Here is a 144,179-nt window from a genome sequence, read left to right on the forward strand (position 1 = left end):
TTTTTATCATATCACTTTAATTTTTAATTACCAGTGTCTTGAGATAATTGACCATTCAAGTGTCCATAACGTACAAATCCTTTGTTAGTTCATCATAGGTATAAAAATAAACGTATTTATATGCAACCCGCATGACCGTGTCACTCGGCGGGTTAACATAAATGACAGGCGATATAATGTTAACATTTACTGGAATCTACTATGGTTTCTATCATATCACTTGAAAGCGAAAAAGTAAAAATTATCTAAGTAACAAAGTTTATTGCGTTCCGGGGTGACCGCAGCGAAGCGGGGCGGGTTAACATAAATGACAGGCGATATAATGTTAACATTTACTGCAATCTTCTATGGTTTTTATCATATCACTTGAAAGCGAAAAAGTAAAAATTATCTAAGTAACAAAGTTTATTGCGTTCCGGGGTGACCGCAGCGAAGCGGGGTGAACGCTGCTAGTACGCAATAAAACGATTAGTTACTGCACTCGCTTGCATGAAGTCCCACTTTTAACGGCCTTCCATACAGCGAAATTAAACTACCATTAATTTTAGTTATTCTATAATAGCTTAACTTTTGATTTTATTGCAGCTGTTAACTCTGATTGTTCAGGAGGATCAAACAAGTTGGGGGATATAAGACTTTGTATATACAGATACATGACAAATAATTTTGAAACACTCATAGAAGGCTACATTACGTATGTGCTCACAATATAAAATGCCACTCCAAGATCAACTTTAGGATGTGAGCTAAAAGTGACGATCAAGTATATTGATACGATATTACAACTGATGCAAAAAAAAAAACTTTGAGTTTTACGTCCTACAGTTATGTCGGTTAGGCTAAAGGAGACGGTGATGATGAAGACTGAATGAAATGGTGGAATGAAGAAAGTGGGAGAACCTCGAGTAAACCCACGCACACTGTGTTTGTCCACCACAAAGTTCACTTTGCGGGGACTGGGATCATAACTGATGCAGACTCATGCAGTAAGAATAGTTTTTATGGTATGAAACAAAGAACTTTCTAATAATAAAATAATATAGCTACTCATTTATCAAACACAACTAGAAAACGATAGAAATTACATGTATTATCTTTCACTACTGCTATGTAACCCCCAAAATGAAGTCAAAATTCCGCATTTAAATATCGTGACAGAACTGCGCTATCGGATGCAGCAATCTGACAAGCTGCACACAAGAAATTTCATCTTGATTGGATACGATTTAGTAAGTTAAATTTATGATGCAAAACGAAACATATATTAGCATTTCAAAACATGACAAAAAATAAAGTGAAAATTACAAACAAAATGGTGTATAACTTATGTATTCCGAAAAATAAAAAATTGTGAGCAAACGCCCCCTCACTTGTTACTGGAGTATTTTTAAAAAATAAGACTTCTAGAACCAGAATTCTGTCACAAGCAGTAGGGTGAAAATCGTCACATTATTTGTTCTGAGCAGGGTTAGAAGTTGCGGCAGTTATTATTATTATTATTATTATTATTATTATTATTATTATTATTATTATTATTATTATTATTATTATTATTATTATTGGTGTTCCACCTGAAAGCAGGTTTTTGACCCAAAGAGACTTCCGTTGTTAATGTGCGCATAAACATTAGGAGGATATTCCCTATGTCAAGAGCTCTCTTAAACACATCTGACTGGAACCAACACCAGCCCCCAAACAAGGTCCCTTAAGAAGACATTTGGTTTCCTTTGAATCGTTTCACGATTAGCAGTGGAAATCATAATAATATAGTCATGTAGAGGATACTTAATTGAGCTGGAATATATTTTTTTGAACTTCAGTGGCAACATTGATAAGTATCCATCATCACATGCTGGCGCTGGAGTAAATACTGTAATCTAAAATGCGAGGGAGCTGTCTACTCAATTAATGAACAAAATATTCGAACAGTCAAAAACCCGTTACATTATTATGATTTCCACACCGAATTCTGTAGCACAGTTACGGTAGCCAAGTGTCTTGTGAGGGTGTGTAGGTGCAGCAGGGCGATGGTTGCAGTTTGAGAGTGCTCTCAACTGGGGTAATATCCTCCCACTGATTATGCACATATACAATGGGGGCACTACCTTAGCAAACGGGTTTACCAAATATTTATCGATTTTGTGGATTTTTTCAATAGATTTAAGACAGTAGTGCTACAAAAGGCTAAACAAAACATAACTGAGTGAGCGAAGGGATTAGAACTTCCATAGGGCTCGTTGTTTCTAACTTTGAAGTCATACACGATTGGCATTGCAACAATTGCCGAGGGGCATTACCCAAAAGGGTTCACTCGAGCAGTCGGTTCTACCTAACAGAAAATTCATAGGTAACATACGATGTGAAACATATTTTTGTGAAGGAATAAAAGTGTGAATGTAAGTAATTAATGTCAGTACACAGCAAATTGAAATGAATTTTGGGCATTATTCGAGCAGACGGTTCTACCAAATTTTGACATATTTCTTACAGTTTCATATCAGGTTAGAACTATGCATTTCTTTTAGCAGAGCATGAACTAAATCAGAAGCTCCATTAGTGCTTGCAGATTGACTTCAGGCCTCAGTACAAATACAGCGTGGACGTAAAGCGTAACAATTTCAGTGAATAAAACACGAACCAATTTATATCAGCTCCCCACTAAAAAGCAGGAATACTATATAACCGAGTCAAAGTAGGAGCACAGCAACAGGGTCCGAGCGGCAGCAACGGGATGCGTCCGTAGGGAGCAGGCGCGTCAGCGACGGGGAATATACGTCTAAACGAGAATAGTGGAAGACCACACTTACATATGCAATACTTTCACTGATCACTTAAAATTCATTTCAATATGCTGTACACTGACAGTAATTACTTATATTCACACTCTCATTCCTTCACGAAAAATGTTTCTTATAATATTTTACCTATAAATTTTCTATTTGGTAGAACCGGCTGCTCGAGTGAAGCCGCATTTTGAGTGATAGTGAAATCATTGTAAGCGTAAGTGTGCTTTTCCATTATCCTTCTTTACGCGCATAGTCCCCGTCGCTGACGTGCCTGTTCCCTACGAACGAACCCCCTCGTTGCCGCTCGGGCCCTCTTGCTGTGCTCCTGCACTGATTCCAATAGAATGCATTTGTGCTTTTTAGTGGGCACCTAGCAAAAGTTGTTTCGTGTTTTATGCACTGTACTTAATATGCCACGCGTCGGGAAGGTTCTAGAACACAATTCCCCCCATATAGGTTAACAGCTAGATTGGTTCTTTTCTGTACCAAAGTTTAACGTTTAATTCACATAGTATTGTTGAGCGAGCGTCAGCGAGTGAAGGCGAGTTAGAGCCCCGCACGGCACGTTGTTTTGGGTCTTTGTTACAATTAAGTGGGAAGGGGGACCTGTGTTCTAGAACCTTGCCCCATGCGTCTACTCTATATTTATACTAACCCCCGTGAAGTCAATCTGCAAGTAGTAATGGAGCTCCTCATTTAGTGCATATTCTGCTATAGGAAATACAATGCTCTAACTTAACCTGAAAATGTAAGAAATGTATCAAAATTTAGTAGAACCGTCTGTTCCAGTAATGCATCCAAAAGCATACACTTACTGTCATCTCGTTGTTGCTTGTATTTAGCAGTCTTTCGCCTTGGCAAATAGTACCACAATGCGTGCAGCTTTTATTATTCGGATTCATAGTATTAGTAGTAGTAGGAACGGGTTAGAAGCCCCGAGGAGGTTGGTTGGTCCTGTTCTCGACATGAAATAGGCAAATTAAAGACTTGTCCAATTTTTTTCGTACATTTTACAATCTATGGATCTGTATAGTAAAACTGCACCACAGAATTACATACTTTCCCATGCATACTCACTCCCATATACGGTTTATTGAGAATAAAAACACATACATTATCATTTTACTATCTTCACTATTAATATTTTATATAGTATTCTACTTAAAATATTTAATTTGATACAGGCGTCTGCAAATGTTAACCTAATGTAGGTATCCTCGTTCTTTCTACGGTATTTTAATACACTGTAATAAGAAACCGTAGGCAACGCTGTATGAGGAGCTAATCTTCCCAATTATAATACTCAATCTGCTGAATTTTACACAGAATGCACCTAGATAGGAATAGGATAGGAATTATACTTACTTGTCTTAAAGCTGACCTTTATCACAGGTGCCTTTAACAAAACACATTATTTATAATCACATGAGAATACCTTTAAAACGCGATTCCGCAAATGGCTCACGATTCCCAGCATGCACTGCTCAAACTGCAGTTACAGTACGGGGAACGTCCGCGCTTTTTAGCACCTAAAAAAGACGTCTATTTTTGGTGATGTTCGACACGTGATTCTTTGTACCATTCTGGCACGTGATAAACACGCACAATTTAGGTCATGTTTGACACGTCATTTTTGTTACCATTTCGGTACGTGATAAAGACGTTCCAAATTTTCAAAAGACGTCATTTTGAATTCGAACCCCAAAAAAAGACGTGTTTATGACGTGACTGTGCTACTTGGGTAACTCTTGATTTTCCCCTACTTTTCTGTTTATCGAAATATATTTTTGGTAATTAGAAGCATTGTTTCTTAAATATCGCCATGATACTTGTAGGATATATTAGTAATGTACCAGTGTTTATTTTAAGATAGTTTTCGTCTGTCTGGTAGCAGTGTTGCCAGCTACGGAAAATTTTAATTGAAGATGTTAGGGGAAAATTACGTGTTTTGTCTATTATACCCCTCTTGTTGGCTACATAGGAACAAAAGTACCAGTATCTGAAAGTCTGTCTTTGCCCTTCACATCGCACTATAGAAAGTTTCAATAGCATAGTTAAGGAAAGTACGGTTGAGGTTTACAGTAGACCTTGTTCTCTAAGTGGAAAGATAACTGTGATTTTTTTTAGGTAGACTGAAATATTTTTTAATGACCTGCTTACTTTATTAGATATCGTCACAACACTTGTAGGGTATATTATAGGGATACCAAAGCTTCTTTCAAGATAGTTTGTGTGTGTCTGCTAGCACTGTTGTCAGCTACAGAAAATTTTAATTTCCGATTTTAGGGGGAAATTTTGGAAAAATTCCCTTTTTATCTCTATTGTTAGCTGCATTCAAACAAACGTACCGCTGTCTGAAAGCCTCGTCCTTAGCCTACAGAGCGCACTATAAGAAGTTTCGGTAGAATAATTAGGGGAAGTACAGTTGAGGCTTATAATAAACCATGTTGTGTAAATGGTAAGAAAATTGTGCATTTCTGAGTTAGAATGAGATTTTTTTTTTTAAAAAAAAAAAATCATGCTTACTTTGTTAGATATCGCTATGATACTTGTAGGATATATTCTTATGGTACCAAGGTTTACTTTCAGATAGTTTACGTCTCTTTTATGGCAGTGTCCAACCAAAACAATTAATTCCCGATTTTAAGTGAAAAATTCGGCAAATTTCCCTTTCCCTTCTATTATTTCCCTCTTGCTCGCTACGTTGGAACAAATGTACCACTACCTGAAAGCCTTCTCTTTAGCCTACAGAACGCACCATAAAAAGTTTCAATAGGATAATTAGAGAAGCTGTAGCCCCGGCATATCTGTTGATTTTTGCTTCTGAGGCGTAAAAAGTGTCAAAATTTCATGTGTATGGAAACAGATAATTTTTTCTTTCTCTCTTTGAATGGAAGCCAGCGACTTCATGTTTTCACTGTACCTTGTGAACGCACCAAAGAAATTTTTAGGTGACTTGGACTCATATGGCAACAGTAGTGCTAGATACAAAAAGTCTTGAAATTCGGTTAGGGATTTTTTTGTAAATTTCCACCCCTACATTTCCCTCAGTAATTTCCTACCCGCTCGCAACACTGCAATGTAACGTACACCAAAGAATAGCCACATTCCTTTTCTAAAAAGCAAGGTCTTAACCATATCAATAGGGTAAATGGTTTTTGAGCAATAAGTCACTAACTGACAAGGTAGGAAGACGCCAAAAATGACCTTGGTCCGAAAGGAATAATCACACGATTTTGCTCGTATAGGTACAAGGAAACAAACGATTTGTAAGTTACGAGGGCTTCGACTCAAGTTCTATTGATTATTTCAATAATCTTCAACATAAATCAATAAATAATAGCTGCCAGAAAAAACAGACATTTGAAAAAACCTGAAAAAGAACGATGTTTTTATTGAAAAAAACTTCACAGAAAAAACCGTTTTTTTACCCTGTAAATAAACAATCCTTAGGAGCTGATTTTCTAAACAAGATGCACATAAGAATCTAACATAACACTCACAAAATTTCATTATCATTTCTTAATAACGTCCTGGTGATTATATATATATATATAGGGTGTCCCAAAAGCCCCTGACATAGGGCAACTCTGTTATTATCAGAGTTGCAACAAAATGCAAGAGGAGAAACCGTCTCCAAATATGATGTTTTCAATCTTAAGTGAAGGATTTTTTTTTTTTTTTTTTTTATCGGACGAGCCGTTTGGCCTGTACACTCGCTTATGTTTTGGGACAGTAAATGGCGACGTTGCATTTTCATTTAACATTGATCGCATAAAGAGTGTACAGCCCAAACGGCTCGTCCGATTTAAAAATTTCCTTCACTTCAGATTGAAAACGTGATATTTGGAGACGGTTTCCCCTATTACATTTTGTTGTAACTCCGATAATAAGTTATCCTATGTCAGGGAACTTTTGAGACACCCTGTATATATTTAAAATTACACTTTGCATCCTGTTCGCATTTTTCTCGGAACATCGGACGAAAGGGACAACCTGATAAAAATGTCATCGGGTCATTTAATTATGTAATCACGATAGAACCCTTATAGCACAACAGATATGAGAACTATAATCAGAGTGCTTAAATTGTATTTAAATTTTAGTAAAGATAAAAAAACATTTATTATCTTCTTTGGATTTTCAAACATTGTGATTTATTTGAAACTGTAAAATATTAACAAAATTTGCGAAGATATATTTTCTGCCTGTGGTCTTAAATATGGACATAAATATACTCTGAAAACGTCATCCGACATGCATGTTGATTCCAGTAAAGAATGAATCACTTTCTTGGCTTATGCGACTACTTTCTTTAATCTTTTCGGAATGATTTATCTTTCTGTATAATGACTGTTGTAATACAAACAGAAGAAGAAGAGGAGGAAAAGAGGAAGAAGAAAACGATCAACCACAAATGCCAGTTGGCAACCAAAGCAACCATTTTGTTTACGCAATAGTTTATCTTTCAGCAAATACCCAGAAGCACAAACTGTAAGCAGTTGCTGTTGCGTTATACCACTTCTGTGTAAGCAACCATAACTTTACTAATCTCCTCTAGTTATCACGAAAAATACTGTTATTTCATAATGTTTGTAAAAATGTAACAAATTTCAGAAGAAACATCTCGTTTATCATTATAGAAGGGTTCGCTTTATTTGAATCATTTTAATATCCTGTTTTATCTATCGTCTATAATCGTTGTTTTAACATTGTAAGACGCGTTCAGAGTATAAAATGCTTCGACAAGGTAGGCGGGAAAGGAAAACTGTGGCTATGTCCTCCAGACCAAACTACCGAAAAATATGTCGGACAAAGGTGCAGTCGCGTACCTAAGGGGAACTCAGTGGGTCTTCATCTACCAAGGGACAACATTTCCTTGAAACTTTTAGTTATATGTGTATAGAAACACTCCTGTAGCTTCCTTCTTTAGAAAAGAAAAAGAAAGAAACGTTAATTTGCTATAATACAGAAAATTACGGAAATTTTAAGTTGCAAATGTGATTCATTATTTATATTTTCAATTATTTACATTATATTTATTCGTTACTGAATTCTCTCTCTGTGTGTGTCTGTTATTTGCGAATTTTTCCATTCGATAGGGCATAAAAAAAACTATCTCAAAGAAATGATGGAATTTTTCGAGTCTATCTTACCGTTCCCAAGATATTGCCCCAAAAATTTCCGATTTCGGGAGATTTAAGGAGCCGTATCTCGGGAATCGTAAGATAGAGACATGATATTTTGAGATTTTTTTTTTTTTTTTTCAATTTTGAGCCCTCCATTTTGAGCATGTGCCTTCGTAAAACAATATATCGTAAAATGTTTCAACAGAACTCTTAAACAAAACATGTGTAAAAAACTTAGTACTCAAGAAAATTATAAATGGATAGATATTACTAGAATCGTTTAATGAGTATAATAAAGTACATAGAACAATTGATATAAAGCCTGTAGAAGTTAATAAGAAATTTTTTTTTTTTTTTAAAGTTCGTTGTGGCAATGCTCTTGAAACATTCTCAACTGGTTTTATACTAGAACGATTAAATAAGTGATGGGAGTAAGGAAAATATAACTACAGACTACAATGATTAATCATCTGCCTCACGCGACTTGCTAATTATTTCACTGTCAATTCGAGTGTTCCCAAAACATGTTCAGTTACCTTCCTTGGAGCCAAAACTAAGGAGTAATGTATGAAAAACCTTTTTTTTATAGTTTTACGTCCCACGAGTATGACGGCTAGACTAATGGAGACGAGTGATGAGGAGGATAAAAGCAAGAAAATTTGAAAAAAAAAATCTGCTGTTTTTTGGTATAACATGTGATTCATCCGACCTGTCTTTTGCATAGAAGGTTGACAGGAAACTATATTTCTGGAAACAAAGTAAAATCACATTTACTTGCAACAGGGCCGGCCCTAAGCAATTTGCCGCCCTTTCTTCAAAAAGAATAAATCTTGAAAGCCACGATTTTAAGTATGTACAACATTATGAACAACGAAAGGAAGGGAAAGTGCACTCGTCATCATAAAGACCTAAACTCTACAAATACAATCAGGTGCATTAATTTGGAACACCACTACTCCAAAATGTATTGTTTTAAATTACATTGTTTTGCACCCACTTTGCACTGTTTTTCACCTTGATTAAAACATTTTGTGCCCTCACCATTACTGAGAAATTCAAAATTCAAAATGGTGTTCCAAGTTAATGGTATTTCAGCCACCAACTCATTTTGAACATTTAACAGTGTCATCATCTCCTGGTTTTGCACCGTTTTGCACCCTATTTCAAAAATTTTGTACCATCATCCAAACCGAGAAAATAAGTCTTAAAAATTCAAAATTCGAAATTTGCCACAGTAGTGAAAATTTAGTTTGAACTTGCCATAATGTGGAGTACGTTTTGCACTCTTAGGAAATGTCCATATTTCATTTCGTACCCTCATGGTTAATGAGATATTCAAAATTTAAAATGCCAATTTACCATTAACTTGGATCGCCACCAACTTGTTCTGAAAAAATAACAATACCAGCGTCCTGTATCAGTTTTGCACCCTCAGAAAATGTCGATATTTCATTTTGCACCCTCACAGTTAAAGAAGAATTGAAAATTCAAAATGCCGAATTACGTATACGAGGCGGGAAAATCACGAACAAAGGGATTTGTTGTTTAAAAATCCCTTTTTTCTCCCTCTCTCTTTTTGACCCTCTGATCCCCTTGTATTACCTCAGATCTGAAAAATCTGAAGAATACTAAGATGTACACTGAGTATGTGTGCAAAATTTGGATCTTCTTAGGTGCAAAAGTAAGCCCGCCGAAAAACAACAAAAATAGGGCTATCAAAAGAAAATTAAGTGTGACGTCATAACCCCTTATGTGTCTAGGCAGAGTGGCGTGGAACCACACGTAACGTGTTCTACAATGCCTCCGTTGCAAAAGCTCAAAAGATCCGATCTAAAAAGCTTTGTTATTACTTTTTTAATCGAATAATGGAAATACTACCCTATCGTAGTTATAACTACGAAAGATACTAAAAGGGTTAAATATATTTTCCTTGTCTCAAGGCAAGGGCGCCGATTTCTCTGTAAATTTGGGGGAGGGCATTCAGATGCAGAAGGTATATATGTAAGGATTTTAAGACAAATTGCATTAAGTTATGCCAAATATTGTATATTCATAAATACAATAGGGGCCCACATGAGCTTTGGGGGCCCGGGCCCCAGGATCGGCGCCCTTGTCTCAAGGTCCCCTACGTGATAACCTCCTTCGTTGTCGCCATTATTTTAGGACCAGGTATATTTATAGAATAAGAATAACAATTTCGCCTACCTTCAATATAAACTGATGATCACTCTAAAGAGAATCTGACGTTATTTCTGGTTGTATCTTCAATAAAATAATTTAACGTATCTGGAACTTCTTGGTACGAATTAATTCTCAAGAGTTGGGCATCATCATCATCATCATAGGTATTCTGCCTTTATTGGCAGGTCACTTGCAGCAGCTGAGAAGCTTCCATGCTCCACGGTCCTTCGCTAACCTCTTCGTCTTCACGTATGATCTTTCTGTTTTAATATCATCCATTAATTGTAGTCTCCTTCTCCCCCTCCCCTCTTTCCCGCCACCATACCCTCGAGGACGTCCCTCATGATACAATTTCTTCTTAGGCAATGTCCCAACCAGTTTCTCTTCCTCTTCTTAACAATATCTAAAAGTGTTCTTTTCTCCCCCACCATTTCTAACACCCACTCATTCGTTTTCCGCTCGTCCCTACTAATTATTCTATTCTCCCCCACACCCACATTTCGAAGGCTTCCAGTCATTTTTCGTCACCTTTACGTAATGTCCACATTTCCGCCCCATACAGTACAAAACTCCACACGAAGCATTTTATGAGTCTTTTTCTCAACTCTTTATTCAAGGTCCCACAAAACAGACTTTTCTTCCTCCTAAAGGCTTCTTTCGCCATTCCTATCCTTGCTTTTATTTCACGTTCGCATTTCATGTCATTACTAAGAATACTACCCAGGTATCGAAAACTATTCACTTGTTCTATTTGCTCCCCTCCTACTTTTATATTTGACATAGACCCCTTCGTTCCAATCACCATGGCTTTTGTCTTTCTAACATTTATTTTCATCCTATATTCTTCAAAGCCCTTTCTCATTTTTTCTAACATTTCATTGATTTTCTTTTTAGATTCTGCAAGAAGCGCCATATCGTCTGCAAATCTTATACATCTAATCATTCTACCTCCTACCGAAATGCCATCATCATCATGTAGGCTCTTTTTCACTATTTCTTCTAGATAGACATTAAATAGTGTTGGCGAGAGGCAGCATCCTTGTCGAACTCCCCTTCCAATTGCACTATCTTCCGTCAGTTCTTCCCCTATCCTAACACTTACTTGTTGGTTCATGTATAAATTTCTTATGAGTCTTCTATCTTTCCATTCCAACCCTATCTTTGTTAGAACTCCCAACAACAATTCCCAATTCACGCGGTCAAAAGCCTTTTCTAGATCAATAAATACAACATACACCTCTTTCCCTTTTTCTATAAACCTTTCACCGATCACCCTTAATAATCCAATAGCATCTCTTGTGCCCTTGCCTCTTCTGAACCCGAACTGCTCTTCCTCAACATCTTTATTTGTTCTTCCATATAACCTTCTGTTCAGTATTCGGAGCAGAATTTTAGCTGCATGAGATATGAGACTAATAGTTCTATAATCCTCACATCCTCACACAGGAGAATGGAAAAGAGACTTTCTGAAAACGATCATGATACCGATGGCTAAGAAATCGAACCCAAAGAGTTGGACATGCTTTGTTTTAATTCACTGAACTTGGTGATGTATCAAAATTAAAATGTCCGTTTTCATCACATCATCATCTTATCACAACTAGTTTTATGACACAGTAACCAGATTTGGGAATAACATACTTTGTATTTACATGGCCACATCTCATCGCACAATGTTACCTAGGACGAAATTTTATACAGAGCGTTCAAAAAGTCTCTATACACCTGAATCGTGGCAAGTCAAAGTCGCATTCAAAGTCACATGAAATAAGTGTTGGTATGGCACAAAAGGCGGTTCGTAAGAAACTGTGTCTTATCCCGTATAAGGTGAGAGCGGTGCAGCAGTTACTTCCTCCCGACAGTGTAAAAAGAGTGCAGTATTGTGAATGGTTTACACGGTTTGTTATGGACAAGTCTGACGATGTTTTGGATAATGGTTTCTTTACTGATGAGGCCTGGTTCCATTTATCAGGTTACGTCAATGCCCAGAACTCACGTTTGTGGTGTGCAGAAAACCCACACGTCATACATGAAGTTCCTCTGCATGACCAGAAGGTAGGGGTGTGGATTGCAATATCCAGAAGAAGAATAGTCGGCTCCATATTTTTCAGACAAACAATAGATTCAACTCGTTATTGTGAAATTATTCACCAGTTCATGGGAGAACTAACGGAAGACGAAACTCGTAATGCTTGGATACAACAAGATGGCGCTACAGCACATATAGATCGCCAATCCATGAGATTACTGCAAGAGGTTTTTGGAGATCGAATAATTTCAAAGGGATTGTGGCCACCTCGGTCTCCTGACTTGCTCCTCCGGGTTTTTACTTCTGGGGTTATGCAAAGAATTCTGTTTATAAAGGGAACCCCCACACGCTACAAGAACTCGAAACAGCTATTCGAGATTTTGCTCATAGCATTCCACATGAACAACTTGTGAGAGTATTTGAGAACAAGAAGAAACGTGTGCAAGCATGTTTGGAGGCTCATGGGGGACATTTCCAACATTTGCTGTGAAAATGTGTGTGTATATGCTACGCCCTGTACATTGTGCTTTTATGCCATGAAATATAATAAATTTTGAGTAAAATAATTTTCTCGTTGCTTTGAATATGTGACAATTCAGGTGTATAGAGACTTTTTGAACGCTCTGTACTATTTTTTTTTTCGTTTTCTACAGTAATGCAATAAGGAGGTAACAAACAAAACAAGGGGGAAATAATGGAGGTAAATAAAGTTGTTTTAAAAACAACAATACGCTGTAAGGACAAATATTTTCGGTAAATGCAACAATGTGTATCTTTGAACAAAAGTTTATTTATCTTTATTTTTTCAATTATAAAAGAAAACATTGCTTTTAGAAGCAAATTTATTACGCAATAGCTACCCTTATCTCTTTTCGATTTGTATTAAGAGTGTTAGGAGGGGAATTATGATATTTTCAGGGTTTTGATTGGCTATGGTTTCCATACACCCGTGCAATAAATAGTTATAGTCTCAATAACAATATTAACACAAAATAATTAGTTATTTTGAATTTTGAATTTCTCATTATCTATGAGGGTAAAGAATTAAATATGGGCATTTTCTGAGGGTGCAAAACTTGTAGAAGACGCTGATGTTGTTAATTGTTCGAAACGAGTTAGGGGCGTTTCAAGTTAATGATCATTCAGCATTTTGAACTTCGAATTTTTCATTAACTATGGGGGTTCAAAATGAAATATGGACATTTTCAGAGGGTGAAAAACTCGTAGAAGACGTTAATGTTAATTGTTCGAAACGAGTTGGTGGCGTTCCAAGTTAATGATAATTCAGTATTTTGAATTTTGGATTTCTCATTAACTATAATGGTATAAAATGAAATATAGTCATTTTCTGAGGATGCAAAATGTACTCTACCTTACGGCACGTTCAAACTTAAATTTCGCTACTGCGGCAAATTTCGAATTTTGAATTTTTAAGTCTTATTTTCTCGGTTCGGGTGATGGTACAAAATCTTTGAAAGAGGCTACAAAAAGTTACAAAACTAAGAGATGATGAGGATATTGTTAAATCTTCCAAATGAGTTGTGGCTGAAATACCATTAACTTGGTACAAAATTTTAAATTTTGAATTTCTCAGTAATGGTAAAGGCACAAATTTTGTAAATCAAGATGCAAAACTGTAAAATGGGTGCAAAACAATGTGATATAAAACAATAAATTTTGGAATGGTGGCGTTCCAAATTAATGCGCCTAATACAATCTACTGGTGTCTCCTTTTCTTTCTTTAAATAATAATCTGTTATGTTAGTGAAAGACAAGTCAAGCATACCTGCAGAGGAAAGATGGTAATCCTTTTTGTGGAATCCAATATCGAGCTTTAATTTCAATATATCCGTCTGCAATTCTAGTAAACTATACATTGTTCGGCGTAAGCTCTAAACTGCGATAAACAAAGCCACGTGAAACTAAATCTCGCTGATTTGCTGTTGTTCTACCGACGCTTGTACTGCTCCGCAAAATAGTTCATGTGATTGCATTATTACTTTTACTGTGAAGCTTCATATAAAACTGCTATATTATTATAAATGACAAAAATATAATACGGATTATCTAAATACTGCAATCGAGTGTGGCTAATGAAACAATAGAAATAAGCACTAAGCATGCGCAGTAATTATGGCGCCAACTCAACTGTAGACGGGTGTTCTGCTTTTAAAGTCTGAAAGACGACTGGCATGAATCCCGGTTCCGCGAGTGTTGTGGTGAAACACCAACAAGGCAAACCTTTACTCACTAAGCAACAATTGTTTACGAGAGAAATTAAAATACTTTTTTTTTTTTAAATCTTTCGAGTTTCTTTTCTGCTGCTGCTGTAAGTATCTGGACAACACGAGACAGTATTGTCAAAATGCACGTGTATAATTTGCTCCTCCCCGTGGGGAGTGGAACTGATACATCACTAGCCAATCGTATTTGTGACAAGCGGAAGGATACAAATATTTTGTTTATCGGAGTTTAGAACTTACGCTGAACAATGATTAGCTCTTTGTTTCTTGATTTTCCTTCTCCATCTGTTAACCCTTAACTGTTATGGTATGGGTCAGATCGCTGTAGGACATATTTCTTGTTTTAAAAAATATTTAAAAATATTTTGTGTAATAATATTTTTGAGTGTTTAGTACAGATTATAACCCACATAGCACACTACGTCCCTGGGATGTCCCATTTTGATCTCATTCGGTTCCCGGATTATCGGGACAATGAGAAGACATCCCATGGACGTCCTGCATGGGACGTCCTGAAGGATTCCCATATAGGATGTCCACAGGACCTCCCAGATGGGACAGGAGGGCCGAGGGAAAACCAATAGACATCCCTTCGTGGTCCCGTTGAATATCCCGTATCCCGGGATATTAGCGGACTTCTGGATCTCCCGCGGAAATCCTGTGGATATCCCGGGAGCACATTCGGATATCCCGGGATGTCCCGTCGTCCGTTGCGGGCTCAGTCTCGGACATCCTGTAGACGTACTTGTGCTATGTGGGAAAGGATGAGAAAATGTATTGTGGGTCTTATTTGTTACTCTGAGATTATAGAAAATTAATAAAAATATCTGGGTCTTTCTGACCCATACCCATCGGTTATGCGAAACGAAATCACCATACCAGTTAAGGGTTAAAATTTAGAATAGAACGAACTTGTTCCCAGCTTCAATGATAAGGAACTTGTTTGTGTCAGCGACAAGAATAGTTTTAATATAAAAATGTGGTAACTAACTAAATGGAACAGGTGTTCTAGAACTGAGTTCTTGTATTTGACAACAATGAAACAATTCATCCTGGGATTTGTTTGACGATTTGCTTTAGTATTGTCCATGCGACCTAAACCAGATTTATGAATGTGGTATTCAAATAGAAAATTAGCTTAGCAAATTTAACTCCTATGATCATGAAATCTGTTTGCAACAAGAAATATTTATTTTAAATAACACAGTTATGACAGATTTTGCCTCCCCTTGAAACTTGCTGCTCTGTGTAAATGTACGTGTTGCACATATGGTAGAGCCAATCTTGACTTGCAATGTCAGTATCACAACGTAGCAGAAAATAAACCAAAACTTGAATAAAGTTTGTTGCGCATAAGACAAGTTACTTTTCTTAAAAAAAAAAAAAAAAAAAAAAAAAAAAAAAAAAAAAAACAGGACTCTTAAAACGATATTTTTGTCAGGAAAACAGAAAAAGACTTTTGTAATTTACTATGTTCTTCAGCAAGTTACTCTGTAATTAGTACTGAAGATAAATACACAAACACAATGAGACGGATATTTAGAATTATGAATCTCTACAAAACATATAATGATTTGCTTTTGTTACTTCTATCTCTGGTGCATCATGTTCCTGGGCTTTGTGGTGGACAAACACCATGAGTATGGCTGTTCTCGGAGTTCTCACGTTTCCCCCCATTTTCTATCAATATCTTCCATCTTATTACCGTATCCTTTAGCCTCGGTGTATAAAAGTGAGATAGTAAACTAAACAAAAATGTTCTATTTTTAAATTAGTCGCAAAAAGCTATTTTAAGTTAAAACTCATGGTAATTCTATGTTTTACCAATAAGAGAAATTGAAATATTTAAAATGCAAGACTAACGCCGATGTTTCATTATGTTAAAATAACACTGACCCATTTTAAATTAACAGTATCCGACGACTGAAAGAAAGTAAGATTCCTAGAAATTTATGTATATTTCCATCACTTTGCACTTAACAACGATCCACTTACGCCGATGAAAACAAATAAGAAATTTTGCATGCTTGCTCCTCGTTTGTTTGCTTTTCTGAGAAGACCAATATTACGCTAAAATCCACAATTGCATTCATGTTTAACTTGACAGCTATCTTTATTTGTTTAATGGGCTTAAACTGGTGTATTTACATCATATTTTCTTTACATTGTACAATTTAATTCAATGCATAATAACTCTGTATATGTATTAAAAATACAGGGTGTCCAATATACAATGCAACCTGGAGTTTGGGTTAGTAGAACTTTTGAACCTAAAGTGACACACGAATAATGGTTATACCAAAATGAAGCCTTGTTCTTGCATATATTTTTAAACTAGGAAGCAACGATTGAAGTACACTAGGAACCACACATTGTTGCCAGATGTAACCGAAGGTGTAAATAAATTTTTTTTGCAAAACATGTAAATTTAACTCATAATTTATACGTATGGATGTTCTGTCGTTAATTTTCAGTTTGTTTAGTTGGAGTAGCTTGGAAACTATGGATCAGAAAATTCTGCCATGCAATTATCTTACAAATGATAGTATAGTATTGTATTTATAATAACAACATCATAATATGGATTTACTTACACGTATATCGTTTGAAAAAACCTTTGAAAATAGCTTCAGAAAATGCGAAGATCACTCTTCACTCCGGTTCTTCTCTATGCACTAACAAGGCAAGAATAACGTTCAGTGATAAAATAGCGAATGGTAAGCTGCGTAGAAAATACAAAAATGATAAAAATCCAAGATCGTTGTTCGAACCCTTCGATCGACCTGTGAAAGTTCTTTTGTGAAAAGGTATAGTAAAGAAACAGGGTATTAACGGTTGACTTATGTCAGAAAAAAAAATTCATAATGACGTAATCTACATGAAGAACGACTTACTTCACGGCCAAAGAACCGTCTACAGCAAGAACCAACAAATTTGACTACTTTCTAGGTTTCATTACTCTAACTTAATAACGAGCGAAGCAATAGCTGTAAATACAATTGTTAACTGACGAGTGAAAAAAACACGATAAATCACAAAGTTTCTCCAAAAGATGAAAAAAAGGGACTTTTTTTTGTTAAGATTACTGTCTATTGTTAAAGTGTGTAGCTATATTTGCTTTATGATTTTTTTTTAACACTTTCGATATTAAGCCCGAGTCAGGCTCGGGTGTCTGTTTATTCCAAAACGCCGAGCCCGAGTACAACTCGTTTTTTACGTAATAGCCCTTATGTAAGATATTATGGGTTGCAGTCGGTTCTCGGCCGTGTTAAATGCTTACTGAGACCAGTGGCGGATCTAGGATTGGCCGGGGGGCCTAGGCCCCCCAGTATTTTAAACTCATGATATACCTATTTATGATCATAGTAAACTAGTGATTAGTCTGGGTTCTGGCTGCCCCCCAGTTTTTACCTTTTAGATCCGCCTGTGACTGAGAGACTCAGTCCTTGAAGAAATACGATTCACCTGACATCCAGCAAAGAGTAAACGAACCTTTGCAGGTTGATTGTTGTGATCAACTCTCTGCGTTTGACTGCAGCACGTTCGATAAGATGGTGAAATATTTTGTTTCAAAACCTATTTCATTTTACAGAAGTATCCCCGCAGATTTTCCACTTCTTATTGCACACCATTGTCACTGCTCGCACTTTATAAGCAGCGAAGTATTATTTTTCAATTATAAAAGGTTTTGTTGATTGTTCAAAAACCGCATATTTCAAACAGGTGTAGCGAACCACCCCTTCTTACATCACCAAATTACATATTCGTAATAAAATCTAAAATTTAAAAATGTTTGCAATGCTTGTAGTGCGTCTATTATTGTTTAGCAATGAACTGTATTTAAAAAAAAAAGGCCTAGAAACCCCAGGATACTGGAATAAACAAAGTCAGATTAGCCCAGGATCGAAAGTGTTAAAAAAATATCCTATTTATCTCAAAATGTATTATATGAAATTTGCAAGTAATAAATGAATATTTTAAAAAATCATATTATTTTGTAAAAAGTAATAATAAAAAAGAATAAGCTTTTAAACGATTGAGATATATTTTACTTTATCATTTTGAATTATTACCAGGGTCGGTTCTAGACATTTCTTAAGTGTAAGCAAACAATATTTAGGCGCCTCCACCTAGATCATAATAAAAGGGTAGAAAGTTGCAATGGACAAAATTCTTCAAATAATAATTATTACAATTGCAAATTTCTTCAAAATCTGTAGTCTCGCTGTAAATATTAACGAAAATGGTGAAATTATAACTAATTGACTGTGAATGAATACTGAACAAAGTTCCAATTTAATAATTAATAGCATTTTTAAATTAAATAATCACAAAACACAACTAAGATATGTATATCTAAATATAAGATGGATTTTGACAAGTACAATTGAAACACAAAAGTTGAAACAGAATAAAACTCATGAGCTTCAAGTCTAACATTAAGGGGACAGACTACTAACGAGAAAGGTCCATAAACCGTGAGAGTTGAATTTTGATGAAAATTTGTGACAAGATTTAGTTCGAGTTGCTAAGTAACGTAGTAATAGTCACTCGATGCGCAAATGCTTCGTTGAGCTGCTACACCGACGCCATCTTGAAATCCAGTAGGCAATGTCCAAGAATACCCTTTTGACACAAAAATGAAAAAGCTTTCGATAGATCTGACTTCAGTATTATAAACCAAGGTAGAGCATCTATATGTGGGAGTACTTCCAGTGCATGATCGTCATTTTGAAAGTCGCCATATTGAATCGCGGTCAAATATGATAAACGATAAGGGGGTCATATGGGGTATCAAATAGCACTGGAATTTACTCCTGAATCCATTTCCGTAACCAAAGTTTACATATCTGTTTTCACTTCAGAGTTAGAAGCTCTCTCGCTCACAGGAACACATAAAAACTGTGCAATTAAAATGTGTGTTATGAAATGCAGTCGTGCGAGCATTTGCTAATGCAGTAGTAGTCACTTGATATACAATAGCCAGTATACTAATCAGATCTTGAGACTAGTGAGAGAAATCGTTAATTAAATGGAAATTCCTGTACAGAAAAATGTAATAGCAGCACTGTAATAAATTATACCTATTTCAAAGTGTGTTATATATATGAGTCTATGTGTGTTGCGATTATGCATAGCATTTAAATGCTGTAATATAAGTTAGGTGCAACGGCACATATGACTTTACAAGAATATATCTTGAAGTTATTAGAAAATTAATAGAAAAATAATATAAACTGATGCACATAGGCAAATATTAACCTACTAACCTTTTGCTCTTCAGTTCTGTTGATGGAGATTCAAAACGAAGTGATTAGCACACAGTATCGTGGAGCAGTACAAACACTTAACAAATGCACTTTCGTCACAATCTTCATGACCACAGACACTATTTTCTACTAGTCTCCAGAACAGAGCTGGATTTAGGTTTGGTCGGGCCATAACATACTGAAGATAATGGGACCCTTTATGTGTCCAGATGAACGTAGGACCCTATATACAGAAATGAAGAAACCAGTGATATTTTACGAAGCAGACTAGCAGAAGTAGCCCCATTACTTACATCATAGGGGCCTACACAAACGAAGCACTGTTGCTATATGTAGATGTTACTTCATTTATTGTTTTTCTTATATTTTGGAAATGTACACTCAATTTTTACCTTGAATTTTTTGGGCCACCATGAGTATGGGGCCCTAAGCTATAGGTTGTTTAGCTTATACGCAAATCCGACACTGCTGCAGAACATTTGTAAATGAACCAACTATTGCTCCTGTGACGTACCCATATTTCTGCCATGCATATGAAAGCATGTCCTTTAGGACTGGCGCACAAAATTGATGATACACAACAGAATGCATTTTCATTATGAAAATTCTGAAATATAACTTGTACACCGAACAAATGAACACCTGCTACAATTGGTTATTTATCACAGTTTTGATATGAAAACTAGTCTTGCCCTTATTATAAGCAAGTGTTTTATCGTTAAAGTGGAAAGTTGCAGATATTTAATTATTTAATATTGAAGGAAAAAAGCAAGAAAGAGGCTTGTTTTATGGATTGCAACTTGGTATTAAATCTTGTAATAATCTTGATTGCCATCTATTCTTAGCAGGTGTGTATGCATTCCCCTATCACTAATAGCAGAACATACACAAGAGAACGGAGTTCTAAGTTTCCAGGTGTATCTTCTTCTAAGAATGGGCTGTGAACTGATAATTTAAATCCCTTTAATTGTTCAATGCGCCAGCAATATATCGATTGTATTTAGACGAACTGGCAATAAATACATTAAAGTATTTTAACTTCGTAATATGCACGGTAAATTATAGGTTGTCAAGTATGAGTATTGGAAAAGAACGCAATATTCTGCAACAATGATGGTCATTGCCTAAGGTTTCAAGATTGGAGAAGAAAACTTAACACACTATAATGGACCACGTAAAATTGCCTAAAATAGATTTTTGGTTTGATACAGTTCAACGTCCCACACTTATGTCTGCTACGCTAAAGGAGACGTGGACCTACTGATTATAGTGGAATCCGAACCATTTTGGTCGTTCAACTAATATTCACCAGTTTACATCATTTTTCTAATATATGTCAGAACAATCCCTTTGGTATTCTCTGGTCGTCTGTACTATTAGGCATGTGTTTCATCGACGAGCAGTCTATTCCATCGCACTTTGAAATTAGGTATAACTTGTTGCATGCTCCTATTCCATTTTTCACTACAGGCATTTCCATTTAATTAACGATTTCTCTCACTAGTCTCAAGATCTGATTAGTATACTGGCTATTGTATATCAAGTGACTACTACTGCATTAGCAAATGCTCGCACGACTGCATTTCATAACACACATTTTAATTGCACAGTTTTTATATGTTCCTGTGAGCGAGAGAGCTTCTAACTCTGAAGTGAAAACAGATATATAAACTTTGGTTACGGAAATGGATTCAGGAGTAAGTTCTAATGCTATTTGATACCCCACATGACCCCCATACCATTTATCATATTTGACCGCGATTCAATATGGCGACTTTCAAAATGACGATCATGCACTGGAAGTACTCCCACATATAGATGCTCTACCTTGGTTTACAATACTGAAGTCAGATCTATCGAAAGCTTTTTCATTTTTGTGTCAAAAGGGTATTCTTGGACATTGCCTACTGGATTTCAAGATGGCGTCGGTGTAGCAGCTCAACGAAGCATTTGCGCATCGAGTGACTATTACTACATTACTTAGCAACTCGAACTGAATCTTGTCACAAATTTTCATCAAAATTTAACTCTCACGGTTTATGGACCTTCCTCGTAAGTATTTTTTGAAAAACTAAGAAATATTATTTTGCCCATTTTTCGTAAGTGAAAAGAGATAATTAAATGTAACTTACCACAATAATAGATAATGGTATTCTACATCCGAAAATACGAATCGGAAGAATTATCAGTGTTGCCATCCATAGAAATTACAGTGTGTCCAAAATTTGAATTACTCAAAAATCTAGGTTAAGGCAGCGACTAGAAAAATGAACTCAACGGTAGTAGATTACTTATCATGTTGTCTTGGTTCCTTGTTTACTACTTTTTAAATAATGTTTGTATTTATTTTGTAATAACTTGCAGAAGTTATTACAAAATAAATACAAACATTATTTAAAAAGTAGTATACAAGGAATCAAGACAACATAAGTAATCAACTACCGTTGAGTTCATTTTTGTAGTCGCTGCTTTAACCTATGGTGGGCTGTGGTAGGGCAATGGTGGGGCAATGGTGCACTTACATATCCTATCAATGTACGTCGAGGTATTGCACAAGGTTGCCCCCTTTCTTTCATTCTGTATAGCTTGGTTCTCGTTCCCTTTCTTTTAACATTGGAACAACACATTCAAGGTATACAGATTGGTGCAGCATCCTTAAAATTACAAGCATTTATAGACAATATACATTGTTTTATGAACAGTCCACAAGAACTGTCACGTGTTGAAATCCTCATATCGAACTATGAGGGCGTTTTAGATGCTGTTCTCAATAAACAAAAGTCACACCTGATGTGTATAAACCCATCTGACCAACACGTGTATTTGTCTGCGATTCCTTTTACTGATCGCATCAAAATCTTACGCGTAACTTGCCAACGTCGTATAGCACACATTATAGACTACAATTTTCATACCACAACATGCTTTGGTTGCACTCATGTAAGTCTTGCAGGCCGAGTCTACCTTTTAAATATTTTTTATTTTTAGTCGCATTTGGTTTCTGACTCAATTGTTTTCCTTGCCGAAGAAATACCTCAGTATCATACGGAAACACACAGGGCAACTGCTGTGCCATAATCACTGCCTAGGGGTAAGTCACGAGACTGCGTGTTTATTAAAACGTGATGGTGGCCTTGGTCTTAAAAACATTCAACTTCAGAGCTACTTGCTGCTGATACATCGCGTCTGTCAAACTCTGCTCCTACTCAAAGTCCTTTTCCAGCAAGGAGTTTATGTGTACCATTACGTTATATTGAGATACAGGCTCCCCTGCATATACAACCTTGGACTTCCCTTGTGCCATACCTCAAGGACGTATTTCTTGATATTAGATACTCACTTATCACACAGACTCACCTTGAAGATCTTTCTATAAGACAATTATATAATCGCTACCATGCCACCGCAATTTCGGTTCCCCGTATTGTAGAACATTACTCATGACAAACTGGAATAAAATCTGGGCAAACATTCATACTCCGGTATTGTCTACTACCATGCAATCTCTTTGGTACAGTGTTGTTCACAATATATATCCTACTAACAGGAGACTTTATGAATTGGGTATCTGTAATATTTCTTTCTGTGGTACTTGTTATGTTCTCGATACTCTCCAACACCGGCTCGAAGTCGAAAGCTGCTCACGAAATACAGTTATATGGTTTCAGTATCAAAAAATTATTGCCCCTATCTCCAGAACAACTCCTTTTAATATTCACTGTGTGTCATTCATGCTGCTTCCGGATTATCAATTTTATCCCAGCACTAAACATAACGCAATTTTATGGATCACGTCCCAAATTATCGATATTCTTTTATGTAATGATTTTAATGGTAATGTGACTTTGTGCGTCAACCAACTCTTGTTATGCATGCAAACTATAGCACTTTCAATTCGTAAACAAAAGTTTGCTACTTTTCTAGAAGCAACTTATTGATGTATCTATTGTATTTTTTATGTAATTGGCTGCTCACAGTACAATTTTGTATGTTAATCCTTTCTAATGTAATTGGCTAATAAGAATACAATAAAGTATTTTTTTCTAAAAAAAAAAAAAAAAAAAAAAAGTAATCTTAAGGTCGGTGGTTCGCACCCACCCGCAGAGTACTTCTTTTTTACTTTTTTAAAAAGGGTTTTTAGACTAATCTTAATATAAACAAATCAAGCATATATGCGATTTAACGTATTTTGAGGGGGTAATTTTGTGGTTCAATAGCGTTCCGCTGCATCTCTGCCGCTGGTGTTATAGTTTTCAAAACGGAAGAGGAGCCACAGCCGTTCTTCGCTACGGGACCTCCAAATTTTGGCGAGATGTCGATAGTTGACCTTCGGTCGTACACCGACGCTTACGCCATGGGGGAGGTATATGCAGCTTCACAATTAAATAAATCTACCGGTGTATAATGTTATGACATTTCATTGTATAACTTAGGAAGCATGTAGAACAGAGAGCGTTGAACTATTGACAGTCTAGTGGCCGTGTGCACCAACGAAGTTCAACTGTTGAACGAGGGTCATAACCAAGTACGGTGAAAATGTCTGTTGCACCAAGAACGTTCAGGGTTAAGTCTCGGTCAAATTGTGAATAAACTTGGTTTTAGCTTGAACGGCCAAATTTGGGGAGTTTAAACTTCGTTCATCCAAGTCAGTCTGTTTACATTCAATAATGTCTGTATTTTCCCACTAATTAAATTACAATACATTTCTTGTGTTCGGAAAAAAATTCTTGCTCGTGGTTTCATTATTTTTTCCATCACAATTACGATCACTGAAATTAGTCTACTCACAACTCTATGCACACAATCTCGAAAGTCGAAAAGACAGGCACGCGATATGCTTTCTTCATTTGTTACTTTGTTAAATGAAGATTAGAGACAAAAGACGACAACCGATCAGAGTCGATTTTACAAATTGACCGAAGTTTACTTAAACGAGATGTACTGAACTTCGAGTTTCAATGGTGCAACAAAAGTCCTGGAACAACGTTTAAACTTTAAACTTTAACGTTGAATTCATTTGAGTGAACGCTCGTTTAAACTTCGTTGGTGCATACGGCTGTAGGTCGCACTATAGCATTTCGGGTCTGAGTTGGCCACGTGTGAGTTTGTACAGATATTTGAGGTCACCAATTTTATGTCGATAGTAAGCTAGTTGAATATTTAATGTTTGTAACAGTTCATGCTTTGTCACCGCACGTGTGCGAGGTACTTTGAAACGTACTATTGCCAGGAAGAAGTTGAACTGAGTTTAGCCGAAATAAGTTTGTAAGAGCCGACATTGTCCAGATAGGTGAACAATATTCCAATTTAGGAGAAAGTATAGCCTCGTAGAACGTTGCTAAGGAAAAGAGAAGCCGTATTTCTGTTAATATGTGCAGAAGTCCTAGAAGACGCATCGATTGCTCAGTGATAGTACTTATGTGGCCTATACAGAGTTGTTTTGACGTATGATTAGCGTCATACTAAAGGCCTGACTACTGCAGGGAACATATGTTAGCCAAAATCTTTAGTATGTCTCTAATCACGCGACAGAACGACTCTGCATAAGGTCCTATATATTCTGTAAAAGTTGTTTTTGTGTCCAAAGAACTCCAAGATCTTTATGACTATTGACTCTTGTGATTGGCGAACCATTTATGTTGTATGAGGTGTGTATAATATTTTTCTTTAGGAAAAATGTTATGGATTTACTCTTATATGGATTTACTTTTAAGAGCCATGTTTTACACCAAAAGCAAAGATTATCTATATTGTTTAGAAGTAGGTCGGAGTCTTCTGTACTGTTCACTTCCCTGAAGATTTTATAGTCGTCTGCAAATAAAAGATTCTTCTGGAGGTTGAGTTGAAGCTATCAGCTAGGTCATCTATCTAGAATATGAATAAGAGTGGTCCAAGTACAATTCTTTGTGGTACTCCGGATGTTACAGGCAGCGGGTTAGAAATTGATCCCGCCAAGATGACTCTCTGGGTGGAACCTTATAGGTAGCTAGTCAATAAGGATAAGAGGGCCCATGAATACCAAATCTATTGGAGGTTTTATTACATTCATTGAAATTTGTATCATAAGAAAAAGAGGAGTTTAAAAGCTATGCCAAAGATCTCACGAGCACATTATGTTAGAGAGGTCAAATTAGGTATAAAAACATCTTATTTAAAGGAATGTGAGCACATGCTCCAGTTTCTTCAAAAATTCCTCTTTTTTGGTAAAAAGAAGGCAACTTCCAAATACTTGTTCAATATATAAAAGTGACATCGATGTTGTCTGTCTAATCATCATGAAGAAATGGGAATACCGATTAAATTAAGTTTTGAACATGATTATTAACACTTATTAATAAATACTTATAACAAACACTTAACAAATGATGAGCTTGCGCTCACTGGGAATTTGACCAAATTTAGCCACAATTTAGAGGGTGATGAACTCAGCCTTAACATAACATTTTAGGTAGAAAAGCACACGGGGGCATTAAAATCTAGCAATAAAAAAATAATGAAGGAATTAAAATCTAACATTGGAAATCAATGAGAAACAGATTTTGATGTACTCGAAAAAAAAAACTTTTTACACAGTTTAAACACATGATCACCTGCTTATCAGATTAATCATCCAAGCCGCTCGGCTATTTATTACGCATGTCTAAACTGCTCAGCGGCGCTATAGTTGAGGAGTTTGATGCAATAAGGGCGTAAGTTTGAAACATGCAGTTGGAGAAAAACGATGTTGAAAATTTAAGTAGTTTTTTTTCTTACATAAGCCGAGCGAAGTAGCTCAAGTGGTAAAGCGCTGGCTTCGTATTCGGGAGGTCGTGGGTTCGAATCCCGCTGCCGACCATCCTGACTGAGGTTTTCCAGGGTTTCCCTCAGTCCTACCAGGCAAATGCCGGAATGGTACCTACTAAACAGGCCCTGGCCGATACCTTCCCAAATCCTTCCCTTTGTTATTGCTGTTGTTGGATATCCAGTGTAAAATGGCCTCTGAGCTGTATCTGGTGAGTGTTAAATAAATAAATAAAATAAAATAAATAAAACAAATATGCAGCATTTTATTCCGATATTGAATTCAAATGTTACCAGAAGGCTAAACAAGCATGGCAAAAGCCACAAATTTGTTTGATGCAAAAAGGGCGTAAACTCGCTCAATTGTCGCTGACCGATTAAAGCTGCATCAAAATTTGTTTCTTATTAACTTTTAATGCTAAACTTCACTTCAAAGCCCCATTATTTTTCCCTGTGTGTACTTTCACCTGAAATTATGTGTTTAGGCATAATTATCTCAAGCAGGGTTTTGATCATGTCACTTTCATTACAATGTACACTCATGTCCAAAATTATTGTCGCATGTCTATAAATATGTTGTTGTAGGAATATAATTTGATAATGAATTCTCCCGGTATTTCTTATAATATTAGTATGTGTATAATCGGCAAAGACATATATGTGGCAAATTTCATGTCCAAAGAGCAGTAAATAAGAACAATAAAACGAAAATAAAACTTTATTGTCAATTTAGCAACATTTTGTTTTACTCGTTTTAATTTTCGTATTTATAATTCTTTTCTTGTGAAATTTACCACAAATATACATTTCCCGATTATACACATAGTATCAGTATTAAAAGTACCCTGCAAACTAATTATCAAATTATATTCTTACACGAAGATAGTTATTGATATGCGACAATCATTTTGAACATGAGTGTACATTCTATGCGGAGAAAAGAGGATTAAAAATGTCCGAAAAACAATAGAATATCATACGAACTCTTCATCACAGGAAGATGAAACTCGGTACATAAACACACCGTTTTCGAAAATTCCACCTCTGGTGGTGAAAGAGAGCAATTACTATCATATCTTAATTTCCCATTTTGTAGTCAGAAAATGGTCAAAGCAAGGAAATGTTTTGACTATTTAAAATGAATCTTTAACAATTAGCAGTTGAATTGACTTAAGCTTTTATTTTCGGTTTGATTAAATGTGTATCCTATTTGAGGAAGTGGTTTAAATATTTGACAAATAATATTTCCAAAATTTGCTTTTTCTCTTCGGAAGAATGAGATTTTCAACTAGTTTGTGTCTGAATTTAAAGATTTAACCAATCAATATTTTAAAAGGATTTGTTTATTCTAATTCGTGATTTTTAGAATATATTGAAGGATGTTTCGACTCTACATTAGGAATAGATATACAATATTTGGAAACTAAAAATCCGAAGTTTAATTATACGTCACGATGGTTAAGCGAAAGGTCACCTTTTATACCAAGGTATGTGACTTTGATCTATTTTTGGGTTTACGAGGAAATTGCTTCCAGAATGATTTTTAAATTGCCACACTTCGCCGATCACTAACAAGTTATCTTCTCTCAATTTTATGAGCTCTAAGACTGATGGATTGGTTAGTTGAGAGTTTGGCGTCCCCTTCAACACCGAGACTTTATGAGACATGCACCTACAACTTAACGTGGGATCTCGAACTAAATGAGCTCCCACCAGGAATCGAACCCAGGTCTTCCGCACCGAGCTCTAAGGCTCGAAGTATACTTCGATGTTTCCCACATAATCGTTGTAACAATTATTTTTAAGTTTGATGTAAATATGCCATTGTCTTCCTTACCAAATATTATAACCTTAACAAGCTACTTTTCTTTTGTATCTCATACGAATGTCTCCAAATGGAATATAAAGCTCCAAGATACAGTTGGAAACAACACTAGATTATTTATCACATTGTGATTAAGTAGTGCAAGATTTTTTCCAACATACTGGAAGTTATAATAGCGTCACATGAACAAATATATTTTTGTCTCCTTTTTTCTTTATAGTTTCACACACAGACCAGTATTCCATTGGCATAATGCGAATCAAAATTTCGTTTAGAAAGGTATCTTCACTTCATAATTAAAACAGAGATAAGACACACGTTTCAAAGAATGCCTGAGTATTGTTTTTTTTTTTTTCTCGCCGTATAGCATTCAGTAATGACTCACTAAGCAAGTGGTAAAGGAAGACGTCAATGAGTCGACAGTCTCACACCTAAATGAAGTCCACATTTTTCATATTTTTTTAAAAAAAGGTAGAAAATATTATTAGTCTTATATTTGTATGTATGAGTAGTAACTTATTTCTTTACAAAAATAAAATTAGTAACAGCCACAATAATGAAACATGATTCAATAAATGAATCAGTACATATTATGCTGATCCTGAACACACGCCTTCACATTTATTCATTCAGTGGAGCATTTCGTCCGTGGATTAATTGGTGTAAGCCACGATGCCTAAAACTAGAAGCTGTTTAAGGTGACTACAATTTTAATTTACAAAAACACGACACACATGAATCGGGGGCACTTGTCAACCTCTGTTTTTCATATTGCGTTGGGCGCGAGTCATATTTTCAAGTTACAAAATACACAAGTAACACATTCAAAAGTTTCAAGCACTCGAGAGCATCTAAAAGTTTTAGTCATGGTCTAAAATGACATAAAATGAAACTATTTAGTTTAATTTCCCATCGTTTTGCCCTTTATGCTAAAGGAGGCGGACGATTAGAAAAGTAAATAATTGTAAAATTAACTTTCGTGCTCTCCTCGGGAATCGAACCCAGGATCATGTGCAAAACAAAACCCCACGCGCTGTCCACTAGAGCAATTGAGTAAACCGCATGCCCTAAAAAGTCCCAATATGAGCTACTACGAAAAATAGCTCCATATATAGTAATTTTAACGAAAGAGCGTAGAATTTGCTCTTATAATTTATATTTTGAGTAACACTTACGGGACACTTTGTAGATTTTTGCTTAGAAACGAGACATAGGTGTCCCGTTTGAGAATCAGAAAAAATGGGGTACCTCAATACCTTAGGCTTTTTAAAATTTGACTGCCGTTCAAAAAAGCGAGATTACTGATGGTGCTGCTAATAGTAAGAAACTATTTCACATTGCTCGAAACTTTTGTTGTGACTCTAGAGTTGTGAGGAAGTGGCAAATCGTCTTGCAGAGTAAGGTGACCAGAGCATGGCCTAGGTCAAAATCCGGAGTGGAACCACACGCAATATCAGCAGTTCAAGTTCTAGTTGAAGAAGAATGAAACAATACTTGGCTTCATCAATCTGTTTTCAAAGACAAAGCAGTTGTACTAGCATGTTCGCACGAGACATTAATCCAGCCATGACAGCTGGACTCACGTCCAATCATGAGAGTAGTCCCCCGCGTTGGCCCGAATGACTCATCCTCACTCTCTTTCATGACCGGGGTGAAAGGTCAATGACCTGGCCCGGGGGCAATGACCTAGGGGTACTTAAGACCACCCCCTCTAAATTTTGGCAGGGGTACCATGGCCCACCCCCTAAATTTTGGCAGGGGTACATAGGACCACCCCCCTTAAATTTTGGAAATTGTCAAATCTAAAAATTTGGTGTGGTAGCCTAGGACCAGGGTATGTACCTCTATTAGTATTGGGTGTCTATGTCGTTCCCTTTCATGGGTAAAAAATTGCCAAAAATTGAAATTTCGGAGGATTTTGACCTAATTTATCCCCTTGGATGAGGTATTATTACCCTATATAGTTATATGGGCGTATACAGGGGTCCATTCCCTTTCATAAGACATGGGTATATTAATGCACCCCTTGAAAAATTTGGGAGGGGTACCTTGGCCCACCCCTTAAATTTTGGAAATTGACCAATTTAAACATTGGGTATTATAGTACAGGACCCTAATATGTATTATGATAAATTTGGGTGGTCCACCTCGTTCCCTTTTAGGGGTACAAAATTGCCAAAATATAAACGTAAGCAATACGTAGTACCACGTGTTTGGTTTTTGGTCGATTTTATCCCCTTTGATGACGTGTTATTATCCTATATAGTTATATGGTCATGTATAGGGGTCCATTACCTTTCATAAGATATGGGTATATTTGTGCACTCCTTTAAAAATTTGGGAGGGGTACTTTGGCCCACCCCTTAAATTTTGGAAATTGCTCATTTTATATATTTGGTATTATAGTACTGGACCATAACATGTATTATAATAAATTTGGGTGGTCCACTTCGTTCCCTTTTAGGGGTACAAAATTGCCAAAATATAAACGTAAGCAATACGTTGTACCACGTGTTTGGTTTCGACCCAAGTTATCCCCTTGGATGAGGTCCTATTACCTTATATGGTTATATGGTCATGTATAGGGGTCCATTCCCTTTCATAACATATGGGTATATTGGTGCACCCCTTTAAAAATTTGGGAGGGGTACATTGGCCCACCCCTTAAATTTTAGAAATTGACCATTTTACATATTTGGTATAATAGTATAGGACCCTAATATATATATATATTACTATAAATTTGGGTGGTCCACCTCGTTCCCTTTCATGGGTACGAAATTGCCAAATTGTTAGTACAACCACGTGTTTCGTTTTTGACCTAATTTATTCCCTTGGATGAGGTCCTATTACCTTATATGGTTATATGGTCATGTATAGGGGTCTATTACCTATCATAAGACATAGGTACATTTGTGCACCCCTTTAAAAATTTGGGAGGGGTACCTTGGCCCACCCCTTTAATTTTGGAAATTACCCATTTAATATATTTAGTATTATAGTATAGGACCCTAATAGAGATTACTATAAATTTGGTTGGTCCACATCGTTCCCTTCTAGGGGTACAAAATTGCCAAAATATAAACGTAAGCAATACGTTATACCACGTGTTTGGTTTTTGGTTGATTTTATTCTCTTTGATGAGGTGTTATTACCTTATATGTTCACATGAGCGTATACAGGAGTCTATTACCTTTTATAAGACGTGGGTATATTGATGCACCCCGGGAGGGGTACCTTGGCCCAACCCTTTAATTTTGGAAATTGTTTAATTTCATCATGTGGTGTCATAGTACTGGATCCTAATATGTATCATGATAAATTTGGATGGTCCACCTCGTTCCCTTTTAGGGGTACAAAATTGTCAAATTTTAGTACAACCACGTGTTTGATTTTTGACCTAATTTACCTCCTTGATGAGGTCCTATTACATCATATAGTTATATGGTCATGTATAGGGGTCCATTCCCTATCATAAGACATAGGTACATTTGTGCACCCCCGGGAGGGGTACAATGGCCCACCTCTTTAATTTGGAAATTGCTCAATTAAACATTTGGTATTACAGTATAGGACCCTAATATGGATCACTATAAATTTGGGTGGTCCACCTCGTTCCCTTTTAGGGGTACGAAATTGTCAAATTTAGGTACAACCACGTGTTTGGTTTTGACCTAATTTATTTCTTTGGATGAGGTACTATTACCTTATATGGTAATGTATAGGTGTTCATTCCCTATCATAAGACATAGGTACATTGATGCACCCCGGGAGGGGATTCGGTATCATAGTACAGGCCTCAACATGTATCATGATAAATTTGGGTGGTCCATCTTGTTCCCTTTCATGGGTAAAAATTGCTAAAATATAAACATAAGCAATATGTTGTACCATGTGTTTGGTTTTTGGCCCAATTTCTCCCCCTTTGATGAGGTTCTATTACCTTATATGGTTATATGGTCATGTATATAGGTTCATTTCCTATCATAAGATATGGGTACGTTGATGCATCCTTTAAAAATTTGGGAGGGGTATCTTGGCACATCCACTCGGTTTTAGAAATTGTTTAATATAAGCATTTGGTATCATAGTACAGGTCTTCAATATGTACCACTATAAATTTGGATGGTCCACATCGTTCCCTTTTCATAGGTAAAGAACTACCAAAAATCAAATTTCGGAGGTTATTGACCCCTATTTAGCACATTATATGGGTATGTACAGAGGTTTATTACCTTTATATGTTTATGTTCCCTTTTAAATTTGGGAATTATCAAATAACAAAATTCGGTAAACGTTTTCTAGGACCCGTTGGTATTCCTCTTATGGCCAAATATTCAAAATTTAAAGGTTATTGACCGGCTTTATTATTGAATAAGTACAGGATTTATTACTTTTTTCATAAGACACAGGTGTATTTTTGTACCAATCTTAAATTTTGGAAGGGGGTACATTTCTTATTGTCATATCAATAATTGGTAATTGGATAGTATCTCATTCATTGGGTAAATCATTGTCAAATATGAGTATGACCACGTGATCGGTTATTGACCTATGATGGGATTAGGAGTCCAGGACATTGGTACATTGAAACTTTGTAGGATAATTTGAGAATTACGTCATTGGTTTTGATTATTCCCGCCAAATATAAACGTAAGCAAGACGTTGTACCACGTGATTGTCCTTGATGAGGTAGTGTACAGGGATTCATTTCCTTTGTTGTGGTACTTCTTAAGTTTGAGTACATTAAACAGTTGGTTCTACTCAGGTAAACAATTGACGGACATTATTGACCTTATTGAACATATAATGATATGATTAATTCTAAGACTTAGGTATATCAAGAGAAGTATTCTTTAAATTTGGGAATGGTGATAAACAGAATTTTAACATAAGGTGCGAAATTTGAAACAATACATTGAACTTTAGTCACAGCTCATAGTCTAAGATCATTGGTGGTGATTCATTTGACCTTGAGCTTTAGAAATCTGATAGCTAACCTTATTGAATCTTATGACTCATAGACGAAAGGCAATACATGCTACAACACTGGCAAAGTTATTGTTAATGCAATTTGATTGGTTGATCACTATCTTTCCTGCAATCTGATTGGTTGATCACTATCTTTCGTGCAATCTGATTGGTTGATGATTTTCAAATCTTTGCTGTATTCAGTTTTAAGTTTTGTTTAACATTTAAAAATCTTGGTTTCGTTCAACATTTTGCACTCACTGATAAATATGATCAAAACCGTTTATTTGTTAATCGAATAGTTAAAAACCGGATAAAGTTTGACGGTTAACCGTGAAACGTAAAATTTTTTTTAGTTTGAAATTTTTTTTGCTTGAAATTTTTTGTTTGAAAATTTTTTCGTTTCCAAATTTTTTTTGTTTCAAAATTTTGTTTGAGATTTTTTCGTTTGAAATTTTTGTTTGAAATTTTTTTCGTTTGAAATTTTTTGTTTGAAAATTTTTGTTCGAAAATTTTGTTTAAAATTTTTTGTTTAAAATTTTTCGTTTCCAAATTTTTTGTTTGAAATTTTTTGTTTCAAAATTTTGTTTGAAATTTTTTTCGCTTCAAAATTTTGTTTGAAAATTTTTGTTCTCGAAATTTTTGTTTCAAAGTTTGAGTTGACATTTTTAAAAGTTTGTGCACTTATTAGTAAAGAACCGGAACTGTTTAGAACAGAAACCTTTGACAACATTGTGGTGCAATAGTACACGTCAGAACCTGGGGTTGTACTTGAAATGAAAAAACACAATTCATTGAAATGGATCATTTTATTACACTCCACATACATCCATACCAGATAGTGGTTCTGGATATTGTCGATACAATGTATTTTGAACTTCTTGCACTAGTTTGTCTTTAGCATATAATTTTAATTCCAGTTGAAGTCTTTTAAGGTCTAGTGCAATATCAATTGGTGGAAACTCAATGTCCATTTGATCACAAATAAACTGTTTATCAATACAGGTATGCACCCACGAACGATGTTGACAACCATCACAATATCTAGATACATGTTGTACAATATGCATAACACATTTTTCAAAATAGTACTTTTTCAGGAATATACTAGTTTTGTTGCACACTTCCACTGCATGTTTAACACACGGAAATACGCTGATGAATTTGTTCCATTCAGTTTGTGTTAGATACACCATGTTGCGAGGGACATGGAATGTACTCTTTTTACGTAACAACACCATCTTCTCTTCGAGGACTGTACGCAGCACCACTTCATGATTTGAGCCTAATGATTTGACTATGGTCACATTTAGCTCATCATGAAAATAATCGTTCATTTGGTCGATTCGTGAACATAATATTTGCCATTCTTCACAGGTCAGTTGTACACCAAATTGTTCTGCTTTGCCCAATCGAATCACTGGTTCAAATGTTCTAGCACTGATACCAATCATCACATGTTTTGTTTGAAATATATTTATTGGATAATAGCTTGCGAAGATGAACTCTTTATCGTTAGAAGTACACATCTTTCCTCCTGAAAAGCACTTGCTCAAATGATTTCGTGGGATGACACTGTATTGGTTGATTTATAGTTATTGCTGACGTCATTGGTAAGGAATGTGCTGACGTTTGAATTCATGATTTCATCACAGTTGCTGACGTCATGCCGACCAACCAAATTCATACAACTACAGCTGACGTCATTGGAAAGAAATGTGCTGATTCATGATTTCATCACAATGGCTGACGAATCTGGCTGTGTACTAAATTCAAGTTGATGACTTCGACCCAAGAATCCTTTGTAACATAAAGATACAGATCCAGTATTTAAGAAACGCAGCAGTTCTTCTTGTTTTGATGGTTCCATGGGTAAATATCTTGCTGGTAAAATTATATTCTTATCATTTTCAAGCTTCACTACGATTCTTAATCCAAACTTTGTAGGGATCATTTGGCTAGCTAAGATTCTATAAGGTACACTTTGTTGTAAATCAGTAATCTTGGTAAATGATTTCATCACATCACGTGTGTTTAGAAACTGCAGACAAGTAGCCATGATGATGTTATCATGAATACTAACTCGAACGATACTTATATATGATGCAAAACTGATGACGTTGCATTATCATGTTCTGACGTGTACTATTGCACCACAACGTTGCCAGATGTTTTTGTTCTAAACAGTTCCGGCTAGTGCATACCTGTATTGATAAACAGTTTATTTGTGATCAAATGGACATTGAGTTTCCACCAATTGATATTGCACTAGACCTTAAAAGACTTCAACTGGAATTAAAATTATATGCTAAAGACAAACTAGTGCAAGAAGTTCAAAATACATTGTATCGACAATATCCAGAACCACTATCTGGTATGGATGTATGTGGAGTGTAATAAAATGATCCATTTCAATGAATTGTGTTTTTTCATTTCAAGTACAACCCCAGGTTCTGACGTGTACTATTGCACCACAATGTTGTCAAAGGTTTCTGTTCTAAACAGTTCCGGTTCTTTACTAATAAGTGCACAAACTTTTAAAAATGTCAACTCAAACTTTGAAACAAAAATTTCGAGAACAAAAATTTTCAAACAAAATTTTGAAGCGAAAAAAATTTCAAACAAAATTTTGAAACAAAAAATTTCAAACAAAAAATTTGGAAACGAAAAATTTTAAACAAAAAATTTTAAACAAAATTTTCGAACAAAAATTTTCAAACAAAAAATTTCAAACGAAAAAAATTTCAAACAAAAATTTCAAACGAAAAAATCTCAAACAAAATTTTGAAACAAAAAAAATTTGGAAACGAAAAAATTTTCAAACAAAAAATTTCAAGCAAAAAAAATTTCAAACTAAAAAAAATTTACGTTTCACGGTTAACCGTCAAACTTTATCCGGTTTTTAACTATTCGATTAACAAATAAACGGTTTTGATCATATTTATCAGTGAGTGCAAAATGTTGAACGAAACCAAGATTTTTAAATGTTAAACAAAACTTAAAACTGAATACAGCAAAGATTTGAAAATCATCAACCAATCAGATTGCACGAAAGATAGTGATCAACCAATCAGATTGCAGGAAAGATAGTGATCAACCAATCAAATTGCATTAACAATAACTTTGCCAGTGTTGTAGCATGTATTGCCTTTCGTCTATGAGTCATAAGATTCAATAAGGTTAGCTATCAGATTTCTAAAGCTCAAGGTCAAATGAATCACCACCAATGATCTTAGACTATGAGCTGTGACTAAAGTTCAATGTATTGTTTCAAATTTCGCACCTTATGTTAAAATTCTGTTTATCACCATTCCCAAATTTAAAGAATACTTCTCTTGATATACCTAAGTCTTAGAATTAATCATATCATTATATGTTCAATAAGGTCAATAATGTCCGTCAATTGTTTACCTGAGTAGAACCAACTGTTTAATGTACTCAAACTTAAGAAGTACCACAACAAAGGAAATGAATCCCTGTACACTACCTCATCAAGGACAATCACGTGGTACAACGTCTTGCTTACGTTTATATTTGGCGGGAATAATCAAAACCAATGACGTAATTCTCAAATTATCCTACAAAGTTTCAATGTACCAATGTCCTGGACTCCTAATCCCATCATAGGTCAATAACCGATCACGTGGTCATACTCATATTTGACAATGATTTACCCAATGAATGAGATACTATCCAATTACCAATTATTGATATGACAATAAGAAATGTACCCCCTTCCAAAATTTAAGATTGGTACAAAAATACACCTGTGTCTTATGAAAAAAGTAATAAATCCTGTACTTATTCAATAATAAAGCCGGTCAATAACCTTTAAATTTTGAATATTTGGCCATAAGAGGAATACCAACGGGTCCTAGAAAACGTTTACCGAATTTTGTTATTTGATAATTCCCAAATTTAAAAGGGAACATAAACATATAAAGGTAATAAACCTCTGTACATACCCATATAATGTGCTAAATAGGGGTCAATAACCTCCGAAATTTGATTTTTGGTAGTTCTTTACCTATGAAAAGGGAACGATGTGGACCATCCAAATTTATAGTGGTACATATTGAAGACCTGTACTATGATACCAAATGCTTATATTAAACAATTTCTAAAACCGAGTGGATGTGCCAAGATACCCCTCCCAAATTTTTAAAGGATGCATCAACGTACCCATATCTTATGATAGGAAATGAACCTATATACATGACCATATAACCATATAAGGTAATAGAACCTCATCAAAGGGGGAGAAATTGGGCCAAAAACCAAACACATGGTACAACATATTGCTTATGTTTATATTTTAGCAATTTTTACCCATGAAAGGGAACAAGATGGACCACCCAAATTTATCATGATACATGTTGAGGCCTGTACTATGATACCGAATCCCCTCCCGGGGTGCATCAATGTACCTATGTCTTATGATAGGGAATGAACACCTATACATTACCATATAAGGTAATAGTACCTCATCCAAAGAAATAAATTAGGTCAAAACCAAACACGTGGTTGTACCTAAATTTGACAATTTCGTACCCCTAAAAGGGAACGAGGTGGACCACCCAAATTTATAGTGATCCATATTAGGGTCCTATACTGTAATACCAAATGTTTAATTGAGCAATTTCCAAATTAAAGAGGTGGGCCATTGTACCCCTCCCGGGGGTGCACAAATGTACCTATGTCTTATGATAGGGAATGGACCCCTATACATGACCATATAACTATATGATGTAATAGGACCTCATCAAGGAGGTAAATTAGGTCAAAAATCAAACACGTGGTTGTACTAAAATTTGACAATTTTGTACCCCTAAAAGGGAACGAGGTGGACCATCCAAATTTATCATGATACATATTAGGATCCAGTACTATGACACCACATGATGAAATTAAACAATTTCCAAAATTAAAGGGTTGGGCCAAGGTACCCCTCCCGGGGTGCATCAATATACCCACGTCTTATAAAAGGTAATAGACTCCTGTATACGCTCATGTGAACATATAAGGTAATAACACCTCATCAAAGAGAATAAAATCAACCAAAAACCAAACACGTGGTATAACGTATTGCTTACGTTTATATTTTGGCAATTTTGTACCCCTAGAAGGGAACGATGTGGACCAACCAAATTTATAGTAATCTCTATTAGGGTCCTATACTATAATACTAAATATATTAAATGGGTAATTTCCAAAATTAAAGGGGTGGGCCAAGGTACCCCTCCCAAATTTTTAAAGGGGTGCACAAATGTACCTATGTCTTATGATAGGTAATAGACCCCTATACATGACCATATAACCATATAAGGTAATAGGACCTCATCCAAGGGAATAAATTAGGTCAAAAACGAAACACGTGGTTGTACTAACAATTTGGCAATTTCGTACCCATGAAAGGGAACGAGGTGGACCACCCAAATTTATAGTAATATATATATATATTAGGGTCCTATACTATTATACCAAATATGTAAAATGGTCAATTTCTAAAATTTAAGGGGTGGGCCAATGTACCCCTCCCAAATTTTTAAAGGGGTGCACCAATATACCCATATGTTATGAAAGGGAATGGACCCCTATACATGACCATATAACCATATAAGGTAATAGGACCTCATCCAAGGGGATAACTTGGGTCGAAACCAAACACGTGGTACAACGTATTGCTTACGTTTATATTTTGGCAATTTTGTACCCCTAAAAGGGAACGAAGTGGACCACCCAAATTTATTATAATACATGTTATGGTCCAGTACTATAATACCAAATATATAAAATGAGCAATTTCCAAAATTTAAGGGGTGGGCCAAAGTACCCCTCCCAAATTTTTAAAGGAGTGCACAAATATACCCATATCTTATGAAAGGTAATGGACCCCTATACATGACCATATAACTATATAGGATAATAACACGTCATCAAAGGGGATAAAATCGACCAAAAACCAAACACGTGGTACTACGTATTGCTTACGTTTATATTTTGGCAATTTTGTACCCCTAAAAGGGAACGAGGTGGACCACCCAAATTTATCATAATACATATTAGGGTCCTGTACTATAATACCCAATGTTTAAATTGGTCAATTTCCAAAATTTAAGGGGTGGGCCAAGGTACCCCTCCCAAATTTTTCAAGGGGTGCATTAATATACCCATGTCTTATGAAAGGGAATGGACCCCTGTATACGCCCATATAACTATATAGGGTAATAATACCTCATCCAAGGGGATAAATTAGGTCAAAATCCTCCGAAATTTCAATTTTTGGCAATTTTTTACCCATGAAAGGGAACGACATAGACACCCAATACTAATAGAGGTACATACCCTGGTCCTAGGCTACCACACCAAATTTTTAGATTTGACAATTTCCAAAATTTAAGGGGGGTGGTCCTATGTACCCCTGCCAAAATTTAGGGGGTGGGCCATGGTACCCCTGCCAAAATTTAGAGGGGGTGGTCCTAAGTACCCCTAGGTCATTGCCCCCGGGCCAGGTCATTGACCTTTCACCCCGGTCATAAAAGAGAGTGAGGATGAGTCATTCGGGCCAACGCGGGGGACTACTACTATGAGGCGTCTATGTCCAGTCGAACTCACGTCGAGTACAGATGTACTATCGAAATCTAATTATTTTTACTAAAGCTATCATAGGATACATTTTCTAAATCGCAGGACGAAGTTAAATTTACTCCCTCATCCTGGATTAATTCTATACTCAAACATTGCAGGTAAGTGGAAATTTTCAGATACATGCCCTACATTTTACAAGAACTGAATACTTGTTTACAAAAGTTATCGTGGGACATGTTTTTTGATCGGTAAAATAAATCCACCTACTATTCTTTACGAACTTGAACTGCATCCAGGGGAATCATTGAAAATGTCAAAGAATATATACGCTATGTTACTAAGAATAAAACATATACCGTATTTAAAGAACAGTATCATGGAACACATTTATTTTTTCATTGGGATTCAGCCTTAAATTCTTGACAGATTTTATCCCCATGCTGGCAGTGGATTGAGACGGTTTAAAAAAAAAGGATACTCCATATTGCATCAAAATCAAGTCTTTTTTTGGTGGAAGTTATCAAAGAAAATTATTTTATGATATTATTTCAATAATGAAACTTCGAAATTTGGGGGAATTTCCCTCTTTTTACCAACTTAACCTTAATTGGTTTCAACCGCCAAAATTGGAGATAATTGGGATATCCCAAAGAAAGTATCGACATTTTATCGAATACCAAATAAGTTTCACATAGTTCCGACCAGAAAAAAAGTTTTTATATGTAAAAAATTGCAACATTAGGAAGATTTTTATTCCCTTTTATTCTCTTATTCATGATAGATCTTTGCAACATCAAACAATAAGGTTGTTTTGAAAGTTTGAAAGAACACATACAAAATTTAATTAAAATGGAATAAGCTTTACAAGAATTATAGTGAATATGCAGACAGACGGACATAGATTTTTGTAGAATCAGATGATAGAAACTTGTTATGCTCATTTCAATTATGTGTATATTTAGTTTCGGATGAAAGGTTATTTCTATAGTTTATTAATGGAAGGAAAATCTAAAACACCTTACTTTTGGTCTAGAATTATATTTGTGCTGCCTTATATTATTATCTTAGCTAAAGCAGTAAGAAAAATCTAATAGAATGAAATAAGATCTAAAACTGTAATATTACATTTATAGCTATTCCTTTCACGAAAACAAGAAAAGTGTAGTTCGTATCGAACATGAACCAGTAGACATGTAGGTAAGAACGATAATCATTATGCCAAATATTCACATGCAATAAATTTTAAACATTCATTTTTTTTTAATATTTCTATTATGTGGAACATATAATAGTTTTTCTGTTTTCTTTCCTTCTTGTACTATTGTGATGTGTGTTGCGTAAACTGCGTTTGAAACGTAATATATTTTTTATAAGATTCTCAACTTTAAAAGTTTTAATAAGGTGAATCAATTGCATACGTAAACTGATTTTCCTGTACCTTCCATTATTACAAGGGGCAAAATGTACTATCCCGCAAACAAAAGAACCATTTTTTTTTTTAACTGTGACAGATAATACCTATCTTGGACTATGGTTCTGTTATTTCAATTGTATTAAAATGCATGTTCTAAGAGGGAAAGGGGATTTCAATGTGTGCCGAAACTAGAGTATTTCCTCATTATAAGATTAAACTTGGTGTATTAAATCCTTATTAAGAAAAAGCGGGACACGTGCATCAATGTTTTCGGAAATTCCATTTTTAAGACGAAGAAGGGGAATGTCCGACTTTCTTTATCAATACATAAAAGTTACATCAAGGTTGTCTGTCTCATAACCATGGGGAAACAATTGATACGTTTGAAATATTTTTGAATTGAGCACTTAGCTCGGGCCGTTTTTTTTTTTTTTCACATTATTTTCAATAAAATGCATAAGGGAAAGAGAAGCGTCAAAATTAATACAAAATTTCACAGGAGCCCTTTAAATTAGGGAAATGAATCTCTGTATATAAAATTATTTAACAATAAACGAATACTTACCGCAGTTTTTCTGCAAACTTCTGCGTTTACAAGAAAAAGTACTTTGAAATAACTTTTCCTACACACTGAAATCGAAGTTGTTTGTATCATTATGAGAAAACGACTGTATCACTTGAAATTAATTTTTATAATCATAGCGTGTTTGCGAGCCGTCCTTTTATAATGTCATTTTATTAAACTGAATGTTCTTACGGAGAAGGAAAAGTTTCAAGTACGAGATGTGATCAAAATACGGTGAATAATTTTATTAGAAACAAAGTACTAACCTTACATGGAATTTGATTTAATCTCTTTCAAAGTATTGTCTTTGGCTAGCAATGCACTTGTCCCAACGTTGAATCCATGACTGGAAGGGTTTTGGAAGGACGTTTAGTTGCTTTGTCGTGGCCCTCTCAAATGTGAGAAATGGTATCAAAACATTTTTCTTTAAGCATGGTCATGTAATCAGCTTGGCTGCTGGCCACATTTCCTTCTGTGGAGTGGTGATCACAATTCAATGAGCACCCAGTGTAGAACGGCTTTGTCCGTCCGTCGACAGGTATCAGAGCAAAAACGGTAAGAGAGATCGAAATAAGGTTTATTGCAATCGATTCAGTGTCCCAAAAATAGGTTCCATTTTCTCCGTTAACTCTACTTAAACTGGAAGTGGTTTAAATTAGTAATTTTCGGTTACAACGTTTATCGCCATAAGACGAAATCGATAGCAGATGCCGAGAAGCAGTTTATTTCAAACCATTTAGCGTCTCAAGGCAATGCACCATGGCTATTCCGAACACTAACAAAACCTGAAGACTCTGCACGTCGATATCTACCGCTTAGATTCTACTACTCCCATGCTATCGGCCCTTACTAACCCAAAAACGCAAAATGCTAATATGACCTCTTATGCTTATTACGGTGTTAGGAATTATCTCCCAACGTTTGTACATCAATTAAATTACGCCCTATATATATATATATATATATATATATATATATATATATATATATATATATATATATATATATATATAATAACTAACTAACCAAATATTAAGTGGCACGTGGTATTTCATATCCACACAAATTTTAAAACAATCGAATTTCAGCACAAGAGAGTAGAAAGAGAACCTTACCTAATATTGCAGACGGTTTCGATTAATTTCCCTTCATCATTATCCGTGCGATATTAACTAAGTTGCTCATTTAATTACTTAGTGAACTTAACTTCTGACTTAATTAGGTCAGCAGAGTAGCTTGTTAATATCGCACTGATGATGATGAATGCAATTACTCGAAACAGTATGCAATATTAATTTATGCTAAGGACACTTGAAGTGAGATTTTTTTTAACTACAGGGTCTGTCCTGCATGAAACCAGACTAGCTCTGATGTGGCGCCCTCTCGTGTCGCGCAGTGAAACTAAGTGCCGGAAGAGGTAGTGGGGGGCAGTAGCAACACCACAAAGTGTTAAGTCTGTTGCAAGTTGTTCGGTGTGAATCGAGTGTTGAGCGAGTGCCTTGGAACAAAGAGAAATGCCGCGGTTGCTTGAGGAACGTTACGCCACTAAATTTTGTGTTTGGCTAGGGAAATCGGGAACGGAGACAGATCAAACGGCAGAGCGCGGAGTGGCACACGCCGCTGTCTCCTCGTCGGAAAAAAAGGCGCGGATGAGCAAGTCAAAAGTCAAAACGATACTCATCGTTTTCCACGACGCTCAAGGCGTCGTCCACAAGGAATTCGTCACACAAGGAGAGACGGTGAACGCAACTTTCTACGTCCAGGTCCTCGAAAGACTCCGCAGACGGGTCGCCCGCGTTCGAAGAGACATCGCCAACAACTGGACTCTGCACCACGACAACGCGCCCAGTCACACTGCAAGGATTGTTCAGGGGTTTTTGACAAGAAAAATATTTCTACGCCTTCACAACGTCCCTACAGCCCTGATCTGTCCCCGTGTGACTTTTTCCTCCTCCCCCGACTAAAACGAGACCTCAAAGGACGTCGATTCGAATCTATCAAAGCTGTTCAAGCTGCCGTTACAAGGACCCTGAACAGCATTTCACAAGAGGAGTTCCAGGGAGATTATCTACAGTGGCAGAATCGCGAGAAGCGCTATGTAGATACCGGTGGGTGTTATTTTGAAGATTATTAGTTGTACTTTATGTTTCTTTCAATACATAAAGTACAACCACAGCCTTAGTCTGGTTTCATTCAGGACAGACCCTGTATTTAATATGCTTTCAATTTTATAACTAAGCAATTTTATAGGTCTCAAGATTATATAAATCTGAAGGAAAATGCTAAATAAAGTAACACGTGAGTTTCTTTTATTCTTATCAAAACTGAATAAATTACAGCTTGAACGTTTACAGATAATGTTGTCTTAAGTATGAAAAATGGCATATTAAAAAAAATTATAAACTATGCTCTCTTAGAATCTATGACAGTAATAAAGATAATTTAGCATTATACTTATATAATACAATATTGTTATAACTTCCAATATTCGATTACAGAAAAAAATAATGTAACTATATAGACTATTTTATGTTACTTCAATATCTGTATGATAGCTTACAATACTAATTTCATATTGTTTAATCTTTGGTTGAAAAGCGTCATGAAATAATGAAGTTATCCATAGAACAAAGTATTACATAGTGTTTAGTGAATAAAATGGCTAACAAATATTACTTTAAATAAGTGAACGTTCCTCATTTTGGAATTACCAGACATTAAGATTTCAACAGTAGTTTCGTATTCGAGACAACTAGCACATATCACAGAGAATATTCTACATCCAATGCTCAAAGGTTAACAATATTTGACGTCTAGCCAGCCTACATAAAAGGAAAGAAAAATTCGAAATGCAGAACATTTGAAACTAGGTTGGAGAAAAAATAATGTAAAATGTAAGCTCACATAATATATCATTCCTACAGATTAAGAATATGGGGTCAAATTTATGCACCTTAACCATCTTCTTGTGTTGACGCATGCCGATATCCCACTCGGAACACGTAAAGCTCAGGGGCAGCACTAGAAATAATTGTCCAAAAATTATAATTCTATATTCTTCATTTCCTAATACCTTCTGAACTTATATTCTTGGTACCTGTCCACCAACTGCGTACATATTTACAATATATCTTCAAATTTAAATGCCATAAATAAATATGCCAGTACATTTTTACACATCATTAAAACGATTACTTCTGTGACAACACACACCAACCTGTGCTAAATAGTTACTACAAGCTAGTGGTTGCATCTATTCCTGTTCAAAACAGGGCGAAGATGGAATGCAGCGCTAGAGTGCATCCATAGGAAACAGGCGCGTCAGCGATGGTGGTTATGTGACTAAGTTAAGACAAGTATAAAAACCTCGTATGGACTTGTAGTAGATGGTTACAAGCTAGTTTTATATTACAATTGCACAGTAATTGAACTACACTTTTTAACGCTGTTTCCATGTTCACGATGTCTTACACTTCCTCGCCTACTAAACATTACTTTTCTTTTGAGAGTATACAGATTTTTACCTGTGAATTTTCAAAAACTGGCCCTGTATTCTTAATCTGCACTTATATTCTGCACGCATACAACACCTATACGAAAAATGAACGAAAAAAAAGGAAAAAAAAAAAGAAAAAGACCGTGTTAGATAGGAATCTGGCTTTCTGCACGTGTACAACATAATTTTACTTTTGTGATGTAAACCTGCAATGAACTTCCATGGGTTAAACGAACAACACGAGGCAATCTACTAGTACAACCTTTCGAACTGTACGAAAAACCAAATTATGAACTGGCTACACACAAAACATATGAAAAGCTATCTCGAATGCCTTGTCTTTTCATAATATTTAATCTAACAATACACAAATGGACACTTCAATCTGGAAATCAAAACAAAATGCAACGTAGTGCGTATTACAGTATATATGTATTTCCAAGTAAAGAAGTTCTTTGATGTTATTTGTTTTTAATACATATATTTACAAGAGCAACAGTTAGCAACACTAGAGTACGCACAAATCAGGAAATCAAAAACTAAAACTTCTAGATGATGAAACTGTTCAACTCACGACTCCTACAATAATACACAAAACATTTAATTATAGTCTGGAACTGACATGAACTCAGAAATTCAAAGTGAAAATATTAATATATGTTTCCCCCTGAACATATGATAGAAACATTTTAATCTTGTATACTGAATTATTCTCGTTTATTATTAGGAGGTATTCGAATTGTAGGCCTATGCTGTATCATATTTAATCTACTTCTTACTAAGATAAAAAGTCTCTCACTTAAGAACTATTGTTATATAGTTTGTATTATCAATACCTAACACTATTATAGAAATACGAGGGCCGTCCAGATAGTTAAGAACGATTGCGCGGCGCCGACTCCACCACTGCGATCGCATGCGCGGCAGTTAGCTCCTTCCTTCACCTTAGTGTGAGCAGAGTCTCAATGCTGTGCGGTCACGCTACTTGTTTTTGCAGTGATTCAAAATGGCGGCGCCAATCGAAAATCCCGCCAAATGTGAAGTACGAAGTGTCTTTCGTTTTCTGAACACGCAGAAGTTAGGCGTATTGAAATTTATAAGCAAATAAAGAATTTTATGGTGATAGTGCAATGAGCAAGTCATTACTGAGGAAATGGTGCATTATGTTTAATCAAGGACCATTAAGAAGAGCGGAGTGGGAGGCCATCACTTGTTACGGAAGAACTGACGAAAAAAATCGAAGGAAAATCAACAAACCGACGTTTCACTTTGAACACGTTACACAAATCTTTTCCACAAATTTTACGCTCGATCCTACATGAAGTAGTGGCAATGCACCTTGGTTACTCAAGCAAGCAGTGAGCCTGGCTCAGCTCTTTGGTGGCACATGAGTATAACATCGGCATTGGAAAACTGGTCCCACGTTATAACTAATGTCTTGACAACTATGGCGGTTACATAGAAAAGTAGAGTAAGGTCCTGTGGCTTTGTAAATAAAGTTTTGTGCTGATATCTTTTATTTTTATTTAACCATGCTAAAACGTTCTTCACTTTCTGGACGACCCTCGTAATAATAAAAAAATTGATATGCTCTGTTAGATGTGGAATTACGATATGGATTCTATTACTGCCATTACCTACAAACTAGCTAATACATGTCTCTAAATATTGATTACTTTTAGACATACAGCTTCTAAGATCGTGAAAGTAGAAAGTCTATCTTATTTTTTTTTTTTTAAAAAAAAAAAAAAACTTTGTCATTGTTGCTTTACTGAAGACAATATTCAAAGACAATAGTCATTTCTAAAAGTGTCTATAGAAGGTTGTTTGCTATTCAAATTTCTACTGTCTTCTACAGCATAGTTCTTTCCTGCTAAGCCGGGACCCAGTATCATATTCAATGGCTTACAAAATAATAAAAATAGAAAAATGGAAGTCTAATGTAATTACCAACTCAGTGATCGTCCTCTCCTGCTCAGTCTTTTCTACGATTTAATTTCCAATAACAATTCATCTTAAATGCAAATTTACCTCAGAATTCTCAATTACTGAATGCTGTATTTCGGTTGTAGTCCTTCCTTCTATGAAGAGAACGGAGAGGTTAAAATATGGATATAAAGATTAATAAAAAGGGTATCACACGCAGATTTTTCTCAAAAACGTACCACTATATGGTACTTAATTGGTAGTGAAACATGTGGAACAGCCCTATTAAAATTCGAATAATAAATATTAGAGAATTTTCAAATTACGGACTCTTTGAATATTCGTTATTCGAGTAATTATTCGGATTACAAACAAAAAATCAAACCATTACTCGGATTACGAATAATAATTCGAACTATTACTCGGATTACGAACAATTCGAACAATTACTCGGATTACGAATAATAATTCGAACGATTACTCGGATTACGAATAATAATTCGAACTATTATTCGGATAAAACATATTAGAATAACAAATAATTATTTTGAACAGCTATTGGCACGGTTATTCAAATATTGAAAACGAAAATTTGGATATTTGAATTACAGCAGAAGAATTATTCGAACAAATGTACGAACAATTTTAAAAACATTAATGTTGAAGTAACCATGACAGATAACTGAGTTACAGTTAGTGCTACGCTAATATTGTTATTTTTCATGGAGGTTGACATTTATTTTGCTACAGGTTCTGCAATGTAGAACAGAATATTGTTGAAAATTTCTCTATAATAACCTTCATATTAACACTTATATCTACTTTTTAACCATAAATTACTTAAAAGAATGCATTCAAGGTGCACAGTAAATTACGCACACCCTGTATAATAATTAGACATCGGACTTTTAGGACAATGCATATTTTATTTACTTATATGCATCTCTGTTAAACTTCGTAGGAGTTTCTAACAATAATACTACAGCTCGAATTTGAAGTTTTATAGTGCATATTTAAATGCATATTTCAAAGGCTAGAGCATATATTAGTGCTTAAGAGTATATTTAACAAGTTTTGATTTCAGATGTATGATTATAGCATGGAATAAAGTTAGTATTTTCAATGCATTCGCATGTCTACGTAACAAAATGGCTTTTTACGTGGGAAGATGGAAGAGTGTCTAGTTTATGAAGAACCAGTAATGTTAGCAACTGATCAGCAGAGCAAAGACGCTTACAATAGCCAAGACGTTAAGAGAAATCTGATAAATGATAAATGCACTGTAACATTGTGTCTACATCAATTCAGAAATACGAGACGCAAAGGTTGCTGCTCAATGAATGCTTAGCTCTAATTGATAAAGTTCAGCACGAGCTCCAGTCAGTTCCTGGTAAATAGGGGTGCTCTATGGAAAATAAATCGACGGATGTTATTGCCACAAACTCAAACTCGAAAACAATTGAAGCTATAGGAAAATACCTTCAAGATTTAAATTTCAACTTGCCAGAAAAGATATGTACTACACTTGCTTCTCTATATAAAAAAAAAAAGTCCAGTGACACCTATTGATGTTAAGAGGTCATTTATCTGACTAAAAATGTCACAAACTGACACCAAAAAATGAAAAGAAGCATTTTATAATATACTGTAAAACTAATTATGGAAAGGAGTAAATCCTTAAAAACTTTTTTTTTTTTTTTTTGTACAATGGAAACGTGTAGAAAAGTAAGGTTCGTATTATTTCGTATAAAGTAAATGCACTCAAGAATATAAACGCGAAGAAATCCTAAAGATCGTGTTCTCATATTACTGTGTTTATTTTAACCTCATAATTTGTGTGTTTTAAAAGGTTAGGAGTATATAAACTGTAACTGTTATAAAAATAAATTCTGAAGAGAAAGTCCCTGAAAGCTACAGTATATCTTCGATATTATATTTCACTTACAAAAATTCTGTCATCGCTTTGCTGAATGTTTGAAAAAGCTCTCTACTATCGCGTTGATTGTTGCATATTAAGTGCATATTTTAACACATTTAACAGCATAGTTGTATGCATATTTCATGAATTTTAAGTGCATAAAAATCCGATGTCTAATAACAATAATATGCATTTAATTTACTTCGATATGACGAACACCTGATCAAGTCGAAAGTATTAAATTAATCTGTTTATTTTATTATGATTATTTTAATGAGTTAAAATTCTTTCTTCTGTTGCATCATTGAATTTGCTGGATCGCAGCCTATGCCAACACTTCTCTACAGCGTAAGATAGTATTCTTCAATTAATATACTACGAGACACATATTGAAATATTGAAAGTACAGTACGTTCTATAATTTCCTATACACATTAAGATTGAGAAAAAGTAGCATGTAATCATTACAAAAAGTCAGAAATTCTTCTTACAATAGTGACCAACAAGTATACAATTAGAGCCTATTTCAAGTGTGCCAACGGAAAATATGTGAAACATACTTCGACTCCACCCCTGCCACCCTCTTACGTAGGAGACTCTCCCTTTTGTTTTGGGGAAAGAAGTGAATGACCTTGGCTGTGTTGCCAATTTGTTATTCAGTCGTTTGGCTTTGACGAGTGAAGGTCGTAGGCTACTTAGAATGGCTAACAAGACAGAGCACAGCGAAGTCTGTGAAATAATTCAATGTGGCAACGCTGTTCGCATCCAACAATGGAAAGATCTCGGCCGCAGCAACTTGTCCCTCCTCTTTCGAAGGAAATACGGGAAAACATACATCGACAGCAGCGCCAACACGGGCACACTTGAAATAGAAACGCTCCAGTACCAGATACAACGTAGTTTATTTTTTAGAAAAAAAAAAAAAAACATAAATCGTGATACAAACAGAAATAGGCCATACACCCTTGTATATAACGATTGTAGGAGATATCTCACGTTATAAGTGATTTTCGTTGTGTATCAAAAATTCTCAGAATAAATACAATACTCTCATAATATTGCACCTAATGCTTTGTCACACGTCAAGTGCGACCACTAATGAAGCACTAATATTCATATTTATTATACTTATTTTATAACGTTTAAAATACAAAATGGTTATAAATTTCGAATGCGAATATAGTGGCGTATAAAACATATTTTACTTACATTTTCTTTTTAACATTTTATTTCTAAATTTCCATATTTTTTTGTCTCTCTCTCTTTCATAATTTACAGTTTTTAATGAACATTGTTTCACCATGAAAAGAAGTACAGGATGGTTGTTTGGAACCAGTGAGAGAACTCAGAAGGAATATATTACCTTAATGTAAAGTGTGTTCCAGAAGTCCGTCATTTTCAGTTAGAGAGCTCGAGAAAAATCCTATTTGAAGGGGAGAATGGAAAATTTTGGGCTTTAAGGAAGAAATGTCGGTACATTATTCTTTATTTTCCAATCACAACAAGAAACAATACTTATCCTGAAGAACAAACAACAAATCAAGCAAAATCGCTCATTCAATAGGAAAGAAAAAGAACAAATCCTTAAACGCAGTGAGTATTGTTTGTAGAGCTATTAACGTGATGTTCAACGACAATACTGTTTTAGTAAAAAGGATTAATAGCGCTAGCAATAATTGTGCTGAAAATGCAAAGGTGAGATTTTGTTTCACGAAATTATTATTTACAATTTATGCATAAACTAAAAAAATCCAGTTACAGTACCAGTACCAGTAGAAAACATTGCGATGGGAAGTCTTCCCACATCCTCCGTACAGTCATGATGTCTCCCCTTGTGACTCCCTGAAAAGTTAACGATTCATTTGTAACAGGGAAGTGCAGAACACCGTGGAAAAATGGATTCGGCAGCAAACCAGTTTCTACACTGAAGCCATCCATTCCCTTTCAATATCAATGGCAGTTATCTATACGTGTCATGTTACACATTAACTGTAATACACTATCTTTAGACATAACCGTAGTTTCCTTTTCACTTGAGCAAATCTTATACACTTCATCTATAAAGGCGGTTAAAATTCGAGGAAGACATTACCCCAAGTTTTTACTTCAAAACCATTGACACGATATAATAGTACAACTAAGAAACTCTATGAATAAAAGAACTCTTATACTATGTTAAACTACCATTATAGCTCATGGGTTCAATTTTGCAAAACTGAATTTATGATGTTCATTTCTTCTAATATAATATCTGAAACTCAAAATCAAGTATTTCTCGAACGAAGAACGGGAGGTAAACGGTATTTTATCCCAAAATAAAGATGCTTTTGAATCTGTTTCTTTATTCATGTAATATTTTCTTGCCTACCAGTTTTCATTTAATCAACCAAATAAGATGTATAAATTAAAGGGCTGACAAATGACCCAAGTGAAGTTGAGCTTCATAATTTACCTTTGAAGGCAAATAATGCAATGTAAATTCGAGAAACCAATGAAGATAGCCAACTTCAGGCTGAATATAGGACTTAAAAATACTATATGATGTAAAAGACACTTTTTTAATTGTACAACCTACTACCGCTAAACAAAGGTGGTTGAATAAGAAAATCATACAAAAAAAAAAGTTTAAAATTTCTGTTTCCTCCTATCCTTCAAAGTTGGTTTTTATTTTTTTAAAAAAAATACCGGATTTTTTACATTTCTATTCTCAACATCTTTTCTAAAATACGTCATTATGTTTCTTAGAATTCTCATCAACATGTGATGCCTCAGACAAACTGCTATGGTTGGCTATGATAAATGTCAAGTGTAAGTTATGAATAACCTGGATTATTATCGGTAGCGACTAACCATAGCCAGGGCTAGGTCTGGATCCTCATTTACTGAAAATAATTCAAGGAAACATGATGGAACTTTTCAGAAGGTGTGCAGAGAGCAGTATATGATGGCGGACAAATAAAACACACTTTGCATTAGGGTAAGCTCCTTCCATACTTTATAGTCACCCTGTTGTACAAGATACAGAAACTTTACAACACTGACTGCCCCATATTGGTCATGCTAGATAGCATCTTAACTTCAATACAATATACCACTACGGTGAAGATGTTAGCAAATGGGAGAACATCAACGTTCCCAGACTCAGAACACATGTCTATTTAAATATGAAACATTAAATACATGATTCATCCACTGCACCAACCACTCTATGCTAATTCCGACTGCTTAGCCATATCCTTCATTGGATTAGAGTATTCTGTTTATTCTTTAGTATAGATTCAGTGCCAAAATCTGATGAACTGGATTTTAGAAAAGTAGCTATTGCAACAATATTTAGTGGTCAGGAATGATTCATAGCTCAACTGCTCATAAACACTACCGGGGTATACTATCGCTCGTACCTTAGCATGACTCGTAATTTTCTACAAAAATACAGGAAAAAATTATAACTTTACATTTTTGAAGCAAGCAATTACCAAAAACTATAATTGGAGATCAAGATTGGAATTATGTACCAAATAATATTTAAAAGTAGAGTGATTATTATAGGTCTCTGAAAGTAATTTGTGGGCACCGGGAACTACTTACTGACCTTTAATTTTGAGGGAAAATATTAGATAAATTCAATTTTATTAGATATTTTGGACACTTTATACAAATGTCTAGTAAAAAGGGCTCGAAATATGAAATGCTGTACTGAAATTTGCAAAGACCCACCGCGACTGTTCCAGAGTTAAACATTTGATCAACTTATTCCCAGTTTATCGTCTAGTGCTTTTCTTTTCCACGATGGTAAGTCGATCATAATTCTATACAAATTAGTACATGTTGCAGAATAGCCATAAATACCATATATATATATATATACAGTCATTATTCTTCAGCATTATGAGCAACATTTCGGCTACGAAATATAAACTGTTTCACAGAAAAATTGTTACGTTTACATTTGTATTCGAAAGAAAACTGTCTGTTTCAAGTAACAGATATGTTTTATTGTAAATATGGTTCACAATTTCGTTCAGTGCGAGTAAGAATGGTTGGAGAATGAAATGATTTACAGTTTATCTACAAATCAAAACAAACACTTCGTAAGATTATAAAGACCGACTCTAAAGTGTTAATCTTCAATATAGTTAAGAGTTACTTAGGCAGATCAAAAGGTAATGAGACTGACTTTTTTATTTTTCTTTTTAAAGGAAAGATATGAACCAGAGACTAACAACTGTTATGTTACTATATAGCTTGGTATTTAATGAATGTGCTGTAAAATATCCCAACTTCTGTCTTGTTACACATTAAGAGCAACGTTGAAGACCGAGTATAGTTGAAAACCGCCCCCAGAATATAAAGTACTGTGAAATTAAATCCAATTTAGAACAGATTTATCCTGTCAAGTTTTCTGTTCGTCTGAAGAGATCTGTTGCTGAGACTTACAAACTTCTTCAAGAACCTTATGAAAAGGACTGTACATGTTGCTGCATTTAGGTGGCATAACTCATCCTTGAAGGAAAGAGAAGAAGTAGATGACCACACAAGTTCGAAAAGACCAAAGACATCAAGAACGGAAAGTATAGTAAACACTGTGATTACCATTGAGAGAGTACACAGATGTTTATCTATCCGTCAAATTTCAGAAAGCCTTAAGTCAGGTAGTAACATACAGGCTATCCTTACTGATGAACTTGGAATGTGACGAGTTTCATATCGCTGGTTTCTCGTGCGCCCATTGAAGATCATAAGGCGAATAGTGTTGCAGCATGCAAAGAAATTACAAGATCAAAATGAAGTTCGAAATGAGGGTGATGCTTTCGGCTGTTCCCTGAACTAAGGAAAGTTGCGTGGTCACCATTTTTCATTCAATTTGGAATTTTCAAATGCGGGGAGGCGATTTTCAAAGCTTTCACAAAAGTGACTGAATCACCTATGTGCTGCATGGGAGGAGCACTGGAAAAATGTATAATTTAGAAGAAAAAGTACGTTGGAAAATGTCATGTAAATATTTAAGAACACTACATAGTTTACTGGGAAGGGGGAGATCAGTTTCATTACTTTTTGATTCCCCCTCATGTATACTTCCAACACTTGCACTGGATTATTATTGAGATAGGATATGTGGAGTGTTTAACGCATAGATTCTATACATAAAAAGACAAATACGATAGTAATAATATCTTACTTTTGTTTTAAGAAGTGACATGCTTAATAGCTTAGGGAGATGAATAAACGTGCATTTGAATTGTCAAAAATCTTCCTAATTAAGTGCCACTAATATTATTGGAATACAGTTAGTAAGGCTTAATAAGTTCTTTTTAGACAATTTGAATACTTATTTTTAAAAATTTCCGAGCGCAATACAAGAATTTGCTTAAAGCTAGGTTGCCATGCTGAAAGAATCTTGTAGCTGTCATTAAAAAAATCTTGCAACCTTATCTTTCTATTTACTGTTTACACAGTACAACTTTCTGAAAGCAAGAAATATATCTCCATCCATGCAGCACTGCACTCTAGTGGACAAATAGTGAACCACTTCATTAAAAACGTATATTTTTGCGCGCTTCCCCTCCTTGTACAAAAGAATCCATCCTTTTGGAAGCGGCGAAACTGTTTTCTTTCTTTATGTCAGTGGGAGAGGGATAGCAGGTAGCAAGCAAGACGTCCCAGAAAGTTGCACATGGTTTGACTCCGTGCAAGGTGAAAAAAATTATTGCTTGTCCCTTTCAAGACTAGGTTTACATGGAGAAATATTGTAGGGTTGCAACTTTATTAATGATAGCTACAAGATTCTTGCAGTATGGCAACCTAGCCTATCACAATGTAAAGAATCTTGTCGCATATTACACAAGAACATTTTTTTTTCGGGACTTAAATCAGAAAAAAAAAATGAAATTTTGTTAGTTTCAGATGTGCAAGTACTCCAACATCTCTTGTCAACTGATGAAGTTACATGACTCAAAAAAGACAAAGCCACAAAATTTAACTACAAACCTGGCGAGCACTTATTATTCGTACTTAACAGAAAAACCTCTAACAAACATACTGCTCAATTAATTTGAATCAGATCATGCAAGCTGGATCAACATTTTCCTGTTACACATTGGCTATTACCTTTAGAATATTTTTTTTTTAAAAAAAAAGGAACGCAAAGGGAAAAAAACACTAAAAAAGTAATAAGGGAAAGACATGAAGAAGTGTTCTCCTCTTTGCTTACAAATGATTAAAGAAACCATTTATGTATAACGTACAAGACAAAAATATATATGTGTGTATGTGTACAAACCAGACATGAAACAACTTCATAAATATTCACAAATAGCTTTTTTTATAAACATATCACATATAATTCATAACATATAAATCACAAATACATGATTTATTACTTCACAGTAATATATCTTGGTCAACATTTTATTCTCCATATCACGCATTGACTGGTTCTGATGGAACGTATTTCCTTTTCACAACGTGGATCTTCTTGTTTGACAGACAAATGACGTAGCTGTGATCCTCATAGTTCACTGAAAAGAAAGAACAGAATAAGCAACACGTTGGAACTCATTACAGAAAATAGACGGAACCAGAATCTGGATATTTTTTTTCTGTTGTTTCAAACGATTGTGTAAAATAAATTAGCTTTAGATATATCAATAAGAGAAGGTAGGGCCGGCCATAGACAATTTGCCACCCCGTGCAACTGTATCATTTGCCGCCATCCCTCTCTTCTCCAGAAAGAACAAATCTGAAAAGCCATGATTTTAAGTATGTTTCCTTATCATGAACAACGGAGAAAGTGTACTCGCACTGAGAAAGCCCTAAACATTACAAATACAATCTCGTTGTGTCTGTCTTTTTTTCTTTAAATAATAATGTATTATGTTAGTGAAAGATAAAGCAAATACACCTGCAGAGGAAAGATGATAATGCTTTTTATAGAATTCAATATCAACATATCAGTTTGCAATTCCAAGGCAACTGGCATTTTTTATCTTTATTTCTTAATTTTCCTTCTACATCTGTTAATAATAATAATAATAATAATAATAATAATAATAATAATAATAATAATAATAATAATAATAATAATAATAATAATAATAATAATAATAGTAGTAGTAGTAGTAGTAGTAGTTGTTGTTGTAGTTGTTGTTGTTGTTGTTGTTGTTTCCACTTTCAATGATAAGGAACTTGTTTGTGACAAAGACAAGACTAGTTTCCATATGAAAGCTCTGATAACTAACTAAATGGAACAAGTGTCCGCTACTGTTCGAGAACTGAGTTCTTGTATTTGGCAATAATCACGCTGTCCATGTGACCTTAAACTAATGCTACCTAAGCATGATTTATGAATGCAGTATTCAAATAGAAGTAGCTTAGTAAATTTACTACCATCATCATGAAATCTGTTTCCAACAAAAAAAAAATATTTATCTTAAATAATAGAGTTATGACAGATTTTACCGCCCCGTACAAATGCACTTGTTGCACATATCGTAGACCCGGCCCTGAGAGAAGGAAGCAACCGATTTTTTTACATACCAGATCCTCTGTAGATGCGAATTCAGTAACACACGATGAGTAAAAAAGTGAGCGACTGGATCTGGACTCGAACCCAGGATCTTCAGCATAGTTAGAAACAGGGTTGGCTGGTTTAAACCAGTTTTTTTTTTTTTAAACTAGGGATGCAATGGATGTACCCGATTGCAATGAAATGAGCTGAGCGAGCTTAAACTACGTAATCATTCCTGGCCATTATGCAATAATAAATGCCATTTTTAATTGTTGACAAAAAAATCGCGTGAAAACTTTTTCCCCATGTTAAGTCTATGCAAGCGTTTTTCGGTGATTATTCCTCGATGGTACATCGGATTTTTGATTTCGACCTATGTTGTCACTCAGCACGACATACTCTATCAGCGTGCTAAGTTTGGTTGAGATTGGCCAAACGGTCTAGGAGGAAGCGTTTTTCGGTGATTATTCCTCGATGGTACATCGGATTTTTGATTTCGACCTATGTTGTCACTCAGCACAACATACTCTATCAGCGTGCTAAGTTTGGTTGAGATCGGCCAAACGGTCTAGGAGGAGTTCGCGGACAACCAAACGGCTAACCCGAGTATAAGAGCTTCGCTTCGCTCAGCTCAACCAACTGGTTTAAACCATAATGTTCGTAAAAGTGTGTGTTCGAAAAATCTTGATGGACACACATTTGTGGGCTATCACGTTTCACTCCCGTACATTATTCGTATTATATTCAGACCTAAATTCCCCATTCATTACTCAAAGGGATTATACTACAAAAGCAACTTTTGTTTTTTGTATAAGTTTATGAATGTTTCTTATGTGATTTTTTTTATAGTTTATTATTATTATGCAGTTGCAATAAAAAAAATTCTAAATATTGTTTCGTTCTAATAATGTTTGCTATTGATAAAATACATCAAAATGCCGTACCTTTTTTGGGGGGAAGGGGGGTCATACAAACCGCACGAGAGGCATTTATTGAAATCAGAAGTATCTTTGATATCTATTTATGTATAAATGGGTCAGAGCCAAAGTGGACTCAAATAATTCCTATCTTTATTCACTTTTCGTACTGATACGCCAATTAAGTCGTATTTCTTTAACTTGGACTAATAAAAGTCGTAGTGAACTAACTTGGACTAAATTAGTTCTTCTGTACTTTGCAGTATTTTAAAATTGTTTATATGTAAATCTGTATAATGGTTTCACTTGTTCAACTTTTTCACTTGTTTATTTTTTTGTCCTTTTGAAATGACTGTTGACAGTTATATTAACAAGTATGTAAAGATCAGTACAACGTATTTTTATCAGGAGTCCTTCGTGAGTGAGTCGGCAGACGTATCGCATTTGTGGCCAATTAGTCCCGATTTCGAGTCCAAATGAAGGACAATTTCCATCGGATGTAAGCCAAGAAGCGGTTGGATTCCGTTTTAAGCGTTATGTAACCCCTTCCAAGATAACCCGGTTGTTGCATAATAACACCAAGGCGAAACAAACTTATTTCTGTCCATATGTGATACAAATACATACACCAAATTATTTAAACCAGGTTTTTGCCAACTCTGGTTGGAAATAACGCATCGGTACGATATGCCGAAGATCCCACGTTCGAATCCAGGTCCAGTCATTCATTTTTTCACTCTTTGTGTGTTAATTTCTAAATACCTCAAATTACTCACTTAGGATGGCCAGAAGACAATGATTAACACTCGCCCAACGGAGAACAGGTCATTTTTGACCCACAAATGTTTTATTGAGCTGAGCGAAGCGAAGCTCTTATACTCGGGTTAGCCGTTTGGTTGTCCGCGAACTCCTCCTAGACCGTTTGGCCGATCTCAACCAAACTTAGCACGCTGATAGAGTATGTCGTGCTGAGTGACAACATAGGTCGAAATCAAAAATCCGATGTACCATCGAGGAATAATCACCGAAAAACGCTTCCTCCTAGACCGTTTGGCCGATCTCAACCAAACTTAGCACGCTGATAGAGTATGTCGTGCTGAGTGACAACATAGGTCGAAATCAAAAATCCGATGTACCATCGAGGAATAATCACCGAAAAACGCTTCCTCCTAGACCGTTTGGCCAATCTCAACCAAACTTAGCACGCTGATAGAGTATGTCGTGCTGAGTGACAACATAGGTCGAAATCAAAAATCCGATGTACCATCGAGGAATAATCACCGAAAAACGCTTGCATAGACTTAACATGGGGAAAAAGTTTTCACGCGATTTTTTTGTCAACAATTAAAAATGGCATTTATTATTGCATAATGGCCAGGAATGATTACGTAGTTTAAGCTCGCTCAGCTCATTTCATTGCAATCGGGTACATTCATTGCATTCCTAGTTTTAACTTTTTTTTATTTCTTCTTCCTTTTTTTGATCACCGGCCTAGGTATGCTTCTTTTAACTTACGAGCCATGCAGTAACACTTCTATTATCCTAGTATTCTTTATTTGTCAACCACAAATAAACAATTCTTTGTCTGGGTCTTGAATGACCCAGACTTCGAGGTTTAGGTGAAGGATATTTTATTTGACTTGTCTGCCTCACACCGTCCGATTTGTTGCCATTTTACTCACTCAGCATGATCATTTCTACTCTTTCCTCATTCCCTTAGCATGCCCCAACATGTCAGCAGCGTTGCCAGGTGGCAAAAATCCAACAAAACGGGAAATTCATATCAATGGCGGGAACGCGGGGTATTTTCTTCCAAATATATAGGATATGAGATAATTTTCTTCAAAATATGTACCAATGGAAAGACATGGTAATATACCTAGGTATATGCATATCTGGGTGTGTTTGTGTGCGTTATATATGTGTGGGAAATATTGAATTATATTGGAAAATTTCATGTCTACGGACGGGAAATTTCCCTTCACATGTTGGCAACACTGCCTGTCAAAGTAAATATCAAATATTTTAGTCCAATTTCACTCGTGCAGAAAAGAATGTAAGTAAACTGTGCGCGTCTGTTTTCTGTGCGGTAATAATGTCCGAGCAAAAGTTTTTAAAACTTCAGATGAGATATTTCGTGAACTGATTATCAAGCTTTAAATTAGGTACAAATCTAGTAATAACACTATATTCTCCTTAAAAAATAATTAAAATATTGATGGATCAAAAATGATCGTATGTTCGTCGGATACGTTATTTCTAGTATTTTCGCTGGGCGAGTATTAAAAAGTCGGACTCATTTACTTAGAAAGTCAGCCTTTATGAATTCGTAAACCTTTTCCCCCCCACACATGACAATTCAATTCATTAATTGCGTTTATGCATATTTGGCTCAAGCAAGCTGAAAAAGCTACATTTAGATATTAAAATTCTTACCTCATTGGTACTTCTCTGTTCCTTAAGCGGCTTTCAATACGCTTGTTCTGTAAGAATTCTTTAAATATGTCACTGCACGTTCCATTCTTTTTTTTTTTTTTTTTTTTTTTTTTTTCTAAGTTGAAACAAACTTGAAGTTCGGATAACCGTGCAGATATTATGTCGGTTGTGTTCTTTTGTCCAAGCAGCATTCATTAATGAAAATATCCGTTCGCATTACTGCATTACTACTACTACTGTATTATTACTTTGCATGGAAAGAGTATATGAACCGACTTTCTTTAAACTCGCAAAACCTTTTTCACTTGGTGTTTTCGCACGTTCGAAAAGTTCGAAATTTTGGAACTAAACTTTTCTTACTTTACAATTTACAAAAATGTACCGATAATAATTTGAAAATTCTGAAATGACTGGACTCAACGAGCTATCAGAATAATGGGAAGTTAAACGTTTATAATGTGACAACTGAAAATCAGGACAAATGGGCGTCCGGCTCGACTACTAAGCCGGACACGGAACAAGACCTTTAAAAGCCAGACTGTCCGGCCAAAAGCAGGACATCTGGCCACCCTATACTCACCTGATATGTTTCTTGTCAATCTTTCCTCCAATATTTCGAACGAGAGATACTCGGTCACTCATCTTCAGGGGAGCATAATAGTTTAAGTAAGTAATACACGATCTTCAATTTTTTTTTCTTCAACAGTGACAATTTACGAATACTATGTAAAATTTTATCTATACTTATGGTTGCCTACTTTTCCCAATAGTCATAGTAGTCTTATGATTTTACTATATAACAACATATTTATGTAGCCCTAATGTTACTTCACTAGGTTTGTTTTCCAATAGATTCTTCTAATCAACACATTATCATAATTATCCACCAGACAATTAACTTAAATCACTATGTAAACAATGTAGACAGATCAAACTTTCTATTCTTTGTAATCATAAATAAACCTTAAATTTCAATTTATATAATTCAGAGCGTATTATGTGCATCTAACAAATAAATACGTAGTAAAGAATTTTTGATAATTTTCTGGTTTTGTTGTGTATTGGTAATGTAATACCGTCTTAATCCCTATCACGATTTCCTCTATTGGTGTTCAGGTTTGGAGTTTTTATTTTTACGAAACACGCTTCAAATATATTTTCAATATTTGAGGTAGCCTGATTTAAAAAAAAACACTTTCAAATCCTGTACTTAGTGTTCGATAATTTGTAGATGCTTAGTGCTAGGTTTTTTTTTAATACTTCTATATAGGTAGCATCACATGTACAAAAAATTTCATAAATGACGCTTAAGGTATTTTCACTACAAAATAACTTTTATATTGGCTAAATGAACTATCTATCTTACTAGGAGGTTTTACTGCTCCACAAAACTTAAGCAACTCGAAGAAAGTGGCAGAAAATAAAACGACACGATCACTGCACCAATTATAATGAACAAACAGACGGTCCAGATGCACAATGCAACACAAGTGAAGACGAACAATAGTTAGGATGTACAGGGTGACCAAAACGTTCAGCACAACGATATCTCAACAGGTGAAGCTGGATTGTGCGAGGGCATAGGCAATCAATATGGCGTGTGACCACCACGAAGAGCTATACAGGCACGATATCTGGCCTCCATGTTGCAAATCAGAGTATTGATCAAGTCTTGCGGCAGATGGCGCCACTCCTCGAGGAGAGCTGTTTGCAGGTCAGGGAGAGTGCGTGCTGGTGGACTGCGCTGCGCTATTCGCTGCCCAAGAGCATCCCACACATGCTCGATGGGATTCAAGTCCGGTGAATATGCAGGCCATGTAATACACGTAATGTCTTCGCTCTACAGATACTGGGACACAAGATGTGCATGGTGTGGGTGGGCATTGTCATCCATGAACAGGAAGTCTGGGCCAAAGGTTCCGCGGAAATTGCGCACATATGTATCGATAATTTCATCCCGGTACCGTTGTGCTGTCAAAGTGCCATGTTGCACAATATGGAGGTCTGTTTTCCCATCCAGCATAATTTCACCCCACACCATAATGGAACCACCGCTATAGGACGGCCGTTCAGCAATGAAATTTGGATGATAGCGTGTTCCTGGCTCTCTCCACACTAAAGTCCGACCAGAATCAGACGACAGGCTGAATCTCGACTCATCGGAGAACATGACACGCGCCCACTGGTGTTTCCCCCATGCAACATGTTTCTGACACCATGTTAACGCACACGTTTGTGCTCCAGTTTCAATGGCACACACAGCACAGGCCTGTTTTCTAAAGTCGTTACTAAAAAATTAGTCACCCATGAAAGAGCTACGGAAATCATGTACCGAAATTAGTTAAAAGTTTGCTTAACAACACAAAAGCGAACGGGGAACAAACTGAAAAAAGAACAGAGAGAGAGAGAGAGAAACTGCCATTAATAACCTTTTCACCAAGTTCAGAGAGAAGCAAACTAATCTCAAATGGACACAATGTAATTTCTATCAGTCCTTAGCAGTAGTCTGAGTTTATATGTGCGTGACTATTAAGTGTAAATTGAACTGCTATTCCTGTACTACTACAAAATGAAGTGTGCGTATGGTCCCTCGTTCAAACCTAACTAGTACCAAATGTGCTTTAATGTGGACAAACACAATGTACATAGTTTTCTCGAGGTTCTCACGTCCCCCCCACCCCCACCTTCTTCATTTCACCATTTCGTTCATTATCACCATCACAGTCTTCCTTAGAATCGGTGCATAAATGTGGAACGGACGTTATAATAATTTAAAAAAAAAATGCATAGTGAAGAAAAGTTCCTTGTCTTCTTGAGATGCTTCCATAATGATCCTGTTTCCATCTTCAATACATGTAAGTACACCTATAGTATACGTTTATTTTATATGTACAGCATAGAATAAAATCAACTATTGTAAATACTGTATCATATTTACATATACAGTACAAAATACAATAGTATTATGTACATAATTTTCCACCATTAAAAATCCTTATCTCTGTATCTTGGACGTCCCTCTAATTGGGACGCAGTTTCTGGGAACCACAAGCATCCACCTTTTAAATATACATATATATGTAAGGATGTTCGATATTTAAATCCTCCTAGCGCTGCACCGATTGTAACAATTTTTGGTACATAAGCAGACCAAGGGACCAAGGGCTAACTTAGGTTTTTAGCCCATTTTCGGCAAGGAAGGCAATGGGAAGAGGGAGTATATGTAAGAATAATCGTAAACGACCGATACTCGCTGCTAATAAATAGCTCTCGGAGCCGCTGAGATGAACATTGACACTCCCGAAAGTGTTTAAATTTATCCCCTTATAGCCATGAGAAGAAGGAAATGGCGTGTAAAAATAATCGAAAACGGATCGATATTAATGTCCAATCCATAGTATTGGAGGTCGCTAAGACGAGTGACAGTCTTTATGTCTCCACGATCAATATTAAGCCAATTCATACTTTCGGGATCGCTGAGATGAAGACTGACACTCTCGATGCCGTTGAAGTCCAACTTCAGCCCCCATCTATATGGGAAGTAAGAGTGAGGAAGGAAGGTGGGTGAAATTACAGATTTTTATCATTACACTTTCACTGAAATGTGTATCCTAAGGAGGGAAAGGGTTCAAATACTTTCCACAAACTTACTTCTCCCGTGTGAAGAATGGGCATTTCAGTTAGAAAGTAGCCAGCTAATAAATGATTTCACTAAATAATGAATCCGAGGTTTTATCCGAGTTTACAACAGACATACGAATAGTTTAGTGCCATGTTTACAATAAGGAAGTGAATGTTTTACTTAAATTAACCCTGTATGAAACGATTCCTACATTATTAAGATGTTCACAAAATTTCAAATAATACCTGCTTCATATATGTAATGGAACAACGAACAGCGACTTATAACTTTCTGCTGTTGAGAAGTTGTAATTTACTTGATCATTTACATTAAAATATGCTTCTGTAGATACTGTTTTTATTTACTTTAAGCCTTACACTTATAATATGCGGATACGTTTGGCAGATATATTTCGGAATCATATGGAAAATTTCCAACATATTTTACAATGTAACAGAGCAAGTTATGAACTTTGATAAATGTTTAAAATATTTTCATTTCATCTTTCTCACGCTAACGAGTGTAATTTAAAATTAGTTGTAATTCTTTAATTGGTTACTGACATATTAAAAACGACTCTTGTGTAACTATTAAGCTAATCACAAAATTAAGCATATACAAACATCGGTCTCCTTTAGTCTAAAGGGCATAATGGCATAATCGTGGGATGCTAAACTATATTTAAAAAATCATTTCATTTTTATATATATACAAAAAAAAAATGGTTAAAAGGATTATGAAATCTGCAGAGATTAAAAGAATTCTTTGCTTTCCACATTATCCTTCATGTTTTAAAATCCTTTTTAAATTTTAAGTAAGCTGAAGATGGAATAAGGTTCTTCCGAAAGCGCTTCTTACATGTAGAAGAAAACTCTGCTATTTTTTGCGGTATGTAGTAGCCTTTTTGCTTCTTTCTTACTATATCATCACCGCTTGCAATATTGTGATACATTATTTCTGCTATTTTACTATACTCACCAACAAATACTTTACAAAATCAACCAGTATTAGTACAGCGATTTTCAATAGGGTCTTAACCTTTACAACACATGTTCTTTTAATGCAGGAAGCCCTTTAAACGCGCAGAGATTTACACTTGTTATGGAGGGTTGCACATAATTTGAAACATCTCAGCTTGTAGTTGACAGACAGGCACGAAACAAAAACCATTTGGCTCTGCTTTGTCTGTATTTTATCCTAATTTTCGCACCCTGTCGTGTTGTAAAGGTTAATATTTAACTATACTGCAGCTAAACTGAATCTCACAATTAACTATGTCGAAAAGTATAGGAAGCACTCTCGCTACAGTTTAACTATTTACAGTATCGTATGAATTACACTAAATTCATTTGTATTTGATTAACTAACGTATAATTACACAGTGTAATTATAGTTAACTAACTATTTCATTTTCCTTTGAAAATTGTTACTTCCTGACCTTGTCCCACTCCTTTACACACCCTAATCCTAATAATAATAATAATAATAATAATAATAATAATAATAATAATAATAATAATAATAATAATAATAATAATAATAATAATAATAATAATAATAATAATAAGAAGAAGAAGAAGAAGAAGACACTTTGGTGTGAAAAAATATTTTAACGCTTTGGAACGTAGTTTCATCTAAGTTTCCTATTAGTAGTTTTATCTGAGTGTAAGGTGATACTTATTTTCTAGTCACTTCATAATCTTGCTACTTGTTATAACATGAAATGGAATTTCTAAGTTTATATCCCAAGCTTAAGGCCTGTAGACTAACGCAAACTCAATTACTTGAAATCAAATCAGGGTCCCTCGCATCAGAGGTGAGCGCTTACCGGTGAGCACCGTGCCCCGGTAGTTGTTACGCGTATGTCTGTGTTACAAAGAATAATGTAGGCTTGACACTTTAGAAAATCAATATTTATTTGAGGACGATTACTATCATGAACTGAAATAAAGGAGGATGGGAGATTCGTTAGAATTGAGTTTAGCGTCCCTTTCGGCAGCAAGGCTATATGAGACGTGGACCTACAGTTTAACGTGGGATCGAAACCACATGAGCTCTTGCTGGGATTTGAACCCAGGTCTCCCACACCAAAGGTCATAATTCGTATTCCTGTTGAGAAAAATGTGGGTTGATGAAACATGGGTAAATGTAGGACACGCTAGGTGTAGGGGTCAGACAGACAACTCAATTCGTGAGACTTCTAAAACCCCAATTGGAAAAGTCGGTTACCTCATTCTTTTACATGCAGAGTCAATAAATGGGTGTGTTTCACATTGCGTGCTTCTTTTCCAGTCGAGAAAAACACTGGACTACCACGAGGAAATGACATCCGAAAAATTTAAGTCGTTGTTTCAGGACTCTCTTCTCGCGAATATTCCTCCTCGCTTCACTATTGTTTTGGACAATGCATCGTTTCACAATACAAAGGTAAATAAAGCGCCACTCATGTCTACAAGCAAAGAAGTGGTGTTAAAATGGCTTGAAGAAAATTGAATTCCTGGATTTTGTTCTAAAATGAACAAAACTGAATTACCCCAGATTGTTCGACGTTACAAACACACGGTAGAACGTTCTGAGATTGATGAATTAGCCAAGATAGCAGGACATAAAGTTATCAGGTTGCCCCCGTATCATTGCCATTACAACCCAATGGAGTTGATTTTGGCACAATTAAAATATTATGTTGCGGAAAACAAGACATTCACTATGCAAAGTGTTCGCGGTTTAATATTGGAAGCGATTAAAGAAATCACTCCAGCAAAGTGGAAAAAAGCCGTGGATCATACTTGGTAAATAATTTTGAACTCCAAGGAAGAGGAAGGTTTACTTGAAAACACTGTAGAAGAACTGGTGATCTCGTTGCAACAGCAGTGAAGAAGGCGAAATAGATGATGAAACTATGAGTGATAATTCAGAGACATACGGAAGATCTGATGTACAGGCTTTGATCGACTACTGCGAAGTAGGATTCCTACAATAAACAGTATTAAACTGTCTATAATTGAAAGCCATTCTCTAATGTAAGTAGTTTTATTTTTATTTTTTTATTTTTCTTTTATTATTAAAGATATAGCATTGTGTTTAGAAGTAACGATTGTTTTCTTTATGATTTTGTATACAATATTATCCCAATACCTTCTGTTTGTTTCTTTTGACTGATACTTTCGTCAGGCATGATGTTAAATAATATTTTTGTTGTAACACATAAGTGATTCTTCTCCCACAAAAAACGCCGCTTCTTGTATTATTTTGTTAAAGAAGATAAATGTTGCAACCGTGCTAGATCGCACGTGAGAGTTGTCAGAGCTCTTAGCGCGGCTATACTCTTAATGTGTATTTGCTGAAAAAAGCAAAAAAGACGACTGAATGCAAAATACACGAATCGTTTCACATTCACAAATTAGAACCTGAATTCAATCTGGACAAAGGTGAAATTAACCCGATATGGACATATCTTTTTACTACATACTATTGCCACTTGGAATGAAAAAAGAGTAACAAGAGTGAACAGTGACTAGCTTTACAGTGATCAAAGATAGCAATTTGATACAGGTCTTATGATGTAATTTGTACTTGCTTCGAACTTCATTCTATCCCTCCATTTTTCCACGCGATTTTTACCGCTTATTTTTAACCATTTCAAGATTTATTGAAGCTGATTATGAGGACTATGTCCTCGGAACCGTTCCTTAGTTTTTATAAATAATGCGGTGAATACTAACCTTGCTCTTTTGTTCACAAAAACTGAACTGCTTGGTATCAAAACGTGTCTGTGTTATTTACTAACGTTAGTATCTTCATATTATTTAAAAATTCGTATATTTTACTTATTTCTATTCCCCCAGCAGAAAAACCATTTACCTGAACAGAAACATGTTATAACTTGCACACTTTAAAATAATCGCAGAAGTTTAAACTATTATAATATACCTGATATCTTTCTGAACTTTTCTCCTGCTGGAAAAGCAATGGGGTCTATCTTCTCGGATATTGTTACTAGGCCTGTCACTATGTTTGCGATATGCTCATCATTCTCCAATTCACCACTTGACTGAAAAAAAAAAAATATTAAAATATTAGACAAAAAAAAAAAAAAAAAAAAAAACGATTTATAAGTAATAAAACTAACACAATTAACCCTCATGTATATTTTCATTTTAAATCTGAACGAAAACAACATATAATATCGTATTTGCGCGAATATAGGTCGCACCTAAACTTGTAACATGAGATTATCAGTAAACAAGTAAATCTCTAATATAGGCCGCTGTACTAAATTTACGAGATAGTTCAATTAAACAGTACTTTGAAATGTATTCCTCTCCCTCTCTCTTAACTCTCGCATAGCTAAGGATGACTCATGAAGATGACCTTCTTTGTGACAATGACTCGGAGCAGCATTCTGGATTGTCTAGCGAGGGTGAACAATCAGATGCTGGTAATGCTGCAATTATGGGAAGTGATTGTGCATGATTTGAGTGGGTACAAACAACAAGCTGACATAGTTTTGTGAAACAAAGTTGCTTTTCTTTTTTCAAGCACTGTTATTGTATATTGTAATATTCCACATGGTGTTGTGTATAAACAATGCTACACGCCAGTATTTACAAACACCGCCACGTGGTTTTGCAAGAGGATTCCACACACCAGATGAATCTACTATCACATGCAGACGACGGCCTTCTGGCCCCTCCCACGGAGCAGACGACGTCAACAGAACAGCAGCGCCACCGCCACCCAAAGACCTCTATAAATTGGCTGGACGACGGCAATTCTGTTCCAGTTCACTGGTGTCCCTCCTATTGTTTGTTTCGGGACTACGCCTTTCTTTTCTCCTGCCCTAGCCTGATTCGGGGCTTTGTCGGGAATCCCAACCTCAGCCGCTTAGCCTGCTTCGGGGCTCTGTGGTCACCTAACCAACTCACTGCTTGCTTCGGAGCTTTGGGCCCCTAACTCTACTCCACTCTGCCTAGCCTGCTTCGGGGCTTTGCAGAGATCCTGTCTGCGACCTTACGGTCAAAGACTACCTATAACTAACCTTGTAAATTTGGAGAGACTATTTGTCTAGTATTTTGTAAAAATACTTTTTGTAGTGGAAAATTTATAATAAAAGCCGGTAGTGGGAGTCGATTCCGGACACTCTTTTTATTAACGCTCTACCTTTAACCTATATAGAACAAAGTTTTACAATATAAATATTCCGTATGTATTATATACACTGTATAACAAAGATACGTATTCTGTTAATAAAACTATTAAGCGTACAAGTACTTTCTGTGCCAGTGTAAGGTGTTACCGATACCTAACGAAGGTAGCAATTTTTGCGAACACGGTATATTTTTCTGCTAGTTTTCTCAAATCTTTCATTGTTTACAAACGTAACTGCGTAACTTGTAATGGTATTAATTTCAACCCAAAAGATTTTACATGTCATTTTGAAATTTACGATTTTATGATTTGAGGGGCAAAATCTTGATTATAGGCCGCACCATAATTTTTCAAGCCAAAATTTAGGGGAAAAGTGCGACCTATTTCGCGCAAATATGGTAAGTAAAGTGCTTTTTAGGAGTTTTATTCGCACCTTAGCGCTTAAATCAAAGCTAAGGATGTGCCTCTTTAGCGCTTACATCAAAGCCTCAACTATTACACTTGGTCACATCTTATGAGACTAACCTTTAACTTCTTGAAATTATGGTAAACATTTTACTCATTTAAACGTTACTAATGGTTTCAATAAGTTAAAAGTTACTGCCATGTAACGTGAGGTAGATTAATAATTGAGTTTTGATTTAATCGTTGAAGAAGATACAAGATATTGTTGAAACAATACGGTAATTAAATATTACGACATTTTATGAGGTACGTTTAACATTAATGTTAAATTATATGTAAATTCATTTTATAAGCAAATTTTTGAACCCTTTTGTTGTCCTTTTCCGACATCAAGACTATATGAAACGTAAACTTACAGTTTGGCGTGAATTCTCACTTAAGAATCGACGGTAAGTCTTACATACCAAAGGTGGGACCTCTAACCATTTTAACAGTTTTGACGATAAAAATGGTTACGGATTTTGAAATGTCAGCAGAATGGATTTGAAATCATATGCAGCGAGAATACGAATAATGAAAAGAGAACGAAGTAGAATAAAAACAGATACAGAATAAAATCATCATTAACTACGAAAGTGAACAAGAGAAAACAGAAAAGCCTTCGTAACATTGATAAAGGCAATGCTTTCTTTTTCTTTAAAAAAGATGACGATATCCATCATGAATATATTATTACTAAATTTCGGATTTTTGCATATCTCTCTCCTAATGTGATATCGATATGCTGTCTTAATATTTATTCGTTACAATTGAGTTGAGTTGATTTTAGTTTAGCGTCCCTTTCAACAGCGAGGCTATATGAGACGTGGACCTACTGATTAAGGTGGAATCCTAACCACATGGGCTCCCGCAGGGAATCGAACCCGGGTCTCCCACGCCAAAGGCGCGTTATTCGTTACAATTGTCTTTCAGATGAAATAAACAAGTTTTATAGAGTACACAATATTGCAGGTTAATGCATATTTCTACTATTACTGCATATAAATGTATAATTCAGAAAATTAATACGTTTGCTCATTTTTAAAGTTTCACTCACTAAAATCAGTTCCTGTAGTGAAGAACTTTGGGTTTATAGGTTACCTGGTTTAGAAAGAATCCCGCACAATTCTTATGGAAAGTGGATTTCGGTGGAATTGCTTGAAACCGTGATATGTCGTAGATATTGTGTTCCTGAGAAAAAATTCTCAATGATCACAACCATCAATCACTGACCGTTTGGCCACTACAGGGCTCCCTTTAAAAAAAAAAAAAAAAAAAAAAAAAAAACAGGCGAAGATAGAAGATAGTGATATTCAGGGTTTCGGTGAAAATGACTGAAACCGTGATATGTTGTAGATATTGTGATCCTGAGAAAAAGTCTTAATCCGCACAACTACCAATTACTGGCCATTTGGCCACTATTGGGCCACTTTTTTAAAAACAGCAGAAGGTAACGGTATTCTGGATTTTGGTGGAATTGCTTGAAACCATATATTGTAAATATTGTGTTCCTGAGAAAAAGTCTCAATGGACACAACCACCAATCACTGACTGCTTGGCCATTACAGGGTTACTGTTTTGAAAACAGTTGAAAATAAAAATGTTCAGAATTTTGGTAAAAATGACTGAAACCGTGATATTGTAGGGACACTTTTTTGAAAACAGCCGAAGTGTTGGCCGCTACTTTCCCCCATTCCTTTTCCGGTTGTTGGGTAGGATAAGATGATCTAAACTACCTCTTCAGGGTTTCATACAATTTCACCAAAATCCCAGAATAACGTTACATCCTGCTGTTTTCGAAAATGCGGCACTGCAGTGGCCAAATAGTCAGTGCTGGGTGGTTGTGCCCATTGAGACTTTCTCGGGAACACAATATCTACAACACATCACGGTCATATGAAGAAGGGCTCATGAATCCATATTGAATCCAAACAAGTCTTGTCACCTATTTGTCGGCAGACATGATTCAGTAACAATATTCTTCACTCAATCAATAAAGCCAGTTAACAAAATAGTTCTGTTGTGTGTACATTGTATTTGAGATCCTCATGGCAAACTAAAAATCTTCCAATTTTATTCAGTTTCAAGCAAAGAATTGGTTGGAAGGGAACTTTATCAACTGATGTGAAAAATATATTCTATAACTCTGCGTAATGCAATTACAACATAGGTACACTGTGCCAAGACATGTGCCCCTTCCCAGTAGGTGAGTCAAGTAATTTCGCCACTTTCGGTTACAACAAAAGTGCAAGGTTCCAAAAATTGTCTTTTCGTTTTCATACAGTATGGGTACTAGGTAAAGAAAGCATAGGGCGTTACATTTATTTTCATGAATATGTTTCTTTACTTTCCATACCTTTGATTTATTTATTCTGTTGAGCCTCTTGCTTCGGAAAATTGAACCAAACTTACAAATCTCCCTTTCATTATTAAATGGCCAACACAATACATAACCAAGCTAGTTTGTGGCTATATGGTTAGCGTAAGCGTGTTCGGCACGGGAGACCCAGGTTTGATTCCGGTAGGAACTCATGTGGTTTAGATTTCACGTAAAGCTCCAAGTCCGCGTCTCATATAATCTCGCTGCTCAAATTGACGCTAAACTCTTAATACAACCAATATATAATTCTTATAAGTTGGATATGTAGCCTACTTCCTTGAAACCAGCGAAAACAAATGATATCGGAAGTACTGGCAGAAATACGTCATGCTTGATTTATTCTTTGTTTTGGCAGTGTGTAGGATACGTATTTTGTGGGAGGAAACATGTACGAGGTCAAAGAGCAAACATTTTTGGGGAGTTGAAGGATTATAAAAATTTGGACATAATGTATTCATCTTTTCAAATAGAATGTGTCAAAAGTTACTGCTGAAAATTTGGGATATGTACCAATGGGCCAAAGTACCCCATCCAAACTTCAAATACCCCTATCAAACACAAAATGATATGATTTGTACAAAATGAAGCAAAATAAAAACAAACACAAACGGTGATTATAACATTAGCTTTTATTGTAATTTTGAATTCATGATTGTCATTCCATCTCCTATTCAAGTTTCTTTTGTCGAGATTTACTATAGGGTCTCCAGTTTCAATAACGAACGATTCGTAAATGTTCCTGATAATAAAAAACATACGAAGAAAGACTTCGATGATCACAATGTAATTGGTTTGTTGCCTACGTAAGGCCTGAAGTTGGTCATCTCCTTTAGTACACCTTACATGGGCTTTTATTCTTATGTATACGGTATATTTCTTTCTGCCGAGTCAACATGAAATTGCAGACAGGCGCATGTAGCTTTATATGTTCCTGCTGATGAAAAAATCCTTGTAGTATATAATTTCTGTATTCCGAAAGTCATTTATCGAAACTAAGGCTAGATCTGACTGAAAATGTAACCCAGAATTAATGACAATTTTTTGGAATATTTAAGAAATTCTTGGCTAGAGAGGCGAGGAGATCCACTTTTCTTCCTTAGATCCAAACAGAAAGGAGCAGCTTACAAATTTTACAATGTAGATTATTAAACTACCAAGCAATACTTTAGACAATACCTTTCTAATTTGATTATTTGCAAGCTCACCAATATTTTTGACGCAGACTGAAAATATAGTTAATTTGTTTTAAAAGACAAAATTTAAATGGAAGTCTAACTATGGGAAGTCTGTTATTTACTCGTTTAGCAAATATCGTCACGAATCACTTTAACCCTTAAATGCATGACTTCTTTTATTGTTGAAAAAAATACCATGAGTAGAATTTAGTGTTGTAAAATATAGGAAAACAAATTTAAAACTTCTAGAACCAAAATTTAGGTTAATAATCTATTATTAACTGCTTGTAGCACATGCAAAAATGGAATGTATACAAGCTGCGACAAAATGCACTTACGAAAAGAAACAACTATTGTGAGATTTATATTTCCATAAACTAAGTCTGTAACTAATGAGCTACACGGTGCATTGAAGGGTTAAATCAAAAAATTCTCAAACCAGAAACAATCAAGTATATCAGATATCTCCATTTTGATGACTGCTGAATCTATTTACAAAGGCAATAAAAATTTAATCGATCTCCTTTCTGAACTCAACAGCCTTCATGAAAACTAAAAATTCACCTGTGGAGGACAATCATACAATAGTATCGAGTTTTAGGCCTTAGATTTATAGATTTGATACTTCCATCTTTTTTTTTTTTTTTTTTTTTTTAAAAAAAATACGTACACAAAGAATCAGCATACCCCCTTTAAATAAATGTTATTGTCTGGAAATATATTTTTTCTTACGGACCTTTACGATAACTTCACAAGAAGTTGAATTCTAAAGACACCTAGAACTGTTGCTCTGTTGGACCAATCTCTTGGTTTTAATTACGAAAGAAAAAATGGAATCTTGATTTACACTTTCCAGAAATAGAAGGAATTAATTAGTCTGGAAATTTAATAGACGTCTCTCAACTCGAGCTGACTAAAAATAGACAAAAATATATTTCTTTACCTTTGTGGCCAGGCATTTCTGAGAGACTACCAAAAATCACCAATAGTGTCGGATTAAATTTTGAAGTTAAATCTGACAAAGGTTTCAAAAAATCGCTTTCGTGATATAAAAACTACAATCAGATTCTCTTTCCTCTACGTCTACAGGAATTTAAAAAGCTAGAAACTTTATCTTGATCATATTACCAAATGGAGGAAACAACCGATTTTCAACACACCAACTTCTCTATAGATGCGAATTTATTCTTTGTGTATGTATATCTAGAAACTTTAGTTTCTAATCATACATAAGATTGATCTAAAGAAATATATCAACGAAAATAAAAGAACATTCAATGATTCTAAAGAAGTTGAAGCCGAAGGTTTTTTTTTTTTTTTTTTTTTTTTTTTTTTTTTTTTTTTTTTTTTTTTTCATTTGCATTTGCAGGAATCCAATCAACAAATTGTAAATGTAGAAGTATTTCACCAGTGTTTTTCTCAAATTGACAAGACTTTTTGGGAATCGTTCATTAGAATTAACACATTGACTGCCAAGCATAATTTTGGATTTTGGGTTATTTTCATTTATTTATTTATTTTTGTGATTTTAATATCATTTTACCAGTTTTTAATGTTTTCAGTGTTGTCTGCGATGTTTTGAGATGTTTCTTTCCATGTATACTAAAGTATACATAATATATTGTTTTCGTTCACTCTTAGGTTACGTTTTTATATTGGATTTCTGTTGCAGCGGGCACAATTGAGCAGCATACAATGTATAATACATATAATTTTCATGTTTAAGTTATGCTATTGCATTATCTTTTTATTGCAGGTCAGCAGTGCTATTTGACTAGTTCTACCTAAAATCCAGACCAAGATGAACAGTAGAACACTATTTAGTGAAAAATAAGTAGAAGAACTGCTTGATCAAAGTTAAAACTTAAGTGAAATCGATCTTAGTGAGAGTGACTTTGAAGACGATTTCCATCACAGTATAGAAAGTGAAGAAAATGACTGTGATTTCAATTATTTCTGGAGGAAAGTGACTGTCAGGCCAATAATAAAATGCTCCCTTACTCCAACACCTAAGGCTGCTGAAGTTTTCTAGAAATAGTAGTGTGTGTTAGTGTTACAATTTTCACACTAATTTCTTAAAATAATCGTTATATTTTTACGTTTGCTATAAGTCTGAGCACGAACTTTCTACAATTAAGACAATTTAGAGTTACTAGTACGAAGGTCACTACGAAAGTTTTGAGATACGCATTGTTGTGACACAGTATTTGAATTCCAACAATTGCGTTCGGTAGTGGTATCCAGAGCGAAGAAACGAAGCAAGTTTCAACTCGCCTCGCTTATCGGCGTGGCCGTATCGCCTTCACTTGTTTGTTCATGTGAGCAGTATTCGGCTCTCTAGAATGGAGCTCGAAAGGGAACATTTTCGGGCAATGATCCTTTACGATTTCAAAAGTGGTTTGAACGAGACACAAAGCCTTGACAGTTTGCAGGGGGCATTTGGGGACCTTGCTCCTTCCCGTGCTACAATTTTTCGGTGAATTTAGAAGAGGCCGGACATCGCTTAAAGATGAAGAGAGAGCTGGACGTCCGGCAACAGCTGTGTCAGATGAAAACATTGCCACTGTGGAACAAATGATTCGAGAAAATCCTCGAACAACTTTCAAGGACATTGAATCTGCAGTGAACATTGGATCGCCACCAGTAACAAAAATTCTTCATGATCATCTTCGGCTCAGGAAGATTTCATCTCGTTGGGTGCCTCACACTGACTGAACAGCAGAAGCGCAGCGTGTGGAATGGTGTGAAGAAATGCTTGCAAGATTTGATGGAGGCAATTCTCGACGCGTCTCTGACATTGTTACTGGTGATGAGACTTGGATCTATCAATTTGACCCTGAAAATAAACGCCAGTCTACAGTTTGGATCTTTCCAGACGAAAATCCACCCACGAAAGTGAAGCGACCGCGAAGTGTGGGAAAGAAGATGATTGCAACTTTCTTCTCCAAATGTGGCCATGTTGCAACTGTTCCACGTGAAGAACAAAGGACTGTTACTGCTCAGTGGTACACCATTGTTTGCCTAACAAAAGTGTTCCAGAAGCTTCGCGAACGGCGTCCAAGAACTGGATTGAGTGGGATCCTACTTCATCATGACAACGCGTCCGCACACATGGCCAACATCACAATTCAGTTTTTAGAATCTACGGAGGTCAAACTTATGACATCCGCCGTATAGCCCTGACCTGGTCTTTTTTTTTTTTTTTTTTTTTTTTTTTTTTTTTTTTTTTTTTTTAAAGAGGATCAAAGATCGCATGCGTGGGAAGAGATTTTGCAACCCTGAAGAAGCTGTAGTGGCTTACGAGAATGAACTTTCAACACTTGAAGAAAAAGACTCGCAACACTGTTTCCGACAGTGGTTTTCGAGAATGCAAAAGCGTGTACAATGTAATGGTGAATTCTTTGAGAAAATGTAAGTGTTAAATTGATAAGTATGTAAGTTATTTCACATCTCAAAACTTTCGTAGTGACCCTCGTACACTGTAATAAAATCATATTTTTATTACATCTATTTTATGAAATATTTTTCTGCTTTGTAAGTTTTTCTAGAGGAACATTTCGACAATTTAATCCATCTAGAAAGTGTGTGAATTAACTTGCGTTGCATTTAATTTTAAGAGGTATTTCAAGATTTTCCAGAATCAAAATCTCCATCAATATGTCATACGTTTTAGCAGCGCAGCTGAAGCCGTGAACCAATATGTGTTATAATTCATTAAAAGGATCGAAGGTAAGATGATTTTACGAGAAAATATGGTTCTCCCTCAGGGGTATTGTTGACACTAGGTATAAAGAGAAATAGCAGAATGAAGATACATCCTTCCATTATTTTCCCACGTAGTTACCTTCTTTATTGAAGCTCTTGTCTAGGCGATAAATTCAATTGTCAAAAACCCTGGCGATAGAAGATGGGATCCTGATCACAAAGCCATTTTTTGGACCACGTGTTTAGCGTCATTCTGCAAAATAAACTGTTTGCCACGCAAATGTTTTCATTCCAGGGAAAATAAAAATGGAAATCGAAACGAGACCAGGTTCGGGCTGCAAGGCGGGTGCGAAAGAATTTCTCAGCCCCACCATTGCAAAAGATTTACTCTCGCATGAGCTGTAAGCGGGTGCGTATTGATGTGGAGCAAGTGCACCTCTTAGTTTACAGTTAAGGTCTATTGGTTGAACAAATCTCCTCAGTTTGCGGAATGTTACCTGATACGCCGCAGCATTCACTGTGTGATTAGAGGCACATTGTCCGAGTGTCTACTAAAATTTCAAAATGAAATTTCGTGACTCTTTCGTGACCTTCTCTTTACCAAACCATAAAATTTCGTAACATTTTTAAGTGCGAATTAGGCATACATGTGATAGAAGCATACTTTGGTTACGATTTGGTAGCGTCTAAAGCCGACTACAGATATTTTTTGTGGTAAATTTTGACGTTTTGTAAAACAAAAATTTCCGGTCTGCACTTATATTTGTACAGATAAAAAAAAATAATAATAATAAAAAAATCGTGACCCAAAATCTAAATTTCGTGACTTTTTCATGACCGTTTTCTAATTTCGTGATTTTCGTGACCAAGAGACACCCAGATTATGGATTTCCCAAGAAACTGTTGGCATCAATTTGCCAGTGCTGGGTGATGTCTTGAACCTTCTGACTATTGGAGATCCTAGATCATTCCATACCACTAACTGCGCTTTCGATTCCGGCCAATACAGATACATTCACGTTTCGTTCCTAGTAAGAATTTGGCTCAGGAAATCCTCTCCATGTTCATTAAAGCGGGGGAGATGTGAGAGGGGTTCATCATGCGGGGTTTCTTGTGGTCGTCTATCAGTTGCCGCGAAACACATCTGCTGCACACTTTTCTGCATTCCAAATGTTCGTGGACAATGATCCACATTGTACAATGTGACAAATTAAACTGTACTTATTAAACTCTGCCAGTGACACTCGGTGATTCGTCCGTACAGCCTTTTCAATTGCAAGGACGAGTTCTGCTGTTGTACAGTCCGCAGCAAAAAACCTGCAACATGAACATGTAAGTTTATTGTGAAACTACGGCTATCAGCGCAAGGAATCAACATAATGTCTAAGTGGCACGAATCACGCCAGGAGAAATCTCCGCGTCCTCCCTTGCACACTTATTTTGGAGCAAAAGACTTCGTCGTTTCACAATAAACTTATATGCTCATGTTGAAGGAATTTTGCTGCGGACTGTACAAGGCATACTAATGCGACTACTACCGAATTCCCGATAATATTTAAGCACATTCTACACTGTCATCACATTTAGACCATACATTTGTTGCAATTCCTTTCGGATTTGAACTGGCTTTGTCCCACAATAATCGAATAACAGACTACACTACTTCTAGTGTTCACACAGAGAGCGTAGCGGTCATATTGTGTACAGTCTTATTCAGGACGTTAAATTCAATTTGTTCAATTTGGGTTTAGCGACCCATTCAGCAACCAGACTATATAAGACGTGGATCTACAGCTTAACGTGGGATCCGGATCACATGCGCTCCAGCTAGGAATCGAACCCATGTCTCCCACACCAAAGACGCGTACACTATCCACATAGCTACGAAGGAGCTCTTACTCAGAACGTGTGAAGCATTGAAACTTGATTCTGCTGCTACAAAGCAGTCAAGGTTTGAACATCGTCTCAGTCAAGTAGCAACTTCCTACTTGCAACAGTACAAAAGATATGCATCAAGAAACCTCACTTTCTGACTTTCCTTATATTATTGTAAATGGTAACTTCTTAGTTCAGTAATTCATTCCAGTGTTTCACATGACGGTAGCGTAATAACAAAGGAAGAAAAATAGAAACAAAGTTTAGTGGGGACACACAGGGCCGGATTTAGGGGGGTGTAAAGGTGCACGTGCACCCCCACCCCAACCCCTTTCGTTGTAAATATACACTACCTAAAGTGAGAAGCTAGCAGTGAGTTTTGCAAAATCAATAGTTTAAGTCAATTTTCTGAAGGTTGAAGAAAAAGAATTCTTCGAGATCAGACATTTAGCATTTCCAAAGGAATTTCTCATTCACATCACAGATGCCTAAAGGCTTTTAAAAAACTCAAATTTAATTCAAATGTACTGGTAGTTATAGGTGCACCCCCTCAGAGAATCCTGGATCCGGCCCTGGGGACACACAATAGAAATGAAGCTGTTACCAGGAAGTTTTAAATGTGTAATAAGCGTCAAACCGTAGTTGCACGTTTTACATCAGAAGGTAGTCGCAAATGTTTCTCGCACTCGCGCGATTATTTCAGCCGACAGTGCATTCTCGTACACTGATAGCTAGAATCCTTAAACCTGGTGTGTTAGTCACGAATAATTTTGTCTGTAGGTCTGGTTAATTTGTTACTACACCTGCGCCGGACCACTACATTTAGCAAACTCCAACACGTGTAAAAAAACATAATTTACAACTTTCCTCTGGCGGCAGAAACTGAAACTACGCTTTGGTGCTTATTAAACAATTATCACTTTAAACCATCGCCTGGTGATAGCTTCATTTCTGTTGTATTTTCTTTTGTTATTGGTGTTATCGATGTGTGAAACTCGGATTGAACTGAGTATTACATGGTTTGTAGTAATTGGTGCAGACTACGATGTGCAAAAGGTTCTCATACAAAATAGATGCTCCCCTGCATAGCCAATCGGTTTCAGCGTGTTTTTACGCCCGATTACCGATGAAGCACAAAGATTTCCGCGTTAAAGCAACATCTTAAGACAGTTGAGAATTATGTGAATTCAGTGGATCCGCCATACAAACCGCTTGAAATTTCCATTGTTTTGGGAGTGGTTTAAATTTTTCATACTCAATCTTTATGTTACATACGAAACACCTGTTAGAGTGAAAAAAACAATGTTGCGCTTCTCAGAATCAAGTAAGATCAAAGGAACAGCCGAGACGACTATATCGAAAATGGTAAATTAATTGAAACTAATTTTTAGGTAGTCATCTTATACACACAAGTCAGAATCAGTCGTAATTAATTATATGCTTACCGTCACAACTGCTCCATCTTCTGTAATTACAAGATAACCAACTTGGTCCGGGATTCGTTCTAAGCTCAACATAGTTGTTAAAATACACCCTGAAAAAATAAATAAAAAAATAAGTTGATACGTTAAGTAAAATAATAGCTTACCAAACCGTGAAGCTATGGAAAGACATAACTTACATTGAAATGACAAACCTAACCTACCCTAAACTAACCTTACCTAACCAAAATTAAGCAATATTTAAAACAAAAATTGCAATTTTTGGCTTTATTCGAGCAGACGTTAACAGCTTACCCATTTTGATACATTCCTTAAATTTTCAGGGTAGGTTAAAGCTTTGTGTTTCTTTTAGCAGAGCATGCATTAAATGAGGAACTCCACTATCACTTGCAGATTGACTTTGGGAGTCACTTGTTCTCCAACACGAACGACCAACTTGTGCTAGGTGGCAACAAGCACGAATGCTATGTAAGCGAGTCAGAGTAGGAGCACAGCGAGGGAGAAGGAGCGAACGGTAGCGAGGGAGTGCGTCCACTCTTAGAGAGAAGGCGCGTTAGCGACGGGGGATATACACATAAAAAAGGATAGTGGAAGGGCACACTTACATATAAAATACTTTAACTGTCACTCAAAATTCATATCAATATGCTGTGCACTGACAGTAATTACTTTCATTCACGAAAAATGTTTCACATTGTATTTTACCTATAAATTTCCTATTTGATAGAACCGTCTGCTCAATTGAACCGCAACTATATGTTAAATAATGCTGGCCTACCTCAGGCCGACATATGCGGGGCGCGGACAAAATCCAAGCTAAATTCTGGCAAGGCGGACAAAATCCAAGTAACAGTATCATGTGCGTAGCTGTGGTATGTGCCTGTGAACACCCTAATTAAATTGTGTGTTTGTTTCTTCAATTGTCATGCATTCTAAAGTTTTATCTGTAATTCTTCAATTTATTGAAATAACATCTCATTTACTTTTAAAGAACTGAAAATCCAATAGAACATGTAAGATTGTCATAGTAAGAGAGCAGATGAGCTTTAATTACTTATCACATCCATATGAAAGTATGTAAAATCATTATGTATGTACAAATACATTGTAAAAGTATGTATTTTCATCTCAATTTTATTATACACAGTATTTTGAAACAAATAATTCTGATATACTGATCAAATTTTGATCAAAATGGAAATATGTACGGTAGTTGTAGAATGCTTTTTTTTTTTTTTTTTTTTTTTTTTTTTTTTTTTTTTTTGTATTCTCGTGTTTCGCTTATACTCAAAATAAGTGAAATATAGATGTATCTATCAAGATCAAAATGTGAATATGGTAATGGTAGAATGCTGAGTGTTTTTTTTTTACTCGTTGCCATCCACCATTTATTATGTTTGAATACTATTGAAGTGTGTATTTTTAATAATATAATAATGTGTGTGAATTAAATAATGTAAAAGTGCTATCTAGAAAATCGAAATGTGAAAATGTGTCTAGACAAACTAAATGAAAATGTATATATTATTGGTTATTTTCAAAAGTGTAACTGATGTAAATACTTTGAGGGTAGAGAAGTAATTTTTTTTAATCTAAATTATATCTTTTTAATTTTATTTCTACTTTAATTCTTAATGAATAGAATAGAATTACGTAAGTGTACTCTTTTTAAGACTGGGCTGCTTTGCTGTTATTTGTTATCTCTGATTTAGCAAGTCAGTGCTTTCATTTTCTGGTTATTTATGTGAATATACTCTTTTTAGCAAAATATTTCTGATCACCCTAAATTGGATCCACCTGGGCATGTTCTAGCAGTAGCCAGAATATTTTATGAGTAATTAAAGCTCATCTGCACTCTTACTGTGACAGTCTTTCATATTTTATTGGATTTTCAGTCCTTTAAAAGTAAATGAGATGTTATTTCAATAAATTGAAGAATTGCTGATAAAACTTTAGAATGCATGACAATTGAAGAAAGAAACAAACATACAATTTAATTAGGGTGTTCACAGGCACATACCACAGCTACGCACATGATACTGTTGAAAGGCGGAAATTTTGGCACCAAGAAACGAAGCAAACGGAAATTTTGGCACCATTTATAATAGAAGTACAGAAAATGTGAGAAAATACTCTGAATGTAATAGATATTTAAATTTACATGTTATTAACTAGAAGAACTGCTCCAGATTGCTGTAGGGGAGCGTCCAGTCAAGAAGACGAAGCGGATCTATGAGCGTTTGCAGAAAGGACTTCAAAATTTGTGCTCAGCCTACAATGCTGGAACAAAGAGCATGCACGAATTTTTGCATGCTGTTTCATTTAATGTTGTGCACAACCAAAGTTAAAGGTGCTATATTTTACAATTGAGATTATTGTGAAACATATATTATTGCAAATCATGTGTTATTGAAATTCATTTATTGATTTGTTAATTTTTCTTGCGTAAGTGTGTATTTAAGTTTTCTTGAGTTCAATAGTTTCCATTTTGACTTGCTTTGAATACCTAATGAAGCTACCAATATTACCTTTTACTGGTGTTTGTACATTCGTCGCTGGTTTCATTATTCGTGCTGATACAGTTCTAGTCATTAACATGTGAACGTAAATATCTATTATATCCAGAGTATTTTCTTTTTCTTTTTTTTTTTCTCTGTACTTCAATTTCTATGGTTCGAATCAGCTGTTACTGTTTGCACTTGAAAGTAAAATACAAACCCAGTGCAGTGAACATAGTGCAGTCTTTAGCAACTCAAAGAAGACACAGTTTTCCATAAATTACAGAAAACTTCTCAAATCAGTCCATCAATTCCAAAGTTATAGGCAAATAAATTTTACAGAAGAGAAAGAAATTTTGTCACTGACTGTACATTCTTCACTGGTTTGATTCGTCGCTCTGGAACAGTCCTAGTTAATAACATGTGAATTTAAATATCTATTACATTCAGAGTATTTTGTCACATTTTCTGTACTTCAATTATAAATGGTGCCAAAATTTCCGTTTGCTTCGTTTCTTGGTGCCAAAATTACCGTGTCAAAACTACTGGTGCCAAAATTACCGCGCCCCGATACTGTTACTTGGATTTTATCCGCTTGGATTTTGTCCGTCTTACCAGAATTTAGCTTGGATTTTGTCCGCTTGGATTTTGTCCTACACTCGACATATGCATCCTTATCATTAAATATCACATTTGCACTCTTAATAGCGAACACAGAAGGGAATACTTAGTAAAAGGATTTTAAGCTTTAAACAATTATTTCTCGTAACCCCCTCAATTTTATATCTTAAATTGCATTTATGGGCAGGTGTCTATAAGAAACAAACAAACAAAAAAAGTAGAAGCCATTAAGAGTTACCGGTATTTCCACGAGAAAATGTAAAATTTTAAACGTTACACCAGACAACGCATTCTAAATCTGCACGTACACCTCCTGGGAGGTGATAAAAATTAAGAAATGAAGAAAGTAATTCGGAAATTTGTAATATTTATTAATAAACATATTTTTTTAGATCCGTACAAGGTTTTAGATACTCAAAAATTAACTTGTAATATGCAATAATACCAATAACCTCTGTATCTCTACTGTATATTAGCCCTTGTACTTATACTGTATATTTATGTAGTAAAAATGTAAGTATATTTTAAACTTTAGCGACATTACGTAACCGAACTACAGTGTAATGTATAGCTTTGCACTCAACGAATAACAAATGTAAATACATACCTTGTACCCAACTTCTAGCACATAGCGTACATCATGAATTATTAAATAGATTTTCCCAGTACACTTGAAATACCAAATCTATAATACTTATAATATTTACCTTACAAAATACAGCACAACCTTACTACTGTACACCTGCACTTTGCAAAATAAATCACTTTAAATTTATCAATTCCTCTTTTACTGTTTGGCTGTCAATTGTTACCGTCCAATGAAGGTGTGTGTATTGACGAATCATTTACTTTCTTTCTTTCTGTATATACTTTTGACTCGGCCACCAAAAATTGGTTTGGGATGTCCTGCGATATGTAGGGAAAAGAAAAATTATTTTTCTTTATCTTACTTTCTATTCTTTTTGTTTTATGACCTGGTACAATATCGAGATTATAATTTTGGTGCGGATTAGACACACAACATTTTGGAATATTTACAGGTAAAGTTCAATATTTTGAGTGTAAAGACTTTTAGAACGAATTTCTGCAGTGATGAAATTAACCCTTTCAAATTCCGACTTTTTAAAGGTAAATTATAGACTTTAAGTCAAGCGGCTACAGTATCTTCTCTATTTATCGTAGGATCATAGTTTATACAGTAAAAGCTCCTTATTCGCGCTTCCTTCATTCGCGTTTTCACTATTCACGGATTTAAAAAATGCGACCCAATTCCTATATTCGCGGCTAAAAATTTCTTTATTCACGGATCTAATCAGTACGTACATACATAATAATAAAAAGGATTCCAATAGGTATCCAACCCAATATCCTTTGTAAACGCCGTCAAATGGACTAATTAAATGTAAAATAGACCTTATTACAACTTTGCCTAAAGTATGTTGTTAAATGATATTGCCGCTGTATTGGTTCGGACTTTGACATAAGCCGCCTTCGCCGCGATCGGTGTTTTTGAGAAGGTAAACAAACAGAATGAAAGCAACCTTATCACTCAATGAATAAAGTATATTTTTAAATGCCGCCACATTATAAGACGTTCCGTCCTTTGGTAAGAGCCGCTTTGCGTGTTTTATTGTTTCGTCTTTCCATTCGTTACAAAAATTGTGATCGAGTTATACATCCCTACCGCTCTCTAATTTATACAGTAATGAAAACTAAAAAAATGAGAAACGAGTTTCGACACGAAAAAAATCTGTGTTACCGCTTAAAGTGAAAATAGAAATGCTTTATCATTTACGCCTTGGAGAGTCGTTTGCATCCATATCACGCTCATTCAATGTCAACGAATCAACTGTACGATCGATTAAAAAAAAAAAAAACGAAGATAAAATAAGGTCATCTGTAGCTTCAACTTCACTGTCAGCGAAAATTGTTCGTGATCCAGCAATAGAAAAATGGAAGGGGCGTTGTCATCGAAGACCGCAACCAAAAAAGGGTGCCCCTGAGTGGTTCAATGGTCTGGGAGAAGGCAAAGCGTCTTTACGCTCATTTTAAAGAACCTGATGGTAGTTGTAGTGGTGAATATACAGATGGAGGATTTCAACCATCGGAAGATTGGTTCAATAAATTTAAGGTGAGACAATCATTGCATAACATTAAAATCGTTGGAGAAGCTGCATCTACAGACACTGCTGCAGCAGTACGATATCCAGAAGAATTTGCAAACTTAGTAGCTGATGGAAGATACAAACCTGACCAAGTATTTAATGCAGACGAAACTGCACTGTTTTGGAAGAGAATGCCAAACAAAAAAGTCATTTCTAAAAGCGAAAAGTCTGCTCCTGGATTTAAGGCAGCAAAGGATAGAGTTACACTGCTGCTAATATTCTAATGCATCTGGAGATTGTGTCATTAAACCACTGATGCTTTACAGATCGTTAAATCCTCGGGCTTTAAAAAATCAAAACAAGGACGAACTGCCAGTGTTTTGCCGTGCTAATAAGAAAGCGTGGGTTACAAGCTTTATTTTTTGTGACTGGTTCCGGAATTGTTTTGTTTCTGAAGTTGAAACTTATTAAAAAAATAAAAATGAAAACCAGAATGTAGACTTTAAAGCAGTTCTAGTTTTGGACAATGCACCAGGTCACCCTTGCGAACTTGAAACTATGCATTCAAATATAAAAGTGACATTTTTACCTCCCAACACGACTTTCTTGGTGCAAAAGTAAACCCGCCAAAAATAATAAAACTATACCTAACATAAATCAAATTTTTTAAATAGTTATGACGTCATCACCTATGTCTCGGCGCAGAAGGGCGTGAAACCATACGTAACGTGTTCTACAATGCCTCTAGACTTGAAAGATGCAAAAAAGAAAAAGAAGCAAAAAGCTTTATTGGTTCTTTTTTAATCGAATAGTGAAGACACTACTTTAGTACCTAGAACTCCAAAGGGTTAAATACAAAGCAATACACCTATATTTTAGATTTACAAATGTACGGCTACAAGTGTAAAATCATTACAAGTGCTTCACGACGGATAAAATCAGTGAGTGGGTATAAAAGAGGATTGTGTAGGATATTAAATTCCAATGGTGGAAGAATTTTTCACAATTTAGGGGGGGAAAAGTATTTCATGTTTACAAGTATAATATTACAAATGTACAGTTAACAGCTGCAGATGGCGGTCTCAAACTGCAAAATGTACGGAGATACGAATAAAATCAGACGAAATATCAGCATGAGAGTAACAAAACAGGTAGGGTAATGCAGGTCAACAGTGCAGGATGAGTAATTAGGAAGAAAAATGAAGTTAGATGTTGACTATATGAGTTCGCGTTTTGATGTGATATTAGATAAACAGGTGATGGAGCATAATATGGCACAAGACCTATGATGAATGATGATGAATAAGATAGAGAAGGATTTGTTTTCCATGACCGAATGAATGAATTAAGTATCACATATTTTCGCCAATCCTTTAGATATTATTTGTTTCGAGCGAGTTCCAACGCCACGGAACTTAAAATGGTTATGCTCTGTGCTGACCGACTAATAATACAATGTAGAGTAAATTGCATTATTTGTTTAAATTTCTGAAGGAAGGTGATTTACAGAGCAAACGGATCAAAGATAAGGAAGATAAGGAAATGTATTTACATGGAAATAGAGTTCAACTATCCTGGCTTGTACTTTGTTTACCTAGCAGATATTTTGCTTGAAACCGAAAATGTGCCTTTGACGAAACTCCTTCACTCATCCATTGCGGCTTGTAGATGCGTTGTTAAATTACATATACGCCTGTAAATTTTGAGGTTCTATTCAGGCCCGTGCTGGCCCACCGGGACACCGGGACGTGTCCCGGTGCGCCCTCCGAAATATCGCACTATAAATAATGGTACAAGTTTTTAGTAAGAAATTCTTACAGTTTTATTGGTAAAGAACCCGTGAAAGGTGCAGTGCGCCCTTTACATTAGGCGCCCTTCCGAGACCACATCAAAGATGAACGATTTTATTTACTCTTCTGTATACCACAGTTCTGTACAATAAACACACACAGTTACTTTTGGCGAAGAACCCGTGAAAGGTACAGTGCGCCCTTTACATAAGGCGCCCTACGAAACATCACATTATAGGTAAGTGGTTTTAGTTATCCTGTATACCAGCTTTGTTTAATAAATTCAAATACTGACTGGTAGTACAGAACCTGTAAAGAATACAAGGCGCCCTTTACATAGGATGCCCTGCGAAATATCACATTTTTTTTTTTTTTTTTTAATTTTATTCTTCTGTATTTCAGTTTTGTATTATAAATTCATACAGTTGCTATTGGCAGAGAACAGGTAAAGAGTATAACCACTTACAAAAATATTATAAAGTTATATAGCTATAAAACGAAACAATGTGATACATCAAGTATAGTTCGGATAGTCAAACGTACGATGCATTTATGTAATGCTATACTGACACTAGTCTCTAATTTACGATTTTTACGGCATTGAAGCTTTCACAGTCTTAATATGCATCCATATATGCGAACATATTGATTGTTCCTGTGTTTTAAAGCAGTGTTCGGATAATCAGTACCTGTTGTATTTCTGAAATAGCTGTATTAATTTCCCTAAAATGTGGTCTTCCTGTCACCACGGCACGGTGCGTCCTCAGGTTGTGGATCGAGGAGAAGGCCTCTGAGATATAGAGGTTAGCTGGGAATATACTGAGTAAGCAGTCGCGGACAGACAAGGGGTGATAATCCAGCTTGAGAATTTGGTGTGAGGCTATCAACCTCATTCTGTAAAAAAAAAAAAAAAAAAAAAAAAAAATGTTCAGATAAGTTCGCAGAATCCTCGGATCAGAACTGATAACTTGGCACGAATTCCGCAAAGTAAAATCGACATAAAGTTTGGAACGTATGTAAGAAGTCTCTATAGGGCAGGCGCGTTAAAATTTGTAAAAAATGAGTTTAGAAATATGGACCTAGTGGGATATCAGGAAGTTAGATGAGAAGGAAATGGAGGAGTCAAGTCGGGAAATTTTACGTTCTTTTACGGGGAACAAATTAAAAATTACCAACTAGAAAACAAGGCTTTCCATTCACGAATTTGTTAATGAAATATTTTCTTTTACTTCTCTTAAGGGTCGGTGGTGTAATATTATTTTAAATGCACATGCCCCAACAGAAAATAAGGATGGCGATTAAAAAAATACAGTTTTTACGAAAGAATAGAACGGGTATTTGATCATCTCCTGCAATACCATATGAAAATTCTGTTAGGCGGTTTCAATGCAAAGATAGGCCCAGAGGGTATTTTCAAACCGATTATAGGGAATAAACGTTTGTATAAGGAAGGTTGTGACAATGGCGTTAGACTCGTGAACTGTGCAATATCCAGAAACTTTATCGTGAAGATTACAAAATTCCAACATCGCGACATTCCTAAATAGGCTATACTTGGACTTCATCAGATGGAAAAACACATATTCAAACTGATCACGTTTTAGTAGACAGAAAAGAACAGTCTAGCACAACTGATGCTCGCTCGTTCAGAGGAGTTGTCAGGAGAGTCAGGTGAGAGGGGAGCCAGATTAAAGTGTCGAATAGATTTTCAGTTTTAGATGGTTTGCACTAGTGTTCACGATTCTTGGTTGAAATTAGAGACAACATTAAAATTTCAGCAAAAGAAATATTGGAGCACGCAGAAATATATAGGTACAAACCATGGTTCAACCAGGAATGTACTAAAGTAGCAGAGAAGAGAAAACAGAAGAAACTGCGTTGGCTACAAAATCCGAACGAAATAACTACATAAAATGTCATTGTCATCTGGCAGTGACTTCTAAAACTTCTAAAACTTTTAGAACAAAGAAACGCGACTTTTGAAAGTTAAAATTAATTAACTTGAAGATAATAGTGAAAACAAAAACATTCGGGACATGTATAAATGTATCAACGTACTTAAGAAAGGCTATCAACTTCGTGCTTATATATTAAAGAAACCTAAAAGAAAAGTTCTCACTGATACAGATAGCATCTTAAATAGATGGAAAGATTTCTTTGACAATATCCAAAAACTAATGCGCGTGGAGAAAGTGAAATACATGCAGCATAACCGTATATTCCAGAACCTAACCAGACAGAAATAGAAATCGCTATTTAAAAAAAATAAACACACATCTCCGGGTGTAGACGAAATTCTGGTTGACTTAATTTTAGCTGGAGGGGAAAAATTGTAGAGCAAGATACACAAACTCATTCTCATTATCTGGAACGAGGAGGAATTACCACAAGATTGAAGAGAATCAATTATTGTTCCAGTTCAGAAGAAAAGCAACAAAACAGATTTAATAGTTATCGAGACATTTCTCTTCTGTCAACATCCAATAAATCCTCTTAAACATTGTATTAGCAAGATTGACTCCATACGCAGATGAAATTATTGGAGATTATCAGAACGGATTTAGGTAAAATCGATCAACTATCGACCAGATATTTACCATTCGACTAATACTTGAAAAGAAATGAGAGAATACAACATCCTGGCACATCAATTATTGACTTTAGACTCGAGTAGGAGGGAAACATTGTACAACATGCTTACAGAATTTGCAATACCCAAAAAGGTAGATTAATTAAGATGTGTTTAAATGAATACCAAAGTAAGGTTCCAGTAGAGAAATTCTTGTTCACGAGCTTTCACGTTGAGAATAACCTGAAACAAGGAGATGCGTTGTCGTCATTATTATTTAACTTTGTTGTGGAGAACACGATAAGGAAAATCAAAGACAGCAATCAGGTCCTAGAGCTGAATTGTATTTGCCAGGTTATGGCGTATGCTGATGATGTAAATTTAATAAGTAATGATAGAATGATAGAAAGGAATGCAGAAATCTTAATTAACGCTTGCAGGGATATAGGCTTAAAAGTAAATACAGAGAAAACTTAATAAATGCAAGTTTGTCGGGATCGTAATACTGCATTTTATTGATGCGTTAAAGTACCAAATAATATTTTCTTTCGACAAAGTGGATACTTTCAAATATCTAGGATCATTATTAACAGACCAAAACCATAATCACTTAAAAAAAAAAAAAAAAAAAAATGTCAGCTGAAAGCAGGGATTTTGTGCTATTATTCAGTTAAAAATCTTTTGTTGTCGCTAATTGTGTTGAGGAATTTGTAGATCAAAATATAAAACGATAATCATGCCTGTTGTGCTGTATGGTTGCGAAACATGGTAACTGACTGAGGGAAAATCGCAGACTGAAAGTATTTGAAAACAAGATTCTTAAACCAATATTCGAACTCCAAAATGAACGGGAATGGGGAAAGGCGGAAACTTTATAAGGAAGAACTGCATAATTTTATACCGTTTACCAAACATTGTTAGGCTCATCAAGTCTAGGAGGCTCAAATGGTCATTTTATGTAGCCAGAATGGAATAAATTAGAAACGCTTCCGAAGTTGTAACTGGAAATCCAAATAGGAAAATGACCGTTAGGAAGACCAAGGCGCAGATGGGAGGACAATATTAAAATGGTTCTCGCAGAGATTGAAATTTAAATTGACACTGGGTTCAGTTTTCTAAGGACAGAAATCAGTGGAGAGCTTTTGTAAACGCGGCAATGAGCCTCCTATGTCCATAGGCGTGCTATAGGGATATTAAGTTGTTGATACATTTAGCTTCTTTTTATTTGACAGAAATGTTATTACAGGAACTAAAAAGTTTTTCTATAGTAAAGAGGATTTCGATTCGAGGTTAGCTATTCACGTTAGTACTAAAACAAATTTGGTGGTGATTTTGATATAAAATGGCACCCATACTTTCTTTCAAAGTCTCTCTCTCTCTCTCTCTCTCTCTCTATATATATATATATATATATATATATATATATATATATATATATATATATATATATATATATATATATATATATATATATATATATATATTCCCGTTTGTATAGGCGCCCTTTTAGTAGACTTGTCCACCGCCCTCATTAGTATTCCAGCACGGCCCTGGTTCTATTACACCTTTATAATGTCATCTTTTGTATCATATATCGTCGCTTTCAATACAAAAGGGCGTAGCTTACATTTTTTTCGGCTTTTGAGATTTTCAACTCTTCTGATAGATGACGATAGTCTACAGCTACTGGCAAATTTTTGTGACTGTAGAGTGAGCCGTTCAACTGTGGGGGCAATTTTCATAAGGGCGTTAAGAGATATATAAGTAAGTTGTACAAATCATAAGGGCTTAAATGACACATACGCCCTTCTGCAATGGACTGAGTAAACGATGGTACGCTCTGGCATTGATACACCACAATGTGTATTTATTTTTTTGGTCTCTTTGTATGTAAATACCGCTACGGATTTTTTACGACTGTTGATTTGGATTCGTTTACGACTTCATTATTACAGACGTGGTGAATGACGTATAAAAGTGTTTTTTTCATCTTTACAAGAAAGGAAGCAACTTAGTTATTGTATCAGGAGAAGCTGAACAAGAAAGTCATGGAAGAAGATATCTGTAAATTTCTGACGTATAATGACGATGATAGTCCTACTGAGCGTGCAGAGCTGGAAGATGATAGTGATGCGGATCCTGACTCTTTACCTGAAAAAGATATAGTACATTCTTCCTTACATTAATATTGTTTCTCAAGATTAATAGCTTAAATTACGAAAATAATAACAACGGATTATTACTTTAAGAACACTTTGTGAATTCGTTACAGCAAAATAGTGTTATCATATTTAATTAGTACTGAAAAAGAATATCTATAATAAGTTTTAAGATGTTGGGTCTAAAAATATTATACAATAAGGCATCAATAATCTGACAATGTTTTACCGTTTTTTCTTACTCCCTGTTCAATTGATTGACACCACACTGGAGGATAGGCTATCATGGCTATCTTGTCATGTCCCCTAAGATTTGAAAGATATCGTTGAATGGATGGTAAGAAATAGCCTGAAAACTACGATTTATTATCAAGAATCCAAAATATTTTTGAATGTTATTAATCAACTTAATTTTAATTAAGTTCCCACAAGCTATATACACGCTGATGAGAATTTCTTATTTAAATTTTGTAAAAGCTTATTTTCCTACCCTAGAGCAGTATCTTTGTTTCGCAGAATAATGTTGCTGTGAGGTCAAAAGAGATCAGTTTGTAGGTTATATGCTTACGACCCGCTCGGGAGAGTAATGCTCCCGGAAGTAAGAAAGTATGACACATTTTCGCCAATCCTTTAGATATTATTTGTTTCCAGCGAGTTCCAACGCCACGGAACTTAAAATGGTTATGCTCTGTGCTGACCGATTAATAATACAATGTAGAGTAAATTGCATTATTTGTTTAAATTTCTGAAGGAAGGTGATTTACAGAGCAAACGGATCAAAGATAAGGAAGATAAGGAAATGTAAATTACTTGGAAATAGAGTTCAACTATCCTGGCTTGTACTTTGTTTACCTAGCAGATATTTTGCTTAAAACCGAAAATGTGCCTTTGACGAAACTCCTTCACTCATCCATTGCGGCTTGTAGATGCGTTGTTAAATTACATATACGCCTGTAAATTTTGAGGTTCTATTACACCTTTATAATGTCATCTTTTGTATCATATATCGTCGCTTTCAATACAAAAGGGCGTAGCTTACATTTTTTTTTCGGATTTTGAGATTTTCAACTCTTCTGATAGATGACGATAGTCTACAGCTACTGGCAAATTTTTGTGACTGTAGAGTGAGCCGTTCAACTGTGGGGGCAATTTTCATAAGGGCGTTAAGAGATATATAAGTAAGTTGTACAAATCATAAGGGCTTAAATGACACATACGCCCTTCTGCAATGGACTGAGTAAACGATGGTACGCTCTGGCATTGACACACCACAATGTGTATTTAATTTTTTAGTCTCTTTGTATGTAAATACCGCTACGGATTTTTTACGACTGTTGATTTGGATTCGTTTACGACTTCATTATTACAGACGTGGTGAATGACGTATAAAAGTGTTTTTTTCATCTTTACAAGAAAGGAAGCAACTTAGTTATTGTATCAGGAGAAGCTGAACAAGAAAGTCATGGAAATGAACAGACAAAACAAAATTATTGCAAAAGAAGATATCTGTAAATTTCTGACGTATAATGACGATGATAGTCCTACTGAGCGTGCAGAGCTGGAAGATGATAGTGATGCGGATCCTGACTCTTTACCTGAAAAAGATATAGTACATTCTTCCTTACATTGATATTGTTTCTCAAAATTAATAGTTTAAATTACGAAAATAATAACAACGGATTATTACTTTAAGAACACTTTGTGAATTCGTTACAGCAAAATAGTGTTATCATATTTAATTAGTACTGAAAAAGAATATCTATAATAAGTTTTAAGATGTTGGGTCTAAAAATATTATACAATAAGGCATCAATAATCTGACAATGTTTTACCGTTTTTTCTTACTCCCTGTTCAATTGATTGACACCACACTGGAGGATAGGCTATCATGGCTATCTTGTCATGTCCCCTAAGATTTGAAAGATATCGTTGAATGGATGGTAAGAAATAGCCTGAAAACTACGATTTATTATCAAGAATCCAAAATATTTTTGAATGTTATTAATCAACTTAATTTTAATTAAGTTCCCACAAGCTATATACACGCTATGAGAATTTCTTATTTAAATTTTGTAAAAGCTTATTTTCCTACCCTAGAGCAGTATCTTTGTTTCGCAGAATAATGTTGCTGTGAGGTCAAAAGAGATCAGTTTGTAGGTTATATGCTTACGACCCGCTCGGGAGAGTAATGCTCCCGGAAGTAGTTTTTTTCGCGCGCTACTCTAGCCAGCTGTTTTACGCGTTATCCTAGCCAGTTGTTTTAAGTTGATGCAACGCGGTGACTATATGTACATATCAGTAAGTGATATGCACGAGTATGGGTGTGTTCTGCACAGATTTATTGCCCATTGACAGCTGCATAAGCAACAGGTTATTAAAAAAGTCCGAGGCTTGCAGTCACACAGACTCGTAGGCCAGTAATTAATGTCGAAGACTCACAAGGCCTATTTTCAAACGTTGGCAAATCTGTACATCATGACTTCACACTCATAAATAGATTTTCTACATGTTATAATTTGTGTTCTGTGCCATTTAACAAAACTTCATTTTGTACTCAGTTGGTAACACTGCATTACATATGATGTTATTGAGCATGTCTGTGGGTACAATGTTTGGTTACTATACTGTTGTGTAAATGTCATTTTGATTACTTTAATCATTTTGAAGTTCTTTCTGTGTCAGCGTGTCTTTTGCATTGCTATCTTCACATGAGTCTACATCCTTGTTTCCTTTGTATCTCCTGTGTGTTTGGGTGTCGGCCCGTAAAACTTTGGATTTCTCACTTTTCTTCACTCCTCTATCGATTGCGCATTGTTCGATTGGGCAATGCGACTATCAATATAAGATGTTCCCTTGTCAGTCGATATTGACAAAGAGGGTAGGACTGGGAGGTTGAAGAACAGGTGTCAGAATATCAGACTGGTAGCTCACAACACGTATTTTCACTCGTTGCGCAGAAGTGGAGCTTTCTGATTCCGTGATATGTGTCCTCTTACCATGTCTCTCCGTAGCGGGATGCACTATGAGAATGATCACAGTGGCTTCCTAGGACAATGTTGCAGATACACAGAGTCATTTTGGGTAATCAAGAACTCCTTAATGGTAAAGATCTATTTGTCGGTGATTACCTGTGGACCAAGATGTTCTCTTATGACTCTCTTCTGGCGTATATGATGCGGACGGGTGGCGTATTTTATGGACTGGAACTATCAAAAATCCAGTTCGTAGTTCCTCTGTATTTGGACTCAACTGTCCTCATGCACGATATGTATCTTCAAGGTCTGTTCCTTGACCTTGGTACATTTTAAGCGTGTAACTTCAAAATTTCCGGGGAATGGAATACGCCCACTGTAGATCAAACCGAACTCCTGAGTGTTTACCAATTATCCTACTTGTCGAGGCTGTCGTGCTAGCGAGTCAAGTCCTTTCCTGCTCTGTAAGCATAATATCCGGGCGTTATAAGGCAAGTTCACCTTCCGCCAGTGAATGCACCAGCTACCGCATCCCACGATTTGACCGCAGCCCAGTAGAGTCCAATCCAATTCGGGATCCCTAGACATGCCTAGGGAGGTGGTTTTGTTTATTCCTGGCTCTTCCTACCTCTACCGTTCAATGGCAAAATGATGTGACTAAGGTACTTCTGAACCCAATGGTATGAGTAGGCCACCATTTGGGAGGGACCATCATACCCTCCCAGGGCCGCTCAAGTAATTCCTAGCTTCTAATTACGGTAGAGGTACATTATACATTACCAGACCCAATGTGTGATGTACTGTCTCCCTTTAAAGACAGTGGTCATTTAGAAGCGGCGGCTCCCTTGGTAAAGTTCTGGATCCTGCACCCAATAAACACTTAAAAACATGGAACCAGAGCCGTAGCTAGAGATTTTGGCGCCCGGGGCGAAGTAGAATTCGGCGCCTCTACACTCATCTTATCAATCATTATATATATATATATATATATATATATATATATATATATATATATATATATATATATATATATATATAAGAAAAGCAGCTTTTGTTGTTATGCTACGCTGAATTTTTATAAATCTTCTTGGAAAGACTATTGCAACAACTAAAAACGATCACATTATGTATCCTTTTCCAAATAAGAGCTGTTTTCAAGAGTCTTATTTTGGCCTTTTTATTAAGATTGACAAAACTACGTTTGGTTGTATACAAATTCACTAGGAGAACAGTTCAGGAAAATTACCACTATTTACAAAGTTTAATACTATCGATAAGAAATTGAATTTCAATACATTAAAAACTATGTGCTTCTAAATTGTTCGAAATGGGTGACAGTATTAATTTCCAATAATAATTGTAAACATTTTAATTTTATTCTGTATGTGACCACATCAATAGCATTTTAATTTTGATCTTTTTACGGTAAAAAAAAATATTTTGTGAAATGTAATGGAAATTCAGAAGGAGCCTTCTTTGTGAATTTCTAAATATTGATCGATGGAGGTGAAGAATATGTTCAATGTTTGTACTTAAAGTCCAAAATATACTTCGGGTACTACATATGTCTGAAATTATAGTAATTACTTAATTTCTTAAACACAAACAAACTATTTGCTGAGCAAAACAATATATTCACATAAAAAAACTACATGCGTGTTACAGTTTCGCCAACTAACATTTTGGCTTCATCAGACACTATGAGATACATGAGACACGTGCAGTCTTATATACACACAAGAGCTGAGACATCTTGCTTCTGATTGGCTCCTGGCAGCAGCCAATCCCCTTTAAGTATTCTAATTTGTATTGCCCTATACGGAGGCTTCCTATCTTTTGTAAATTACACATACATAGAAAGGACGATCTTAGCACAAATAATCTAAACTAACAATTAATTGACATAAATAACTAAATAATTATATAAAAAATATAAATAAATAAATAAAAAATATACACATAAATAAATAAATATATAAATAAACAGATAAACATACAATACGCTTAAAAAGACGACACACACATACAGTATATACACATACACTATACAACCAACTATATATCTATATATAAATATACCATTACATATATACATATACACACATACGTATATAGAGATAACTAATATGGACTAATAAATACATAAACACGTGTGAGACAATCAATATATATACAACAACCGTAATAGATATGTGTATTCAGAATCTTATACTTTAAGCTTTTTTAACAACCTATTCCACTGTTGGTCGATGATCAGTCCTGAGTTCCAGTTCATAGCTTTATTACCCTCCATTTCTATAAACCGTGCCTCCTTCCATTTCCTAACTATGCTTCTTTCTTCCTCGCTTAGAATTTTTACTTCATCCCAATTAACTGAATGTCCCGTGTCCCTTACGTGTTTGTAGACCGCATTTTTGTTCCTTTCTAGCCTAACGTCATCCTTATGTTGTCTTATACGCTCTCTTAGTCTCTTTCCAGTTTCCCCAATATAACACATATCACCCTCGCCGCACTGAATTTTATAAATAACTCCTTTTTTCTCCATCGTTACCCCTTGTTCTTCTTCTGTCTTCTTCCTTCTTTTTTCCTTTATTACATCCAGAAGCCTCTTGCTGCCTTTTCTGTAAGTTGAGATGCCCCCCATCTTCTTAAGCATTCTTTTAATGATTTCTGTTTCTTCTCCCAAACTTTCTATCCTCCACCACATTTTTCTTCTTTCTTCTATTCCTTCTTCACTTTGCTCTCCTTCTCGGCTTCTTTCTTCTTTTTCTTCGTTTTTCTTCACCCACCTCCTGTATTTTAGCCTCTTTCTATCGTATCCATTATTCTCCAGCTGCTTATGGAATGACTGTATAGTCTGTTCCGCCTTGTCTCTTTCACTGGTTATTTGCTTAATTCTATTCTCCATGTTAAGGATGAAATTCCTCTTGGTCGAGTAATCTACGTCACTTCTGGCGTGGCAATAGTTTCCCGACGCGCAACTTTTTTGATACCATTCTGTGTATATCACTCCTTGTTTCCTCCTTATTCTCATATCCAGGAAAACTATAGCCTCTTCCTTTTCTACCTCTAGCTCCAGTTGTATGCCTTTCTCTAGATCCTCAATTTCTTTTACAAACTTTTCCAATTGCCTTACAGTTCCTTTCCAAATCCCCAAGCAATCGTCCACATATCTAGCAAAAAACACTAATCTGTCACTTCCCTTCATCCTTACTTTCTTCTCCCAGTCGTTCATAGTAATTTCTGCTAGCACTGGACTCAACCTGGAACCTATGCTTAGTCCTTCCTTGATTTTCACTAACTTATCTCCTATAACACAATAACTGTTATTCCATATAGTCTTCAGGGCCTCCTTCAGTCGTTCTCCACTCCAACCATTGATCTTCCTGTCCTTCATCAATTCAGTGATGACTTTAACAATGCTGTTTCTTCTTAGACTTGGAAACATAGCCTTCACATCAACACTGAACATGATTGTTTTAGCTTTGCTCTGTCCTACTTTCTCCAACCTTCTTCTTAACTCAACCGAGTTTTTCACACTGCTACTTTCTTGTTGCCTCCTTAACATTTCCACAACCTTCTTTAACTCCTCCTCCAATGGTTCAAATATATTTCCTCGGCAATCTAATACTGGTCTCAGTTTTACCTCCTCCTTATGAACTTTTGGAAAACCTTTCATTACCGGTATCCTACCTTCTTTATTAAGACCTCTTTCAAAACCTGCTTTTGTTAGTGATACTAAAACTTTTTCTTTAATTTCCTCACACACAGATCTTTCACCTATCACCTCGTAAGTATCATCACAGATCTCATTCAATTTTTCTTTGTACCATTGTTTTTCCATCACCACAATGGCACCACCTTTGTCCGCTTGTTGCACGCATACGTCTTTTCGCTTCTTTATATCGTTCAACACATTGTACTCGTGTTTTGAAAGGTTCCCCTTTGGCTTCTTTATGCTCCTTTCCACAATCACCTTAGCCTTTCTCCTTATCTTGTCCCTTATCTCCTTGTCCTGAACTTGAACTATGGCTTGCTCTACCGAGTATATAACCTCTTCTGCGTCCACTCTTTGTTCTTTAGCTTTAAACTTATAGCCTAAACTTAGCACTTTCTTCTCATCATCCGACAACGTCACATCACCTATTACTACTACCTTTTTGTCAATGTCCGCTTCCTGGTTTGACTTCCACCCTAACCGCCTTCCGTTTTCCATTAATCTCTGCTTCACTTTCATACTAAATTCCTCTTCCCACACTTCCAGTCTCTTCATAACTATATCCCTAGTAAATATCAACAAACTATCACTAATGTCACTTTTCAACTTCACTGTCTTTTCTTCATTCAAAGCTAAAATGAATGAATGAATAAGGAGGAAACAAGGAGTGATATACACAGAATGGTATCAAAAAAGTTGCGCGTCGGGAAACTATTGCCACGCCAGAAGTGACGTAGATTACTCGACCAAGAGGAATTTCATCCTTAACATGGAGAATAGAATTAAGCAAATAACCAGTGAAAGAGACAAGGCGGAACAGACTATACAGTCATTCCATAAGCAGCTGGAGAATAATGGATACGATAGAAAGAGGCTAAAATACAGAAGGAGGTGGGAGAAGAAAAACGAAGAAAAAGAAGAAAGAAGCCGAGAAGGAGAGCAAAGTGAAGAAGGAATAGAAGAAAGAAGAAAAATGTGGTGGGGGATAGAAAGTTTGGGAGAAGAAACAGAAATCATTAAAAGAATGCTTAAGAAGATGGGGGGCATCTCAACTTACAGAAAAGGCAGCAAGAGGCTTCTGGATGTAATAAAGGAAAAAAGAAGGAAGAAGACAGAAGAAGAACAAGGGGTAACGATGGAGAAAAAAGGAGTTATTTATAAAATTCAGTGCGGCGAGGGTGATATGTGTTATATTGGGGAAACTGGAAAGAGACTAAGAGAGCGTATAAGACAACATAAGGATGACGTTAGGCTAGAAAGGAACAAAAATGCGGTCTACAAACACGTAAGGGACACGGGACATTCAGTTAATTGGGATGAAGTAAAAATTCTAAGCGAGGAAGAAAGAAGCATAGTTAGGAAATGGAAGGAGGCACGGTTTATAGAAATGGAGGGTAATAAAGCTATGAACTGGAACTCAGGACTGATCATCGACCAACAGTGGAATAGGTTGTTAAAAAAGCTTAAAGTATAAGATTCTGAATACACATATCTATTACGGTTGTTGTATATATATTGATTGTCTCACACGTGTTTATGTATTTATTAGTCCATATTAGTTATCTCTATATACGTATGTGTGTATATGTATATATGTAATGGTATATTTATATATAGATATATAGTTGGTTGTATAGTGTATGTGTATATACTGTATGTGTGTGTCGTCTTTTTAAGCGTATTGTATGTTTATCTGTTTATTTATATATTTATTTATTTATGTGTATATTTTTTATTTATTTATTTATATTTTTTATATAATTATTTAGTTATTTATGTCAATTAATTGTTAGTTTAGATTATTTGTGCTAAGATCGTCCTTTCTATGTATGTGTAATTTACAAAAGATAGGAAGCCTCCGTATAGGGCAATACAAATTAGAATACTTAAAGGGGATTGGCTGCTGCCAGGAGCCAATCAGAAGCAAGATGTCTCAGCTCTTGTGTGTATATAAGACTGCACGTGTCTCATGTATCTCATAGTGTCTGATGAAGCCAAAATGTTAGTTGGCGAAACTGTAACACGCATGTAGTTTTTTTATGTGAATATATTGTTTTGCTCAGCAAATAGTTTGTTTGTGTTTCAGTATATACAAAGCAAAGCTTCTACTTATGGAAAATATTACAGTTGGTGTGACTCCGATGCTGAAAAGGAGAATAGACAAATGGAAGGACAAGAGGAGAGCTGAGATATCGAAGAGGCAGCAGGTGTGGTTCCTGAGGCAGTGTTTAGTGGAACAGGTTACACCGAAAAGGCTTAAGGATTGACAAAAAGGGAGTTAGGTGTGAATCAAGCAGGTACAAAAGACTCATTAAGAAGATAGAAAAAGAACTGATTTGGAATGAGATTAGGATTAGAGAACGTTTTTTAGCTTTGAATGAAGAAAAGACAGTGAAGTTGAAAAGTGACATTAGTGATAGTTTGTTGATATTTACTAGGGATATAGTTATGAAGAGACTGGAAGTGTGGGAAGAGGAATTTAGTATGAAAGTGAAGCAGAGATTAATGGAAAAGGGAAGGCGGTTAGGGTGGAAGTCAAACCAGGAAGCGGACATTGACAAAAAGGTAGTAGTAATAGGTGATGTGACGTTGTCGGATGATGAGAAGAAAGTGCTAAGTTTAGGCTATAAGTTTAAAGTGAAAGAACAAAGAGTGGACGCAGAAGAGGTTATATACTCGGTAGAGCAAGCCATAGTTCAAGTTCAGGACAAGGAGATAAGGGACAAGATAAGGAGAAAGGCTAAGGTGATTGTGGAAAGGAGCATAAAGAAGCCAAAGGGGAACCTTTCAAAACACGAGTACAATGCGTTGAACGATATAAAGAAGCGAAAAGACATATGCGTGCAACAAGCGGACAAAGGTGGTGCCATTGTGGTGATGGAAAAACAATGGTACAAAGAAAAATTGAATGAGATCTGTGATGATACTTACGAGGTGATAGGTGAAAGATCTGTGTGTGAGGAAATTAAAGAAAAAGTTTTAGTATCACTAACAAAAGCAGGTTTTGAAAGAGGTCTTAATAAAGAAGGTAGGATACCGGTAATGAAAGGTTTTCCAAAAGTTCATAAGGAGGAGGTAAAACTGAGACCAGTATTAGATTGCCGAGGAAATATATTTGAACCATTGGAGGAGGAGTTAAAGAAGGTTGTGGAAATGTTAAGGAGGCAACAAGAAAGTAGCAGTGTGAAAAACTCGGTTGAGTTAAGAAGAAGGTTGGAGAAAGTAGGACAGAGCAAAGCTAAAACAATCATGTTCAGTGTTGATGTGAAGGCTATGTTTCCAAGTCTAAGAAGAAACAGCATTGTTAAAGTCATCACTGAATTGATGAAGGACAGGAAGATCAATGGTTGGAGTGGAGAACGACTGAAGGAGGCCCTGAAGACTATATGGAATAACAGTTATTGTGTTATAGGAGATAAGTTAGTGAAAATCAAGGAAGGACTAAGCATAGGTTCCAGGTTGAGTCCAGTGCTAGCAGAAATTACTATGAACGACTGGGAGAAGAAAGTAAGGATGAAGGGAAGTGACAGATTAGTGTTTTTTGCTAGATATGTGGACGATTGCTTGGGGATTTGGAAAGGAACTGTAAGGCAATTGGAAAAGTTTGTAAAAGAAATTGAGGATCTAGAGAAAGGCATACAACTGGAGCTAGAGGTAGAAAAGGAAGAGGCTATAGTTTTCCTGGATATGAGAATAAGGAGGAAACAAGGAGTGATATACACAGAATGGTATCAAAAAAGTTGCGCGTCGGGAAACTATTGCCACGCCAGAAGTGATGTAGATTACTCGACCAAGAGGAATTTCATCCTTAACATGGAGAATAGAATTAAGCAAATAACCAGTGAAAGAGACAAGGCGGAACAGACTATACAGTCATTCCATAAGCAGCTGGAGAATAATGGATACGATAGAAAGAGACTAAAATACAGAAGGAGGTGGGAGAAGAAAAACGAAGAAAAAGAAGAAAGAAGCCGAGAAGGAGAGCAAAGTGAAGAAGGAATAGAAGAAAGAAGAAAAATGTGGTGGGGGATAGAAAGTTTGGGAGAAGAAACAGAAATCATTAAAAGAATGCTTAAGAAGATGGGGGGCATCTCAACTTACAGAAAAGGCAGCAAGAGGCTTCTGGATGTAATAAAGGAAAAAAGAAGGAAGAAGACAGAAGAAGAACAAGGGGTAACGATGGAGAAAAAAGGAGTTATTTATAAAATTCAGTGCGGCGAGGGTGATATGTGTTATATTGGGGAAACTGGAAAGAGACTAAGAGAGCGTATAAGACAACATAAGGATGACGTTAGGCTAGAAAGGAACAAAAATGCGGTCTACAAACACGTAAGGGACACGGGACATTCAGTTAATTGGGATGAAGTAAAAATTCTAAGCGAGGAAGAAAGAAGCATAGTTAGGAAATGGAAGGAGGCACGGTTTATAGAAATGGAGGGTAATAAAGCTATGAACTGGAACTCAGGACTGATCATCGACCAACAGTGGAATAGGTTGTTAAAAAAGCTTAAAGTATAAGATTCTGAATACACATATCTATTACGGTTGTTGTATATATATTGATTGTCTCACACGTGTTTATGTATTTATTAGTCCATATTAGTTATCTCTATATACGTATGTGTGTATATGTATATATGTAATGGTATATTTATATATAGATATATAGTTGGTTGTATAGTGTATGTGTATATACTGTATGTGTGTGTCGTCTTTTTAAGCGTATTGTATGTTTATCTGTTTATTTATATATTTATTTATTTATGTGTATATTTTTTATTTATTTATTTATATTTTTTATATAATTATTTAGTTATTTATGTCAATTAATTGTTAGTTTAGATTATTTGTGCTAAGATCGTCCTTTCTATGTATGTGTAATTTACAAAAGATAGGAAGCCTCCGTATAGGGCAATACAAATTAGAATACTTGAAGGGGATTGGCTGCTGCCAGGAGCCAATCAGAAGCAAGATGTCTCAGCTCTTGTGTGTATATAAGACTGCACGTGTCTCATGTATCTCATAGTGTCTGATGAAGCCAAAATGTTAGTTGGCGAAACTGTAACACGCATGTAGTTTTTTTTATGTGAATATATTGTTTTGCTCAGCAAATAGTTTGTTTGTGTTTCAGTATATACAAAGCAAAGCTTCTACTTATGGAAAATATTAATTTCTTAATGAATGTAGTTCCGAATTTAAGGTACTTATTATTAATTAACATATTAAAATACACTAACACGTACTTATATTAAGAGTGTGCTTACTTATGTTTTGTATGTATGTAGATAGATAAAAACATCACACAACTAGACACGTATGCACATAATAATATGCTGGCGATACAAAAACTTGATGAAAAAATGGCCCCAATAAATTCCTCCAAATTGGAAGCATTTGATATGTCAATGGAATTTAAAAATAAATCATTGGTAGTGATTAGTGTCTAAAAAAGTTGAACTTCGTTGGGCTAAGTACTGATCCCTTAAGCTCCTATTCTACAACTGCTTGAAGTTCGAAAATGTTATTGTTCCCCTCGTTTACCTTTATTTTTAATATTCTCGCACAAACAGCAGCTTGAATGTGTCTCTTCATTCTTCTCACTTTCATACCTTCATTCTCACCGTCGCACAGTGGGGCCAAACCAGGCAATTCTTAGCAAAAACTCGAAGAATGAAGTAAAAGATTGACTTGATATAATTTGTTATAATGAAGCCTTAATAGTGTACACGTAAGATAGTGTGCAGAAAAATAAGTGATAGCAGCTTACAATGAACTCATGGGACGTGTAAATTTGGTTATCCGTCGAAGCCGGAGAGGCGCTGCTTAATGACAGAAGATAGGAAATTGAATGCGAATGCGACTTTGAATGCGACTATTCCTACATTGCGTGTAGATATTCAGTGGCACGACCGACATGTATGTATCGTTTTTTATATTTAGAATGTTGATGTGATGTGTAGTCAATGATCATATTTGGAATGATGCTAATATCATTATCATATCCCTATGATAATCCCCTACTTAATATCATATTTGGAAAATGCTGTGGTACTGAAAGCATATAAACTATGGTCAAACGATAGAATGGCATTTTAGTAGAAAATATGGCATAATATGTCTGTAATTTTTTAATATGTCGTAACAGAAACATTGTTCTTACTGTATGCAAAGAGAAAACCTGCACATATTTGCACGTTTGGAAAATATAGCACATGAAAATGAGGAAAACCGCATTCTGGATGCAATGCTGCTTTTGAATTGAGCTGGGATGAATGTGAGAACAAGTGTTCAGTTATTAGACATGTAGTTCCCATGCACACAGTGACAAAGTTGAATATAGGTCGATTCTGGGAATTTTGCCCCCAGACCTCGTTGGGGGCTTCGCCCCCAGGACCCATCTTGTTTCCAACATCTAGTCATACTTCTCTGTTATTCACCAACGGAACTAAACTCTAGTCAAACATATTTGATTAATGGTGGCGACATTTTGAAACGCCAATGCTAAACAATCTATGGACCATAAGGTAGAACCATATTAAAATGGTGTTGATCAATTCAGTGTTGTGTTTTTTTGTGATGCGTGCACAGAAGTGACATTGGAATCAACTGTAATGAGCCTCCGCTCGCTCCAGCTCAGAGTGTTCCAATCAAGCTCTGAAATGAGCTCACGTAATGCACGATACAATATATGAAACAACATGAGCAGGTTACTGATGCTTGTAAATCATAATATGTTTAATATATCTGATAATATATTCATATCGAGAACTTGTGATGAGATAATTTTTATGTATTGAAGCGTCCTTGCATCTTCATTGTCATAACGAATCCTTCACAACTTTGAAATAGTTTTGAGGAGCAAGAACTTTTCTTCAATTTTATTACTCTTCAGTTGTAAAATGAATAAGTACACTTTTTCCTTTCATACATAAGAATATAAGCTAATCTTAAATTGCCAAATCAAAGCATATTGCCCACGATTTCTTGATGCCAATCATATAATCTGTTATATAATTTAGGCGCGAATATAAGGAATATTTCCTTTTATGATGTAAAACTCTATGTTTTTGATTAAATAATGTCGAAATAACATTATTGTAGCCACTGCATACGCCGAACTAATTGATTTCAATTTTCCGCTTCATATTGCGAATTCTTATTTTTGCCAAGAATTCGGTGCTTTGGCCCCACTGTGCGTCATGATTAATCCAATTGGGTAGAAAAACGTCTTGAACTAAGCAAATTCATCACTGTCAAAACGCCGAACACGACTTTGCTCGTTTCTGATTTTGAAAATGCTCATGCGTACACTATAAGCCATTACTCGGCACCTTGTATACCACATGTCATTAAGAAAGCATGTATAATAAATCTTAAAGTAATAAGTAAAAACTTGTTGTGACTTATTTAAACTCTTGCATTGCGAGCGAAGCGAGAAAGAAAATTTTTAAGAAATCTATGTATTTCGTTGATAACCTACAGCAATATTTATCTAATAGGGCGCCAATACTTTCTGGGGAGACTCGTCTTTTACTCATGTTCAACACCACTTTTTCTTTCTCCTTGCTCGTGCGTCGCCCCCTTGCTGTCAGCGCCCGGGGCTGGCGCCCCGCTGGCCCCCCTTAGCTACGGCTCTGCATGGAACTAAGTATTGATTCCACTTCCTCTCTTACGAGGGATGATCAAATGAAAATCTTAAAAGTGCAATACATTTTAGAATTTAACAATAAGAAGGAAATCTTGCTGCTTATTTTTTCAATGTAGTCCCTTTGACGTTGATGCAAGTATTTCACCGCTTCGAAAGTGCATGGATACCATGTTGGAAGAACCATTTTGGTCGAAATTGTAGCAGTTTTTTCTATACGAGGCACTGGTTACTGTCACTCCTTTTTTCATATGCTGTTCCAAAATCACTCCCTTTGCATCCTACAAGAGAGTGAATATGACCTTACCTGCTGATGGTTGAGTGCAGAATTATTATTATTATTATTATTATTATTATTATTATTATTATTATTATTATTATTATTATTATTATTATTATTATTATTATTATTTGGTTTCAGTGAAGAGCTATGCCCCCATTCTTTGCTCGCATTTTTGGTTTCTGGTTGATGATAGTAAACCTAGGTCTTACCGCCTGTAACAATCCTGTCCAGAAATGCATCACCCTTGGCGTTGAAACGACGCAAAAGTTCTTCATAGGCGTCGACGCGCCGATCTTTCAATTCAGCAGTCAACTGAAGAGAGACCCATCTTGCAGACAGCATATTGAAATGCAGAACATTATGCACAATGTGTTGACCTGAATCAAAGCAAATATTAATGATTGTAGCCATTTCTTTCAGGGTAAGATGCATGTTTTCTGCTACAAGCTGTTCTCCTAACGCATTGTTTTCATCGGTCACTAGGCGGTGAGCCTGTCCCGGTCGAGGAGCATCCTCCGTAGATGATATGCCACTTTTAAACTTCCTACACCACTCGTATACTTGCTACAGAGACAAATACGAATCACCATACTTTGCTGTCATCCTGCGATGAGTCTCAGTTGGTTTCACACCTTCACTACTCAAAAACCGGATTATCGAACGCTGTTCTAACACGGTGGATGTGGACAGTGAGGCAGCCATCTTGATACTTACGCCGTCGCTTTCGTCGTTCTCTCATCAACACTCTGCCACCTGTCGGTCATTAAGTGCAACTTAAGGCATATTACTGCCACATATCGAAGCAATCATCCAACTTTACGGCATTTGATTGCATTTCTAAGGTTTTTATTTGCTCCTTCCTCGTAGTACTACTGAAGTACGAGAATGCGTTAGGATTCCGGTATCCCACTCCGAACCCAAGGACACGCACAAATTGCTAATTGAGGACTTGCCACATTGTCCTCCCTGTAGGGATTGAATTCGCTCTCCGGGCACACCAACTATCCCTCTTGCATGCGTGTTGAAGTACTACGTAGTTTTATCTCCCGAATCCAAGGGTATGACCTAGTTGCACTTTTCGGAGACAATGTGAGCTTTCACCTCCGCCAGTAGAGACAGCAGTTGACATTATCTATCTCAATGAGACTGTGACGACGTCGCACGTATGCTCTCAGATCCAATGCCACCGATTAGTCACTATTTGGCTATCCGGTCGAAACCTTTATTCCCCAATAGGTTGTTCTCCAGCCTTAACGTGCAGGCCATAGATAGAAAGCATTACCAGCTGAAAATACGAGAGTAATGTGTTTCCATGCACTTCCCGAGTTCTATCCCCCCGTCAGCACTACAGACACCATAATGCACGTGCCCAGAGAAAACTCATCTCCCTTTCTCAACGCAGACTTGGAACCGGCCATGGAGGGGTTGGAGTTAGGAACCCCTCCATGGGTTTAGACAACCTGGGCGTTTGTAGATCCAGACCTTCAGATTCTCGCGCAGTATCTGGTACGTGCATCGTCGATGCAATTTTCTTCTTTCGCCATGACACTTTGCTTCTGCAACGGTTTATGTTGGAATCAAATACGGATATTTATGTTGGTCAACGCAATTCTTACAGCACGTGCGCTACTCTGATGTGAATGATCCATGACAGTGGACGCCTGTAGGTCTATCTCCATGGTAAAGATGACGAATACATTGGTAATTCTAAATGACTGCAGGTGCTGAGGTTGAATATCTCACTTGCACTCTTACCTAAGTTATGCATATCTACATCCATTATCTTCCTTCTCCAACTGAAATTAACAGACAGGGGCAAGTAAAACACTGTAATCACAACATATCATACTCTATATCACCTCTAACATCATGTTCATGGTAACTTTAAGTTGTTTTTTATGATTGGGTATGATTTTTTAAAATTATATCAAATCCAGGGAATGCTGAAAAGTGATGAATCCTATTGTTTTTCTTTTATGTGTAAATGACTGAAGTTTAGGTGAAAAACAAACGTATGTACACTAATAGAAGTTTAATATACAGAGCATAATCGCTATAGAAATCAATACCTTTTTGCCAACGTGTGATCAGTTTCATAATTGCATCATTATAAAAATATTCATCTTGATTACAAAACCACACTCTAACTTCATGCTTCACTGACGTCATCGTTCGACTCAAAATGAAGTCCTCTCAGGTGTTCCTTAACTTTCGAGGAATAATAGAAATCTGATGGAGCCAGATCTGAGCTGTATGTAGGATGAGATATGACAGTGAAACCAACACATCGAATCTTCTCAGTTGTCTTGGTACTAGTGTGAGGGAGAGCATTACTGTGCTGAATTAGAGGATTTCAGTTACCAACAAATTGGTCGATTTTATGCTTTCAGTTTTTTAAACCGTATTCACTATACCATGAAAGTCCCAAAGACTGTCAGCATGACCTCCCTGCTGATGACACAGTCTTAAACTTTTTCGGGGCAAGCGATCCTTTATGTTAATATTCATGGAGGCGCCAGAGCGGATATGGTGTACGTAAGTTTTATTATCTGTGATAATATCGTTCAAGAACTCATCACCTTGACGCTGAAGCAACTGTTTGCAAATATTCTGTTTCATGTTGGAAGTCAATTTACGCCGCACCCGCCATTCATAAACTATTTCGTAATCTAGATCTACGATGAACGACGCATTAAATTCAGTGAGATACCACTGATTATAGCAAGTTCCGCCTACGTAATTCACTGATTCTCTTTAATCAGTTCATCAACAAGATTGAGATATTGTTCACCCGTTGCACTATGTAACTTTCCACTTTGTTGTTTGTCAACCGAGGGGAGGCTCGATCCCATGCAGTTTTCTGGACAAGCAAGAACAGTACAATGTCTTTGCGTACTGATATCTTTACAATTCTCCGCGACAACAACTACTATTCTTCGATACGTGTCAAAGAGGGACATATTTCCTGTTTTAAGAAATTCGATCATCACACGCTGCTTCAGCTGCCCAACACAGTGTTGTTGCTACAGCTGTTGGACTCCAGTATGATCAATATGTCAAGAAAAAAATGTAATTAATACAATGCAACAGTAGTTTTAATCAAATATTTGCTTACATTCTGAATAACAAATGAGGCATTACTTTTCAGCATGACCTCGTACTTTTTTCTACATTAGCTACGATGATTTTTATACATAAGTTGGAATTAACGTCAGATTAGTGTTTGTAGTAAAAAGCTGCTTAAAATAGCATCACATGAACCCTTCTACTAAATTGTTGGGCCTGAATCTAAGCTGGTGGACTTTAAGATGACTGCTATTGTGGTATTATACAGTAATAGATGGTTTTACCTCCATTACCTTTATTCAAGATATGATGTCCCCCCTTCTAGCCGTTCCAAACTTACAAAGTACCTTTGCCTCATATTGTATACTGAAAATGCATTCAAAACTTGATGTCGCTTGGGGTATTTAATATTATTCAATTAACCTTATTTTCCACAGAGAATACTATGGTCTGATATGGAACCATTTTAGCGGGCGAGACTCGGAAGAAAAAAATAAGGATCACTTTAACTATCTCTCTGTACACACACACACACACACACACACACACACACACATATATATATATATATATATATATATATATATATATATATATATATATATATATATATATATTATGTCCACCAGTTGAATTAGAGATACCTACCTAATACCGGCTGGTACTACCTTTTGCTCTGATAACGGCGGCTACCTGCCGCGGCATTCTGGAATATCAATACATATCTACTGTAAAGTCTCCCACAGAGTAGGCAGATTGGTCGGAAGAGGGTCCACAGCCCGAAGACGTCATTCCATGGCGTTCCAGACAATGACGCCGACTTTCCTAAATTTATGTGGGTGTGTATCAATAGCGGGACGTGTTAGCCTATATGTTTTCAGGGAAGTCTCGATGCTTGATTGGTTTTATTTTTAGTTAAAATCTTTTATGAACACTGTCATAAAGAGCTGTGCTGTGATAAAGTAAAATATGCCGGTGCTATTAGTATAAGTTGGGGCTGCCTTAGCTTAGTCGGTAACACGACTGACTTAAACGCAAGAGAAACGGGTTCAAACTCAGGTCCAAACTAAAATTCTTGTGGATGCGACGCACCCACAAGATTATTTGTGTTGAGGCCGGAGCCCCGGAGCACCCACGTAGATGGCGTGCATGGTTCCAGATGGGTTCGATGGGATTGAGGACAGGTGACCGTGATGACCAGAGAATTATTGCCTGATCAAAGGAGTGCTCATTAAACCAGTCTGCTGCCATCCTAGAGCAGTGGGCCGGCGCTTTGTCTTGCTGAAAGATGAGATCACCATCCGGATGTTGCAGCCGAGCAAATGACATTACATGGTCATCCAGAAGATCGCGGTAGCGTTCACGTGTGAGGGACCGTGTCACAAGTGTTAAGAGACCCATTTCAGTCCATATAAACGTGTCCCAGTTGAGAATACCACTACCACCGGCCTGCACAGTTCACTGCTGGTATGATTGATTCATTGCCTCGTGCGGTTGGCGATTCCCCCATATCCGTCCCTCGGCTTGTACCAATATGAAACATGACTCATCTGTCCAGGCAACCTTTTTCCACTGTCCAGTGTCTCTGTTCCTTTACCCATGCTAGACGTTGTTTTCTATATTGTGCGGTTAGAAGGGGTATTCGCGTGGGCCGATGGTTACTATATCCCATGGCAAGTAGGTGGTTGTGAATTGTGTAGCTGCTAACACGGCGTAGTTATCCTGCATTGAACCTTTCGAGATTTGACGCATTGTGGTCCGTCTACCGGCTGTTACGATGCGGGCCACTCGGTTCCTACCAACGTCGTCAACACGCCTCTGACTGTGACAATTTGCCCGTGCGGGTGCGGTTCTACCGAAAGCCAGGTACTCTCGATACACCCTTGACACAGTTGCCTTTGAAAATCCGAGTGCCGCAACGATTTCGGAAATCGAGCCACCCAGTCGTCTGGTCCCCACGATTTGACCACGGTGAAATGTGCCAGGTCTTTCGTCTTGCTCATCACATTCTGCACTGACACTCATATCGAGTGAGGAAGCACACGGCAGCAGTCACGCGCGATGCGCTTCATTCATTTGCATTGGTGGAGCCTCCGCAGGGCGGTTTTTGCAACTGTCCTGATGTCTCTAATTAAACTGATAATCAGTGTATATATAAAAGCTGGAATATTGTACGAATCGAATATCAAAAGAGGAAAATCGTTTGACATACTCTGTGATACCACCAAATGACCAATTTTATCAACCCTACCTAAAATTAATTTTTTCCAAATGGCGCTAGACACATTCTTACATATTTCAAATCTATACGTTGCATCAATACTTACTATACAATATTTACTATTAAGTGATGCAAACTAATAACACTTCAACATCACAATCTTTCAAATTTTGAAGCCTCCTATAACAGTAATAACGCAAGAGGGAAAGACGAAGCAATTCACTTCCAAAGTACCCTAATGTCGATATTATGACCATAATATGACGCATTTTGGGTAAATAGGAGCAAAGTTACAAATGATTGAAGATTTGACTTTCTTTTAGTCTTCTTTTTCTGCATTGCTTAAAATGACGTATATGGGTAATTTTTTTACTATGATTATTGTTTTCCTATGTTTATATAACAACATTACACCAAATGCTTTCTGATGTTTGTAATCATAACAAGTTTTCTTAATTACATAATTTTCTGGTCAACAGATTGGCAGCCGTGAAATCGGTGCATTGGCCAACATGATTGCCAGACCTCATGCATTTTACCTGTGGAGGCATACAAAAGGAAAGGAATCTAGAAGTGTGATTCTAGATTTAAAAAAATAAAGTAAGGGTGTTCTAGATTTCTTTCCATCAATAAAACATAGAAATAAGCCTACATCCGAAACTAAATCTACATATAATTAAATGGAAAGTAGCAAATATCTACCAACTGAATCAACCAGCACTTATGTCCATCCGTCGGTCTGTTTTATCATAACTCTCCTAAACTTAGTGGCTACGTGTAACACTCTCGCCTTCGGTACAAGCGGTCCCAGGTTCGATTCCCGGTGGGGGCACTCGGTCGAAAAAGTGTAAAATGCTTTTTCAGGCCAGCCATCCTGAATGAGGTTTTCCTGGGTTTTCTTCATTCACACCAGGCAAATGCCGGGATGGTACCTAACATATAGGTCCCAGGCCACTTCCTTCCTTCCCTTTTTTCGGATAGTGTGCTCGCCGAGGAATGTCATCCCTCAAACGTGACGGGCTAACATTTCCATAAATGCCGAAAAGCCCAGAAATCTAAATCCTAATCCTAATCTCGTAAACTTATTCGATTTTAATGAAACTTGGTATATGCCTTCCTCAATGTTTGAAAATTCATGTTTCATGAAGATTGTTGATGTTTCAAGAATCTATCAAAAATAATTGAATAATTAAAATTCTCACCTTGCTACACGTTTTAACACTCAGGCACACGCGTCTATTTCCTGCCGTAACCACACGCGGTACGGGGATTCCCTCACTCTGAAAATAACTGCCCATGGATTTCTACTTTAAAGGTATTTTATTTAGAACTTTTTACTAGTATAACCTATGTATCTATTTGTTTTAAACATCAAGAAAGTTTCAGTGCGAGTGCCAAAAGAATCTTTTGCAAATATGTTGAAATTGCAGAAAAGCAAGCTATTTTTTTTTAAAAGTAAGCACACGCGGTGACGTGGATTGCCCGCACTTTAGAAAAATTTATTCCTCTTGTAACCTCTAATACTGTTTTTCAAAAGCTGTCTTTATTCTTACTTGAAACTACGTATGCAGAACTAGATTATACTAAATGAAAATACATGAAACAGTTCAATGTAAACATTGACTTTTAAGTAAACATTTCAATTCTATGAATAGTTACCAATTATTCATTTGACAATTCACAAAACTTAATGGTGAAGGAATGTACCTCTCCCAAAATGTAAGATTGGTGCACAAATATACCTCTGTCTTATGAAAGGTAATAATCCCTTTACTCATTCATTTAATCATATAAGGTAATAAAGCCGGATCAAGGAAAACAAAATAGGACAATAATCTTCGAAATTTGAATACTTGGCCGAAATTTGAATACCCATAAGAGATAACAAGATAGACACCAAAGTTTACAATGGGTCCTAGAGAACGTTTACCGAATTTTGTTATTTGGTAATTCCTAAATTTAAGAAATGATCCTATGTACCCCAACACAATTTAAAAAGGAAACATCAAGGTATACATGGACTATAAAGGAAATGAACCCCCCATACATAGTAATATAACGTGTTAAATCCTTATCAAAGGGAATAAATTGGATTAATTACTTCCGAAATTTACATTTTTCACAATTTTTTACCCACGAAAGGGAACGCGATAAACCACCAGAAGTTATAATGTTATTTGTTAGGACCCTATACTATTATACCAAATTTTAAATTAGACAATTTCTAAAATTTAAGGGGTGAGCCAATGTACCCCTCCTAAATTTCCAAAGGGTTGCACTAATGTACCTATATCTTAAGAAAGAGAATAGACCTCTGTACATGTCCATATAACCATATCAGCCAATACCAATGGACTCGTAGTTCACTCATTGAATGTATTGATCCGGAGCTGTCAAAATCTATGATAAAATCTTCCAGGTGCTTGCAATCAGACACGCAATCTTCCTGAGGCTGTACTAATCTTCCAAAAACAGCAAATGGCACTATGATCTTATCTGTTTCTCTGTGTGTTGCTGACTGTCGGTAGTCGGATCAAGATTTCACTTAGGAATTAATATGCGCTATCGAAAAATACATATTTCAGAATCCTAAAGTACTCACTAATTTTTTATAGACGGAGTTTGGCTACGGGCGTAAAATTTAAAGTTCTAACCAACTACCTCTATAAAGATTGTTGCGAAAGTACTGCAAGATTCTGAAACATGGATATTTGGATAGGGCAGATACTAGTTCCTTCGTGAAGTGTTGACCCGACTACTATAGGTCCTATAATATTGGAGCTATAGACTTTTAAAGTTCAGTTTTTCATGTTTTCAGCAGCCTATAACTCATAAAGGAAGCATTTGTACACCCATACTGGTCTATACTTTTGATCTTATCTTGGTGTCAGGAACCATCTCTCAAACGTTGTCGATGCTGTTTTGAAACGCCCTGTATAATATTGTAATATCCTACACGTGGTCTATATTTGTAAAAACAACAAAACACGTCTTTCTCTTACTACAACAACTACAAGGAAGCAGTCGACACGCATCAATATCATCATCAAGTCATGTGAAAGAAGAGGAACACTAGCACCACCATTGTTCAGAAGAGGATATAAAACAATCTGTAAGGCCTTCATCGATATCAGTTTCAGCTAGGTATTCCTCTCTCTTTGCTAGCCTGGAGCACTGGGAGGCCCTAACAGCAACCATCTAGCTTGCTTGGAGCTCTCCGGGACCTCAACATCTCTTCGCTTGCCTGGAGCACTAGGAGGTCCTAACAGCAACCATCTAGCTTGCTTGGAGCTCTGCGTGACATCAACCTCTCTTTGCTTGCCTGAAGCATTGTGAAGGTCCTAACAACAACCATCTAGCTTGCTTGGAGCTCTGCAGGACCTCAACCTCTCTTTGCTTGCCTGGAGAACTGGGAAGGTCCTAACAGCAACCACCTAGCTTGCTTGGAGCTCTGTGGGACCTCAACCTCTCTTTGCTTGCCTGGGTCCTAACAACAACAACCTAGCTTGCTTGGAGCTCTGCAGGACCTCAACCTCTCTTTGCTTGCCTGGAGCACTGGGAAGGTCCTAACAGCAACCACCTAGCTTGCTTATAGCTCTGCGGGACCTCAACCTCTCTTTGCTTGCCTGGGTTCTAACAGCAACCACCTAGCTTGCTTGGAGCTCTGCGGGACCTTAACCTCTCTTTGCTTGCCTGGAGCACTGGGAAGGTCCTAACAGCAACCACCTAGCTTGCTTGGAGCTCTGCAGGACCTCAACCTCTTTTTGCTTGCCTGGAGCACTGGAAAGATCCTAACAGCAACCACCTAGCTTGCTTGGAGCTCTGCAGGACCTCAACCTCTCTTTGCTTGCCTGGAGCACTGGGAAGGTCCTAACAGCAACCACCTTGCTTGCTTGGAGCTCTGCAGGACCTCAACCTCTTTTTGCTTGCCTGGAGCACTGGAAAGGTCCTAACAACAACCACCTAGCTTGCTTGGAGCTCTGCAGGACCTCAACCTCTCTTTGCTTGCCTGGAGCACTGTGAAGGTTCTAACAGCAACCACCTAGCTTGCTTGGAGCTCTGCAGGACCTCAACCTCTCTTTGCTTGCCTGGAGCACTGTGAAGGTCCTAACAACAACCACCTAGCTTGCTTATAGCTCTGTGGGACCTCAACCTCTCTTTGCTTGTCTGGAGCATTGAGAATTCCTAAACCATTATCACTTAGCTTGTCTGTATCTTTCTCTTGGCCGCTTGAACCTTGGGACATCTATTTAATCAGAAAAAAAACTTAGAGAACATTGTATCGGTTTTTGGACCACAATTAGTGTGATCTTATTTGTTATATTTGTATATAAGAAGACTTTTTTTTTTATAATATAAGGTTTTAGGAGAAAACCGAATCTGTTAAATTGTTCTACCTGATACTATCTTACCAAAGTAATTTTACAATATAGTGCGGAATGTTATTTCATACTGTGAAATGCTAGATTGAGTTACGGTATATTATACGAGTAATATTAGGTCAAATTTGAAGAATTAATAAATTATTTGTGTATGAGAGTGCTCCGCTTGTTTTTTTCTTTTTAGTCATGCATAAATAATTTTTAAAAAATTTTTTTTGACAAGAAAATTATTTCTTTTTACTTTTTATGAAATTTTAAAATTTTTTATTATATTTAAAAAAATAAAAAGCATGTCCTTAAAAACGTCTTTTTAGTTTATTGTATTTTATTTTCTACTTTTTACTCGAAATTAAATACATTTTTTGTTTTAAAGTTTTGTTTGTATCCTTTTCTACATCCTTGCCGACATTCGGTTTGTTTTGACACCATACTCTACCGAATTTAGGGATTTAAAAAATTACATTTTTTTTCTGGTGCGATAGAAATGAAAGTAAGACAATAAAGGCTCTTTAAGTGTCTCGGTATAATCTATTATAATCAATTGCGATCAATACTTTTATCGTCTTAGGCCCATTTCTTCATTTTATCCATAAAAGATTCTTCATTCTCAATTTCCTCATTTTCTCCATTTTTGTGTATTTTATAATTAAACTGTATACACAAACTTGATGGCTGAGCATTAGGTTAGCCGCATATTGAACAGAGAACAGGGGAGCCAAGCTGAGGCTGACGGAGACCAAGTGAGGGTGCAGAAACAGACGGCTGAGTCCATTTAGTGTGTATCTCAATCACAACCAGCGACACAATTAGGCTAGTTGTCGCCCCGGGCAAGAAATCGCCTAAGCGGTCATCCCTGACCAACCAAGCCAAAAACACTCCTGCACTACACCTCATATTGGGCACATGGCTCATGTTATAAACACAGGTTGGGAACTGTTGTTATACTATGACCATGTAAGGTACATGCTCCCTGTCTACCCTTTCAAAAGTATTATAAATAATAAGTCGGATTTTCGCAACGGTTTTCTTTAATATATATATATATATTTTTTACGCCAAAAAGTTATGACAAATTTATCGCAGATGTTTCATTTACTATAGTATGAGATTAGCTGTAACAATTGATTTTCTTTCTTTCTTTCTTCATTTTTGAACTCAATAATATTCTAAATATTTCTGAAAGATTAATTCGTTTCAATACTTCTCAAAATAGTATTCAAAGATATAATACAAGAAACTTTCTATCCATTTAGAAACCAGCTTCCATACTCCATAGCAACACCAGTTTCTTCTTCTTATCTTTTTTGTCCTCTGCTGTAGATCCTAGTAGTACTTTGAAATATATTATTTTCCAAAAATGTAGTTCCCTTTCTTCACTACTACGTATATGGGCAGTCACATGTGTTTACAGGTGATGATATATCACAAAACATACCATCAATACATTAAATTGCTCTTAACACATTGAATCAACAGAAACAGCGTTTCTTTACAAGTAGTGTACAATAAAGCAGAATACAGTAGAAACATGTACAATATAGAATATCTCCACATGTGGTAGACCATATATTCACGAAGAAAGTTCGAACCATTTCATTGTAAACAGATTTGAATGTTTATATATATATATATATATATATATATATATATATATATATATATATAATCTCAATGTGAAGAAACTGAAAACTCCAAGTTCTTCGCAGTTAGACACTTCTGTCGTTCATCATCCTATAATGCTTTCTTTTCCTTTTGCGTTTAAATAGTCTTCAGAATATTCCAAATTCAATATATATCAAATTGTTGTCTAAAGGGTATTTTTTAAATATGTGATGACAAGTCACGTTTAATATGCCATAAGCAAAGTGTTTTCAATATTTTTTTTCTTTTTCCTTAAGAAGGCTTCATCCCAGCGAAATTAAAATACCGCTAATTTTACAGTAATTATGTGATATCTTCGAATAGATAAGAGATAAATGTGGAGCAAGAGCGCCCTAGACAATATTATATTGCGTGAGGTACCGTTATCACAGGTCACCTAGTGGCTTTCAGTTTTCAGCCGTTTAGAAACGCGAAAATAAATGCCGATTTTCAAAATAGCTCGAAATCGAAAGCAGATAAGTGAAACATAATAACTGTATCTCATGTCAAATAATATTGTCTAGGGCACTCTTGTTCCACATTTCGATTATCTTTTATCTATTTGAAGCTATCACATAATTACTCTAAAATTAGCGGCATTTTAATTTCGCCGGGATGAAGACTCTTAAAGAAAATTTGTGCCAAGGCACGGCAGCTATAAGGACAATTTTCTTTTCTCTTCTTTGCCAAAACAGTGAAGTGCGTTTCAAAATATCCAGAGACGATCAGGGTTTATTAAATACATTAACAGTGACAGCACAAAAATATTAACAGCTGAATACTCAACCCTGTTGTAAGGGCTTCAACAGTTCTTTGAAGAGCCTTAAAGTTCATAGATTTCCTAGTCTGCCGTCGATCCTGTAAAGCAACAGAGTAGTCGCTGCCACCACGATCTTTTCTTCCGCTTATTTGTTCTGGTTTCAGAAGATTCGAATATGATCCCATCGAACTCTGATTCTGGGATGTCAGTTAACGAATCATACTCTGAGACATAAGGATGTTATAAATAGAGGATCTGCCCATATTTATCTTCATCCTATTAAATCGATGACGGCAAAAAAACAACCGAGCATCGGCACATCTGATTGGCTACTCTCGTTTCTGCCATCGTCTGATTGGCTACTTTTGTTTCCGCCATGATTGTTGGTTCAAAACATTATGATTCTATTGGGCGGAGTGGGCAGAGTAGGGATGGTGAAACTGTGACGTATGGCTTCAAGATTTTGTTGTAAGGACATATCCTCTATTTTATAAGATCCTTGCTGAGATATTGCTTTTGTAATCATCAGATACTATTGTGCTAAGCGAATTGCTTTGATGTATTATGTTCTCAGGCATGCTATTAACGAAATTAAGTTTTTCATCAGCACATAGTAACGTAGCCAGGTCACTGTCATCGTCTCCATGGAATTCCCAGGAAGCATCTGCTGGAACATGACTTATAGAAGGCTCCTCATTCAACATCACAAAGTTGCGCACATCAGTGCGATTGCTGATATATGGTAGCATACATTTTACACACATGTCGTTAACTGAGAACCAGTTGACAGAGTAAGCTCGTAACGTATAAATAAAAATTGGTGTAACCACTTCTTTATCGTATGTGTAAATTATATTCCCACTGGAGTCCAGTACTCTGATACTCTGTGCAACGACGGTCACAACTGGTGGTATTTCTCGGGTTATCAATGAATGGAAATCTGATTTGTTTTGAAAATAGCGCAAGAAAAGAAGTCTTAAAGTCATCAACCATTTTTAAAATCGGACCTTCACTATTCCACGTCTGACTAGTATACTTTTAATCGCCGCACTGAATTTTCCAGGTCTTGGTAACGACAACAGTGAACACAAGAATCGAAAATCTAGTTTTATCAACAATGACTTGCGATATTTCGTATTAGGTATAATATTAACAAGAACAGGAAAAAATAAAAATCAAACATTTTTGATAATTTTTGGCATAGATATCTAGAACAGTTAAGCGCAAAATTGTTGAACTTGATGCAGGTAGTCCTATGTCTTTGTATGTGAATTCTCTTTCCGAAAGCAAGTTTTATATATGTTTGGATTGATGTTTAACGTTCCTTTCACCAATGAGGCTCTATGAAGCGCGCATCACAGTTAGTAGTATATCAATGTTAGGATTATTTGTGTCACTGTTAGCAGTATTTGTATCACTGTTAAAAATATTTGTGTTACTATTAGGGTATGTGTATCACTATTATTATTATTATTATTATTATTATTATTATTATTTCATTCATCAGGCATATGATCAAGTCTGGATTTTCCATTATTTTTTTTCCATATTTACTGCTGGCAGATGACGTTGAGAAAGACAGCTCATTTTTAAAATCTTTGTATTCATTATTAATGTCGTTATGATCTCCAATATACCGAATATTCTTATCATTAAAAAAAAAACACAATATAACTTGTTTGTAGATCCATCACATAACCATGAATTGTTGTAATATTAAAATGTCGAACACATGTTTTCACTTTAGTTGAAATATTAAGTTACGGTGATGTACGACCATTCTACACAATCACTTTTCTTTTAGTTTCGAATGCTCGAAGTACAAAATTAGATCTCCGAAGATCAGATATTTTGCAGTCACAGTTACCTCTATCTTCTGTCTCCATTTCACAGGCTTCTTCTTCCCACTGCAATAAACAGAAACTACTATTACATATCTTCCTTCCGTGCATTGCACAAGATTCAATTATATTACTATAATATTAAACAACCGGAAACTGCAGTAAAAAAGACATTAGTCAATACTATTTATAAATAATTTTTGGACTAGTTTTAGTGTAAATTTTCTCAACTGATGACAAGAGGATATGACACTTTTCACAGTCTTTCTGCTGTAACTTTCAGCAGGGAAGCAATGCGAAGAATTGCTTCCAGACCCTCAAGCAGTACCAAAGAATGACGCTAGAGGACAGACCTATGTTATTATGCTGCTCTCTAGTGACAGTATGAGGAACTCACAACTGTTCAGTTCCGATGTCAAGGAAGGAAGTAAAAGAACTATTTTAGGAAATCGGTTGGAATAATTCAAAAAAGGGAAGAAATAATGATAATGCTGTGTGAGTTTTATTTTTTAAGTATGCACTGCTTACCTTACGTACATGAGATGGTGGGGTGCTGACTGCCACAGCCAATTATTCGTGCTGATTGCCACGACGAGCGCTGATTGCCAATATCAAGGTGCTGACTGCCACGAGCCTGAGAGAAAGTTGCTAGACGTAACATTACCGGACGCCAAGAAGCATGAAAGAAATTAGATGATCCTTAGGATCGTGTTGTTCAGAACAACACCTAACAAAGGTAAACAGGTCTCTGTATGTACACTCATGTCCAAAATTATTATCACATGATTATAAATATGTTGTTCTAGTAATATAATTTGATAACGAATTCACCCGGTATTTCTTATAATGTTAGTATGTGTATAATCGGCAAAGACAAGTATGTGGTAAATTTCAAGTCAAAGAGCAGTAAATAAGAACAATAAAACGAAAATAAAACTTTCTTGTCCATTTAGTTACATTTTATTTTACTCATTATGATTTTCGTATTTATAATTCTTTTCCTATGAAATTTATCACAAATATAAATTTCCAGATTATAAACATAATATAAGTATTAAAAGTACTCTGCAAAATTATCAAATTATATTCTTACAAGAAGACAGTTATAGATATGCGACAATAATTTTGGACATGAGTGTACTTTCAGTTTTGCCAGCGAGCGGTGCGTACAAAATTGGTACGATTTATGTATTCTCACTTGAACTCCCTATGTCAGCATGAACTGTGTACAGCTGTGCAAATTGTTTCGAGCAGCTCTTGAAAGTTCCATCAAAAAAGCACTGCTGGCTGTCCCTCACAAGGGAAGTTCAGGAGAAAGCACTCGCCTGCAGAGAAACTAAGCATGCCATTTGAAGTCCCAATTCATACTGATTATAACAAGCTAATAAAATTTCTGTACGGTTGAGAACGGTTCGAGATATTCAACTTGGATGTTTATATGAGAAAATAAGGATATACGCATTTATACGCGTTAAGTACAACATAATTAGTAACGAATATTGACATACGAATTGAAAGCTATCGGAAGTAACAGAAAAAAGTGTTTCACAATAACTAACGGGTTTGTTAGATACAATTAGTCATTACATTGTTCACAATAATCATAGGTTAGAGATGAAAATTGATCACTGTTGTTCTTCTGTTTTGTGAAGAAATGACGCAGGCACAATACTCCCTTGCACCATGAACATTTTGTATGTGCAATTGTGTTGCATCCGTCAAGAGAACAGTTCGCAGAACCAAAGCAAAAACCAAATTCGACAAGTGATTCAAAAGTTATAGGCCTATAATTTGTTCGTAACCTGCTTTGCAGAACGCAAACTGAAACAATCCAATGTATCGCGGTGATCGGAAGTGATTCGTATGACACGAACTTTATTTGATTGTTTCGTTGGTACATTATAACGTCCAGATGAAGAAGATTCATACTATGTACAAATCTCCTACCATAATCTTTGATTGATCGGAATCAAAACACATCAAATGGTTGCACAAATCGTGTGCAATTTGATATCTTCTCAACCATTACGTCTTTGCCTCCGTCATGCAACTTGTAATGGACAATTTGTCTGTGAATGGACCCCAGTGATCAAGCAATAGCAAGTTCAAACCATCAGTCTTCGCCATGGGAGAGAATACTTAACGCATTGAAACGTGCATCCACTCATTTTCTCATATAAATTTCCAAGCTGAATATCTCGAACAGTTCTCAACGTACAGGAGTTTTATTACCTGTTGTAATCAGCATGAATTGGTCCTTCAAATGACATGCTTATTTCTCTGCAGGCAAGTGCTTCTCCCAAACTTCCCTTGTCAGCTGGCTTCAGACCATCATATCCATTAAATAATACAATAAAACAATTAATATAAACAATGAAATGTGCAAATTATACATATAACAGAAAAGACAATCCCTTTATAAACATCCAAGTGTATGTCGTTCCACTTAGTGAGCAACTTTGTAACTTATAGGATGCCACATAGATTTGCTGTGATGATTACTAAATTAATCCCTACTAAATTAATTAATAATCATAAATTTAGTATGAGGGATTAATTCCTCTCTTTCCAAATACAGTTTCTCCCAGACTCGTGGTAGTCAGCACCTTCATATTTGCAATCAGCGACAGTCGTGGCAGTTAGCACCAATAATTGGCTGTGGCAGTCAGCACCCGTGGCAATCAGCCCTATCCCATGAGATAACCGCCACTGGATGGTTGTCAAAAAGTATTGGGAAGACCTTAATCCAGTAATGGATCAACAATTTTTGAAAATGGTATGTATGAGTTTCAAATATAAATAACCCTCACCACCATACTCATGTGATCCTAGTTCTCATTCTTGATATCTGAGCATTTCAGATTGAGAAATAAACGCTTATATGTACCTTGTTCTGCAAGATCATGTGTTTAACCCTGTAGCAGAAAGAATTTTAAAACCAAAGATAGTTAAACTAAAATTTACTGTTCCTTGATAAAACTGGATAAAATTTACTGTTATGTCTGAGTATAACACGCGTTTCTGCGAACTGGAAATATTTTAACAACCGGTTCTAGCGAACCGTTGCGAACCGGCTGAATAGCACCACCGGACCAGCGTGGATCCTTACGTATCTAACAAAAGAGAACATAGTGTTTAAAAAAAAAAAACTACTTCCTCATGGACTGATAAAACAACGGCAGTATCGGGTTGAGAAGAACAGACAGGTAATGCATCGTGTTGTCGAACTGCTGAAACTCATTGGTGAAAGAGGGCTAACTGACAAAGGAAGGGGAAATGAAGCAACCTATAGACTGGAAGACACAGCTACAGATCATGAAAACTTTTTGGATAACGTATTATTCTTTTATTAAACAAATTTGACCTTCCGCTTAAAAGTAATTTTTAAAAAGGTCATCGAGAACAGTAAGCTGAGTCCTGTACGAGGAAGTATGCAGGATGGTGGTCATATAACTTTCTAAAAATATGGTGAATTATGTTTTGGATGCTGCAAACATACTTATCAGTGAAGATATTTCGAAAGAAGTATCTGAATCTGGAATGTTTTCTGTTCTATTAGATGCTACTCAACAGGCCAGTGCTCTGTTGTTTTATGGTATGTTGTTAAAACTGTTGTTATAGAAAGAATTGTGCCATTGTAAAATGCACATCTACCACAGGTCAATATCTTTTCAGTTTACTGTTGAAGATTCTGCAGAAGTTGAACCTTGATATTAAGAAGTGTATTGGAAATTCAACTGATTGCGCAAGTAATAACACGCAAGGACAATATTCAAATTTTTCAAAACATTTATAATGAGTTACACGTGTTGTGATACGCTCATATACTCAATCTTGTCATACGTGATCTGAGAAAAGGATACGTTGATTCTGTCATTGTTCTGCTGAATGACTGCAAATATTTATACCTGAGTATTTTTCTGCGAATGGACATTTGGAAGATCAAATGTCAACAAAGGCGTCTTACAGTTATTGCGGAAACAAGATGGTGGAAAACTCTCTGCAGAAAAAGTTTGGTCATTTTTCGAACCCATAAAGTGCTTTGTGCATAGCGTGGACCATAACAATGATGAAAATTGATTATACATAAAATATCAAACCAGAAGCTAGGTGGAAAGCAAAAGGATACATATAAGATCTTCTCAAGTTCAAAACAATTCCGACAGCACAAGTGCTCCTGAGAATATTTCAACTGACGGTTCCTCTGTCAAACTATTTCCAAACAGAGGGTGTTGGTGAATTGTAGTAGTATTGAATGGTCAGACTACTGTGTCCCAACTGAAAGAGCAGAAAGCTGTTTCTGAATCTGTTAAGATGCAGGGTTAAGATTTGCAGAATGGGCTAATCTATATTATAAAATTGAAAGTGACTATGTTTGTGACTCTTAATCTCTTAAACCGCCCGACCGATCTCGATCAAATTTTCAACGTAGATGCGGTTCTGGCCTGGGAGTGTTTTTAGCTATTTACTTTGACAGTAAAACTTAGGGGAGGGAATAAGAGGGACATCGAAAAAAATAAATAAAACAACAACTCTTGAACCACCCGACCGATCTTGATTAAATTTTCAATGTAGATAAGGTTTGAGACTGGGATGATTTTTATCATTTCATTTTGACGGAGCAACATAGGGGAGGGGATGAAGGGGGAAATATATAAAAATCAATAAATATAAAAATAAAAGTGACTATGTTTGTAAATTAATAACTCTTGAACCACCCGATCGATCTCAATCAAATTTTCAACATAGATAAGGTTTAGGGCCTGGGATGTTTTCTTCATTTCACTTTTACAGTACACAGAAGGGGAGGGGGAAAGGGGAGATATATATATGTCAAAAAAATAAAAATAAAAGTGACTGTCTTTGAGACTTCATCACGCTTAAACCACCCAACCAATCTTAACCAAATTTTCAACATAGATGAAGTTCAGACTTGAGGTGGTTTTTATTATATCATTTTCACTGTAGAGCTTAGGGAAGGGGACAGATATATAAAAATAAATAAAACTTAATAACTCTTGAACCACCCTACCGATCTCGACCTACATAAAAACAAATAACTGTTAAGAGTGCGAAACTGAGCTAGATATGTAAATGTTATATTTGTTGTATACAATTTTATCGAAAGTTCGCAAGTGTAGTGATTTTTGATGTAGCTTGTACCGTTTGCAATGCATTGCATGTTAAATCCCTCCAGGCACTCCGCGATAGAGATTGCACAGTAATATCAGCTACGCTTACGATGTTGATGTTGACAAATCAAAACAACTTCTAACTGGAAATATATTGTAGGTATAAACAAAGTTTTTATAACATTGGTGTTATAATCTCATTACATTTCTGTGAGTGATTGTTATTACTTCCATGTTATACTGTAACAAGGAAGTATTGTATTGCGGTCAAAATACCTAAGGTAAATTCAGACACGATCAGATTTGGGTGAAGACTTACCATTTCGGTATTGGCGTCTGTGTGTCTGTATGTAAGTAGGTTCAGAGAATATTTCGTCAACGGTAAATTACGTAAAAGATTACAGATACACACAGGGCCCCGCACAACCTTATACGGTTCAATATTCGTGAAGTGCCTAACATTTATCATGCTATAACTTGCAAACGGTACAAGCTACGCTAAAACTCACTACACCAATGAATTTCCGAGAAAATTGTACACGAATTTGATGTATCACTTGCATCGATTCCCATTTGAAAAACCGAAAGTTGAATCCAATATGGTGGATCCAAGATGGCGTCTGGGGTGGGTAACATGCGTCAGAGAAGCAGTACTTAATCCAATTTGTTGTCGCGAATGTATACATTGTGAGACTAATAACACATTAGTTACTTTAAATGGTTCGATAATCAATTGCGCCCTATGCTTTTATAGTCTTAAACTCATCTTTTTTATTTTACCCACAAAAAATTCTCTATTTCTTCATTTTGTTCATTTTGTGCATTGTTTAAGAGCATTATTTTTTACTCTTTTTTATAAGATGTTTTCATGTTCAATCAGTTCTTGAAGTTACCGTACTTTCATAATTTGAGCCGTAAGATATCCTGTATGTTATACTGTACATGTCAACCCCTAAGCATTTCTGGTTGCATAACTGAATATTATATTGTCACCCTATTTCCGTAGCTGGGCAGAAATTTATCTTTGTAAGAGGTCGAAAAATAAATTAAATTAAGATGTCAAGATTTCAGAATTCTCCAACCACGTCGCCCGGAGCAAGAACTCGCCTTAGCTCCCTCTTCTCTCGAACAACCAAACCAAAACGCTCCCCGACTACGCCTGAAATTGGCATCACATAGTAATTCTCCTATTCCATTTTTTCTTCAAGTGGAAAAGCTTGATTTCAAAATTGCAGTACAAGATAAAATACCCTACTTTTGATTGCCAAATAATCTGAGAGTAGCATGCTTGATATATTCTTACAATCTTATACTAATAACTGCAAATCACAATGTTTTTGGAATTATATCGGGATGTGCATACGTGTAGAATGAATTAACAGTCTGTTACTTTCGAATAGAATGTTTAATTATGACAAACAGTCAAGCTGTTTTCTTGAGTATTATACTTGAACATTTTGGAAATCTCTTAAACCGATGTAAGTTAAATGAAAACACAAAGAGCTGGAACTAAAATTTAACTTTACGGGCTCTTTTGACGGCAAAGGTTTTTAGAATGTCCTCAAAAGATAGCTTTGAAGCTAACTTCTGCTCTATATGGATATAATGCTAAGGTTGGTGAGTCGTTGTTGTCCTGTTAAGTTTCTGAGGTAATTTTTTTTATGATTTTTAGTTTCGTAAACCTCTTTTCCTTGCCTTAGAGTAAAAATAATTATTTGTTCAGTTTTGCACTCCCCAATCCGGCGCCTGGGGCACAATCCCCGTTTGCTCTCCCTCGTTAGTTACCTCACTGACTGTAAGTTAAAGAGAAGCATTTAAACATTAGTAATACCACCCTTTCCTACCTCTATCTTTAATCTCTTTTCACTTTCTATACCACTGAGGGCAGAACTTGGCCTTGGGCGTGTTAGTAGTGCTTCCCTACGGAAGTCACTATGAAATGGCAGCAGTTAATGCTGTAGGGTTTCAACTACTTGTACGTACATTCTCGCTACTCCACCAGATCTCGCACTTAGTTTCTTCCGCTTATTCCCCGAAATTGGCATGTTCGCGGGAGGAAGTTTGAAAAAATGATGCGGCTTTACGGATGGTGTGGAACAAAAGTACTCTGCCTAATCGTCATCTTCTTTTTTTTCTTTTTCGGAGGTGTAACAGCTCTGGAACATAGACAGACGTAGTGCATTTTTGGAATGGGCGACTTTGTGTACAAATAAATTTGGTTCTATATCTAGGACAATAGTTATTGAACACTCCTCGAATATATATCTAACGAGGCTGTGCTGTCTAGAAGTTATTGAAAGTACTTTACTTATTTATTTTGTAAGTAGTAAATGTGTATAAAGAATGTCTGTATCGCCGTTAAGAAGAAATAGAACAATGCAGACAATACATTGACATGTTAGATAACGATGTATCTTTACTACATACGTAGTACATAAATGAATAACCATTTATTCCAGCAAAATAATCGCAACGAACAATATACAGTTTGTCTTTTTCGATTTTCTCGAAAACTACACATGATAATTTATTGTATTACGATATTACTTTGTTTCAGCTCTGTGTGGTCTATTGATTGATGTATGTCTTATATTTGGACAATATTTTTAGTTAAACAGAAATTAAAACTTAAGAATTGTTTTTACGTTATGTCTCATTAATTTTAGTTATATCTCATTAATTTAAGTTATATCTCATTAAGTTTAGTTATATCTCATTAATTTAAGTTATATCTGATTAATTTTAGTTATATCTAATTAATTTTAATTATATATCATTAAGTTTAGTTATATCTCATTAAGTTATATCTTACTGATTTTAGTTATATCTAATTAATTTTAGTTATATCTCATTAATTTAAGTTATATCTGATTAATTTTAGTTATATCTCATTAAGTTATATCTCATTAGTTTTAGTTATATCTTATTAATTTTAGTTATATCTCATTAATTTGTTATATGTCATTAATTTAAGTTATATCACATTAATTTAAGTTATATCTCATTAATCTTAGTTATATTTCATTAATTTTAGTTATATTCATTAACCATGCGATCTACTGACGTCTCGATAGTACCAGAATAGAGAACTTAATAAGGGTGTATTTCATTCTCAGTTGCACATCAATAATTGCCATCGTTCTCTTTTAGCATTTTTTTGTTTACAATTGAATTATCTTTTCTCTATTGTCTCGTAAACTACGCATGAGATTTTTCACTTACGCATATCATATTTCTCAGCTTTGTAGAATGTATTGATTGGTATGTATGTATCTCATCTTTGAAGAAAAAAATCCCGTTAAATACACATATTTTAGAATTTACCAAAATTTATTTCTTGAAGGTTTGTTTCACTTCTTTACTCTCTACCAACTTGTTGGTGAGTTTCCTCATGGCTAAACGATTGGCGTACGCATCTTTGGCCGGTGGTTCGATTCCCGGAGGAAACTCATAAGGTTTCGGATCTCACGTTAAGCTGTAGTTCCACGTCTCATCTATCCATGCTGCTGAACAGGACTCCGGGTGGTAATTACTTCGGGAAGAATCATCAGAGGAGAACGTAGTAACTTTCATTTCAGCATAGGAACCTGAAACGAACGAACTGTACGACGTGTGGGTAAATTTAAATATTTAAAAGTGGAACTGGATAAATGTGAAATGAACATAGTGGGCTTGAGTGAAGTGAGATGGTCAGGAAAAAGTGAGATAGTACCGAGAAATTACATAATATTCTATTTGGGCAGTGGCGTAACTAAAGGCTTGGGGGCCTCCCCGCAGACAGCGTGGAGTGGGGCCCCTTCTGTACGTCCCACTTCACGATTTGAGGCCCTCTTATGGCTTGAGGATCCCCGAAATGCGGGGTCTGCGGGGCACTTATTTACGCCCCTGTATTTGGGTGTTGTTAATGCCGAGAATGGTATCTCGATAGCAATGAGAAACGTAGTAGCAAGAAGCGTAACCAAAATAGAATGCTTCAGTGACCGTTTGATGTTTGTAAACCTAAGGGAAAACCCAGTGGATATTGTGATAACATGGGTGTATATGCCAAAATCGACCATGATGACAATGAAGTATAAGTAATATATGATGGGGTTAATGACGTACATCAGGAGGGAAAGGTAAGGTCAGCTCAATAATAAACTATGGTGTTATATTTTGGGGCAATTCGAGAATAAGCACTAGTACATTCCGAATACAGAAAAAAATTATTAGAATAATGTTTAGCATGCCTGAACGATCCTCATGTAAAAATATTTTTAAAAAATATAAATTATTGACATTACCTAGTTTATATATATATCGCACAATTATGTATGTAATCGAGCACAAGGATTTATTTACTTTAGCTAATACGATTCATTCATACAATACTAGGCAGAATTGTAATATGTACATTATCCAACAGAATTATGCAAATTTTAGCAAAACTGTGTATATGAATTGTATAAAATTATATAACAAATTACCAACAAAGTATAAGGACATTAACGAAAAACGGATATTCAGGAATACTCTGTTAGAATTATTGTTAGAAAAAAGCTATTACTCTGTGGAAACTTACCTTACTGATAATATATAGAGAATGTAAACCATATCTGACAACTGCAATGCTTAATTGAGGATTGTCCTCATTTGTAAGCTATGAACAGGCAAATAAATATGAATATGAATATGAATATGAACATTCTAATGGGAGACTTCAAACAGCGTATTAGAAGGACCTGTGAAGAAGGTGTTGGGACCATTTGAATGAGGTGTTGAAACAACACAAAATGACTACCACTTTAGAGTGTTACTTGTGTCAATTAAGCACAAAGATCGTCTTCCGAACGTATAAAAAATAACTACTCGTAATTACTACCTGGGAGAATTTGCATTGGTATTAATCGTTTAATATGAGCAAAGTTTTACAAAATATCTTTGGCATTCCTTCCAGGTAATGAATAATGATCTATATTTTCAGTAATCGTTCACAATAATATTGTTATAAACCTGTGAATCGTCTGACAACAGTAACAGAGGCAATAGTTCTGCCATCTTATGTTCATATATGCTAAGACACAAGAATAACAGATAAAGAAAACAAAGGGAAGCACAGCTATCTGTGTAACTGTTGTCAGATGATTCACAGGTTTACAACAATATTATTGTGACCGATTACAGAAAACCTAGAACATTATTCGTTACTTGCCGAAGTGCCAAAGACATTTCGCAAAGCTTTGCTCATATTAATTGATAAATACCAATGCAAATTCTCTCAGGTGGTAACTAGCTATTTTTGATATGCTCGGAAGGCGATGTCTTTGTGCTGAATTGACACAAGTAACACGCTAAAGTGGTAGTCATTTTGTGTTAGGGGCCCAATCCTTATCGACTTCTGTATGATATAGTGATGACGAATACGTGGTTTAAGAAAAGAAAAACCAAGCTGCACACGTGGAAAAGTCCAGGAAATAAGAAATGCTGCCAAATCGATTACATCCTTGTCAGGCAACGTTTCAGGGATAGGGTTCGAGACGTGAAGGCACTAACGGGAGCGAACGTTGATATTCTAGTGACGGAAGAGCAAACTTGGTTAAAGTCAATCAAAATAATAATAATAATAATAATAATAATAATAATAATAATAATAATAATAATAATAATAATAATAATAATAATAATAATAATAATAATAATGAGACGAGAAATCGCAAATGGAACTTAGAGCGACTAAGAAGTAGGGATAGTTAAATGAAAGAAGAGATTCAAGAAACATTCAGTGGAATGAGTGATATGGTAGGCAATGTAGACGATAGCTGGGAAAAATTACACAGATTTTATTACATGCTCTCCACAATAACAATGACAGGATGGAAAGAGCACCAAGAAAATCATCTACTGAAGCAAAGCTTAATAAGATGGAGGAACCCACAAGAGCAAAAACCATGCATATTAAAAAAAAAAAACAGAAGGTTGAATAATGAATTGAAAAGAGAGACGGACAAAACCAAAGAGAAGTACATGTAATAGGTATGTGAAGAAATAATGGAACTCAAATGGAAGTTTGTTGCATGAAAGAGATCAGGTGAAGAATTACCATAGCGAAAGAGGCTTCAACAAGGAAAGGTTACTATTAACTATCAGGCTTAATATTGGACTAAAGAAGAAGTTGGTAAAATGCTGTATATGGAGTATTGGACTGTGTAGTTCAGAGAACATTGCGGAAGTTAGAGAAGAAATATTTAGAGAGCTTCGAAATGGGGTGATGGAGGAAGATGGAGAAGATAAAATGGACAGAGAGAGTAACAAACGAAGATGTTTTAAAACGAGTAGGAGAGAAAAGGAAGCTTTTAGCCAGCATCCTTCGCAGAAATGTTAATTGGATTCGACACATCTTCCGAAGAAATTGTCTTGTTCATACTCCCAAGGAGAAAAGGATGGAAGGAAAATGAGCATATGAATAAAAAGAACACAACTGATCGATGATTTGAAAAATAGAGGAAAATATTTGGAGTTTAAAGAGGAAGCTGAAGATAAGAAACGTGGAAGAAACATTTCCAGGCCAAAACCTTTTTTAAAAATTCCAGAATAGTAATACCAATATTAGATATTTTACTGAAATGAGTGTAAATAACATTTTTGTTTTTCTTTAAAGATTTTTTGTTTCTGGGGTGTTGTGAACTATTCTATGCTTCGTTTATGTATTCAAGTTCTATCATATCATATAGAGTAAGAAAGTTTTTTTTTTTTAATGAAGTGGACTCTCGAAATGAAAATTTTGAGTTTTACGTCCCACGGTTATGCCGGTTAGGCTAAAGATGTGATGATGAGAAATGAATGAAATTGTGGAATGAAGAAAGTAGGAAGAAACGGGAGAACCTCGAGGCAACCCACGCACACGGTGTTTGTCCACCACAAAGTTCATTTGGTGTAAGCTAGGATCAAACCAGGGACCCCATGCACAAGAGGTGAACGCTCTAGCACTGAGCCACCGCGGTCTCAGGCCCTCGAGCGGTGGAAAGTTTAAATGGAGGGGTAGTTGCCCCTGCCTCCTCTGACAATCTAAATACTTCTGTAGTAGCTTACTTAATTTTACAGTAAGACGATACACTAGAGATACTATGTGAAAATATTGTATTGCCATTGGATTTATGTATTTGTACAAAATTCTACTTTAGTACGCTCGAAGGGACAAGTCATTAACCAGCTCACGACCAAGGGACATATTTGTCCCATTTTTTAGACTGTACTAGATCATTTCATATGTTTAAATTTTCCTGCGTTTGATGTTTAAAATACAGGAACCACTTAAATTAATTTGAATATAAATTAATAAAAGTATAAATTCCTCTTTCCTAGTGTATCCACGAAGACGCAGGGGCCAGAAGAGAACTAAAGAAAATTATAAATATTGCATATTCTGTTGCAAAGAAAATTTTTAAAAAAGCATTAGATGTGATATCCGCTATTTTTAGAATTTTAGAATTTAGTTCAAAACAAAAAGGAAAAAAATGAGACATAATAATCTATATTATAAAATTGAAAGTGACTATGTTTATGACTCTTAATCTCTTGAACCGCCCGACCGATCTCGATCAAATTTTCAATGTAGATGAGGTTCGGGACTGGCATGATTTTTATCATTTCACTTTGACGGAGCAATGTAAGTGAGGAGGTGGAGGGAGAGATATACAAAAATCAATAAAAAATAAAAATAAAAGTGGCTATGTTCATGAATTAATAACTTTTGAACCACCTAATCGAACTCAATCTAATTTTCAACATATATGAAGTTCAAACCTGAGAATTTTTATATCATTTCATTTTGACAGTAGATCTTAGGGTTGAGGGAGAGGAGGGGAGGAAATACATGAAAATGAATAAAACTTAATAACTCTTGAACCACCCGACCGATCTCGATCAAACTTTCAACATAGATAACGTTCGGTCCTGAGATGTTTTCTTCACTTAACTTTTACAGTGCAAAGAAGGGGAGGGGGAGGGGAGATATATGTCAAGAAAGTAAAAATGAAAGTGACTGTTTTTGTGACTTGATCATGCTTAAACCACCTGCCCGATCTTTAACCCTTTAGCGCGCAGCTTTGCATATATGCAAAGTTTACTTTGAAATTGTATTGCACCTTGTAGTTTCTAGTTCGGACATAGAAAAGCAGCTTTGCGTATCAGCTTAGATGCCCTTTCACGAATGAAGTTCTGAATTTCCCGCTAGATGTCATAGTAAGCCAGCGTTGGACGCTTTGTCTTACTTGCTGTACGCGGAGTTGTCATCTTGTCATCTTTGAGCTTTCTTTGCTCGTTTAGGTAGACATGTTTTGAACTGTTGATTTTTTCTGTGTTAGACAGAAGTGTAATGAGTGCAAAAATGCAAGTACACTGACGTTTGTAGCGTTTTATTGGTTCTGTCTGGTTTTAGTGTACTTTGCAAACGTCGACGCACAACTTTGCATAGACCCTATATACAAATACAATAAAATATCCCATAGATCCCATATTATTTGCATTAATATTTTTTAAAACAATTCCCGTGTTTCCTACACAAAAATCACTTCCAATTTAAAAAATCAGTTTGATCGGAAAAAATGGCGCGTTAAACGGTTAAAAAAATTTCAACATAGATGAGGTTCGAACCTGAGGTGGTTTTTATCATATCACTTTAACGGTAGAACTTAGGGGAGGATGAGGGGAGGGAAGGAAAGAAATCTATAAAAATAAATAAAACTTAATAACTCTTGAACCACCGAACAAATCTTGATCAAACTCTCAACATAAATAAGGTTCGGGGCTGGGATGTTTTCGTCATTTCACTTTTACGGTGCAACCTAGAGGAGGGAGAGGGGGAAATATATGTAAAAAGAATAAAAATAAAATTGACTGTCTTTGTGACTTCATCACGCTTTAACCACAGGATCGATCTTAATCAGATTTTCAATATAGATCAAGTTCAGGTCTGTGGTGGGTTTTATCATATCGCTTTAGGGGAGGGGTATATATATAAAATCAAAACGACCAATATCAGTGTCGAATTCAGTTTTCGGGTCCACTGAGATGAATAATGACACTTCCGATGCCGTATCCAACAACATGAGGAGGGGAGGAGTATATATAAAAATCATCGAAAATAACCGATACCAGAGAGCGTTTTAGTAATAGTAAACAGTGACTGAATAGCAGAACATGTTACTATTTTATCTCAATTTAACCCAGCGAAGCGAGTAATTTATGCTAGTAGTATATTAAGTATCAACATTATGTATTGGAAATTAATAAAAGTTTATCTGATGAGTACATCAAATTCTTGTATATGTTGTAGATATTGTGATCCTGAGAAGAAGTATGAAGAGACACAATCACCCATCACTGACCGTTTGGCCACTATAGGGCCATTTTTTTTAACGAGCAGGAGGTAACGTTATTCTGGATTTCGGTGTAATTGCCTGAAACTGTAATATGTTGTAGATACAAAGTGATCCTGAGAAAAAGTCGCAATGGACACAACCACCAGTCAGTGACCATTTGGCAACTACGGGGCCTCATTTTTTTAAAACAGCAGAAGGTAAGAATGCTCTGGAATTTTGGTAGAATTGTATGAAATCCTGAAAAATTCTATCCCATAACCCGGAAAAGGAATGGGAAGAGTAGTGGCCAACATCATTTAAGCACAGACAACATTCAGATGTTCATCTTACGGGACAAAGGAAAACAAAAAGTCCTAGACAATTTTTCTCATGATCACAACATCTACAACATATCACAGTTTCATTCATTTACACCACAATAAAAATATCGTTATACCCGGCTGTTTTAAAAAATCTGGACCTGTAGTGGCCAAAGGGTCATAATTCGATGGTTGTGTCCAATAAGACTTTTTCTCATGATGACAAGATCTTCAATATATCTCATTTTTACTCAATCTTACTGAAACCCAGAACATCGATATACTCGGCTGTTTTCAAGGAAGTAACCCTGTAGTGACCAAACGACTAGTGATTTGTGGTTGTGTCTACTGAGATCTTTTCTCAGGATGAAAATATCTACAACATATCAAGGTGTTTGTCATTTTTACCGAAATCCAGAATATCAGTATCTTCGGCTGTCTTCAAAAAAGTGGTAATGTAGTGGCAAAAAGATCAGTGATTGGTGGTTATGCCTATTAAGACTTTTCCTCAGGATCACAATATCTACAACATATCACGGTTTTAGTCATTTTTACAGAAATCCAGAATGTCGTTATCTTTGGCTGTTTTTTTTTTTTTTTTTTTTTTTTAAGTGGTCCTGTAGTGGCCAAACGGTCAGCGATTTGTGCTTATGCCCATTGAGACTTTTTCTTAGGAACACCATATCTACAACATATCACGGTTTCAGGCAATTCCACCGAAATCCAATTTCCGTAAGGATTGTGCGGAGTGCTTTGTCATTTCGAAGGGGGCTATTGCCCCTGCCATCTTTGCATCACCAAAGTTTCGTTTCTTTAATGTGGCCCTTTTAATTAAGGGGTCCCTTTTTTGAAAAGATGCCCTTTGCCCTCCTTAACCTATTTTCCGAATGAAACAAAAAAACATACCTATCGATTTATTTTCGGTCAAGTATATAGGTGCCAATTTGAAGAAAATCGGATGACGAGAAACTCTTGTGAAACTATCTCTTTTACACTTTCACTTTTTGGACTTGGCGGGTTTTTGCTCCAAAAAGTCTTCAATTTAAGTCCTTCGAGTACCTCAAGGATCTAACTTAGGACCTCTCCTTTTTATATTATATATTAATGATACGAGTACGTTTAATACGGTTAAAAATGCCAACTGTCTAATGTACGCTGATGTCATGAAATTATTTATCGAAGTAAAACATCATTCAATTACGTAAGTGTTCAGTAAGGAATAAACTTCAATTTAATGTCAAGAAGTGTGATTAGTAACGGAAATCATAGTCCGGGAGTTGAATATACAATTAATGAACAGTTACTTCAGAAGGTTATATTAAGTACTTGTGTGTAATATTGGATTCAAAATTATCATTTAACAATCCCGTGGCTTATGTAGTAAAATATGCATACAAACAGTTAGGCTTTATTGTCAGAAATGCAGCAAACTTTAAATCAATTGATTCTAGTAAAGCTTTATTTAATAATTTCGATAGAGTAAGTTGGAATACGGATCCTTAATATGATCAACTTTTGCCTTCTCCCAATTCCAATAAAATAAGAGGCAATTCAGAAACATTTCTTACTCTACTTATATTGCCAGAAACATCTAGTCTCAGCTACAAACAAAGAATATAATATCTAAATTTGTTAGCTGAATTTTGTTACATCAAATTGTCTACTAAACAAAGAATGAATGACCAAATATTTTTATACAAACTGGTTAAAGAAATATATGATAATAGTTCGTTTGTGAGTCTAATTAAATTTAATGCAAAATGGTAAATACCCGACAAAGATACTTATCGTTTGATTTGATTTTTTAATTTAGCGACTCTTTCAGCAGTGAGGCTATATGAGACATGTACCAATCTTAACGTGGAATCCAAACCGCATGAGCTCCTGCTGGGAATCGAATCCAGCTACTCCTTGTCAAAGGCGCGTATGTTAACTGCTTTGCCACGAAGGAGCTCATACTTGTTATTATATGATACACCTAGAACGAAGAATTGCAGAAATTCACCATTGGTTCAAATGTGCAAATCATATAATATTATATCACAGAAATCGTTGTATTTTGATTCTAGTATGTAATTTCAAACCTAATATCAATTACTTTGTCAAAATGTTTTATAATTTTCTATAAAGTGTATTTATATTTATATATCTTTATAAGTGTATTCATTTTATGCATTTTTGCTACTGTAGCTATTCCAATTAATTCAATTTTGTTTTGAAGTACGCTTTAAGAGTCTTCATCCCGGCGAAATTAAAATACCGCTAACTTTACAGTAATTATGTGATATCTTCAAATAGATAAAAGATAATTGAAATATGGAACACGAGCGCCCTAGACAATATTATTTTACATGAGAAACCGCTATCACAAGTCACCGAGCGGCTTTCCGTTTTCAGCTGTTTAGAAACGCGAAAATAAATGCCGATTTTCAAAATGGCTCGAAATCGAAAGCAGATAAGTGAGTCGTGATAACGGTTTCTCATGTAAAATAATATTGTCTAGGGCGCTCTTGTTCCACATTTCGATTATCTTTTATCTATTTGAAGATATCACATAGTTACTGTAAAATTAGCGGTATTTTAATTTCGCCGGGATGAAGACTCTTAAGAAACATCAAAGACACCAACTAGGGCCAAGAGTTGAATGATAGTCACCAGGTTATGGCATATGCTGATGCTGTAAATAAAATAGGAGATGATAGAACAACAATAGAAAGCAATGCAGAGGTTTTATTAAACACTTGCAGCGACAAAGGTTTGGAAGTAAATGCAAAGAAAACCAAATACATGGATTTCAGCCTGGATCGTAATACGGCAAATTATGGATGCTTCAAAATATCAAATAATACTTTCGACAAAGTAGATATTTTCAAATATCTAGGATCAGTGTTAACAAACCACATATCCACAAAGAAATGAAATGTCTACTTAAAGTAGGGAGTTCGTGTTATTATTCAGTCGCGAATTCTATCGAGGAATTTGAATATATAAAACGATAATCTGCCTGTTGTACTGCATGGTTGCGAAACATAGTCGCTTACTTTGAGGGAAGAACGCGAACTGAAAATATTTTAGAATAAAATCATGAGACGAATATTCGGACCCAAGAGGAACAGGAATGGGGAATGGGAGAAATAAAAGAACAAAGAACTGCATAGTTTACCATTTACCAGACATTGTTCGAGTTATCGAGTCTAGGAGGCTCAGATGGGCAGGTCATGCAGCCAGAATGGAAGAAAGTCGGACCGCTTTCAAAGTTTTAACTTTAAATCCAATCGGAAAGCGACCATTAGGAAGAACTAGGTTCAGATGGGAGGACAATATTAAAATGGTTCTTGTGGAAATAGAAATACAAAGTAGAAACTGAATGAAGTTGGCTAAGGACAGAAGTCAATGGAGAGCTTTTGTGAACGCTGCATTGAGCCTGCGGGTTTCATAGGCCATAGAGTTAGAGAATATTTATCTATACCCTATTCTTATTTTCTATTATAATAAAATTTTAAAATACTTTTTACGTCTTCTGTAATTGGAGAATATATTCTCTGTTGAAGACAATAAATAAATAAATATTAAATGTCGATTGAAAACAGGGATTTCGTGTTATTATTTAGTTATTTTTGTCTATTATTTAGTTTTTTTGTGTCTTCGCGAAGTCTATTGAAAAATGTAAAACATGAAATATGTAAAATAATAATTATGCCTGTTGTATTGTATGGTTGCGAAACATGGCCGTTTACTCTTAGGGAGAAACGGAGACTGAAAGTATTTGAAAATTAAAATTCTGATGCGATTATTCGGACCCAACAGGGACGGGAATGGCGGAAACCTCATAACGTGGAACTGCATGATGTATACTGTTTACCTAGGATCGTTAGGACCTCTCAGGTTGGCAGGTATTGCTGCCAAAATGGGAGAATGTAGGAACACTTAGAAAATTTTAACTGGAAATCCAATTGGAATAAGTTCATTAGGAAGACCTACGCGCAGATCGAGGACAATACAGGATGCACTTCGCAAAACATAGGAGTACAAAGTAGAAACTGGATCCAGTTGGCTAAGTACAGAAGTCAGTGAAGAGCTTTTGTGAATGCGGAATTGAACCTTCTCAGGTTGCATAGACCATACAGTTAGTTAACAAATAGCTCTGTAATCGTTTTATATAAGTTACAAACAGTGGCGTATTTAGGGGAGGGGCTTCCGAGCTTAAGCCCCCCCCCCCGAAATCTTACTTACTATAGTAAAGTAAATGAAATATCTTGAGAATTTTCAAATTTACAGGCAAAGCCCTCCCCCGAAAGTTAGCAAAGCCCCCGAAACAAAATCGTAAATACGCCACTGGTTACAAACTACTTATGTATTTGTGAAATATAGGAAACTGTATTGTTGGCATATACAAACATTATAATTGCTAACACTATGCAAAGGAATAAAGAAGTTAAGGAAAACTTATCACATGTAAACTACTTCTGCTTGTTCTGGTTAAAAAAAGAAAAAAAATAGAACTTCGTGTATCATGAGAACATTATTTGTCTCAGGTCATAACTAGGTAACTGTTAAAGTGACCAATTTACAATGCCGATCTTCGAAATCATGTCAACTTTAGTCTAAATAGTTTTTTTAAAAAAATAGTTTTATCCTCGCTCACAATTATTGTGGTTCTGAATGGGTTAACCGTGAAGATTCATATTCCGAAGTGTGATAGTTTCCTCCCGCGACGTAAAATGCATTACATTTTACGCAGTAACATTGGAGTGTGTTATAATAAATAGAAGCTTGTGTGTGGTGAATCACGATCAGAGCGAGTATAGCGGACAGCTGGGTTTGGTAGATCACAGTGTGTGTGTGGATCAAAGAGAGTCTATGGCAGGTCGAAACGGGTATTGAAACAAAAGTGTATTGACACAAGGGAATTTATTTCGGGAGGGATTCAAATTCAATATGAAGATAAATTATATGAACATTTCTAAAAAAAAATCACTCCTAAAATAGACTAAATTCACAGAAAAGTTGGGATTTCGGGAATCCACCCTCTCCCAGGTTCCACTCCCTCCGCGTCGTACGTCCCTGGTGTTGATCACCAATAATCAGGGCTGGCTCTATCATATGTGTACAACACGGATCTAAGGGGGCTAACGGGCTATAGCCCCCCCTCTTGACGCTCAGGTTTACACTGGATAAAATGGGCCTCAATTCAGCTTTACACTGGATAAAACGGCAAATTATAGTTTAGCCCCTCCCTTGACCATATCTTGGATCCGCCACTGTAACACGTGCATTTGCACGGGCGACCTGTTTCAAGGGGCGGCAAAATCTGCCAAAGCTATATTCTTTAAAATAAATATTTCTTGTTGGAACCAGACTTCATGATAATTGTAGTTGAATTTACTAAGTTGACCTTTTATTTGAGTACTACATTCATAAGTCATGTTTACGTCGTATCAGTTTAAGGTCACATGGACAATACTAAAGCAAATGGTCAAACAAATTCCAGCATGAATTGCTTAATAGTTAACAAATACAAGAACTCAATTCTCGAACATTAGGGAACACTTGTTCCATTTAGTTAGTTATCACAGTTTTGATATGAAAACTAGTTTTGTGTTTGCCACAAGTAAGTTCTTTATCACTGAAGGTAGAAACGTTTTTGTTTTTTTTTAAAAAAAAAAAGATAATAGCATATGTAAAAGAAAAATCAAAAATAAAGATAAAAGAGCTATTGTAGTAGAATTGCAAACTCGATATATTGAGATTCAAGCTCGATATTAAATTCTATAAAAAGGATTACTATCTTTCCTCTGCAGGTGTGTTTGCTTTATCTTTCACTAACATAATAGATTATTATTTAAAGAAAAATAGACACAATGAGATTGCAACAGTATATTGTATATTTGTAATTTTGGGCGATAAGATTTTCTAAATATGTACTAAGCTGGCTGATTTTACTATCACAAGAAGAGAAAGAAATGTTTTAAATAATATGATTGTCAATATATATAAAGATATTCAAATGTTCTAAAATAATAAGTCTTTGGAACGTCGCTGTCAGGGGCAATCAGAAATATAATATAAATTAATGGATAAACTGCAGCAGAGGAGTTATCGTTTTCTTAAGGCTCAATAATAATCATAAAGAACCAGAATTAGAACAGTGACTTTATCGTCTTAAGATTGTATTTGTAGTGTTTAGGACTTTCTGAGTGCGAGTGCACTTTCCCTCCCCTTCGTTGTTCATGATGGGGTAGCAAGCATACTTAAAATCGTGGCTTTTAATATTTGTTCATTCTGGAGAAAGGGGGTGGCAAATGATAGCATTGAACGGGGCGGCAAATGTCTAGGGCCGGCCCTGTCAAATAATGTATACTGCAAGACACATTCCCCTTAGTTCTGATGGAAGCCGCCACTGTTCGCTCAAACCAAGGCTTTTAATACAGAGATGTAATATGGTGTTATTATTGCGTTTTGTACACTTCGAAAGAACGCAATGACTGTTAAGAAGAAAGAGATACCACAACTCACGAGAACTTTTTCTTTTGTCGGCCGTAAGTTAGAAAGACAATAAAAGAAAACGATTCATTGCCTTGAAAGAAAAGAAATGACCATCACAAAACTTGAAGTAGTAAGGCATAAAAATCATCCCCCATTCTTCATGTATATACCTACCCGAAAACATCCACCGCGAGTGACTCCCTTTTGAATGTTTTTTATGCGGTGCATGTGTGCGTTTGCTTACCCGGCATTTAAGAGCAAAAGAATGTGTGAAAGTTACATGTATTTTAGACGGGACGCTACCTGCTAAGTCGCCCACGGAAGTGGTGGCATGAAGAAGTGTATACATAGTCAATTATGCCTTAACACTGCTTGTTTCTCCAATCCTCTACGGTTATTGCCGCTCAACCAATAGCATTCGCTCTGGTAGTGTTCTAAACCAATAGAGGCCAAGCGAAGAGGTGAGAAAAATAAAGAAGTTTTCAGACAATCTTTGCAAAGAAATTAATGAACCTTTTCCGCTGCCAGTATTCATCTTCTAAAAAACCTGGGAGAAACAGTTTTTCTGTGTTATTGGTACTTACAGGCGTCAAAAAAAGGAAGCGCGTTCTGATATTTTCTTGTTTTCATTTTTTGTCTTTTATTACTTTTTTTCTTAATGCATTTCGTTCCGTGAGGAATATTTCAGTTTTTTAAATATTTTACCGCAAAGTAATTTCTGTAAAAAATATATATATTAAAAGAAGATCAAATAATTATTTTTAAAGGAACTATCAACAAATTTATTGTGCACAAAAGAGTGATATAATAAACCCAACCACAGATCGCTTTTTAATAAGAATATCTAAAGAGTGATAAGCAATTTTAGTGATAAAACTTCAACGGGAAAATCAACACAGAAGCTAGTTTTAAAGGATAAACAAACATTTTTCTTGTTTTAGAGAGGAAACGAAAGTAATAAAATTCACTCTTGTTCAAAAGATTTCCTCTAGGTGGAGGAATTACGGTACTTCTGTTCAATTGTTTAGTTCCGAAGATAAAATAGAACCAAGAACGTGCGGACCGCATATTATTACACCTTTGGGAATTTGTACGATCGCATAAGAAACTAACCTGAACTACGAAACACTTATTTTGACGTGTATCGACGTGCAAATCAAATCGTACATTTTCTGTGTGTGTGTTTTATTCAAGTTTCGTGTTTCTTTTTTCACCATTCATAGCTAGTGCAAGTGTTCATATAGTGTCTCTAGTGCTGTTTCGGTAGTGCTAGTGATGACCCATATGTGAAGTGTGAAAATATATAAATATATTCTGTGCAATTTGCCTCAATAAACACCTTTTTTTCTGTCCGAAAGTCACGTGAAGTTTGAGACAGAAGAATTAAATAATTACAATAAGAAAAAGAAGGTTAATTTGTGTAACAAAAAACAACTTACGATCTGTCTTTATTGGTGCCGTCGTTTTGTGAAATTCCCATGTTTTTAATATTACGTATACAAATTTACAAAAACAAAACATAATACACAGAAAATATATACATATATATTTTTTTTTAAAAAAGTACAATGTAACAAAATTGTTAATACATGGCAACGAGATGTATACTAAAATTTATTCTAAAACCAAGCGAGATGAAGGAGTGTTTACATGATAACCGAATAGTGAAATTCCGCCGGTGAGACTGCCTCTATGGTGTCGGCGGAGATTGCAACAACATGAGACGGATTGTCTGGCTATATATCGGAGTTGCGCTTCTACTTGTTGTAGATCTGAGTGGCGGTATACGATGGCTGTAAGTAAATTTATTTATTAATTTTTAATTATTGATTAATTGTTTAATTTTTTATTAGCTTACAAACTATAGTTCTTGCCTTAACCTTGAACTTGCGAAAGTTCTGAAGTGTCTAAATTCTTAAAATTTTATGTATTTTGAAATGAGAAAAAAATCAGTGAGATTTCTTCTTAATTTCTTAAAGATGCTAAAAAAAACAGGAACTCAAAAAACAAAATTTCCTGAAGTTCACTTTACTTGCATAGACAAAATCAAACTAAAACAATAACTCTGTATATATATGATAAAGTACATATTTTTGTAGTGGTTGTCGTTTATTTACAATAATGAAATTCTAAATTACAAATTATCGTAGAAAGTTTAGTTTGTCTAATTTTCAGGAGCTCAGATTTTTTTAGATATCTTGTTGTTCCTTTAGCATTAATTACGACGAAATATCCTCTTTATTCGAAGAGAAGTTCAAAAACATGTTCGACCTACCTTGTAGCTATATGATTAACAAATGCGCCCTGGGCGCAGAAGACTAAGGTTCGAAAAAAGTTCATATCATGAGGATTTCACGTTAAGCCGAAGATCCACGTTTCATCATCTCTATGCATAAATAAATAAAAACAAAAATTTTAGAAATGATCAAAAAAATGGATCAAAAGATTGCGATCTTGGCCAAGAATTTTAGGAATGATCAAAAAATGCATCGAAAGATTGCAATCTTGGCCAACAATTAGTTTTTGGATCAGGGGCTACAAAATTTATGAACGAGTTTTCGTATTTTATACGGAATAAGCACATCATACTGAGTTAAGTGATAGTTTGGGTTTGGCTACATTACATATAGTTCTCCAAATATAAGATGTACAATAAAATTTTTGATTGAAATATATTGGATCTATTGATCCAAAAACAGAAACGCAAAATACAATTTCTTGAAATTCACTTTACTCGAAATAGTAAAGTTCTGTATAGACAAAACCCGACTTAAGCCATAACTCTGTATATATGATAAAGTATTTTTTGTAGTGTTAGTAGTGTGTTCAGAATAATGAAATTCTAAATGACAGGTTATCA

General features: G+C 35.8%; 4 protein-coding genes across 5 annotated transcripts in view; 2 read left to right on the top strand and 2 right to left on the bottom strand.

Moving 5' to 3' along the window:
- Positions 1 to 46,998: 46,998 nt before the first annotated feature.
- On the bottom strand, positions 46,999 to 83,754 carry Lamtor4 (Late endosomal/lysosomal adaptor, MAPK and MTOR activator 4). Of its 2 annotated transcripts, none has more exons than XM_081769656.1 (4): positions 83,599 to 83,754; positions 79,776 to 79,864; positions 67,534 to 67,654; positions 46,999 to 55,639 (listed from the first exon to the last, which is right to left on the bottom strand). In XM_081769656.1, the coding sequence occupies exons 2-4, from the start codon at positions 79,845 to 79,847 to the stop codon at positions 55,542 to 55,544; spliced, it is 291 nt and encodes a 96-aa protein (XP_081625782.1). In that variant the 5' UTR covers positions 79,848 to 79,864; positions 83,599 to 83,754; the 3' UTR covers positions 46,999 to 55,541. The 2 variants fall into 2 exon arrangements, with proteins under 2 accessions (XP_081625782.1, XP_081625783.1); XM_081769657.1 differs by lacking the exon at positions 83,599 to 83,754 and adding an exon at positions 83,499 to 83,522.
- Positions 83,755 to 91,378: 7,624 nt separating this feature from the next.
- On the bottom strand, positions 91,379 to 98,759 carry LOC145692555 (uncharacterized). The gene is made up of 2 exons (XM_081767864.1): positions 97,223 to 98,759; positions 91,379 to 91,506 (listed from the first exon to the last, which is right to left on the bottom strand). The coding sequence occupies exons 1-2, from the start codon at positions 98,757 to 98,759 to the stop codon at positions 91,379 to 91,381; spliced, it is 1,665 nt and encodes a 554-aa protein (XP_081623990.1).
- A 1,893-nt stretch (positions 98,760 to 100,652) lies between these two features.
- Positions 100,653 to 106,053, top strand: LOC145692556 (uncharacterized). The gene is made up of 2 exons (XM_081767865.1): positions 100,653 to 102,139; positions 105,969 to 106,053. Exons 1-2 carry the CDS (start codon positions 100,653 to 100,655, stop codon positions 106,051 to 106,053), a joined length of 1,572 nt encoding a protein of 523 aa, XP_081623991.1.
- Positions 106,054 to 141,596: 35,543 nt separating this feature from the next.
- LOC145693565 (protein Wnt-11b-2-like) overlaps positions 141,597 to 144,179 on the top strand; it is a 246,002-nt gene continuing 243,419 nt past the window's right edge. The window contains exon 1 of the mRNA XM_081769658.1: positions 141,597 to 143,114. Within this exon, the coding sequence (XP_081625784.1) occupies positions 143,038 to 143,114 (77 nt within the window). The 5' untranslated portion in view covers positions 141,597 to 143,037. The remainder of the gene's footprint in view (positions 143,115 to 144,179) is intronic.

This window comes from Thermobia domestica, chromosome 8 (assembly GCF_964235325.1).
Source record: "Thermobia domestica chromosome 8, izTheDome1.hap1.1, whole genome shotgun sequence".
Lineage (NCBI taxonomy): Eukaryota > Metazoa > Arthropoda > Insecta > Zygentoma > Lepismatidae > Thermobia > Thermobia domestica.

Coding starts and splice junctions, on each gene's coding strand:
- LOC145692556 (XM_081767865.1), top strand. CDS start 100,653: ATGAAGAGACTGGAAGTGTGGGAAGAGGAATTTAGTATGAAAGTGAAG. Junction 102,140..105,968: donor AGACTAAAATACAGAAGGAG/GTGGGAGAAGAA, acceptor TTTTCAATGTAG/TCCCTTTGACGTTGATGCAA.
- LOC145692555 (XM_081767864.1), bottom strand. CDS start 98,759: ATGAAGAGACTGGAAGTGTGGGAAGAGGAATTTAGTATGAAAGTGAAG. Junction 91,507..97,222: donor AAGCCGAGAAGGAGAGCAAA/GTGAAGAAGGAA, acceptor TATCTTTTTCAG/GTAAAGAGTCAGGATCCGCA.
- Lamtor4 (XM_081769656.1), bottom strand. CDS start 79,847: ATGTTGAGCTTAGAACGAATCCCGGACCAAGTTGGTTATCTTGTAATT. Junction 67,655..79,775: donor AAGATGGAGCAGTTGTGACG/GTAAGCATATAA, acceptor TTTTTTTTTCAG/TCAAGTGGTGAATTGGAGAA. Junction 55,640..67,533: donor AAAGTTCAGAAAGATATCAG/GTATATTATAAT, acceptor CTTTCTTTTCAG/TGAACTATGAGGATCACAGC.